At 40.5% G+C, this 144,179-nt stretch overlaps 1 protein-coding gene across 1 annotated transcript; it reads left to right on the top strand.

Moving 5' to 3' along the window:
* Positions 1-49,767: 49,767 nt before the first annotated feature.
* Positions 49,768-130,321, top strand: LOC136872254 (facilitated trehalose transporter Tret1-like). The gene is made up of 4 exons (XM_068227394.1): positions 49,768-49,860; positions 54,738-54,836; positions 123,627-124,019; positions 129,305-130,321. Exons 1-4 carry the CDS (start codon positions 49,768-49,770, stop codon positions 130,319-130,321), a joined length of 1,602 nt encoding a protein of 533 aa, XP_068083495.1.
* The last annotated feature ends 13,858 nt before the right edge of the window (positions 130,322-144,179 follow it).

The raw sequence follows: 144,179 nt of genomic DNA, 5'->3' as shown, positions 1-144,179 counted from the left end.
CAAGAATGTCGTAATCAGGGACCTGAAGATTCAATATGTACTTTTATGTCGAGTGTATGAACACGTTCAACAACAATTCTGACACATTGGAGTATAAGTAAATAGGGAGTAGTAAAATGAATTTAAAATTATTATTATTATTATTATTATTATTATTATTGTTATACATTTAAACATCTTCATTATAGGCCGTGAGCCTGCGTGGCTTAGGCGGCAGCGTACCAGCCTCTCACTGCTGGGTTCCGTGGTTCAAATCCAGGTCACTCCATGTGAAATTAGTGCTGGACAAAGCAGAGGCGGGGCAGGATTTTCTCCGTCTACTCCTGTTTTCTCTGTTATCTTTCATTCCAGCAACACTCTCCAATATCATTTCATTTCATTTCATCTGTCGGTCATTAATCATTGCCCCAGAGGAGTGCGACAGGCTTCGGCAGCCGGCACAATTCCTATCCTCGCCGCTAGAAATCGGGGCTTCATTCATTCCATTCCTGACCAGGTCGAATGACTGGAAACAGGCAGTGGATTTTCAATTAATTTCATTATAGGCTGTTATACCTTTTAGCGATCAGTCTGCAAGACTCTATGTATTATTATTATTATTATTATTATACCTTCATTTGCAGTTGGAAGTGTGTCACCGGGGAGAGTGGTTCTGTCAGTAGAGTGCTGCTTTTCTGAGCCCAAGTTCGATGGTATTTGAAGGTGTTTAAATACGCCAGCTGCGTGTTGGTAGATTTACTGGCACGTAAATAAACTCCTGCAAGACCAATTAATAACACCTGGGTGTCCCTGAAAACCGCAAAAGTAATTAGCGGGACGCAAAATCAGTAACATTATTATTATTATTATTATTATTATTATTATTATTATTATTATTATTATTATTATTATTATTATTTACCGAGCTCGATAGCTGCAGTCGCTTAAGTGCGGCCAGTATCCAGTATTCGGGAGATAGTAGGTTCGAACCCCACTGTCGGCAGCCCTGAAGATGGTTTTCCGTGGTTTCCCATTTTCACACCAGGCAAATGCTGGGGCTGTACCTTAATTTTTTTTTGCTAGGGGCTTTACGTCGCACCAACACAGATAGGTCTTACGGCGACGGTGGGATAGGAAAGGCCTAGGAGTTGGAAGGAAGCGGCCGTGGCCTTAATTAAGGTACAGCCCCAGCATTTGCCTGGTGTGAAAATGGGAAACCACGGAAAACCATCTTCAGGGCTGCCGACAGTGGGATTCGAAACCCCTATCTCCCGGATGCGAGCTCACAGCCGCGCGCCTCTACGCGCACGGCCAACTCGCCCGGTGTACCTTAATTAAGGCCACGGCCGCTTCCTTCCCACTCCTAGACCTTTCCTCTCCCATCGTCGCCATAAGACCTATCTGTGTCGGTGGGACGTAAAACAAATAGCAAAAAAAAAAAAAAAAATTAGTATTATTATTATACGAAACAGGAAACTGTTTATCAGGACCAAGTGATAACCACAAAAACCAGCAACTTGAGAGTCTCTACGGACTATATATAACATCGAGGAAGACAGACACGTGTGCAATGGCTGCAGTTGTGGATGCCTCATTAAATATGAATCGTCCTCTGAAGATGTTGGACGTGAGACCAATTAGGAAGCGCAACGCACGCGGCAGAGTTGTAAGGTAACCACGACAGAGTGCTGCGCGCCTCACCGCGGCTGGCTTGGCCCGGGCGCTCGCGTTGGTCGGGCAGGCACAGTTTCACTGCGGCAAAACGTCAGAGGGGGTGGGGGTGGGGGCCATGACATAGTGGGGATCGATCTCTCGCCTCCCTAACGAGCCCAACTGCAGCCCAGGACCACCGCCGAAAATAATTACTGCACTCTCATACAACAAAGTCAACACCCTCTCTTTAGATATCTGCTATACATCAGCTTCATTTCCCGTATCAAATCCTATTTACAAAGACTTAATAACAATAAGAAAGCGTCCACCTTTTTGATACTTATATTTACATTTAAGCAAATCAATTAATCACACACAGTACATGTTTCGTTCTCCTTTAGAACATCTTCAGCTGTTTTACATTGCCTAGGTGAATTCACGAAGTATTTATCTTTTTAAGAACATCTTAAACAGGTACCTTGTTTTTCTTAAATACTACGTAAATACTACTACAAATCATTACTATACAAGACGGAAGGCTGCTTCAGCCATCGCTCCTCCAAGGACATATTAGAAAAGGATTTTGACTACAACAAGATTATGGGGAGACACTTTTATTAATAGCAAAACAGCAATCAGCTTCAAGGTTCCTGCTAACCGAATTCAAGAGACATTTTTTAAATTAAAACAAACAGCAACCACCTTGGAGGGAGTAAATGAACACCTAGCAATATTCAGAACAGTGACAAAGGAAAGTTATTTTTTCAAAAAACTTTTTATTCGAAGACAAGCAGAATATTTTAGCGATAAAAGTGCTGGAAACATTTTTACATCTGTTCAAATGAATAGAAGTAGTTTAAAAAAATAGGCTAACTATAAGTAGATCTATTTCTCTCTCATTTCACTACCCCATTCAACCACCCACATTGTTTTTAATTTATTTTAAATTTACGTAGTATTTAAGAAAAACAAGGTACCTGTTTAAGATGTTCTTAAAAAGATAAATACTTAGTGAATTCACCTAGGTAATGTAAAACAGCTGAAGATGTTCTAAAGGAGAAGGAAACATGTACTGTGCATGATTAATTGATTTGCTTAAATGCAAATATAAGTAACAAAATGTGGAAGATTCCTTCTTATTATTATTAAGTCTTTGTAACGCAGCCATGTCTGTCTAAATGTTGTAAGATTTACTTAAGTCCACAGGCATGCACAACACAAGTACTTACCCATTGTCTTAAATAGTAAGAAACTTTCCGCTTGAAGGTTTTTTGTGAGCCAGCCATATCAACGTAAAGTACGCCTTCTAGGAGGACGCACTTGGCCAAAAGCGACGCACGGACAATGTTATCAACAGCCGTATAGAGATGATGATGCTTGTTGTTTAAAGGGGCCTAACGTCTAGGTCATCGGCCCCTAATGGTACGAAATGTAATGGCAGCCATATAGCGCGTGAACTCTGTCCAGGTCATAGCTACCATAAACCATGGTCAAGTATAACTTCAGAGTATTAAAAATAAGCATATTTATATATTTATGCATTTCGAACGCTGTAAAGGGGAAAATATATTGTCTATTAGAAAGGAAAAGTAATAATAATTATTAACACATTGTAAATAACATAATATTAATAATAAAGTTCGAACTTAATCCTTTGGTAGCTGATAACTGGGATAAGCAAAAGTTCTTTTATAAAGCAGTGGATAGAGTAAGATAATAACATATTAAAAATAAAAATATCATCCAGCTAAACAACTTTGTATTCCGCCCTTGAAGGAAACGGCGGGGCACGGCTAGTCCCCCTTCAGGGAAGGAATGAAAATATTTAGCAGTAGTAGCCCTTCGGGCTGAACAGCGGTCGCTGGGCAGGCCAAGGCCCTTTCAAGGGCGTTAAGTGCCGTAGGGTTTGGTTTTAATAGTAGTTTATGTCGGCGGATGCAGAATGGGTCTCGGCCCACAAGTGACCACGGCTAGTCCGTGGCCCAACAGCTTTGGACTCCGTCCGGCCAACCGAGCAGGGGAAGGGTGACCGCGGCTGTACCGTGGATGTTCGCCTCTGTATTCGGGAGACGGAGAGGAGCTGGTCCCCACTGTCGGCTGCCCTGAGAATAGTTTTCCGTGGTTTTCCATTCTTCTGCACTAAGGCGAATGCCGGGACAATTCCTAATATAGGCCACGGCCACCAAACCGCTCACCTTCTCCGAGCATCTCCTTCACTATCAAATCTCTCTAGTCTGAGAGACGGCGTCACCGTCTACTGAAATTAAAACATCTTGTGCGCAATATTGACCCCAGTTCAAAACTCGTTGGCGTGTCGTGAAGTGTTATGTATTAACGGTGCTGTTTTATGGTGTCCATGGATGCACAATAAAAGGCTTCATCAATGAACCAATGCATATCTTCGAAATGTGGATGCATCGCACGGTGTTCAGACATATCATGTTCGATATGTTGATCCTCTTTTAAAATGTCCTTTTGTGACACCTCAGTTTAATAGCACACTTGATCATTTTTTTAAAAAAAATTAGCCTCCCATTCCTTATAAAATCATAATTTAAACAAAAATTTTGAAACATGAGAAGTTTTAACCGTCGTTAAATAGAGGGAATCATTCTCTTTCGGTCACATCTCCAGGAACGAAAATACAGTCTGATACAACTGATTCTATCGTAGAAGGCAAGACAGAAGTTAAACGTAGACGTGAGGGGAGGAGATAATTATCCTGGACGTGGAACCTCCGACAGCAGTTCAACATCAACAAAAAGACAACGCTGATATGAGAAACACAAAATAGAAAAACTTACTCCATGATGGCAGTCAATCTTCTATGGGGAAAAGAAGAGGAATATTACCCTGCACTGTTTCACCACTGCTGAGATCAGATAGTATCCTCCAGTAACTTGCTATATCTCCTGTGAAAACAGAGGTCATCAGCTGCGCAATAGCAAACCTCCCGTCAGAGTACGAAAACCGAGGAAGGCTTTAACAAGATATTGAAACAGGCTCTCATTTGCTTACAACATTGCAAATTCTGTAGACTTGTCGGGGCACTTGCAGAGTACAGCATTCAGAATCATCGGAAGATCTTGGGTTCGACCACTCACTATTTCCAGAGTTTTCTTAACTTTTGATCAATATGAATAACTTCCAATCACCCTCACCTTGAATATTGTCATCAGCTAATCACACCACCGGGCTTTACAGGATTGAACGACATAATGACATTGGTGTACACAAAGGAAGAGCTAAATTTGGAAGTCTCCAGAATAAAGGAGACTCAATAAGCCTACTCAAAAGAGGAGGGAGAAGGGTCTGCATGCAGGGTTGGATGCAGCTCTCAAACAGAGGGGGGAAAGAAGGAGGGATAATGCGATTAATTTCCCACGAAGCGGAGTTGTTGAAGTATAAAATAACTTACTGGAAAACAATGGAAGGAAAGATTATTTGAATGTGTCTAGATCACAAATAGCTTCAGTGTCGAGTCGAGAGTGAGGGAAGAAGAAATACCGACTTGGAAGAAGAGTGCGTTCAATTAGAACCTCCCAATGCATCATCACACACTGAAATGAATAATGTATTTCATTATATCGAACCATACGCTGTCATGAGGTTTATGTTAATTCATTAACGCATAAATTGCTCTTATTAATAAAGATCTTAAGAGACCCGAGTTCATTCCAATGAAGTCCTTTTACATGCCAGTAAATATACCGACACGAGGCTGACATATTTCAACACCTTTCAAATACCAACTGACTGAGCCGGGATCGAACCCGCCAACTTGAGCTCAGAAAGCCAATGCTCTGCCCTTTCAGTCACTCAGCGTGCGAACTGTGCATTTATCATCAGTTCACAGGACGAGAAACTATGCTACTTAGCTGGCCTGGAGCGAGTCCCTGACGACAAAAGTTTCAATAAAAATTAATTTCCTCATTTCCCTCACATAAAGAATCACGCTATACATGAGTTATGACCGATCCTTCTCGAAAGCTCACAAAATCCTTATTTGCCTTTTACCAAAACTATTGGGGTCTGAAATTTATGTGGATATGGAACTGTTTTATGTCTTTTTTTTTTACAAGTTGCTTTACGTCGCACCAATACAGATAGGTCTTTTTTTTGCTAGGGGCTTTACGTCGCACCGACACAGATAGGTCTTATGGCGACGACGGGATAGGAAAGGCCTAGGAGTTGGAAGGATGCGGCCGTGGCCTTAATTAAGGTACAGCCCCATCATTTGCCTGGTGTGAAAATGGGAAACCACGGAAAACCATTTTCAGGGCTGCCGATAGTGGGATTGGAACCTACTATCTCCCGGATGCAAGCTCACAGCCGGGCGCCTCTACGCGCACGGCCAACTCGCCCGGTACAGATAGGTCTTATGGCGACGATGCGATAGGAAAGGACCAGGAGTGGGAAGGAAGCAGTCATGGCTTTAATTAAGTTACAGCTCTAACATTTCCCTGGTGTGAAAATGAGAATCGACGGAAAACCATCTTCAGGGCTGCCGACAGTGGGGTTCAAACCCACTATCTCCCGAATGCAGGCACACAGCTCCGCGCCCCTAACCGCACGGCTTGACGCCCTTTCTGAAGCCAACCCAATGGGGAGGGCTGTATTCGCTACTGCGGATTTCTGTGGTGTTCGGTAATGCGATGTTATGTACATAGATGAAGAGATATGTATTAAGACGAACACAATATCCAGTCCCCGAGCCAGAGGAATTCACCATAAGGTACGCAGTTAAACTCCCCAGTCCAGATGGGAATCACATTCAAGGCCCTACGAAATGAGGGCCACAAAAGCTGACCATTCAGCCAAGGAGCCGAGCCATTTAGTACCACACCTCTTACCTGTGGTTCATTAAAAACTGAGTTTAACCTTCTTTGCCTGGGCCTCCCTCTGCTTCTCTTACCCTCAATGTCCGAGTCCATTATTCTCTTAGGTAACCTATCCGCCTCATGAAACAGTATCCATATTCGTAGACACATATAAATAAAATCAGATTCTTTTAAAAATGCACCCTTTGTCAACTAGAAAGGCCACCACACAATACAGTAATTCTGATTCTTGACAGGAAGGGTTTATAGCACCCTAAGCTGTCAACGCACCTCACCGTTACATTAATATCGCTTTGTCAAGACTCCACCATGTATTATGATGTCCACTATTCAAACTCTTAGAATACCTCAACGTGTTTATAGCAATGGAGTTCTTCCTGTCACAATAGCCCATGTCTCCGATGTTTCAGTCTCTTGCATACAAACTACTTGTTATATTCCACCGTTCCGACTCACAGAACAGTATATCGTAAATCTTTGAGACGAGAAAACTTTTCACACCAAGTACTGCACGGTGCATGCAACAACTGAACACACTGAACGGCGTATGGGGTGTGGGAACTCGACGAACAGATCACTCGGCGCTTCTCTATAATATGATGGTAGGAGAGCTTCAAGAGCACGTCGTCACCAACTTCTCGTCAATGTAGTTCGCCTCCTCAAATTCTAGTAACACGTAGATCAGCCCGGCCCCGCGGTGTAGGGGGAAACGCGTCTGCGTCACCCGGCGGCCCCGGGTTCGATTCCCGACCGGGTGAGGGTTTTTTTTAATTATACGTGATTAATATACCTGGCCTGGGGACTGGGTGTTTGTGTCGTCCTTAATGTTCCTTTCCTCACATTCAACAAATCCGCAATTTCCAAATACACGCAGGTGTATGGTGCAAAGTAGCGGCAAAAGATCTTCTTAGGTCGACGCCCCGAATAAATAGCATTTTTGCTAAGAAAAAAAAAAAACCCATGTAAATCAAGCACTTCGTACAGAATTGCCAGATTTCAAACAGGAAAAATAGGAACACATATATCAACGTTGAACTTCTGGTACAACAATGAATCAGACAAAAAGAATCCATTAACTCTTGTTTAGTTACGAGGGTTGATTCAGAAGTCATGACAACTATTTTTATTTTCCTCGAAAAATCTCAAACACGGGGAATGTGCTACGTACAGTTGAAAGTGTATGACAAGGACTCTTTAGAGGGTGACACCACATAAGCTAGGGATGCAGGAATCTCTGGTATTTTCGTATTCTCGTACAGTTTCGTTGAGGCTTCTATCCATGACTGCTCATCTTGGGAATTTGCTTGTGCAGTGGTTTCCCGTTGCCTTCTGCACATTAGGTTAACCGCCCATAACCTGGAGAACAGACACTGCCCACAAGCCGCCCACTAAGGGTCAGACGCTTGCAGTTCTGAATTCCAGTTAAAAAAAAGAAACTTTTGTATGGAACGTGCTTCTGTACGGTTGTGAAAGCTGCATATTAGGACACCAGGAAAAGAAAAGACTAGAGGCAACTGAAATTTGGATCTGGAGGAGAATGCAGAGAATAAGTTGGACTGAAATGGAGAGCAACACCGAAGTCCTTAGAGAGAGAGAGGAGAAAAATAGTCTCGTAACTGAAACTGAAAACTGGAAAATAAAATTTATTGGTCACATTCTGCGGCATGAGTTCCTTTGTAACATCACCGAAGGAAGAATTGCCGGGAAAAGAGGAAGAGTACGACCAAGAGTGTCTTATTTCAAGAACCTGCTTCTGAAGATGAACTGCAAGACCTACGCTGAGATGAAAAGCCTGGCTCAAGATAGACATCTATGGCTGCGGCGACAAGGCTTAGCCTTTAGAATATGATGATGCTCATGCAACCTGAACACAATCATTTGTACGTATAAGCTGTTTAACATCCATCAAAGTAGTTTCCCAGATTGTCTGTGGTTTGCTGCTAACGATGAGGAGCACGGAAAATTCCATCGGATGCACGAGATCCGTCAGTGTGCACTACTTCACGTCGAAAAGCTCGTACAATATCTTGTTTGTAGGCGATGCGTTTCCAATGTACTTTGGGAATAAAATCGAAGTCGCATGGACTAAGATGTATGAACGCTGCTCAACTTTGGTTACTACAATTATGTGCCACTGTCATCAATAAATGGCATAGAGAGCGGAAAAATCCACCCATTCCCAATCTGCCGGTAACATTACGAAGTTCAAGTAACGTACTTTCAACTGTATTTATTACATGTCTGACGTTGGCACATTTTCGGGGAGGGGTGGGGAGGGGAGGGGAGGGGAAGGGGATCGTTGCCGTGACTTCTTAAACAACCCTCATATTTTCTTTATTTCCACACTGGAGGTGCATACTCTTCTGCAACTTCCTAACACAATGACAAGGCTTCAGATATCTGATATATACAATAAACATATATAAACAAATTAATGTTTTTCACTTGAGCGTGAATTTTTCAACAACTTTTTTTTTAAATCAGGAAGAAATGTATATAAATTACTATAACTTCCATTGCAAATTAAATCTAAAAATCATTTTCTCAGATCAACCGCAGGTTCCGCTCTTTACTCTATGTTCATAATAGAGGAAAGTAGCGAGATAGGGCAACGCAGTTCCGACATCACATCGATCACAGCTGCAATCACATGTTCGTCCTGGTGTGTACAACAAATAATTAGCAGCTAAATTCAAAAATACAAGTCGTCATGCAGTTATTTCTCAATAAAAGATGAATGCCTCAATCAGCTATGTTACACAGCCGATCCCAAAGAATTCCGCCGCTAAGATTGGTGTACACTTTTTATAACAGTATCGAAAATTACAGTATACGAAACTGCTGCTTGAAGACCAGTCAAGATTACTGAAACTGACGAATATAGACTAAAAACAACGGAAAGGGTAACTATCAAGCACACAGAAAAGAAAGGTAGGTATTCATTTGTTCTCCATTTCCTTCTGATAAAATGCAAGAACAACATTTAAATGGACACATCCTGTTTGGACCACAGCAATTTTTGACCTGTAAAAGTAGAAGGATTGGACTAAGAGGAAATTTCCCTTTCCATTTTACACAGACTTAGGACTGTGCAAGGCATAGTTAAAATGATGTCATTAAACACTGAGGACTTCAACATTTGTCAAACGTAAAATACAATCTCAAGATTATCTTTACTCAGTCATTCCAATGGATTTAACATATCGTAACTGAGTTTCTTCTTCGCAATATTTCAGCCAATACGAACTCATTTCACTTTTTGATTTTTCTTCGTTATCCCTTTTCAACATTTCGTTTACCTTTCGCCTCTCTCAACTGAGATAAGGTCTACAGCCGCAATATATAATCTAGCACCTTTTCTCTTTAAATATTTATCTACTATTGTTTTAATTATAAATATATTATCTGTGGTTCTCATTCCTTTCTTAAATCCTGACTGGTACACTAAAAGTATAGAGTAATTTTCCGGCTATTTCATAATTATTTTTGCGAAAATTCCGCAACCTGTGTTCAATTGCAACTCAAACGGCCAGTACGAGGTCTGACGACATCTCAGTTATAAATCGTCAAACGATCACATTCGCCGGGCCGACCATAGCGCCAGTTTGTCAAAACGACACTCTAATTCAATTGCTCATGATTATTCATATACAGTCATATACAGTTCGTGTAAGTAAAACGCATTTGTAGAGTGTGAAATTCTTCTCTTTTTGAGCATAAAATATTTATGCAGCTTAAAAATACAACAGCTACAATACCTATCTTATATTTTTACAGTGCATGTGCAAGCTTATTCTACATCATCCTCAACTACCTGCTCTGAGTCGCCCAGCTATTTTTCAGCAATTAATTATACCACCACTGTTAACTGTACGGTAAAATGATTATAACCATTACATTTAGGATATGTTAGTCTAATTGGTCACTTATCCAAGTTTCACTGAAATCTGTCATGTCCAATCCAAACATTTCTCTTGTTAGAGGGATAAAGTGGTTAGCTCTATCCCCAGCCGCCTCTGCCTGTAGGAATTAACCTCGTATTGACGTTTGGTGTAAACTGAGTGAACCCCAGGACCCTGTAGAAGCCTCGTTTCGAAATTTTACGACTTGGCGGGGAATCAAATCCACATCCTTCCGGGTGGACCAAGCATGCCTTTACGACCTTGGCTATGCGGATCAAAATATCCTTCTAATAAAGCAAATTAAAGCTAAGTCCCGCTATCCCTAATACGATTTCAAGGCTAAATGAATGTACGCATGTACGTGGGGATGGATCTACTAGTAGGCCTACCGTAATCTACTAAATAAATCCGCTTGTTTTGCGAAACTAATCCGGTCAATTTAATTAGCAAATGGGTTTTATGTACAGATATAGTAAATGCTGGTTGTTGAGGGATCCATCTCCCGTTGAGGAGGCAAGCGGATTACTCGATATTCTCGGCATACAAAGGAATGGGGGAAAGACAGACAGCTCGTGTTTGACCTACGTGACACTTGTGCTTGCTTTGGGTCTCATAATACGATGAAGAGATGAGTACAGGAAGCGATCCAATAAAAACGCGTCTTCTCCAGCTGAAAAATGCATGTCTTATAGAACGAATCAGCAGTAAAAGGAAACATGACCTCCTACATCACACTATAAAACTGTTCTTTCTTCAAGAAAACAAACGCCAGATTCCTTTAGCATTTATACCAGGAACAAGACAAATTTTATTTGTTCAATTATAGCACCTTCGGACGCAGGAAAGTTATAGTGAACGGTTTTGCAAATTAATACTTGAATCGTTAAGGGAAATATAAAAATTGAAAACAGACTCCGAAATGTTAACCGCCTGTAACGAGCCACGTGATGAAATAATAATTAAGAGTCCACAAGTTTACTTTTTCGCATGTTTTTACCTCGATTTATAACCTTTCCTAGACGTTTGGTCGTTTGGTGTTCGAAACTATTTCGTCAACTCACCTATTGCACAACATTATTTTATCCAATATACTTATTTCAATGAACTTATACAGGGAGAATAATTTAAGGGTTCAGACTTCTGCTCGCATGCCGTGGGAATTCCCGAGCGAGCGCCATATGGCTTGTGTCAACACTAGCAAGATAAGAAATGATGTACGTTGCCACAGATTTGGTTTCTTTAACCTTCAGTTTCCATATAACGATTTAAAATAGCATGGCTAAATATCTTTATAAAGATGCCAAGTTTAATTAAGAAGGGGAGGATAGTTGCTGTAAAATGTGAATTTTCACTATAATTCTCATTCAGCAAAGAGTACAATAAAATTTAAAAAAATGCTGCGGATGTCAGTAGACACATAAATAAATTCAGCAAAATGTATTGCAAATGAGCTAGAAGTCTGAAACTGAAATTGTATCACAAAGATGCCATACATACATACTCACTATAGACTGCTATGCCTTTCAGCGTTCAGTCAGCAAGCCCCTGTGAATTCACTAAACGGCTAAACTAAACTAGCTCTGTGGCCTCGTTTAGTTCCATACCTCTTACCTTTAAATTATTGGTAACTGAATTTTACCACAGTCGTCTTTGTCTTCCTCTACTTCTCGCCCTTCATGACCGAGTCCCTTATTCTCCGAGGTAACCTATACTCCATTTGCCTTACAAGACCGCATCTTCGAAGTGGTTGTTGATGCGTACAGCTTCATCAATCGATTTCATTCTTAACTTGCCCTTTATTTCTTAATTCCGATTACCCTCTTGCCATTGTTCCCACCTGTTTGGAGCAGCCATCATTCTCCCTACTTTCATTTATTTTACTGCTAACTTATGAATAAGACATCCTGAGGCCAACCAGCTTTCACTCCCGTAAAGCAAAGCTGCTCTGAACAGAGACCGGTGTAAAGATAAGTTTCGTCCCGGAGATGACGTATTTCTTACAAAATGCTGTTGATAGCAACTGAGAGCTCACTGCATTAGCTTTGCTGCACCTTGATTCAATTTCACGTATTATACCACCTTCCTGGGAGAATACACATCCTAAATACTTGAAATTATCCACCTATTCTAGTTTTGTACTCCCAACATCACATTCAGTTCTCTCAGGTTTCTTCCGTACCGGCATCACTTTAGTCTTTGAGAAGTTAACTTTCATATCATAATCACTGCATCTATTTTCAAGTTCCAAGATAATTAGACTGCAGACTTTAAGCATTGTCTGTCGGCATAAGCCAAATTGCTTACTACATTTCCATCCAACTGAATCCCTCCCTGCCACTTTATACCTTTTATAAATGATCCATGTGAACTACGAACAACAGAGGTGGCAGATTACAGCCTTGTCTAACCCCTGTAAGGACCTTGAACCAAGAACTCACTCTACCATCAAATCTCATTGCTTTTAATAACCTCCCCTTAATCCCATAATCTCCTAGTACGGCTCGGTACTCTGATATATGCCTCCTATAAATCAACAAAACACAGTCTACTCATCGCGAAGCATTTTTCAATTACTTGGCACATACTGAAAATTTGATCCAGACAGCCTCATCCGTAGTGTGAGACTACACTGGTCTTCAAACAAATTAGTCTCAACCAATTATCGCACATGAAAAATCGCAAGGATTACAAATAGTCTTTACTTACTGGCACAGTATTCCTTCGCGTTTATGACTGCCTGGCATGTTAGAGGCTTTTAGTACATTTCATGCTGATTTCTGGCCACGCTTATTCACGTACTCTTTAAAGTCATATTCCGTATTTCCACCATCACTACGTATGTTTCTCCTCAACGCAGCCCACAGACGCAGGATAGACTTGGAATTCTCAGACATTTCCTGGAAAAGGAATCTTTTAAATGTCATTTTATCTACTAAGATTCTTGCATTTAAACACACTTAAATTTCAACTGGTTAAACATGGTGGAACAAGCTACGTGGTGCCATTTCTGGATTTGATTCCTGGCCAGTCCAGGGATTTTAATTCTGGGATAAGGGCTGGAATGGAATTCATTCAGCCTCGCAAAAACCAAATGAGCAGTTGTCTGCAACGAGGTAGCAGGTCCAGTCAAGAAAGTCAAGCAACAGTGTTGAGGACGACATCACGCTGACCACGTGGTAATATAGTAAGACTGCGGGACGTCTGGCTGGGCAGCAATCGTCTTGGTTGGCCACGGCTCTAATAGGCCTTTGCGCCACGGTTTTGTTTGCTTAGTTTTCTCTAACCATGTGTTGTTCTCCTGTTTTTATGAGTTACTTGGAGCAACTATTTAAACAACTATAATATCTGAAAATTTTATGTAATAGTACATTCTATTTTGTAAAACTAGAATCCTAACGTTCTTTTTTGTGTAATAGGGTTATGTATATCGGAGATTCAATAATTAAAATAACCATGGTGGATATCTCCGAAGTTATGATTTTTTACAGTTGGTTTTAAGTCACACTGATTCAAAAAAGTCTTATTGCGACGATAGGAGGGGATAGGACAGGGCTAGGACTAGGCAGGAAGCGACCTCGGCCTAAATTAAGTTTCAGTACCCCCACCCCCGACTGGGCTGAGTGCCTCAGACGGTTAAGGCACTGACCTTCTGACCCCAGCTTGGCAGATTCTATCCTGGTTGAGTCCGATGGTATTTGAAGGTGCTCAAATACGCCAGCCTCGTGTCAGTAGATTTACCGGCACGTAAGAGAATACCTGCGGGACTAAAGTCCGGCACCTCGACGTCTCCGAAAACCGTAAAAGTAGTTAATGAGACCTAAAGCTATTATTATTATTATTGTACCGGGCGGTACACCTCTACACCGTTTATTTAAAAGTTGCGCCAGTTGAAACTCCTCTTCTGGAGGAAGGTTGAACTTTATCTACTCTATTAATTCTCTACTTTCTCAGAAGATGTCACCACGTGGAAAATTTTGAGTTTTTTGAACTGTGTCACTTTTGATGTGTTTTTGTTTCGCTTGAAGTAAGAAGGGTGAACTTTCTCTTCTAGAGGACACTACTGAAGATCAACAATAGCGCACCCTAGTGCGGAGTCAAAGAACTATTTTGTTGGAGAAATTTTATTTCAAAAGTTTGTTTCTTGTTAAATTTCTTTCTGTTATTTGTTTAAGTTGGCTGTATACCCCTCTTTTTCCCCTTGTTTTAGATTTATCCAATCCCGAATTTCTTTTAGTAATTTCTGACCAATCTGGTGTATCTTCCCCCAACTTGTATCTGTTGCGGGGTCCTATCCAATAAAAACTTTGTGGGCGGGTGTTTTCATTCCCCTAACGCCTAGAAACTTCCGCGAGAGTATGTAAACTGCTGATTTTAGGGTCTCCGGGCCACTTCTGTTCCATCTTTCAGTGTATTAAGTACATACCAGGAGGCGGGAAGCGCCTCTTTCCTCGGCGGCGGTCAACAATAAGGTAATGGCCGATTAATAAATTCTTTCTTTTCTTGCTCAGCAGTTTAACTTTCGGGGCGGGTTCTAAGCGTTCAACCATGTAACCTTTTCCTAAAATGTAAAAAACAACTGGTATCTATTCTATTTTAAAACGACATATCGGGATAGAGAGTGCTTAACCCTCTCGAGCTCCCACTCACATCGTCTTGAGGTAAACTTATTCTCTCAACCAATTCTTCCGTAATGTAATGTAAATTGCTATTAAGTCACCTCTGTAGTATGGGATTAGCCCTTGTAATAACGGCCTAGTGCCAAAGTAGGTTTTAAAATCAAAGTGTATTAGGAGTGCAAGTTCGCCTCCTCTCAAATTGTTTTAGAGGTCATTCAATTAACCTGCTTTTCATTTAATAGACCTCAGTAGATTGGGTATTTTACCCCTGTGTTTATGTCCGTTGAGGACAACTTGAAGGTGGAGTTTGGTGTAGCCTAGGAGAGGCTTAAATTAAAGAGCGTGTGGCTCTTTTGGAAACGGAGTGTTGTATGCCTTGAGGAGGCTTTACTGTGTAATTTGGAGCAAGTGCTCCAGGGTTTGATTGGGGTCTTCTGCCCCTTTGTTAAAATTTGTATATCGGAAAGTTGGGCTAGTTGCTCAAAAATTGTGAACTCAGGGCTCGAAGCCCAAACTCTGTAATCCCTGTTATTGTACATTTCAAATTGTGTTTCGGCTACTAAGTACCTGTTCTTTGTTATTACTTAATATTGAAAAGGAAATATAACCTTGTTAACTTTTACATTAACTTTGATTCCGTAGTTTGAGACCCATTCACGCCCGCACCTTCTTACACCTCTACCTACCACCAAAACACGGTAACAATTATTATTATTATTATTATTATTATTATTATTTTCAGTCCCAGCATTTGCCTGGTGAGAAAATGAGAAAACACGGAAAAACCACCTTCCGGGCTGCAGAAAAAGAGGGGTTCGAACCCACCATCTCCCGAATGCAAACTAAGAGCTACACGGTCCGACCCACACAGCCAACTCGCACGGTCTTCGAAATTACGCAACAGTGGGCATGGTCAGTACTCGAATGAGGGTTCCAACTTGCTATTAGTCAGGAGGAGGAGCAGAAAGGAACTAATCATTCTACAGCGCGTAAACTGCCGCTCAAGGTGCGTAATCAGTTACTTGGGTGGGGGCACAACATCCAGGTTTAAGGCACTGACAAGATTTGATGCCGGGATTCGAACATCCAGCCTTAACCATAGGAGAAGAACGATGCCACGCAGCTGGTCACAAGCATAAATGAAAAAAAGCTTCTGCCATTACGGTATCTGGAGTGAAGCTGGATACCTTACTTAATCTGAATTCATTCGCCACGAGACTGTGGACTGGGTAAAGTTGGAGTAGGACGACATAAAACTCGTACGGAAGCGTTTTTATAACTGCCGTAGTATCTGCTCTCTCCTACTTGTTATACTGTGCATGCAGGCTCTTCTTACTGGTTTATGTTTCAATACCGACATCGCCATAAAACAATCTTCCCGTTTTCTTTCCTTATAACTTCCTATGAAGACCAGAAAACTGTATATTTCAGAGATGAGATACAACATAAAGCTCTCAAACACTGTTACGGCTAAAGGAGAATGCAATCATACGTGAAGCCGCTTACACAGACAGATTTTATTTATTGAACTCGCATCGTTGCCACAGGAAAATATCTTCCACCGTATTTCTTGGAAACATGCAACAACAACTCTAAAACCAGAGAAAAAAACAGCAGAAAACGCGAAACAAGTAAAATACAGGCAATGCAAGCCAGACTCCTTGACTAATCGGTTAGCGTACTGACGTTTGGTCCAAGGAACGCTGGATTTGATTCTCGGCCGGGTTGGAGATTTCAACCTTCACTAGTGATTTCCTCTGCCTCATGACTGGATATTTGTGACATCTTCATAATTGCACTTCATTCTGGGTTGGGTTCAATTCTCACAGATGTAGAGGTTGCGATCATGGGCATCGTCTCGAAAGACATGCACCAGACCTCTCCGGAAGCTACACTGCCATTATTATTATTATTATTATTATTATTATTATTATTATTATTATTATTATTATTATTATTATTATTACAGGCAATGTAAATACCGACATAATTAAACAAAACTAGCAGTGAATGTTATTGCTTTAAAGGGGAATATAACGAAACCCGAAGATCATGGTTTCGATACCGGCCGAGGAAGCCAAATTTTGAAGTCCGGGCAAAATTCCCGACATTACATATTATAACCTTTAGCATATTAGAGATCTCTAGTGGCGTACTATACAATTACCCGACAAAATTAACTCAACCGTAGGAACTATCCAATAGAACTGCGCTTTACTGTGAGACGACAGCAAATCAAAATGTCGAAACTGGTGCAGTCCTCTTAGAGTTTAGCACACCAGAAGGCCTAAAACCTGGTAACTGACACCACACGATTATTATTATTATTATTATTATTATTATTATTATTATTATTATTATTATTATTATTAGTACGAAATAATCATTCCCTCTTATTTTAAAGGAGTACCAAATAATCGAATACTGCTAAATGAATGAACTAAATCAATCAATAAATCAGTAAATAAATAAATAAATAAATAAATAAATAAATAAATAAATAAATAAATAAATAAATCAAGCAGTCAATCAATCAATCAATCAATCAATCAATCAATCAATCAATCAATCAAATGAATCCTCATTGTGCGATTGAAATTGAAAAATTGTTTTATGTCATACTAATTGAGTGTCCGTGCTTCGCTACGGAGTTCTACATTGTATACAGAATTGTATGGGAAGTAGGCTACACGTAGTAGGATTTCATCAAACTGCATGGTTCTTTGCCTTACCCGAGAAACACCCTGATATTCCGAGATGATAGACAGCCTGCGTCACCCGCAATTATGTTGTCTTTCAAATGGTAAAAGAAATTTCAAAATCGGTCCCGTAAGTTGTGAGATTATCCGTTTCATACAAACAAACTCAGTCTCCCTTTATACATTAGTACGAACAGTTTGGCCCGGTACCTCTGTAATCTCTGTCATCTCTATGAAGCTAGGTCATGGCGCCTGAGTATCAAAGATGGCATACGATGGTGTGAATAAAATATGACAGACAGATTTTGTTTATTGAACTCGCATCGTTGTCACAGGAAAATATCTTCCACCGTATTTCTTGGAAACATGCAAGAACAACTCTAAAACCAGAAAAAAAAACCCAGCAATACACAATATCCACAAAAAATAATTATGTTTAACATAAACTGCGTTTCAAAAGTTTAAAACGGCGAAATAATATTACTATACCTTCTAAAATAAATATTACAAACATAAATAGATGTTCGACCTTCGTCCATAATCCTACAACCAGCAAAGTAGAAAATAACAAACCTTTACAAGCATTTATCAGCAAATCATGACGTGTAAAATAAATTAATAGAATAATACAAAGGACTAATACCAGTAGCCTACGTTGAAATGGCATTCTCAGTTACAATGAATTATAGCAACAAAACTTCAAATGTAGACATAAAGCTGTATTTTTAAGAATATAGGCCCACTTCAATGACACCACATAAAACAGACGGCAAAATCAATACCTGAGCTGCCACGTTCGGAAGAGGATAATTTGCTACCAAATTTCATTATTTCGAATTCACTTGTCTTCACCCCTGGGAGTTCATATGTAGACTAGCCTATTACCCCGGTTACCTCTCTTCACATTTTTGGTCTGGAAGTTCTTAGCAAATACCTGCGGAAAAGGTATTAACTCGACAGAGTTTTTGTAATTATTGATAAAAAAGCCTATATAAAATAATTAACGCTGATAATGATCGTAACTGCAGTAATGAATAACGGCTATATTCAACATAAACCGCGTTTCTAAATGTACACCCCACGAAATGATGTTGCCGTATCGTATTAAAACACCATCACAACAGTCACGGAACACTTCAAGCTTGCTTGCTTCCAAAACAAACTGAAGTTGTGGTAAAATCTTTAGCCTACACTCCAGCCTCATGTTGTTCCTGAGAATTTCTTAATTCTCGTGGGGAATGATATCTTCATGGTGGACTCCCGTAATGACACGGTCACTTTAAAGTCATACACACAAGGTTTTACGTGAAACAAAACCCTAGGGTTTTAATTGCAATCCAGTCTACAATGTGTTGTATGTAAGAAGCAATCATTACTTGCCCTTCAGTAGAAGCAGCAACTGCATTGCACTCTCATTTACTTACCTATCGTGCCCAACCATATGAATATTAAAACAGGGCAAGAAACGAAACTTTTCCAGCCGACGACGCACGAAACTGTTAAAATCCAAGCAGCCAAAAGGCACTCATAACTTGAAGAGAGGATTTTAAAATTTGAATCCACGGTCAGAACTTGTCTCACTTCCACGCCGAAAAAGTTTTAATCAACATAAATCAGAGAATGCCTACTCAACCACTATAAAAAAGAATTTAAAAACAAGGCGGTAGAAACGCTAAGACGGGTAGTCTACTAATGAACCAATCAGCGGCACTCAAACGCAATGTAGCCCGAACTCGTAAATATTTGTTCATTAACGACTGGAAACGGCTAACTAAACAGGAGGAGGGAGTGGGGAGTGCGCACTGTTAATAAAGACGTAATTAATTTTAGAATGGCATTCTATACACCAGTAGAAACGGCAGAGAGAGTGAGAGAGGAGGGGGAGATCGGACTTAATGCTTAACAAGTTTGTATGGCTCTAACCATTTTGAGCAAACATGATTCAATAGTTATTATCATCATCATCATCAAGTTCATCATTGCCGTCAGTGATTCAAACTGTAGATTATGCAATTGCGAGAACTACCGTGTATTTACGAATATAAGATGCACCCCAAATTCAGAGAACAAGAAAGCGAAAAATTGTGAAATGACATTCAAAAAAGGAACGTGAGAGTACATTATTGATAAAATTACTGTATCTGACTAAAATCCTTTCCCATCCTTGGGATCTTTTAAGGCACAGCCCTTAAGGACGTGAGCTGCATGCACCTTCTTAACTACATACCAGCCCTTTTTCCAGTCTTAAATTTGTGACAGCCCCGGGAAACAAACCGGGGCCTCAGAGTATGGCATCTAACAGCACTACCTGTTACGCTACAGACCTTGAGTATCATGTGAAGCCGGTAGGGCACATTTTTATGAAGTTCAGAATATATTTTACAATTGTGTCAACTTAGATAGGCCCCTAAAGGACTACAGAGCGAGTGGCAACGCGGTCTGGATCAAGTAGCTATCAGCTTGCATTCAGGAGACAGTGGGTTCGAAGCCCACTGTCACACAAGACAGATTCTGGGCCTGTACCTTAATTAAGGCTCGGTCGCTTCCTTCCCAGTCCTAATTCTGCGAAGGTAGCGGTCTTGATTTCCCTTCGGAAAGAAGCACAGCGAAGTGATTTCTAATAAGACTGTGTAAGTTATCCTTCCTTTTTCTACATCCTATTTACGCAAAACAGGATTTTCTGAAATGAAGTAGGCTACTCAAGTGTAAGAACTCTTGAAGATGATACAGGATGAGGTAAAATATTCGGGCACAAATAAAGGACGTAATGAAAGGGCATTAAGTTTGTTTGTTTCTTACACGACCTTGTTTTAATTATTAATGAAATATTGTAAGGTAATGTATCATACTTGCCATAGTGTATCTATATAAAAATGCGAAGTATAAATTATTATGTTTCTATTACATGGTAATAGATGTCCGGCTCCATGGACAAATGGTTAGCGTGCTGGATTTTGGTCACAGGGGTCCCGAGTTCGATTCCCGGCAGGGTCGGGAATTTGAACCATCATCGGTTAATTTCGCTGGCACAGGGGCTGGGTGTATGTGTCGTCTTCATCATCATTTCATCCTCATCACGACGCGCAGATCGCCTACGGGAGTCAAATCAAAAAGACCTGCACCTGGCGAGCCGAACATGTCCTCGGACACTCCCGGCACTAAAAGCCACACGGCATTTCATTTCATTTCATTTCATTGTAATAGATGTCTCTCATTATAATATTTATGTCTTAAATTTCAAATCAATATGCGAAAGGGTGATTGGTAAATGTGGGGAAGATATGGAAGCTAATGGGAATGGGAAGCGTTTGCTGGACTTCTGTGCTAGTATGGGGTTAGCTGTTACGAATACATTCTTCAAGCATAAGGCTATTCACCGCTACACATGGGAGGCTAGGGGTACCAGATCCATAATAGACTATATCTTAACAGACTTTGAATTCAGGAAATATGTTAGGAATGTACGAGTTTTTCGCGGATATTTCGATGATACAGACCACCATCTGATCTGTAGTGAACTAAGTATCTCTAGGCCTAGGGTAGATAAAGTGAAATCTGTCAGCAAACGAATAAGGGTAGAAAATCTCCAGAACGAGGAAATTAGACAGAAGTACATGGATATGATTAGTGAGAAGTTTCGAACAGTAGACAGTAAGCAGGTTCAAGATATAGAAAGTGAATGGGTGGCATACAGGGATGCTGTAGAAGAAACAGCAAGGGAATGCCTAGGAACAACTGTGTGTAAAGATGGGAAAAAACGAACATCTTGGTGGAATGATGAAGTGAGAGCAGCCTGTAAACGTAAAAAGAAGGCTTATCAGAAATGGCTCCAAACAAGGGCCGAAGCAGACAGGGATTGGTACGTAGATGAAAGAAACAGAGCGAAACAAATAGTTGTTGAATCCAAAAAGAAGTCATGGGAAGATTTTGGTAATAACCTGGAAAGGCTAGGTCAAGCAGCAGGGATACCTTTCTGGACAGTAATAAAGAATCTTAGAAAGGGAGGGAAAAAGGAAATGAACAGTGTTTTGAGTAATTCAGGTGAACTCATAATAGATCCCAGGGAATCACTGGAGAGGTGGAGGGAATATTTTGAACATCTTCTCAATGTAAAAGGAAATCATCATGGTGGTGTTGCAAACAGCCAAGCTCATGGGGAGGAGGAAAATGATGTTGGTGAAATTATGCTTGAGGAAGTGGAAAGGATAGTAAATAAACTCCATGGTGAAGTATAGTGGGAAGGCAGGGATGAAATGGCTTCATAGAGTAGTAAAATTAGCGTGGAGTGTTGGTATGGTACCTTCAGATTGGACAAAAGCAGTAATTGCACCTATCTATAAGCAAGGGAACAGGAAGGATTGGAACAACTATCGAGGCATCTCATTGATTAGTATACCAGGCAAAGTATTCACTGGCATCTTGGAAGGGAGGGTGCGATCAGTCGTTGAGAGGAAGTTGGATGAAAACCAGAGTGGTTTCAGACCACAGAGAGGCTGTGAGAATCAGATTTTCAGTATGCGCCAGGTAATTGAAAATTGCTACGAGAGGAATAGGCAGTTGTGTTTATGTTTCGTAGATCTAGAGAAAGCATATGACAGGGTATCGAGGGAAAAGATGTTCGCCATACTGGGGGACTATGGAATTAAAGGTAGATTATTAAAATCAATCAAAGACATTTATGTTGACAATTGGGCCTCAGTGAGAATTGATAGTAGAATGAGTTCTTGGTTCAGGGTACTTACAGGAGTTAGACAAGGCTGTAATCTTTCACCTTTGCTGTTCGTAGTTTACATGGATCATCTGCTGAAAGGTATAAAATGGCAGGGAGGGATTCACTTAGGTGGAAATGTAGTAAGCAGTTTGGCCTATGCTGACGACTTGGTCTTAATGGCAGACTGCCGAAAGCCTGCAGTCTAATATCTTGGAACTTGAAAATAGGTGCAATGAGTATGGTATGAAAATTACCCTCTCGAAGACTAAATTGATGTCAGTAGGTAAGAAATTCAACAGAATTGAATGTCAGATTGGTGATACAAAGCTAGAACAGGTCGATAATTTCAAGTATTTAGGTTGTGTGTTCTCCCAGGATGGTAATATAGTAAGTGAGATTGAATCAAGGTGTAGTAAAGCTAATGCAGTGAGCTCGCAGTTGCGATCAGTAGTGTTCTGTAAGAAGGAAGTCAGCTCCCAGACGAAACTCTTTACATCGGTCTGTTTTCAAACCAACTTTGCTTTACGGGAGCGAAAGCTGGGTGTACTCAGGATATCTTATTCATAAGTTAGAAGTAACAGATATGAAAGTAGCAAGAATGATTGCTGGTACTAACAGGTGGGAACAATGGCAGCAGAGTACTCGGAATGAGGAGATAAAGGCTAATTTAGGAATGAACTCGATGGATAAAGCTGTACGCATAAACCGGCTTCGGTGGTGGGGTCATGTGAGGCGAATGGAGGAGGATAGGTTACCTAGGAGAATAATGGACTCTGTTATGGAGGGTAAGAGACGTAGAGGGAGACCAAGACGACGATGGTTAGACTCGGTTTCTAACGATTTAACGATAAGAGGTATAGAACTAAATGAGGCCACAACACTAGTTGCAAATCGAGGATTGTGGCGACGTTTAGTAAATTCTCAGAGGCTTGCAGACTGAACGCTGAAAGGCATAACAGTTTATAATGATAATGTATGTATGTATGTATATATTTGCTAGCTGCTTTACGTCGCACCGACACAGATAGGACTTACGGCGACAATGGGATAGGAAAGGCCTAGGAGTTGGAAGGAAGCGGCCGTGGCCTTAATTAAGGTACAGCCCCAGCATTTGCCTGGTGTGAAAGTGGGGAAACCACGGAAAACCATCTTCAGGGCTTTTTCGAGGTTATGTAATATCATTTAAAATGCTGTATGTTGAAAGAGGGTGAGAAACACTGCTCTAATATCGTCGGCGTTGGAAGAGAACAAGTGGTGACCATGGGAGGTCAGACAGGAAAGATAAAAGCTAGAAGCCTGGCACAAGTAAGTGGAAGCAATGTCAGACTCAGCTAGGGGAACTGTGGACGCCAACCCACTCTCCAAAATCCAGAGCCGCTTGTCCCCCTTTCATTCGCATTTAACGACAGGCAGGGGATACCGTAGATATATTTTACCACCCCTACCCACACGGGGATCAAAATTCCTGACCTGGCCGGGCCTCGAGCCCGGGGTCTCCGGGTGAGGCAGGCTCATTACCGCTTGAGTGGTTACTCGCCCACCCCCTTGCGTATGCATTGGTAGCGGGTAAGTTAAGAGGCCGACCAAGGCATGAATACAGAATATATTATTTATGCAAAAATGAAAAGTTAAGCGCAGGATAGGGTGACGTGGGGAACTGCATCAAACTAATCTACGATGTAAGGAACCAAATTACAACGACATATTTAATCTAATCAACAACCTTACAATACCATCCAGTAGTATTGGTACTTAAAATTTTCAGCGAAAAAAGAGTCGACAGAGAGGAGCCAGGTCGACCCCACATAATCTACTAATGTCGGAACTCCGTAGTTTATCGCGGCCCATTCATCAGTGAAGGAGTCATTAGCGGAAGGAGGGAAACTGGCCACCCCTACTAGATTTCAGTTTGCGAGGGTCAGTCATTGTATATATTGGTACGGGAAACATCCGGTCTTTGAACAAGGCGCGCCTCAGCGTGGGCGGCAACAAATCACCCCATGTCGTGAAACTTTCACGGAGACTAAAATTAGCACGTACTATCGCTTCTAAGTGTCCAAGTGGTGAATAAGATGGATTTGAAGGGGACAAGGAGAGGGGAGGTCAGGCCTGGCTTTTACTGCCGCACAACGATGTTGCAAATTTCGTTTTCCCTGCCCAACACACGGTGTTGAGAGACTAAATAACCTTACGGAAGGTGGGGATGAAAGTCCGCAGTTCGTAAAGTATGATCATTTTTAATTTAGCGAAGGGTTTATCCGAGGGAGGAGCTTGAAGTAGAGTGCGCTGTTTGTGAAGTGGTGGTGATGGTGATTATTGTTTTAAGAGGAAGTACAACTAGGCAACCACCGTCTATGTAACACTAACTCTAGAGAAAAAATGGAAGGGATCCGATACTTCGAAAAATGAAGATATCGGCCAAAGAAGACAGGGGCCACGAAGGTCGTGAAAATGAAAGACTCCCTAGGCTTCGAAAACCTAATACTATCGGGTAGGAAAAGAGCAAGAATTGATCAAGGGAGGTCGGACAGGATAGATGAAAGTGAGGAGCCTAGCACAAACAAGTGGAAGCAATGAGATGACTCAGCTAAAGGCCCCGTGGTCGCCAACTCCCTCTTCAAAGTTCGGAGCCTCTCGGGCCCCTTTTAGTCACCTCTTACGACAGGCAGGGAATACCGTGGGTGATATTCTACCGCCCCCACCCACAGCGGGATGTTTGTGAGATAGGTAGTTGCTTCGTTTGCCCCTCAGCTTATACCATCCGCCGTGCCATGCTTCAGGCAGTGTGCATGCGTAATGCGTAAGAAGCAATTATTCTAAGTACATCACCGCACTGCAGCTGTACACACCACTTCACTGCGGCTGCGTATCCTGCATGCGTAATGTGTAATAAGCAATTCCAAGTACAGAACAAGTACTGCAGCTTCAGGTAGCATGCATGCGTAAGTTGAATGAAAACGTTCTTTGTACAAGAAGCGAATGTTTTCTCACTACAAAATATTGTAATGTATGTCAGATAAGCCCAAAGTTGTTCATTATTCAATACTACCCGAGCCAGAAACATCCAATTTTCAACATTTTTTTAAAAAAAATACACCATTACCTTGACGTCATAATGTATTCAGGGCCCACCCGGTAACCAACAGGAAGAAAGAAAGTACGTATCTCCCAAAGATCCGGTATAACCCCAGTCCCTTGCCTTAAATTCAGGGTGATCAGGGTGGAAAGTATAGGTTTTTTTTTTTTTTTTTACAATCTGATTTACGTCGCACCACTACAGATAGGTCTTAAGGCGACGATGGGATAGGAAAGGGCTAGGAGCGGGTAGGAAACGGCCGTGGCCTCAACTGAGGTACAGCCGCAGCATTTGCCTGGAGTGAAAATGGGAAACCACGGAAAACCATCTTCAGGGTTGCCGACAGTGGGGTGCGAACCCACTATCTCCCGAATGCAAGGTGATAGTTAGGTGGCTAGTAATCGGGGCGTAAGTTGTAGCCTACACTGCACACCAACACAAAACGTCCCTATGACCAGATGCCCTGTGGTCGATCGTCTACGAGTTACAGACATATCAAAGTTGTATTGAGATAATTGGTAGTAGGCCTACCTCAACCTGGCACATCCAGCTTGGAGCAACTGAATCTATGTTCGTGTACAAGAAATGTTCAAAACGTATCACAGGTCCGATGACTTTTAGACTTCTGACCAACGTATTTTCGGTGTTCTCGCGAATCGTGCATGACATTATTTTGGCCATGAAGGAAAATATAGATATCATCGAACTTGTAATGATTATACGGTAAATTAAACGATACGAGACCTTAAGACATATTTCTAACTCCAAAATCAATACAAAATATCCCTTCCATTTCCTCTAATAACATTTTTTTGCTATTTGTTTTACGCCACCTCGACACCGAGAGATGTTACGGCGATGATGGGATAGGACACGGGTAAGAATGGAAAGGAATTTAGGTACAGATCCAGCATTTCCTCTAATAACATAAACTGACACCATTTGTAAACGATCGACCGTACGTTCATGGGGACGTGTTGTGTTGTTTTAGGTGTGCTTTACACGCCCTGTTACTTCCCGCATTTTTGGGAGCATCCTGTACAAACTGCAATGCTGGGAACTTTATTAAAAGGAACGGATTATGTACCAAGTATATTTAAGTATCTCAAAATGTATTGCAACAGTATTACTGTATCACAAACTATTCGATATAAAGACGTGTATTACTGAAATCCAATGTTGTAAAGCCTGGGATGTAAGATTCTCCTTCGTATAGATGATGAACTACAGAGTGTTCACTGGGTAATCCGAGATTCGAACCAAAGTTTTCTCACGATACAGAGAGAGGATTTCTCGCACTGAGAACATTATTGAGAGGTTAATGATATGAAAAGTAGTCCCTTAGACTTGGAAACTCAACATGGCAGATTTCATGAGGTGCTGACAGGCTAGTAAATTATTTAAATTACGTCCCAATGCGGCTCTTTGGCTGAATGGTCAGCGTATTGCCCTCCCGTCCAGACTGCCTCAGATTTGATTTCCGAGGAGGATTTTAACTGCCGAATGGTTAATTCCTATAGCTTTGGCATTGGGGAGTTTATGTTCATCTTAATACACTTCTCTTTATCTACACCCAACACTCCACACTACCAACCACTATGAAATGGCGGTATGGCTTTTAGTGCCGGGAGTTCCCGTGGACAAGTTCGGCTCGCCAAATGCAGGTCTTTTGATTTCACTCCCGTAGGCAACCTGCGCGTCGTGATGAGGATGAAATGATGATGAAAACGGCACATACACCCAGCCCCCGTGCCAGCGAAATTAACCAATTATGGTTTAAATTCCCGACCCTGCCGGGAATCGAACCCGGGACCCCTGTGACCAAAGGCCAGCACGCTAACCATTTAGCCATGGAGCCGGACACCAACCACTATAAAAATACACAATACTGAATACACCCTTCCACCAAGGGTTGGCGTCAGTAAGGGAATTTGGGCGTAAAACTGGACTAAATTCACATCAAGAGCAGATTTCAATAAACTGGGAACAAGGTCAGAGGGCATAAGAATAATAATAATAATAATAATAATTGTTTTACGTTCCACTAATTACTTTTACGGTTTGCAAAAACGACAATGTGCTGGAATTTTGCCCGCAGGATTATTGACGTGTCAGTACATCTACCAAAACGAGGCTGACATATTTCATCACCTTCAAATATAACTGAGCAGAACCAAGATCGAATCCGCCAACTTCGACAAAGAAAAGCAACGCTCGACTGTCTGACCCACTTAATCCAGCACGCCGTAACTTCTTCCGACCACAAAGATGTCAGCTGTCGGTCCGGACCCAGTTTGTTTGAATGGGATAGGCATATCGATGCTTGAAACCCACGACGCATCGGGGATGTCTCTCCCTTAACACTATAATCACCTCCACCATTTCGGGAGAAGTGAAAAGATGCTATTTGTTTTACGTCACACCGACACAGATAGTTCTTATGGCGACGATGGGATAGGGAAGGGCTAGGAGGTGGAAGAAAGCGGCCGTGGCCTTAATTAAGGTACAGCCCCGGCATTTGCCTGGTGTGAAAATGGGAAACCACGGAAAACCATCTTCAGGGCTGCCGACAGTGGGGCTCGAACCCACTATCTCCCGATTACTGGATACTGGCTGTACTTAAGCGACTGCAGCTATCGAGCTCGGTGAAAAGATGAAGGTGAAAAAAATTGTTACAATGAGCTTAGAGGAAAAGTAAAGCAGGCTAAGGAGAAAATTTCCTTTACGCAATACGATCCTGGTGTTAACCACGAAAAAGTAACGATGTGAATAAAACGGTACAGGCACCTGCGATGGTTGAAATACCGTGTACCGAGGAAGTTCAATTAGCGTCGTATTTAAATACTGATTTAGTAATCAACTATTAATGAGCCATCAAGCACTGACACCAATGTTTTCACAACGGGGCACAGTGGGCCAGGGAATCATATCTAGCTGGACAAAAGCCGTTTTGGGAAGCTAATTGAAACAATATGTTACCCTATACATTTCGTCTACCATTGTCTGCACTACACTAGCCTGAGTTTGTTTTGACTCTCATTGTCATAAATCAAGATAAAATAAACACTGAAGTTGCGATACGTTAGGCGCTTTCGATAGCGCGCATCTTGATGTATTAGTCGACAAGGAACTCTCTTTGCGACAACACGGTGAAGAAGAACCGCATTAAATCTTTGTATTAGGTTGTCGCAATAGGTAAGCACTTATATTTTTAATGTCCATAATAACTATCGGAATTATATTCGTTGCGTTATACAGAGTCAATTTTGACCAATGAAAAAGTAATGATTACTTTCAAAATTCATTAAATTCCCGTAGACTTATATATTAAAAAATCTTGTAAGAATTTAGCCCTATTCATGACTACAACATTATAGCCTAATAGTGTCTTCTTCATTTTTTCATCTTTAAAATGTTGTGTTTATTTGCGACTTTTTGATAAATATAATACTGTTTACAGAACTAACTCCACAGGCACGTCGGTGTTCTGTGAAAAGACGGGAACTCTTCGAGGAGGTAGTGTATATTAAGGCTTCTACTGAAGTATTATATCGTCGTTGCCGGGACAAAACCTCCTAGGTGATAATATTTTTTAAGATATACAGACCCGCAGCACACACTTTATGAAGAGCGAGAATGCCTTGACAATATTCACACAATATTGAACCTTAGATGACAGAACCTTACCGGTCAAAGTTCTAAGCTAAAATATTTCACACAGGAGGTTTTGTCCCGGCAACGACGATATGCTTTTGTAGATCTTAAATATGACCTGGATAACTCTTCTTAGGACATTTTAAAGACTATTAAAAAATCCGAGTGCTTTTAGGTGGAATTTTGGTATAAAATGGAAGTAGTGCTGTAGGAAGAAAGGTAGTTTTCTTACCAAATGCAGTGCATGGCTCGATGGAGATCATTTAATAAAGACGAGGGACTTGCAAGGAGAAACCTGATCCTTCAAAAATGGAGAGAACAAGGAAGATTTTTATTGAAAGTGGAGATAAAACAAAAAGCAGACATATCCAGCCTTTAGTAGAAGAGAAATCTCATGAACTTGTATTGGCAGCGGAGGTATCACTTAGGTTCTCTGGTAAAAGGGAGACTACAGGGATTCTTAAGGATATTGTAGAATCATCGCCGCAATAGGCTTTCAAATCAGAGAAATAACAAATATATCAGTCACTTAACTCTGTATTTTCGGACTGAAATTTTTGTTTGTAAACAGTCTGATTACTACTGCCGTCACAGACTTACTTGAACACTGCTTTTACCGTATCATTGTCTTGAATACATTGTTTTTAACATCAGCTTGCACACTTACAAGTCGATACATTGTGTGGTCTTCAAGAGCCTGCAATGTTACTTCAGCAGAGATCTCTTGTCACCTTGAGAGCTGCCTTTGGAGGGTAGCACTTCAGTTTCGTTTCTCTCACAACACTATAGGTTGGATAAATGTCACTGTTCTACTTTTCCCCCCAACTCGTATGTTGGCATACTGTCTCTCTGAAAACTCACTATCTATCATAAGTCCTAAAGCTTCTGCGCTATAACTCTCTAACATTCCTACCTCTGATCTTAGAAGACAAATGTCACTGAAAATAAAGAATGGCTTAAATGCCGTGAAAATTATCTAGTGCTGATATATCAGGGTTGCTCACATCAACGCTTCAGGTTATTCTAGGAAACCATTATGGATACTAGGTGAGAGATTGATCCAAGAAGAGCTTAACGTGAATCAAATCGAATATGACGCAATATGTGGTTCTGTTCAAACCCAGACAAATTAGGTTTATTCTGGATCCAGTTAACCGTCCACCTGGTTTCAACCTACCCAGAAAAATCTGGACGTCATTAAATCGAATAAGAACCCAACGTGGCAGTTTATTATTATTATTATTGTTATTCTTTCGAATGGGCCACCAGAGGACCACGTGCCAATTTCAATTCCTTCTTCTTCGTTCTTTCCTTTTCTTCCAGTACGCTTTCATCTGTTCACTATGTTTCTTCTTTCTGTCTTCAGACCACTTTGAACCAGTCGTTTTTACTTTCCTACCTTGGAATCCTATTTTCAATACTTTTTCCCGAAAGCCATCTCTATTATTTATTTCTTCTGTTGTTATATTGTTTTTTTCTAAATCCTTTCTTACTTCATTGACCCAGCTTGTCGTTGATTTCTTACTCCACAAATATCTGAAAATCTTACTGGTTAATCTACTATCTTGCATTTGATATAAATGTCCAAGAAACATAAGTCTCCTTTTCCTCATTACATTTGATATATTTTCTATTTTTTTAATTTATATATTTCAGCATTACTTCGTAATTTCCAACCTTCTGCTGTGTTTTGTGGGCCTAATATTTTCCTCATGATTCGCCTTTCTAGTATTTCTAGTTTATCTAAATTATAGTTTAATGCCAGACATTCGCTTGCATATTATTATTATTATTATTATGTTATTTGCTTTACGTCGCACCGACACAGTTATGTCTTATGGCGACGATGGGATAGGAGAGGCCTAGGAATGGGAAGGAAGCGGCCGTGGCCTTAATTAAGGTACAGCCCCAGCATTTGCCTAGTGTGAAAATGGGAAACCACGGAAAACCATCTTCAGAGCTGCCGACAGTGGGGTTCGAACCCATTATCTCCCGATTACTGGATACTGGCCGCACTTAAGCGACTGCAGCTATCGAGCTCGGTTTTATTATTATTATTATTATTATTATTATTATTATTATTATTATTATTATTCCTGCCCCTTCGTCCTATTTCTTGATATCGGGTCGCGGATGAGGCGATATGAATAATTTCCTGGTCTGTTGCTTTCCTCTGTTGATTGATGATTGATGTTTGTTGTTTAAAGGGGCCTAACACCGAGGTCATCGGCCCCTAATGGTTCGTAATGAGACGAATTGAAATGACAACTTAAAAGTCCAAAATCCTCCACTGACCAGAATTCAAAGCATGAGGACGAAGAATGAATGGATGGACGGATATGAATTTAAAATGATCATTGGATCCGACCCACAGTGCCTCACATGCACAGAAGGTGGCACAAAACAATTGTATTACTGACCAAGGGACGGCTTCTATAGCACGATGATGAATCGATTATGCTTATAGTCGAAACGGGTCCAAAATCCAGGTCATCAGCCCCTCATAATTGTATTTATCGCTAGGAAAGTAGAACCATGCTATGTGTAATGTTGCGGTACTAATCAAAAGTAGCTGAGACTCGCGGTATTCCACACAGCATGGTACTATTCACAGGTAGTGTAATGCGCACATGTAACACAGACCTATGGTGTTTCGCACATTGCGGCGCTATTTGCAGGCAACGCAAACCTATAAAGGCAACGCAAACCTATGGCGCTCCTCACATAAGTGGACTAACCACAGGGACTCGTACTATCCCGTGGAAGTCCTCATATAGTGGGAACTGAGCATAGGTAAGGCAGAACCATGGTGTCGCTCATATAGGGGTACGAATCACAGGTACTCTAGGACCCACATCCTGATTCACACACTGTCGCTACTAATCACAAACCTATCGCGTACCTAACACAGTGGTACTACGCGCAAGTAAATGCAGCCCATGGTGTTCTCTGCGTGATGGTACTAATTACAAGTAGTTTCATGGTTCTAATTGGATCATCCCTTGGTCACCCCTTTTAGTCGCCTCTTACGACAGGCAGGGGATACCGTGGGTGAATTCTTCGTCTACCTCCCACAACCACAGGGGGTGCATGTTTGGTTCGCGAGAGGTATTTTATTTCCCTCAAGTTCGCCGGCAAGCCGGTTAGGACCCCCCCCCCCTATCCACCACCTGGGCCGCGCCACGTGGGAGTATCACCTCTCCCCCTGCTACGCCAGCGTAGCAGTTCGTGGCTTTCCTCTGTCAGAGAGTACTGGATATTATTATTATTATTATTATTATTATTATTATTATTATTATTATTATTATTATTATTATTATTATTATTATTATTATTATTTGAGTCTGCAGAAGTTCAGGAGAAATCGCTGAATTGTATGGACTCAGTCTTGGAGAAGGTGTACAAGATGAAAATAAATAAATCCAAATCCAAAATAAAGGCAATGGAGTGCAATCGAATTAAGTCAGTTGATGCAGGACATATTAGATTAAGAAATGAAGAGGCATACTAGGAGTGAGGTAGTTTCCCCGGCCGGGTCGGGGATTTTAACCTTCATTAGTTAATTCCAATGGCCCGGGGGATGGGTGTATGTGTTGTCCCCAACATTCCTGCAACTCACACACCACACGTAAGACTATCCTCCACCACAATAACACTCTGTTACCTACACATGGCAGATGCCGCCCATCCTCATCGGAGGGTCTGCCTTACAAGGGCTGCACTAGGCTAGAAATAGCCACACGAAATTATTAAGTTACATTCCGTTTCAAATACGGATAAAACAGACAGGGTTCTATAGCAAAATTCTCGTCCTTCCTCTCCAAGATCTTGTCGTCCAATCAAGATCCTGTATGAAAGGAGACATCAGATACGTGTAAGAGATAAGTTCATTGTATTGAGGAAAAAATAAGATCTTTGGTTTCCACTAAAGTTGTTGCTGAGGACATGAATTTTAATGTAATTTCTGACTGTGTCCTGACTATTGTTGATGGTAAAGTCTGCAATTCTTTGAGTGAAATGCCAGCACAAAAATGTTATGTTTGTGGACCTACACCTAAAACCATGAACGATATTCTGTTAGAATCAGAAAGAGATTATGTCAGCCATTTTTCATTTGGTCTTTCACCCCTACATGCATACATTAGATTGTTTGAATGCCTTCTGCATATTGCCTACCGACCTGAGGTAAAAGCATGGCAGATTAGAAAACCCGAAGACAAAGTCATGAGGAAGCAGCAGATAGCAGCATGATTTCACTCCGAAATGGGTCTAATCGTCGATCAGCCTAAATGTAGAGGAGTAGGAAATTCCAATGACGGGAATACTGCTCGCGGATTCTTTCGTGATCCAGTCAAATCAGTTAGAATTACCGGAATCAGTGAAGATATAATCCAGAGATTTGCTGTGATTCTGCATTCCATATCAACTGGACTTCCTGTTGACGTGGATAAATATGATAACTTTACTGCAAACATGACACGTCTGTATTTTAAGTTATATCCGTGATATTTCCTTCCATCTACCGTGAATAAGATCCTTGTACATGGAGGAAGTATAATTGAATTGGCCATCTTGTCAATAGGTATGATGAGTGAAGAAGTGCAGGAGGCAAGACATAAACACATAGGCGATACAGGGAGAGTCATGTAAGAAAATCGTCTCGAGAATACAACATTCAGGTTGCGTTTAACAGGCTTCTGTTAAGTTCTGACCCGGTAATAACAAGTGCTTCTCCCTTCTTGCACAAGAAGAAAGAGCCTTTGCCATTTGAAGTGCGCCAGTTGCTACGGGAACCGACAGTTTTCGGCGGAACTCAAACATTGCGTCCTGCGGACGAAAAGGATGAGGATGACAATGAGAGTGCGGGTGATGACGACAAGGATGATTTCTAGGAGCAGTGAGTAAAGATAAAGACATATTGTGCTACTATAAAACCGGGACTATTTTCTAATCAAAGGAATGTATAATATATAATTAATGACATAATTAATTAATTATTAATCATTACTAATTATACATCGTCGTCGACAGTTACTCGTTTCCGAGTTTTCAGATTTCCTGGCTAATAGCTCACTTATAATTCACACCAGTTTGTGTTTAAACTTCCGGTGAGCGTACAGGCCAATTCTTCGATAGAATTAATTAAATTATATATATAGTATACATAGCATAGTATATATAACAGTACCAGTACATGTCTAACAATAAAATGTCAAACATATAGCATTACAGATAAAAAAAAAACTTTTGTCGAGCTAGATATGTTTCCTGGCCCACTGTGCGGGGGTGGGAATGTTAACTGGCTTAATCCCGCCCTTTGAAGATTTGCTTTCTCTTTTGTAATTGAAACATAAAACAATATATAAAGAATATTATTAATTGAATCTCTCAGTTAATTTCTCACATTCAGAGTAACATCAGAGACTAGAAATAATAACAGACTAAAAGAAGACGAAGAAGGAGAAGAAGAAATATATAATAAAATTAATATGGCAAATTGCAGTTGAATAATCAGTCTTAAAACTGCCCTGCCCCCACAAATAACTTTAACGAAATTCTGCTTATGCCACGTCGGCTAACCTGTTGTTACTGAGGTATGGATGCTTCTGTACTTCTGAAAATATTCTATCTTTCTAACGGAGAAAAATACCACTTCATGAGACTTCATGAATTTTGTTTTGTTTGAAAGTTTAAAAGACACCGGAAGTCACTGATAAGGAAGTGGAAGAATGCCCATTATTGGAGACTACCTACACCATATTTTGAATAAGGTATGTCAGATCTTGTTTCTGTACTAACTGAACAGTCCGCATAAAATGTTTATTTTGGGCAATATAGCGTCATATTTTCAGGAGAATTTTCCAGTTTCGCTGTATAAATTGGGAAAATGATGAGTGAGTAATTTAATTTACATCTCTATCTGCAGGAATATCGAGTTGTTGAAGGTTTAGAAAACCCGCAGTTATTAGCATTACGGAAAGAAATTACAGTACAACCTACTTCAACAAAAACAATGAACTTCACCCGTTCTAACGTTACACCAGCTGTACTGCCTTCAGAAATTGTCAACTATAAATCACAGATCTTGGGAATTATACCAAAAGAATAATACCACCATTCCACATGATTGGAAGAATCAAAGCCCACGTGTACGTTATGCATGCGACGTCTTTCCTTCTGTAAATAGGACGAGCCAGCCGTCGTCGGCGAGCGAGTTAGAGGCGCCGCGTTTTAGTCTGGCTATATCGGGACCGACGCTGAATGGATGTAGCTACCATAATCCATTACGGGTCACAGCTGATGACTTTCACGCCGGAAGATGGGAGTTACACGTGTCATTTACGGAAACCACATACCACTAAAACATGCTTGGAGCGATGAAGTAGAATGTTTATAATATACGGCATGGTCGTCATAGTTCCCCGCATCTACGACAAGATTACGCCGTTTTCACAACTCTCGATCATGTTCTTAGATCAAGCAGGGCAAGTTGGTCCCTAGCATCGGTTTGTAAATGGTGAAAAAGGAAGTTTTACCTGAATGTTGTTGCATCAGATGATCCAGAAGGAATGATACATAGGGTGTAGGAAAGGTAATAAAGGTTACAACTTGTACACTGATCATTTTTACACCAAAATACCCCAGGCTGAAGAATTACACAAGGTTGGTGTCATGTTGACTGGAACGGTACGTGTAAATTCAGCTCACTAATCGTAATCATAGCGATTAGGTTTTATATGAAATCCAAAGCACATGGATGTGATATTTCATTATAAAAATCACACATGCATTGGCCAGGAATTTAGTCGCACCCATCTGTTTAAGAAACCAGAGAATGCCACACATCTATCACATCATTTGCATGGAAAAGGCTCCTATTTGGGGGGGAGGTGTGATTGGTTATTCCGAAGGGTTTACTATAATTTTAACGCGAGGCCTCAACTACCTGGGTTTTATTTGTAATCCTTAAGATGATCAAAGTGAAAGTTAAAAGTTGCACGCTTGATCAAATAAGGAAAATGAGTAATACGGTCAGAATACACTGGGAAATAATAAAGACAAAAAAACTTCCTAGCTGTTGGAGAACTAATAGGATCGTTCTGCTACGAAAAATGCGTACGTTTGAAGACCCATTAACTCGAAATGAAACTAAAAAAGACGTTTTATCCTGTATTTTCTTTCTTACGCGGTAACGAACTAACGGCCCCCACATCCACGTGTGGTTTATGAATATGCACAAAGACTGGATCTTACACAGTTTTAACATCGATTCCAAGCATCTAAAGAACTAAGTTTATCGTTAAAAAGAAATACTCACCTAAGAAGTTGTATTAGTGTTCAATCATTGCCTAATGATTACACTGTCGTTTCCAGCAAAGTGATAAAGCTATTTCATTCTGCAATACATTACCTCAATTCACTCTCACAAGCACTTTTTCAGGGACTTTGGACGCTATTTATCATTTAATGAAAGATAAATGTATAAAAATATGATTATATTTTTTATGTTTCTCCCTTCAAAAAATACCTAAATTAAAACTATACCTCATTCCTACCGTCAACTAAGCAATTCCTGCTGAACTTACGAATCCCTAGTTTGGACCCAGACAAGTTTGTTCTCTTAACGACGCTGTTTGTTTGCTGGTAAAACAACATCTCTCTGGTAGCTCGTGATGCAAAATATATACGGAAGACAATTAATACCAATTTACTATCCATATTTACATCATATACTTCAGAAACACAATAGCGTGCGGCGATCATTGCTAACAGAGCCATAAGCGAAACATAGTAGCTCAAGTTCAAAACTACAATCGACTATTTTTGTTGCCAAGACAAGTCCAACAGGCTTTTCAGCCTACTGTTAAGGGTGTCCGACAGAGCAACTGAGCGGGATACATGCGAACTACTTCAATAATTCAAATATCATAACAAATACAATAAGAAATGTTTTCAAGTAAACACATACGACAGTCACTGTCCCAACAGACGCGTATACCGTTCATCAATGAAATGTCTGGTTCAATGTGCTGATCTTCGATCCACGGGACTCCAGGTGAGATTTCCGACCGAAAATAGGATTTTAATCTCAAAGGGTTTATTCCCCTGGTTCGGGGAGAAGGTCTCCATGCTGTCCCCAAAATCTTTGCAATTGGTAAGCCACACACCATTATTTTCCATCACACTAACGCAGTCTTCCATACATGGCAGATACCATCCACCCACATCGGTGAGTCGCCTTTCACGGGCTCCATCATGCTAGCAATAACCACAGGAAATCGTCATCATGAAAGAAATATTATGCCCAGATTGATCTTTGGCGAGATAAAAATGTGCAGAATGCAGTGTCTCTCCTGGTATGGGCTAGGCGAAGTTTGTTACTTTCATTTAATAATAATAATAATAATAATAATAATAATAATAATAATAATAATAATAATAATAATAATAATAATAATAATAATAATAAATGTCCGACTTATTGGCTGAATGGTCAGCGTTGAGACCTTTGGTTCAGAGGGTCCCGGGTTCGATTCCTGACCGGGTCGGGGATTTTAATCGCCTCTGATTAATTCTTCTGGACGGGGACTGGGTGCTTGTGTTTGTCCTAACACTTTCCTCTTCATATTCACACATCACACTACACTACCAACAACCACAGAAACAGGGCGTCAGACAGGGCATCGGGCGGTAAAACACGGCCAAATCCATATGTGCGACAAAAGCACCCGCGACTCCACAGGTGTGGGAAAAGCGTGAGATAAAGAAGAAGAAGAAGATAATAATAATAATAATAATAATAATAATAATAATAATAATAATAATGGCTTTACGTCCAACTAACTACTGTTACGGTTGTCGGAGACGCCGAGGTGCCGGAATTTAGTCCCGCAGGAGTTCTTTTACGTGTCAGTAATTCTACCGACAAGAGGCTGGCGTATTTGAGTACCTTGAAATAGTGAGCCAGGATCGAACCCGCCAAGTTGGGGTCAGAAGGCCAGCGCCTTAGCCATCTGAGCCACTCAGCCCGGCGGTTTCATATTCTGTCTTCTCGGTCTCATTCTTGACTCTAACAGCATGAAAGTGACCGAAGTATGAGCGATGTTATTTATGCCATTCCTTATGCAACAAAGCCCTGTTGTAAAAGTGTTGCTCATAGGGTTGGTAAGTGTATGCATTTCAGTGGGCTGCAGACTTTAAAAATAAGACAGGCTTTTGTAAAATCCTTTGTCGGGAGTGTACTACTTTACGGTTGTGAGAACTGGACTATTGGAAAACAGGAAAGACATTCATTGGAAGCAATTGAAATGTGGATTTTGAGGAAAATGACATGCTGGACTGAAAAGAAGAGAATCGAGATATTCTAAAAGAAATCAAAGAAGAAAAAAGAAATGGCGTATGGCTTTTAGTGCCGGGAGTGTCCGACGACATGTTTGGCTTGCCGTGTGTAGGTCTTTTGATTCGACACCCGTAGGCAACCTGTGCGTCGTGATAAGGATGAAATGATGATGAAGACGTTACATACATCCAGCCCCAGTGCCAGCAAAATTAAACAATGATGGTTAAAATTCCCGACCCTGCCGGGAATCGAACCCGGGACCCCAGTGACCAAAGGCCAGCACGCTAACCATTTAGTTATGGAGCCGAACAAGGAAATCAATGAACAACGGAGATTGATAAAGGATATTGAGAGAAGGAAGATAGAATTTGTGCGTCATGTCCTGAGACAATGACTTCCTAGTAAACGTCTTTGAAGGAAAAATACTAAGAAAGACCAAGGAAGACATTCGAGGATGTGAGAAACTGGATGGCAAGTAAAAACTACAAGGAAGTGAAAAGAACAGCAGGATTGAGAAGAGAATGAATGGTTGCAGCGACAATGCTTAGCCTTTAGTGTATGATGATGCAGACTTATGCCTAACAGCAACATCGGGCTCCGTGAGGAAAACAGCAGGAAACTACCGCATTTATTTCCCTAGTATGTTTCTTCAGTGATGCCTAGGTTACCTATGACAGCTGATGGTGGATCTGTTAAGGATCCAACCAGCCTTTGGGCTGAGGACTCAACAAACAAACAAACAAACAAACAAACAAACAAACAAACAAACAAAGGTAATAACCATTACATCTCTTCTATTACACTGTCATATTTTATAAAATTACATGATATTGCAATAAAACCCTAGCTGAAGCTTCTTGATGTTACGGTATGCTTCCGGTATTTGCCATGATTGAGTGTCAGAAACTTGGAAATACATCGTATTTAGGATGGTCACTGCCAGTTAGAATTCGAACTTCGGAACTTTCAAAAGTGCAGATCTCAAGAAAAAAACACGTCCAACATCAGATTCCTCAAGCCTCCGTGTTCAAAACGGACAGCAGACTTATCCAAACTCACAGAAATAACAGACGACGATAAAATAAACATATTAAAAAAGAAAATAACAGAGGTAACTTAACTGCACACCCCTGAATTTCCCTACTTCGTCCCTGGATCATAGCATGACGGAATTAAGGAACCCGAGGGCAGTTGACCGCGAGCACTTCTTAGGCTTGAATAAACAAAGCTACATCTGAAAGAGTCGGCCAATCCCACCTAAACTCGCCGGTCAGTCTACGCCTGTCAGTGTTTCACACAAGAGGTTTGCGGCGACCTTACTACTGGTGCCGTTCTGGTGAGTACTGTTTCAAAACAACCTACGCTCCGGACAGCTAACGAAACTTTATTAACTGACGAATTTTATCTACCCAGCGTATCTTCTTCCTTGTACTATTTCTGCGGTATCCAGGTGGTATTACGCCAGGCTGTTGTCCACAAGCTCCGGGGTTCAAATGCCCGTACATAACTCGTAAAAGTAGTTGGTGGAATGCAAAATCACGGGCACTGTTATACTATCCACCACATTTGGAGTTCAACAATATGACAAATTATTAACATAGATATCAGGTTTAGAGCCGGCCGCACGGTAAAGGGGTAGGGGACCCGACTCTTACCCGGAGGCCTCCCGGTTCGATTTCCGTCCAGGTGAGGGATTTTTACCAGGATCTTAAGGATGGTTCTAGGTCTATTCAGTCTATGTGAGCCAAGCTGAGTGGCTCAGACGGTTAAGGCGCTGGTCTTCTGGCCCCAACTTGGCAGGTTCGATCCTGGCTCAGTCCCGTGATATTCGAAGGTAATCAAATACGTCAGCTTCGTGTCGGTAGATTTGCTGGCACGTAAAAGAACTCCTGCGGGACAAAATTCCGGCACCTCGGCGTCTCCGGAAACCGTCAAAAGTACTTAGTGGGATGTAAAAGCAATCACATTATTATCAGTCTGGGTGAGAGCGATTGACGAGTTATCTGAAACTGAAATAGCGGCCTCGGTCTAAAACAGTCCAGAATAACGGCCGAGAGGATTCGTTACGATGACAAGTCACCTTGGAATCTGCTGGCCTTCGGGCTAAGCAGCGGTCGCTTGGTAGGCCAAGACACGTCAGGCTATAAGGGTCATTTTTAGTACGTTTTTCAAAAATGTAAAACATTAAATGATAGATTTTTAAGTCGAGAGAATTTTAACATGGAAGCAGAGTCTCTCCGCGTGGCATTTAGGGATTTTTCATGATGACCCAATTTGCAAGACTGTAAGCAGATCTTATACCATGTAAGTCATATTTTACATCTTAGAACAGGCACATATCAACTACTCGACGTCCACCTCCATAGCGTAACGGTTAGCGCTATTAACTGGCGTCTTCGGAAGCTCAAGTTCGATTGCCGGTACTTCCAGAAATGTAAGAGTGGCAGGAGGATTGCTATGTGGTTAAAATGTACATGCAGTTCACATCGCGGACGGTGGTGTGTGTGTCTAAAAAGAGCTAACCCACCTCGGCATGAGGACACGAGGTTTTTTTTATCCATTGGATAACTAGGAAATTTACTCTACGACGCTCCTCCAGCTGTTACAGAACGACAGTAAACCTAGACCAGACTCTGCAGCGATATTCAGTGGAGGGATATTTTCAATGTATAAATATAGCAGCTTTTTAAAAAGAAGCAATATTTTTATCGATAGTTTTCATATGCCGTAAGTCATAGAAACTCATTACTTTCTGCCAGGAGAAGAAAAAGAAGAAATTAATATCAAATATGTAAAACGTCTGAAAATGAATGATTCCCTGTCAAAACAGATGGAAGAACTTCAATTCCATTCCAAATGTCGCTGAAGGAAATAACATCAGGAACTATACGATCATTGATCAAAGGATGGATTTTCGAGCTGTTTTGATGCTTAGTGACACCAATTTCCGGTTCAGCAGATCTACCGGATTTCAGTGTAGGAGGGGTTGGAGGTATTAACCTCTGTTTGATAAAACATAAATCAGCATCTCAGAGAAATGCAATAGAAAGGAGAATGTATGCTCAAAGGGCCGCCAAATGTTTATCAATATAATTAATATAAACGACAACAAAACATATCGGATATTAAAACGCAAAATCCTTAGCTCTGAAGGTCGGGTGGGGGTGGGGGGGGGGGAACGTTGCAAGTAAATCTGGTTACTTCTTTTTAACATCACATTCCCACGTTTCTATGGGGTGGCAGAACACGCAGGTTCGGTTTGGGACTTGGCTGGTTACCGTCACGTGGTAGTCCTAGTGAAAATCCCACGAGGAAAATCGATACATTTTATGCAATAAAGATATGGAAGTGACTCACATGCTAAAAGACGGTAAGGAAACAAGAAAGATCAGAGATAAATATATAGATGGGAAGGAGATAGGTAAAATCGAAAATGAACCTGAACTTCATACTATCATTTTGCTAAACAGAGAATGGGAGACACAAGGGAGAACAGCAAAAGTAGCTAATATTATAGGATATTTTTAAAGAGGATGAAAACAGAGAAGATGCATGTAACTAGTAGTAAGGATATGTATGTTGACGTATCGTAGAGTCTACGACGTAGTGAAAGTCTAGGATGTATCTCAAATGCTACCTTTATATACGGTTATCAATAATTAAGCATACATCCAAGTACTATTTATGGGAAATGCTTTACATTAGTACGTATACAGTACTTAAATAATTCTGTAATATTTTTCTTGGTTGGATTAAATTTAACAAACCGTACTGAAAAAACTAACTGCATGTATTAATTATAATTACAATAAATTAATTCTGTCAGACCAGTTGATGGTCATCCGGGGCTGAGAGAAGGAGTAGGTCTATTTATTTATTTATTTATTTATTTATTTATTTATTTATTTATTTATTTATTTATTTATTTATTTATTTATTTATTTGCGTCACCTGATCTACTGTAACTTCCAAGGTTCACTACTAATCGTTCTAGAAACGCAGTGCTACAGGGAAAAATATTCACAGAATTAATTAGGTGTAGCTTAAAGCTGCGGCTGTATCCACTGCAATCCTCTAATGATTCAATGTTTGGGAATAAAATCAAAAAGCACCAATTAGCGGAATGAACATGTATTCATACCGCCCTCTCTCCGATGAAATAGCATCGTCAAAAGTATTAGCATGATGTATAATTCAGCCAGGCTGATGGTTAAATGAAGAAAATTTCATGCTAAAGAGTATGCCAATTCGACAGCCCTGTTTCACGTCTATTACTGGACGCCATGCCAAAACTCAACTACGATATTAGGCTGTGAAAGAAATCACGTGCTTTTTTCACTTTTTAGAAAATCATCTCCATTTGTAAAATGAAACGCGAGATACGCGAGGAAATGTAGGCCCTATACCTAGTGAGAAACCTATGTTTCCTACCACTCAGAGTTTGCTGAAAACTTTTGTAATCATATCATGAAGAACGAAATGAAAGGCCGATTAGGCATTTATAGTCTTCGGCAACGTGCTTGCAGACACGGAACCGAACTAGTTTGAATCCATGAACACTTTTTGGCGTACCGTATTCACTTGTTTAGAATAAAACTGCCTGCAAACTGCCCAGAACATTTCAATTCACCGTGCTTCGGATACATGGGAGTACTTTCAGTGTTTTCGACAAATTTAATGATTTTTGACACGCTGCCCGTATCTCCTCGTCCAGCATGCATCCAACATTATCTTCAATGTCTTCTTCTTCTTTCCACATTTCTTAGTGTTGGCAATTGATGTGATTTTCCTACACAATTTGCTTTACGTCGCACCAACACAAATCTTATGGCGACGATGGGATAGGAATGACCTAGGTGTGAGAAAGAAGCGGCGGTGGCCTTAATTAAGGTACAGCCCCAGCATTTGCCTAGTGTGAAAATGGGAAACCACGGAAAACAGTCTTTAGGACTGCCGACAGTGGGTTTCGAGCCCACTATCTCCCGGATGGAATCTCACAGCTGCGTGCCCCTCACCGCACGGCCAATTCGCCCGGTGCACTTGATGCGGATTTGGCCCAGTTTTACGGGTGATGCGGATTTGGCCCAGTTTTACGGCCGTATGGCATTCTAGACATCTACCCTCTGTAGACGGGTGTATTCACTATTGCGTTTTTCTGTCTAGGTTGGTAGTGTGATGCGCGTGTGTAGATGAAGAGAAGTGTAGTAAGGCGAACATAAACACCAGTCCCCGATCCAAAGGAAATAGCAATACGCAGTTAAAATCTCCGGTCCGGCCAAGAATCGAACTCGGGCACTAGCATGTATCACTGTAGCCTAATCGAAGAAAGACAAAAGATAAAAAAGGAATTCCCTAGGGAAATTCAAAGTTGTTCCACAAAGGGAAGTAGGAAGAAAGCTTCCTCATCCCTCAATATATATATTGCTAGTGGCTTTACGTCGCACCGACACAAATAGGACTTATGGCAGCGATGGGATAGTAAAGGGCTAGGAGTTGGAAGGAAGCAGCCGTGGCCTTAATTAAGGTACAGCCCTAGCATTTGCCTGGTGTGAAAATGGGAAACCACGGAAAAGCATCTTCAGCGCTGTCGACAACGGGATTCGAACTCACTACTCCCGGATGCGAGCTTACAGCTGCGCGCCCCTAACCGCACGGCCAACTCACCCGGTCAAAATACAATTGCTATATGTTGTGCGTCGCACCAACTCAGTCTTATGGTGACAATGGAATAGGGCAGGTCTAGGACTGGAAGGGAAGCAATATTGACCTTAATTAAGGTACATCCCCAGCATTTGCCTGGTGTGAAAATGGAAAACCACCGAAAACCATCCTCAGGGCTACCGATAGTGGGGTGCGAGTCCCATTCAGCTGCAAAAGTAATGTGCAAAGCCAATAAACAGGCAAGGCAGAATATTGCCTCGCAGAAGTTCCGCAACATGCTAGAAGCTAGCGATACCGAGCAGTCGTGTTCAAACATCCTCAAATCCAACCGACCTCAGCTGGGATAGAGCTCCCCATCTCGAGAACGGAAGGAAGACGACTAACGGGTTGGATGACTGATGTCGGTGGACCCTTAATGATTAGACAAGTTTATAATGTAATCGGATAGTTATCCGTTGACATCTTAACCCTTTATAAGGCAGTACTCAATAAAACACATTCCTTTCTAAGTAACTTTATCTACAGGCTATATAAGAAAAAAACAATCCAGTGCTCAGGAGGTCAGTAATAAGATGGGAACATACTTCCCACCGCCTGCTGTCTGCCATTCAGATGTGGGAACATATTTCCCACCTACGGACACAATTTCAGTTCAGTTAGTTCACTTTTAATTCAGCAAAAATATTTCGGATACCTATGTGGGCTAGGAGAAGCATATTGCCACATACAGTGTGAAAGAAATTTATATCTCAGAACTCTTCAGTTGGTAAAAGGAAGTAAATAATCTCAAACCAAATGAGAAAAATGCACAATAAAGAAGGAAAATTCCTGTAAATAGTATATAGACTTACAAAATGTCAATTTTTACCCTATTTTTACTTCATAAATCTTGTTCACATCAGGCGTTGCGCTGGCACAATATCGCTTTTCAGATGTTTTCCGAAGAAACTAAAAATTCCAAGGAGATCAGAATAGTTCCACAGATATTCCCAAGAGTGCAGCACACATCAATACATGGGAAATAAACTCCCAGCGCCCAGAAATGCCAAAAAACCGAGGTGGGAAAATAATTCTCACCGCCTTATAAACGGTTAAACCCTGGCAACTGAAACCTGTGGTTTTTTGCATCGCACCGACACAGATAGATCTTATGGCGGCGATAGGAGAGGAAAAGCCTTTGAGTGGGAAGGAAGCGGCCGTGGCCTTAAGGTACATCCCCAGCATTTGTCCGGTGTGAAAATGGGAGACCACGGAAAACCATCTTCAGGGCTGCCGATAGTGGGGTTCGAACGTACTATTTCCCGAATGCAAGCTGATAGCTACGTGACCCAAACCGCGCAGCCATAGTAGTTGTTTTTTTTTTTTTTTTTTTTTTTTGCTAGTTGCTTTACGTCGCACCGACACAGATAGGTCTTATGGCGACGATGGGACAGGGAAGGGCTGGGAGTGAGAAGGAAGCGGTCGTGGCCTTACTTAAGGTACAGCCCCAGCATTTGCCTGGAGTGAAAATGGGAAACTATGGAAAACCATCTTCAGGGCTGCCGACAGTGGGGTTCGAACCTACTATCTCCCGAATACTGGATACTGGCCGCACCCTAGTAGTAGTAACGGATAAGCCTATCAGGACTACGTGAAGTACTTCGAGAGATGTTTGTTTGCCTTTCATTGTGCCAATATTTCTTTCCTGAATTTTGGTTGTACAGATATTTCCGTTTTGAATGTGTGATTCCTGCCAACTCAAGGTTGTTTCTGATATTATCGGTACATTTCATAGTGTCCGTTTTTTCTTTATTCGACTATTTGTTTCGTGAGCCTGTCAGGGTTCATTCGTTTGATGAGTCTGTACATATTTTATGTTCTTCTGATATCACTGTGAATGTTGGTACATCGTTTGTTTCTGAGTCTGTATTGTTGGCTTATGAGTTTTGGGCCAAGAATATATTCCTTATTATGTTGTCTTACTTTTTCAGTGTTTTCGATATATCTTGTTCGAAAGTGGTGTTTTGATCCGCAGAGACATTCTGGTGTAATGATCGTACTGTAATGTCTTAGTTTTGTCTGTCTGGAAATGGAATTTTTGTTGTAAGTCGACTTGCTCTTTCCAGTTTCTGGCAACCAATTTCCTTGGCGTTTGCATCACCGAGAAATTCCAATTGTGGGTCTCGTTTGATTTTGTCACATTTTGTTTCCATGAATTTTAATGCTTGTTGCAGGTAGGCTAACATATAGTATAACCGGGCGAGTTGGCCGTGCGCGTAGAGGCGTGCGGCTATGAGCTTGCATCCGGGAGATAGTAGGTTCGAATCCCACTATCGGCAGCCCTGAAGATGGTTTTCCGTGGTTTCCCATTTTCACACCAGGCAAATGCTGGGGCTGTACCTTAATTAAGGCCACGGCCGCTTCCTTCCAACTCCTAGGCCTTTCCTATCCCATCGTCGCCATAAGACCTACCTGTGTCGGTGCGACGTAAAGCCCCTAGCAAAAAAAAGCAAACAAAAAAAACATATAGTATATATGTATAGCAGTGTACATTAGGAGTTCGATCTGTTTAGTGGTGGTTGAAATGTCGCGAGTGATGATGATGATGAATATTATTACTGTATTTCGAATGACCTGGGTGTTCTTTTGCAGTGTAAACCTTAATTGCATATAATGTAAAGGTTTAGTATTGAATTGTTAAATTCTAAACATAGAAGTTGCCGCTCCGAGATACAGGCAATAGCATGAACTACATTAACAGGAAAGGAATGCGAATTAAAATATTTGTGCCGGCTGGGAGTGTTCCAGACAGCAAATCAATCAAGAAGATGCTGAGTGACGCGTGGCAATAAAGGAGAAGGTTCCCCTTATCTCTGTCTGCAGTCTCCCGTGCGAGACCTGATTACACGAATAACACTTCAGAGCCGCCACTTTTATCCTCTGACCCACACTAATGGATATAGCTTGTATTTATCAACGGAAAGGGAAGCGAACTAGTCCAGTAGGAGACAACGTAACGCAGACTGTTGTCTCAGTAACACCAGGTATCAACATTTTAAAACATCAACTGTAATCGTCTACAATCTAGCTAATTTTTAGGAGCGAATTCATATCACCATAAAACATTTGAAGTGCTCCGGACAGTAGCGTAAACAGAGATTCGTCAAGGGTGCGGGGGGGTTCATTTTTCTTGAGGGGCAACACTAACAGTTGGTGCATCCTTTGATTACAATTACTAAGCCACTAGTTTAAGCAAGAATTAGATGTTTATTGTTTAATATCTGTAAACCAGATGAGTGTGCATCGAACTGAACAGTCTCAAGGCAAATTCAGCCCTGAAAAGCACGTATGTATGGTTTGTTAAAAATTTGTTAAAAATGAAGCCATGTTTTCTAGTGTTGACTTAGTTAAATGTAACAAAGGCTTTTCAGTCTGTCAAACACACAGCAAATACAATGTAAATTAAAACACTATAAACATATCTGTAAAACACACACTAACATACAAAGAATGGCATGTTTCGTTCTACAAGAACATCCTTAGATTCTATCAAATCACTTAAAAATAAGCTTTTATATGTACAGTATTGTTTACGTAGCGTAAACTTGTCAATGATAGAGAGATAGTGATAACATGAAACAGTAATGACAAAAAATAAAATATATACAATTATTAATATAATGAAAAACTGAAGATGCTTTTCCATTGTTTCCCATATATATACCTTAATTAAGGCCACGGCCGATTCCTTCCCACTCCTAGCCCTTCCCTGTCCCATCATCGCCATAGGACCTATCTGTGTCGGTACGAGGTAAAGCAACTTGAAAAAACTGAAAAGAGGCATTTTGCCATTGCTCAATTCACTGGGCTAGTATGACTGACCATGTAAATAACACCTTTCATAGCATTCAACCACACAAGTCGTGCCCGGAATTGCACTGCTAAGCACTACCCATACCTCGGCAACTTTCATTCTGTCACAGTCATAAATGAGACTGGAACTTACTGTGTATGGAAGCTAAAGTTTTCTCTGCCTGTGCCAAGAGACAGAAAGAAAAGGTAGTAAATCTACCGGCGCGAGGTTGGTGTATTCGAGCACGTTCAAATACCATCGGAGTGAACCCGGACAAAACCCACCAGTTCGACTCATAAAGCCAGCACCTCATTGCCTGTACCACCCCGTCCAGCGATAGTCGTCACTCCCTGTTCACGAATGAGTTCCTGCAAGCATTCCCTCTGAGAGAATGACTAAGCTACTGTACTGTAATATTACAGATATAAACAGTAAATAAAATAATGTTGTAGCGTAACATCACCTGCAGGTGACTGTCATCCTCACTGCCTTACAACTGAGTACGTCGGGTTGCCGACGACAGATGCAGAAGGAGCGAGATTGAATTACAGATGTCCCTTCCACGGTTTTCCTACATACCATCTCATCTTGCCTATACTGCTAAATAACAAGAGTTGGTGTGTGACATTTCTTAGAGGGAGGTCCGTTTACTGCTGCCGAGGCGGGATAAAGGGAGTGGCTGTGTGGTTGCCATGGAAACGAGGGTGGGACGACTGCGGTTGCCATGGAAATAAAACTTCAGGGCAGCTCGTCTTGCTGGGAGTTGCCAAACCTGTCACTGTCACTGATAAGAACCTGATTGTTTGTATAAGAGTGATCACAAATGGGACGACACCGCCTGGCCAGGTAGTCAACAACAGACCACAGCGGTCAGAATGAAGGAGGGAACAAGTGAGCATGAAGCGAGGGGTAAGAGCATGTAGAAAAGAATGCTGGAATGTGGCAACATCGTGGAATGGCACGTGGAATGCTCCTCCCTCCAACCTTACCTGTCAGACGCCAACTTTAGTTAAGTCTAGTATAGTACGCCTCATTTGGGCTCTGCCATCGGTTTTTGTGGTTTTCCTATAACTGCATAGCTTTTGGTGGTGCTATCTGAGGATCCAACCAGCCTCCTGTCTGATGACCTAATAGTCATGCCGACGAATGGTATACTCAAGCGGAAAGTCGATATAATTCATAGTATTTAAAATAAAATAATAGACTTTTCGGCACGTTCTAGGCTAGAAATATCTTCTCCATTACAATTACATCAGACATCACTAATACGCCATCCTTTCAGCTGAAAATAAGCAAATAAAAGTACTATTAAGAAGCAGGAATTTCTGAGCTACAGTGGAAATTAAGCCATCAAAAAAATTCTGAAGAACAATTGCCCTACAAATAACAGTACCGTTATTTACCGATAAAATGAATCCGTTGTTAATTTGAATCCTTCCATTTCCATCAATTATCATCTTCTAATTCTTAAGAAAAAATCTCTTAAAGCTCCAGAGGAGACAGCTCCAAATATGAGAAGAAGCTATTGGATGGTAAGAGATTCAACGACAAGGCCGTTCAGCATACCGTCATGATGTGGCTCCAGGGACTGAACGCAGATTTCTTCCATGCAGGCATCGACGCCTTGGTGGACCGTTGGCGCAAGTATTTGGACAAAAATGGTGACTACTGTTTGTTGAATATGAAGAAGTGAACTGCTTAGCTGAAAACGATAGCACGAGAAGAGTAGATATTGTAGCTATCGATAAACAGAGTGATCGTTCTTTAATATTGGACGTATAGAATTAGTAGAACAGCAGCCGCATGGTGCGCACTCTGAGAAGCAGGCAATCTACGTTCCAGTATCGAAGTACATCTGGAGAAATATCATGTAAACTCCGTTACCGTTTACGGATTGTTAGTGGGTGCAAGAGGTAATATCGGGCATGATGGCTGAGTTGTGGAAGAGACTTGCCCTCAAGGAAAGCTACCTAGCCACGATTGCCGAGGCGGCGTGCAGGGGTCCGTGCTTCTTTTAAGGAACCATTTATATTCCAAAACATAAAAATCGTACAATACTGTGTCTTATGGCAAACTCGTTCAGAAGTTTCCTAAATAAAGGATTTATATATGCAATGCAATCAGTGCCCTGCTGCTGTGTATCCTTATATCTGCCTGTAAAACAAAGCCTCCCCGTGTGAGCTCTTGTTATCTAATTTTTGAAGCCCCCTTGTTCATTTGAACTGACCTTTTAAGACAAATGGGATATTTACGTCCTTTTCACTGAAAACATGCGTTACTATGGTGTCCGATTTGATTGAATGCATTTGAAACTATTATTCGACAATAAACAAAGGAACCTTCTTTCCTTTCGCGTCCCGCACTCGGCTCTTATTGGTACGCCTCACACTGCGGGATACGGCACAATATTCTGAGGCTGAATCACCTACCGTGTTCACATTGAAATGTAATATAACCAACAACAGTACAATAGTGACCTACCTTAACATCGATTAAAGCAATAATGGGAACAATAACCGTAGCCAGCAATAGAACGGGAAACAAATGTTCGTATTGTACATACTGCATTAACGTAATGCTCAATCGCTGCTGTCTAGCTTGCGACTGATAATCCCTGCTACCACAAGGACGTCACGTGATCCTGTTTTTTTTTTTTTTGCTAGGGGCTTTACGTCGCACCGACACAGATAGGTCTTATGGCGACGATGGGATAGGAAAGGCCTAGGAGTTGGAAGGAAGCGGCCGTGGCCTTAATTAAGGTACAGCCCCAGCATTTGCCTGGTGTGAAAATGGGAAACCACGGAAAACCATCTTCAGGGCTGCCGATAGTGGGATTCGAACCTACTATCTCCCGGATGCAAGCTCACAGGCGCGCGCCGCTACGCGCACGGCCAACACGCCCGGTCCGTGATCCTGTGGGATCTGCGCAGATTATTTTCCTCACTGTCCTATTTTAATCAAAGCTTGAATGGGGAAGAAAGCTGCCGAAACATTCTGGAGTTGAAGTAGGAAACCATGAAATACACTTTCAGGACAGTCGCCAGATTTGAACCGACAAATCATCGTTTTATAGCAAAGAGCAACCCTATCATCACATCACACTTCAATAGGCAAATAGTGCGAATCCCAGAGTCATCGTGTTATAGCCTATAGAATTTCCGAAAAAGAATAATCTTTTCCAAAAGCAATTAGTATTCAAAACCGCAGACCCCACAAAAAGAAGAGCAAGCCAATAGGTTCTCATACTACTATAAACCTTGTGTTGATGAACTACGAGACCTACAGTTTCACGCAAAATTCGAACAACAGTAATATAATACTACATTACGGCATTTCATTCCACCATAGTTCACGGGGATCGACCCTCGACCAAGTTGATGGGATGTAGCGACGATTTAATTAAGATTCTCCGCTCTCCAGCAGAAAGATGAAGCACACATTAGGCCTATCATAGGGGAGCTGTCCACTTGAGAAGTCCTTCAATGACGAGTCTCCAGGAGTTCGAGCTGCAGAACGTGGTTCGATTGTGGCCCACTGTTAAATTTCCCGAGTGTAGCGAGAATCACGCACAAGTGGTGACTCGAAGAGCACTTAGCGCTCCAAGTACCAGGAGCGGGCTCATTCGCGCTCTGCAAGGGGCTGGAGAAAATGAGCCGATGTTGCACCGCGGTGCTCATCTATACTTGAAGAGAAACTGGAAAAGCCAAGGACGACTCAACGTCCACAGCTACAAAGGGGGTCAAGGCATACAACATTAGATTAGGAATCGATTCTCACAATATCGAACCATTAACTAAATGAGTAGTGACGTAATGCATTCTTGAGAAAGCTCTACAGCTTAAGAATCACCGCAAAAATCATGAAAGCTGCCGCAGGAACTTGCCTAAAATAATGTTATAATTTCTCCATTTGACCTAGAGTTGAAAAATGTGAGTTTGAATCAATTTCTACCTTAACAGTAATCACCGTCATAACGTTTTGCTAGTTGTTTTCTCAGCACTGGATTATGAAGCCTCTGTGAAGAAAACAAGAGTGAGATTGTAACTTTCACGTGACAGCCAACGACTATTACAAAAAGGACTATTTACTCAGCAACCATGCTTAAAATTTCAAAACTAATGTCCGTACAAGAACAGGAATGTTGAATATCTTTGCATAACTTTGAATTAAAGGTTGATCTAATCAGAGCGGAATATGTATTTTGTAATACATTGATGGGCGCCTACTTTTGTCTTAGGTTATTTATTCCTAATCGGTTACTGCAGCCAGTGAGCATATAATTGATCATCTGGAAGAAGTCCTTGGATGGGACGCAGCAGAAAATCTGTACAGCCCCTCATATTGAATACTAACGTTTTATTTTCACCATTTGATCAACAAAGGAATCCACAATGTTTTGATAATCACTGTAAAGTCTACGCATATTTAAATTTGGAAAATGTAAGTAATGTATAGAATATTCTGAAAACTGGAATCTTAGTTTGCTCGCCTACATGCAGATAGTTCAAAAATGCATAAAAAATAGTCGAATGATCTCTGATTATAAATCACTCTTCAAACTGCGATTCAAAATTAGTCAAAGAACAAAACTAATGCATCAATAACGTCCTATCGGCTTTAATTAATCGGCCTGGATTTTGATGCAGTGTATAATTCCTTTCGTTAAGTGGCGAAACATTGCTCAGTAGTTATAAACTGTTTCAGAAGAAAAGATAAATTGAGCATAATTCCTTCATTTTTATCGAATTTGAGAGGTGTCGTATTTTGTGAGGGTTTTAAGGCGCAGGAAAGGAATTTAAAGTAAGGAGAAGAGGAGAGAGAGAGAGAGAGAGAGAGAGAGAGAGAGAGAGAGAGAGAGATGATACGGGGGGACACGATAGCCGAATGGCTCTGTCACTGGCTTCTCACCACAGCGGCCGCGGCTCAAATCCCAGTCAACGCACCGGGGAATTTTAAAATGAAGAGTCACGTCCTTATAAAATAGAAAGATCCATGACTACCAAAAGTCACGTAAAATCACAAACTTGCATTTAGAAATGATGAATTTCACACGTGTAACGGATATGCATGAAAACATACCATAGACCCTATGACCAAATTAAAGGAAATATGATTAAACATTGAAAGATAGTTCCAGAAAGGATTTATGGGATTTTTCCGCTAGTGGTTCAAGGTCGCCCTAGCACATGGAGGGATCTCAGCGATATAAGGATTGGAAAGGGTTAGGATTTGAAAGGTCGCGGCCGTGGCCTTAGTTGAGGTACACTTCCCGAGCAAGTGGCAACGAGGTTAGGGTCGCACAGCTGTGAATTTGCATTCGGGAGACAGTAGGTTCGAACCCCATTGACAGCAGCCCTGAAGATGTTTTTCCGTGATTTCCCATTTTCACACCAGGCAAATGCTGCTGGGGCTGTACCTTAATTAAGGCCACCACCGCTTTCTTCCCACTCCTATCCCATCGTTGCCACAAGACCTACATGTGTCGGTGCGACGTAAAGCAAAATTTGTTACGATACAGCCTGGTGTGAAAATAATAAACCACGGAAAATCATATTCAGGGCTGTCGATGGTGGGATTCAAACTCACAATCTTCCGCCGAATGCAAGCTCCCAGCTGCGCGAGCCTAACCACGCGGTCAACTCGCTCGCTATAATTAACCAATAATCTCTCCCCTGTTGCTGCTAATCGGTGACAGAGAGACAAGAGTATTTTACAGCATTTATTTATTCATTCATTCATAGTGTTTCCTTATTTTATTTGTCTCGGTACGGGAGTTAAATTATTCTATTACAAAAAAGAGAGAATAAAGCTAACCGCTGCCTGCCTTCCTCTCACTGATTAATACGAATGGACAATCGACTTTTTCTAATAATCCTGGTTCCAACAATATTTACCTTGACCGTGACCGTGAACTTAGCCTCGTAAGCTAACTCCTTGCCCTTAAAACATTATTCTTTACCTGTAACATACTATAGAGGTTGCTTTTTGTAGACTGAAAGGTAAGAATAGTATAACAGACAGGAAAATAGGATCTAAAAATATTTTAACTGCGTTCATAAATCAATGCATAGGGCTATTAAATATTCATTACATAATGACAGCAAGATAATGTTAAGATATTTAAGTCTGAATGCTATTTATTTATCTGTCTATTTAATTTTGTGGAAGATCTTATGCTTGTAATAAAAGTAATATATTCTTGCAATTTAATTGTCCATTAAAATCCTAATCTGTTACAGCACTGATGCAAAGACCGATTTCAAAGCCTAATATACTTCCATTTAGAGTTCGAAACATAGCTTCTAAATAGTTCTTATGATTTTTGAGTAAGTGCTATCGGCAAATAATAGCAAATCATCTCCTAATTAATTCCTGCAGTCACACTTCTTAGGGCGATTTTTGAAGTGGATAGTCACGTGGCTATGATCACAATATCAACAGTCACGTGCAACTACAAGCTTGCTTTACTTCGAAAGAAATACTTCACAAATTTAAAAATCGGTGACTTAACTGATAAATACCCAAGTCAGAGAAGGGTTATTACAACTCAATATATGGTGGTTATGGAAGGCAACAAAACCATCCTTAATAACAGTGGATCAAGCTTGAAGTTTATTCAAACCCAATGCCAACCTTATATTTCCTTAAATTATTTTTAATCTAATGTTGCCAATACTGCAACTAAAAACTGTGATCTTACTGTATATATTTGGAAACTAAATAGCAACTATGTTTGAAGTTCTCTAGAATAATTCCTAACACTCTTGTTCCAGGTGACAGTGGTGCCAGCAGACAGTGCCACCTCCAGTATGATGCCACGGGCCTCCACAGTGCGCGTAGCCACCAGAAACCGACCACAACATCTCTCACAGGTAATAACCATTCGCATAAATAATATATTTAGTTTAAACAATTGTTTTCAGTAAAACATATCAATGTTTCAGAGTGTCTTAGCAAGATTTAACATTCTAAAAGCGATAATTTTCTAACTTTAGCTAATTATTTATGTAATTTCCACGTCTACACTTAGCACACGATCCTGTGAGTACTACAATAAGATACAAAAGTTGAAAACTAGAAAAGCGCCTGGAATTGATCAGATTTCTGGGGATATACTAAAGACAATGAGTTGGAATATAGTACCATATCTGAAGTACTTATTTGATTATTGTTTGGTCGAAGGAGCTATACCAGATGAATGGAGAGTTGCTATAGTAGCCCCTGTGTATAAAGGAAAGGGTGATAGACATAAAGCTGAAAATTACAGGCCAGTAAGTTTGACATGCATTGTATGTAAGCTTTGGGAAGGCATTCTTTCTGATTATATTAGACATGTTTGTGAAATTAATAACTGGTTCGATAGAAGGCAATTCGGTTTTAGGAAAGGTTATTCCACTGAAGCTCAACTTGTAGGATTCCAGCAAGATATAGCAGATATCTTGTATTCTGGAGGTCAAATGGACTGTATCGCGATTGACATGTCTAAAGCATTTGATAGGGTGGATCATGGGAGACTACTGGCAAAAATGAGTGCAATTGGACTAGACAAAAGAGTGACTGAATGGGTTGCTATATTTCTAGAAAATAGATCTCAGAGAGTTACAGTAGGTGAAGCTTTGTCTGACCCTGTAATAGTTGAGAGGGGAGTTCCTCAGGGCAGTGTTATCGGACCTTTATGTTTTCTTATATATATAAATGATATGAGTAAAGGATGATGATGATGATTGTTGTTTAAAGGGGCCTAACATCTAGGTCATCGGCCCATGAGTAAAGGAGTGGAATCAGAGGTAAGGCTTTTTGCGGATGATGTTATTCTCTATAGAGTGATAAATAAGTTACAAGATTGTGAGCAACTGCAACGTGACCTCGAAAATGTTGTGAGATGGACAGCAGACAATGGTATGTTGATAAACGGGACTAAAAGTCAGGTTGTGAGTTTCACAAATAGGAAAAGTCCTCTCAGTTTTAATTACTGCATTGATGGGGTGAAAGTTCCTTTTGGGGATCATTGTAAGTATCTAGGTGTTAATATAAGGAAAGATCTTCACTGGGGTAATCACATAAATGGGATTGTAAATAAAGGGTACCGATCTCTGCACATGGTTATGAGGGTGTTCAGGGGTTGTAGTAAGGATGTAAAGGAGAGTGCATATAAGTCTCTGGTAAGACCCCAACTAGAGTATGGTTCCAGTGTATGGGACCCTCACCAGGATTACCTGATTCAAGAACTGGAAAAAATCCAAAGAAAAGCAGCTCGATTTGTTCTGGGTGATTTCCGACAAAAGAGTAGCGTTACAAAAATGTTGCAATGTTTGGGTTGGGAAGAATTGAGAGAAAGAAGAAGAGCTGCTCGACTAAGTGATATGTTCCGAGCTGTCAGCGGAGAGATGGCGTGGAATGACATTAGTAGACGAATAGGTTTGAATGGCGTTTATGAAAGTAGGAAAGATCACAATATGAAGATAAAGTTGGAATTCAAGAGGACAAACTGGGGCAAATATTCATTTATAGGAAGGGGAGTTAGGGATTGGAATAACTTACCAAGGGAGATGTTCAATAAATTTCCAATTTCTTTGAAATCATTTCGGAAAGGGCTAGGAAAGCAACAGATAGGGAATCTGCCACCTGGGCGACTGCCCTAAATGCAGATCAGTATTGATTGATTGACAGGTGGAAGTGGTGTAAGCACAATCTAAAATGCAAGGTGTCTACAAATTCTCTCTCCCCTCAAGAAGCTGTTTATACGGTGTCTTATAAGTCGTTATTATTCCGAATGTGACCTACTCTAAAGTGAATTAGAATGTAACATTACTACTACTACTACTAAATACTATAATTACGATGCTTCAGGTTCTTCGCTAATATCTTAGAAACTAGTTCTTGGCACTTATATCGTTTACAATGAATGTACGCATTAAACGGAATCGATGATATTGAACAGCCTTGCCGAACTCCTTGCAGGATGTTGGCCTCCGTTTAATCTTTTATTAAACGAAAATACATGAAATATATTACCATGCGAAGTTTTACCTTAAATGTATTCTGTTTGTGCCTCACATGTACCATGGCAAATGCCCAGGCGGTCTAATATTAATGATAAAATCTATATATATAAAATAAGAGTTTTATCTGTACATTGCTCAGAATTTGAAAATAATGGAATTTCTGTATCGGTCATGTCCATAGTAACAAGAAAATGCACTTTTTACTTTTCAGTAATTTCTGTCTGTCTGTCTGTCTGTCTGTCTGTCTGTCTGTACACGCTTCACGAGAAAACGGTTGAAGAGAATTTAATGAAAATCGGTATGTAAAGTCGGGGGATGAGCCTCTACAATCTAGGCTATAAATCATTTTGCTCACGCTGAGTGAAATGGTAATTTAGGGGAAGGCCTAAAATTGAATTCTCAACTATTTATGTTATTAGTGGTCTAATGAAAATCGGTATGTGAAGTCGGGGGATGAGCCGCTACAATCTAGGCTATAAATCATTTTACTCACGCTGAGTAAAATGGTAGTTTAGGGGAAGGCCTAAAATTGAATTCTCAACTATTTGTGTTATTAGTGGTCGTATTTTAAAGAAAATGGGTATGCAAAGTTCGGGAATAAATTGCAACAATCTAGGCTGTCAATAATTGTATTCACGCTGAGAAAAATGGTAGTTTAGGGGAAGACCTAAAATTTAATTCTCAAATATTGTTGTTATTCGTAGTCCTATCTTGATTAAAATCGGTATGCAAAGTCAGGAAATAAGTCGCTATAGTCTAGGCTGTAAATTATTTTATTCACGCTGAGTGAAATGGTAGTTTAGGGAAAGGCCTAAAATGTAATTCTCAAATATTTCTTATTAGAAGTGTAGTCGATGAATGCTAGATAACTATGGTTATATAGTATTACATTTCCTATTATTCATGTCTTATACATTGTTACCGTACTGGCTATGATCACCAAGATATTCATGAATTTGAATTTTTGTTACTAAGTCCATATCAGCGCCGAGTAACGAGAAAATGGGTAAACAGTATTTAACGAAAATCGGTATGTAAAGTCGGAGAAGAAGAAACTACAGTTTACGGTATAAAATATTTTACAAATCACAGAGTCGAAAGAAAACTAAATGTGTAGGCCTACAATATAGAAAGCTCATAACACTGATCAACAATAACATTACATTGACCACTGTTTGTCGTGATGTGCTTTGTGTCTTCTGTTGCCCGTCATCTCCGGTAGATAGGATTACTGCTGCGTACAGAGTATTTTTATTTGATTTCCGTCGCACCGACATAGATAGGTTTTATGGCGACGATGGGATAGGAAAGGGCTAGGAGTGACTTAGGCCTTAATTAAGGTACATGCCCAACATTTGACTGGTGTCAAAGTGGGAAACCACGGAATACCATCTTCAGCGCTGCCGACAATGGGGTGCGAATCCACTATCTCTCGGATGCAAGCTCACAGCTGCGCACCGCTAACCACACGGTCAACTCGCCCAGTCGGACAGAGTGTAACAGCCTGCCTGAATATTGATGGGAAGTAGCTGGTGAGTTAGATAACTTTCTTCTTTAGCATGCCATTCCCCTGGTTTATAAATTTTCTGATACTACTGGTACGTAACACACTGGATCATCATAGCATTCGGGCTATTCAATCCCTACTCTGAGGTACTGACTGGAATGAACAGTGTGCATATTTAGCGGAATAATGACATATGAGTGTTCATGGCAATCTGCGGCCTGATCATCCCAGCTCTGGAACTTTGGACTATTAGATTGGCACCGCAATCTAACCGCAGCACTGTTCGTTAAAAGTGATAAAACGTGCGGCTTTCCATTTGATCGAGTATTTTATATGATAGCATTGCTTTTAATCGCTACAATCATACTTACGTTTTTGTAATGACCTATGTTGATTTCAGTTAGGGAAACCACAAAGTCAGTCTTTCTGAGAATCCCGTAGCGAAGCACGGGTACATCAGCTAGTATTATATAAATGCCCAATAATTTGTGGACAATCTGTAGAGTTTAAGTGACGCCCCAATGACAAAATTTTGTTCCATGTTGTACCGTACCCGAAGCCAACGACACGGAGCTGTCACATTTAAGCACCCCCAGATGTCACAGAACTTAAGTCAGAATCGAACCCGCTATCTTGGGAATAGAAGAAGGACGAAAAACCGACGCGTTACTGATTCCGGCTATTAACTACATCCTTGAATTCTGATCTCAACTGATATACCGTATATCTCACCTGACGAGTACGTGCCATACAAATGTCTTTTATCAAGCTAGAACGGTAGCCCACTATCTGGAATCAAACGAGGGACCTCCACCTGTGAGGATAATTGTTCTTACCGCTAAGCCACGTAATACGCCGTCGTGTTCTCGTGGTTAAGGAACTACGTTGAAGCTGAGTCTGTAGTCAACGTAGGCACACTGTTCTGACTAGTAAGCCTAATGGAGGTTAATTGTATTGCTTCTATGCTATTTTTAAACACATTTCTTATAATTCATTTCACTCGTTTCAGTATAAGGAGATCCACTGGGTAGGAATGTGACCAGCACTATTAGCATTTGTCCTCTGAAACCTTTTCCTTTACATGTCGTTACCGCTATTGGTAGACTACTACACACTGGGCGAGTTGGCCGTGCGGTTAGGGGCGCGCAGTTGTGAGCTCGCATCCGGGAGAGAGTGAGTTCGAACCCCACTGTCAGCAGCCCGGAAGATGGTTTTCCGTGGCTTACCATTTTCACACCAGGCAAATGCTGGGGCTGTACCTTAATTAAGGCCACGGCGGCTTCCTTTCCATTCCTACGCCTTTCTTGTCCCATCGGCGCCATAAAACTTATCTCTGTCGGTGCAACGTACAGCAAATAGAAAAAAAAAAGAAAAAAAAGACTACTACACAACGACGACCAAAATAACATGGTTTATATAGGAATAAGTTACCAAACATTCCTTCTGTTTTTAAACATTGAGTCATTCGCAGGAAAACCCTGTACTTCCTAACTGACATTTGAAAAGAACAAATCGACGGGCGGTTGTCACTACGCCGGAGGAGTGGTGGGCTGCTCGCGAGAAGATTAAAAGGCGCGAGGAGCACAGCATGAAATACGATATCGCTGGGAGTAGATTTGTGCCAGAATGAAATTCATTCTATTCTCTGTAACATAAACCGGGTGAACGTGGGAGTGACTTTGTAGGAATGATGAGAAGATGGCAAAGACTGAGTCTCGATTTATGATAAAGCATCGCATTCGGCAGATTTTTAGACGAAAACTAAGACCGGTATATCATTCAATAGTGTGTAATAAGTGCTATATACAAGACACACTTAAGCCGGGCTTAGTGGCTCAGACGGTTGAGGCGCTGGACTTCTCACTCCAACTATGCAGGTTCGATCCTGACTCAGTCCGGTGGTATTTGAAGGTGCCCAAATACGCCAGCCTCGTGTCGGTAAAATAACTCCTGCGGGACAAAATTCCGGAAACTCGGCACCTCTGAAAACCGCCAAAAAAAGTAGTTAGTAGGACGTAAAACAACATTATTATTAAGACACACTTAGAGTTGTACACGGTAATATGTTTCCTCCCCAACAGTGTAAACCTCTACATTTCTCTGAATTTTAAGGGCGTGACACTGAACGACAACGTAGCTGGCTTCGTATCACGGAAGCTGGGTTCGAATTCCGGCCAATGTACGCAAGATATTTCTTTAAATGAAAAGCCATCTCCCTGTGGTTTTCATTCACGTAAAACTGTACAGCCTGTGACTATCATCGCGATATAAACTATCACGCAAAATAACAAGCTTCCTATTCTTTTCTTTCTCTAAATTCAAATGCCGTCTACTTCCGGCTAGGGCCGCTATCCGGTTCACCAGTTTCTGTCGCCACCTTCTAAAAGCGTGCTATACAGATCCCTGTTACCACATCCCATTGTCTTCAGTGACCAACTTAAAATATCATTTTCACCATTATTTAATATGCATTTAGTAACATCCTGTTCAAACACAGCACTGGTGATATTTAACAAGAGAGTGCAGATATCGCAATAGCCATCCTTCTTTCCAAAGTAGTCAGAGCAGGACAGTTTACCATCACAATACGTCTCGAAAGAAAAATGACGATTTTTGATTATAGTTCTCTATTTCTACCATCGCCAGTAATATCTATGATAGGCGAGAGTACCCGTACGGGATGGGTGTCTCTTTAATTACTTACTGTATGTGGCCAAAGGTAAAATGTAGTAACAATCTATGGTCCGAACTTCGACAAGAAATGTTGCGTTCGATTGCGGATTTCAAGTACTTCGAGATGGGAAAACTTTCTGCTCTTGAATATACTTTTCCTTTTCATGAATGATTGAGAACGGTTTGTAGATGATGGTAGTGATATACAGCGTGATTCAGCCGCCCCTTCCAATGTAGTTTTATGCAACCTAAAATATTCATTCTGTCCTGAAAACATCTGCCCTGCCGGTATCCTCAGACAACACAACCGGATATCTTGGCATTTACCGCCTCACCAACGATAGGACGCCGTAATGTTATACTCGTACTAAACACTGGAAGACATGCGTGTGCCTTTTAGATCATATGAACCTGACACGCCGGCGAAACACTAAATTGATATTGTGAATGTAGAACACCAAATACTTGCTATAAGCTGCCCAGTGTGCCGTACGGAACCGTAGTGTAGTTGGTAAGGCATAGCGGAGCGGGCTTGCATGGCAGGTGGGAGATTCAAGTCCGGGGCGAAGATTACAAATGTTTGAAATATTTGTTTAATACGTACCGCACGCAATGTAAATTCTACCCGCTTTCATGCTAATTGTGTGTGAATGAATGTGCTTGTGGCCTTAAGAAGGGACGGTTAGTTAGCAGGCTGGACACATACACACCGGAAATAACAAGCACACAACTGCCCTACAGTGTTTTATTGCAGCAAATGCTCGATGTGATGACCGTTTTGGTTTATGCCCATTCGGGCCCGGTGTCCAATAAATCGTCTTGCGCGCTGAAGCATTGCAGGTGCAATTGCTCGGCAGGCGTCCGTGATGAGTTGCCGAAGCTGGTCGGGGTTTTCCGGCGCTAGAGTGTAAACGACGTTCTTCAAATGTCCCTACAAGAAGAAGTCTAACGGCATTAAATCCGGTGATCTGGCAGGCCAAGAAACAGGGCCTCCTCGACCTATCCATTTCCCTGGCAGTTCCTCGATCTGATGGTTACGAACGGGCAAAGTCGAATGTGGTGGGGCTCCATTCTGTTGCAACCACATCGTCAAACGATCGTGCAAGGGCACCTCCTCCAGCAGCAGTGGGAGTTCCTGACGCAGAAAGTGCAGGTAGCTTGGGCCCGTCCAATGGCCCTCAAAGAAATAAGATCCAATCAGGCGATCCCCCAAGATTCCACACCAAATATTCACTCCCCATCGTACTTGATGGGCCGCCTATCGCACCGAGCGAGGATTGTCCGGACTCCAATAGTGCATGGTGTGGCGACTGACGTTACCACTAGTGTGGAAGCGCGATTCGTCCGAGAACAAGATATGCGATACGAATGCTGCATCATTGTCCACCCTGCCTAACAGCCACCGACAGAACTCCGTTCGAACTTCGAAATCCCGAACGTGGAGCTCTTGGTGTAGCTCAAGATGGTATGAGTGAAAATTAAGTTCATGCAGTATTCGCCAGACGGACGGCAGGCTGGTGTTCACCTGTCGTGCAGTCACCCTTGTACTGATAGGTGGAGTATTAAGAGCTGCCTCCAGAATGGCCTCTTCTGTTTCACCCGATGTAACGGGCCTATCGCGGACTGATGGTTGGTTGGAAATCACGCCTGTTGTCCTTAGGCGTCTGTCAACACGGCAGAATGTCGAAGCAGCCGGGTGTCGCTTGTCGGGATACCGTTCCTGGTACAGACGTAGTGCTTCGCACGCGTTTTGTCTTGCTTCCCTCTGTGGAAAACATGCCGAATGACAGCAGAGATTGCAGTACATTCAGGCCCTAACTAGCGGAGTATGCTCAGGGCACAATATGAATAACAGCCGTCATTTTACTGTTTGAATGTGGCAAACGTGGGACTGTGTCTACGTATTCAAACATCATACCGATGCAAAAATATTAGAACGATGTAGGATTCGAACCACCGCTGGCACATTGCCTCGATTGCAAGGCGAACACCTAACTACACCCGCTACGCTGCACTGCTGGCAACATGCTGGTAGTACGACGAGAGCAGAGTACATATGCCACCCGGTTCGGTGTTTAAGACATTAATTACTGCACTGTTCTTCTTCTTAACCTGTTTTACCCTCCAGGGTTGGTTTCTCCCTTGGACTCAGTGAGGGATCCCACCTTTTCCGCCTCAAGGGCAGTGTCCTGGAGCTCCAGACTTCGGGTCGGGTTATACAACTGGGGAGGAGGACCAGTACATCGCCCAGGCGTCCTCACCTGCTATGCTGAACAGGGGCCTTCTGAGGGAATGGGAAGGTTGGAAGGGATAGACAAGGAAGAGGGAAGGAAGCGGCCGTTCCAGCCCTCGGACCACTTTTCAAATTTCGTGGCAGAGGCGGGAATCGAACCCGGGCCTCCGGGGATGGCAGCTGATCACGCTAACCACTACACCATACTGTACTGTTACCTAGTTTTATGCATTGTTTCCCCTCTTCGTTGCACCCGGTCACGAGGCACGACACATTAACACAGTTACGACGTTGCTACATGATTTCAAGCGGTCATGTTTTGCAAATGGATGAAATAATATTTCACTAGGGTTCAGAATCGTGTGCAAAATGTACTCACTGAACATTAGTACCATCCAGTACGCCTGCAGGGGAATAGCACCCCTATAGCCATGTGAACGTTAGGTGGTCTGCAGCAAACGATATTGGAAAGGGCTGCTGATTCAAACTCTATACTCTCAGCTACTACCTTCTTTCCCATTCATCTGATAAAAACGATATGTAGATACAATGCAATAATAACGTTTATGTCATTAGCTTTACGTCCCACTATCAACTTTTACGGTTTTCGGAGACGCCGTGGTGCCGGAATTTAGTCTCGCGTGAGTTCTTTTACGTGCCAGGATCGAGCCTACCAAGTTGGGACCAGAAGGCCAGCGCCTCAACCGTCGTCTTGCGGGACCGAAACTCAATTTATCAGCAACACCAATGAAGTTCTTATCGGAAAACGAAGGGAAGCAACATGAATCGATAATTGCCGGTATTAGTGTTTACAGTGCACTATGTCTTCTGGTATGGGCTAGATCAATATTGTTACTTTCATTGATCTGTCTCAGCTTTATCCTTGGCTTTGACAAGGTGAAAGTGACTGAGGTATGAGTGATCCTAGTAATGCCATTCCTTATGCAGCCAGTCCCTGCTATGAATGGTGTGAAAATGTTGCTCATAGGGTCAGTTGGTGCATGCATTTCAGTGGGCTTGGCAGACTGATATGTAATAGCAACTTCTGGCTCAGTGAGGAAAGCAACGGGAAACTACCTCACTCCTCATTTCCCTAGTACGCCTCTTCAGTGATGCCTAGGCCATTTATGACAGCTGATGGCGGAGCTGTTGAGGATCCAACCAGCCTTCGGGCTGAGGTCTAAACAACAGGAAGAAGAGAACTGTCCGGGTGAATGGGCAGCGTCTAGGCCTTCGATTCTGAGGGTCCCAGGTTCATTTCACGGTCGTGTTGATGATTTTAATCGCGTTTATTAAATTTCTCTGATTCGGGGACTGAGTGTTTGTGTCTGTCACACACACACACACACACACACACACACACACACACACACACACACACACACACACACACAAACAAACGAACAACACACAGAGAGAGAGACGCACATACTACACTGCCATCCACCTCCCAAACAGATATTGGAGAATATATCCTATAACATAGGGTTGCGACAGAAAGGGCATCCTGCCGCAAAACAGCGCCACATAAGCGAAACCCCCGGGATGCCATTAGGGCGTGGAAAAAAAGGTATAAAAAGAAGAATAACAATAAGAGAATCAGATTTATCTACCTTACACTGCCGTAAGCAAAGTTGCTCAGCCCTAAGGCAGACAGATTAGTGACGCATCGCTTTTAACGACATATTGGTTATAACGACGAAATCTAACGGTTCCGTCTAAATACTATATAAACACTGTATTTAAAAAAATACGGCAGATCGTATAAACCAGCATATTTTTATCAAATTTTCGGAGAAATGTATCGACTATAACGTCGAATGTTGATTTTTGTTTGTTACACGTTTGGGGATTGCTGACAACAATGCGAAGCTTATTTTCAAACTCTTGTTTTCAGTAGATAGCAGATTTCAAATCCATCTGTGTTAAATAGTCAAGGCAAGCACCGCCGTGAACATTTTGCAAAAGAAAGGGAAAGTGCTTAAGTCACAAATGATATGGCGATTATAAAAACGGGGAAACAAACGTACAGTTGAGCCCACGAGAGTTGAAGTCTGACATTTGAGCGGCGAAAGCGGTAACTACGAAGTAAGCTGCGTTGTCGTAGTTACCTCAGTCTGCGGCATATCACTGTTTCATACAGGCTGAATATTTAATCAACTATGTTGGCCTAATGCAATTCAATAAACTGCGACCCGTTCCTAACCTCGTGTTAATAATTCCGGCATTTAAGACAGAACACGTCATTGCTGATAAATACTAGATTTCATATTCACAAACCTGACAACAACCCCAACAAATGTACATATCAAATAGAGAATAGAACTGTACAACTAGCCACTGATTAACTTACAACAAAAAATAACAACGAAAATAATATTCAGGAAACAAACATATCAATAATTACATAAACCAGCAACAACTAACGCAGCTAACACAGTACTACTTCGCATAATACCACAAAAGCGACTGAGAGCAAGCCAACCCACGTGGCGATAGCGTACTTAAATGTGGCATTTCTGTTATTGTTGCCATAGCAACAGCCCATTTTTGAGCAGCGGTAGTCAACTTTTTCTCGCCGGTGGCGCTAAACGTCAGACTTCAACTCTCGTGGGCCCATCTATAGTATCACACTCAACGATTTCTAAAACTAGGACAGACAGAACATGTCATTTGTTAGCCAAGACCGTGCACGACATTACTGATCAATTTACATTATCGCTACTTCTTTCCTCGCTTATTATTTTACAGTTTGCTGCCATATAATGACTGTACGTACTGTGTAAATATTATTAGAAAAATTCCTCTCAGCCCCACTTCACAGATATTGTATTAAAATACAGTAGGCCTACTTATTTCTCTTATGTTTTTTTTGTGTGTGTGTGTAATGTTAACTTTATTCTGCTAATCATGTAAGTGTGCAGCGTAGTACTTGCAGATATGACATTTTTAGTAACAACCGGTGTGTGCGACTATCGCTTATAACGACTGTTAATTGGCGGTCTCTTCGCAGTCGTCATAATCGGTTTCAACAGTAAGACTTACGGTGACGATGGGATAGGAAAGGGCAAGGAAGATAGCGACCGTGACCTTAAGAAAGGTACAGCTTAAGCATTTGCCTGGTGTTAAAATGGGAAGTACTGGGCGAGTTGGCCGTGCGGTTAGGAGCGCGCAGCTGTGAGCTCGCATCCGGGAGATAGTGAGTTCGAACCCCACTGTCGGCAGCCCTGAAGATAGTTTCCCGTGGTTTCCCATTTTCACACCAGGCAAATGCTGGGGCTGTACCTTAATTAAGGCCGCGGCCGCTTCCTTCCCATTCCTGTCCCATCGTCGCCATAAGACCTTCCTGTGTCGGTGCGACGGAAAGCAACTAGTAAAACAAAAATGGGAAGCCACGGAAAACCATCTCCAGGGCTGCCGGCAGAGGGGTTCGAACCCACTACCTTCCGAACGCAAGCTGACAGCCACGTGACCCTAATACACAGCCACTCGCTCGATCCTCACAGTTGTTATTCTTGGCTCTCGAGACCGAGGCCACTATCTCACCGCCAGATAATTCGTGAACTGTAAACAAGTAGGCTGAGTGGACCTCTAACCGGTCCTCACACACAGATAAAATTCCCTAACCTGGCGGTGAATCGAACTCGGGACCTCCGAGTAAAAGGCAGGAAGTAGGTAGATTTTCGGCAACGCCGACTAGGGTTGCGCTAGGACTTGAAAGGAAGCGGCATTGGTCTTACATGAAGCAAACCCCAGGGATTTGCTTGGAGTGAAAATATGAAAACTGTAAAATAATTTTCAGAGTAGCCGATGAAGGGACTCAAACCTACTATCTCTTACATTCAAGTACACAGCTCTACAACTCGTTCTGCATTGCCAACTCACTTTTTGAAAGATGATTTTAAACTATAAACAAAAAAACATTCACTACTTTCGGAATTCATGTTAAAATCCGCATAAAAATTAGGCACACACTTCCTCAAACCGACAGAAAAATGGATGAAATGGCGTATGGCTTTTAGTGCCGGGAGTGTCCGAGGACATGTTCGGCCCACCAGGTGCAGGTCTTTTGAATTGACTCCCGTAGGCGACCTGCGTGTCGCGATGAGGATGAAGTGATGATGAAGACAGCACATACACCCAGCCCTCGCGCCAGAGAAATTAACCAATGACGGTTAAAATTAGCGACCCTGCCGGTAATCGAACCCAGGACCCTCTGAACCGAAGGCCAGTACGCTGACCATTCAGACGAGTAGAAAAATAGATGCAAAGTGAGGTTGAAATTTTCATTGTTTGAAAAAAAAAACGAGAGTCTATGAAGTATGAATTTCAGTAGCATAGTGATATGCGATTGTTAAAGTAATAATAATATTGTTTTACGTCCCACGAACTACTTTTACGGTTTTCGGAGACGCTGAGGTGCCGGAATTGAGTCCCGATGGAGTTCTTTTACGTACCAGTAAATCTACCGACAACAGGCTGCCGTATTTGAGCACCTTCAAATACCACCGGACTGAGCCACTATCGAACCTTCCAAGTTGGGGTCAGAAGGCCAGCGCCTCAACCGCCTGAGCCACTCAGCCCGGCGATTGTTAAAGAAAACGACAACCTGAAATTTCTGTGAACTTGAAACGAACATGAAACCTGATTGTACATCTGTATTTCGCTTTGAATATATGAACGTTTAGGAAATGACTTGATAAGTTTCTTCATGAAGGATCAAGCGTTTGCATCAATCAATGAAAGCAACACAAGATGGAATTTAATGAATAACACTGCTTTATAGAGCCTATACGTGCTCGAAGTACAAAATATTATATCATACTCACAATCCTCCAGACCTTCTCTAAGCGCACCCGTGCTATTTAACTTCGTTTTATTCATTTTGTACTGGAAGTACTCGTTCTAGATGAGAAACAATCTTTTTCTCATTTTGTTTCATTTTACTCCAGACGATGACAATGAAAAACTTCTATGGTCACGCATTAAAGTTAAAGCATTCCTGGGATAATAAAATAGTAGAAGGAAGAACTTTACGATTAAAAATTATTTTCATAAAGTATAATACAACCCTTACAGTAAAATAAGATTGTACTTCGCTGAGTTTATGAAACTTAAAATTACTGTTGTGAGCACGCAAGGAAGAGACTGCAATATAAATACACTACAGCAAGTTAATTGTGTTACCTTCATAACAAACACATTTTGATGAACAGCCAAGCAGCTATGCAAATTGGCTTTCAATTCGCGTGCACAATCTGATTACGACACATTGCCTCGTGTTCGCGCATTTCCCCACTTGCTCTTCTCCCAGTTTCATTAGCTTGACGCTGCCGCACTATTTCCGACTTCCGTAGCTCAAGAGGTTCTTGGGGGTAACGATATCTAAGAGAGGGAGAATATTCAACATACAGTTTGACAGGCCACACCTAAAAGTGACCCTGCAGTTTAAGAAGAATGACAAAAGGAAACATTAACGATATTAAAAATACGAAGAAGTTACTAAATAGGTTTACACAGACTCTTTCCGGCCAAAGTTCAAAGGCGAAATATTTCACATACCGGTAGTGGATTTTCTAGATGCAATGACAATGTAATACTTAGCGAGGTTGGTACGGCTCTTCTATCTATAGGCCTGCATTCGAGTTATGGTGGGTTCGATCCTCACCGTTGGTAGCTCTCAAGACGGTTGTCTGCGATTTCCCACTTTCACACCAGGCAAATGCCGGGGATGTACCTTACTTAAGGTCACGGTCGCTATCTCCCTACTTCTAGCTTTCTACCGAAAACGTGCATGTGCAACGTTGAACTTGTTCACAGCACCATAATTAGCACATTCACGAATAAATAAAAGACCACCATACGCGACTAGATATTCAAGTGTTTGAATGTAGTTCGGATGATCCCTGCTTCAATTACCAGCAATGTCATTTCCGGGATTACAGTTCAGAAATGAGAAAAAACAACATGCACACTTTATCTCCAATAATCAGAAATTGAAAGGATTGCAAATAACTCCCTGAGAAAGAGCCACCTTGGGTAACCAGTATGGGTGTAAAAAAAAAAAAATGCGGTTCTACTATGAGATGCAGAGGTAGCAATATAAATTTCAATAGATTCACCATCACACTGATAAGGTTCAAAAAGAAGGCAGAAGCTAGAACTATACCACGTTTGGTAGAAATTGATATATTAGAGAGATGTAGGTAAGATGTTATTACAGGAAAAAAAAAGGTGTTGAAGTAACACAAGTACACATAAATGCATAATTAAACTAAAAAATAAAGCATGTATCAGCAGTGAGGTATCCGAAATCCTGATGCATGTTCAACCACACAGACTGTTGTCCAAGACTACGATATGTGTTTTACACAGGTATTTTAATTTCAAGATGGTACTACATTTAATGTCCCTTCAACTATTAACGCTTTTAAGAAACCATAGTGCCGAACTTTTCAATGAAAAAGTTCCAACGAACCACTGAGTCTACTGATGAGGGTTTCTCACGTTGAAGTACTCTCAAATGAAAACCGACTGTGCCGGCGTTCAATGCTGCAACCTTGAGCACAAACGGCATGTGTCTAAGCACCAGCGCTAATCAACCATTCAAATTTCCAGGTAAAAGGATTTAGGAGGAGACAACAAGAATCCATTAATTTAAACATTGTAGGGGCTAGATATGGGATAATTAAATATTAATTTATCAGATTCTTAGCATTATAAGGATAATAAATAATAGGTAATAAGCACATGCCTCATAAAAGGGAGCAAATTAAACACATTCGAGGTTATTTTTGCATACAGCAGCATCAAATTACTGATGTACCTTTTTGCTACTAAACAATGTTATGAAACATGTTTATAGCCCCTAAAAGAAATCAGAGCAGAGTAGAGAAATAAAGAACAACGCTGAAACCTATTCAATGCTGACAAAAAGGCATATATATTTTACTTTGACAAACAAGAAAAATACTGTGTATCGGGGGCTCGGTTAAATCCACAGAAAATGCAATATAACTTCACTGTAAATTTACTCCAGTGTGTGAGGAGGTCTGATCGGCGTGTTACGTCCTATAACCATTTTGTACTCTGATGGTACAGGTTATAAATTATGCAGTGGATCCCTTTGATGCTACATCAGTACTCATCCTGTTCACTGTATTTGGAAGATGGGCTTCTTAAACGTGAATACTCCTACAGTATTTATTACTATTTTCAAGCAGTAGCCTAGTATTTACAGTGTTATTGGCAATTAATTCACAGACTAGTGCGAAATTAGCTATATCATGGTGGGGATTAAGCCGAAGCATTACTATTGCAATTAAATTGATTAATAAAGTAAATTATCATATTGTTTTGTAGAATTAAATAAATACAGCATGAGTAACAACAGTTGTTCCAGTGCTTTAATACTGCTGTTTAGCCGACTCTCCCCTGCAGTTACTTTCTAAATACAAAGAAAACGATATAGATAATGAGAAAATCCACACACTTTATTCGTGACAATAAGTAACTGAAGAGACGAAACCACCATGGATTGTTTAAAAAAGTTTATAATCGGTATATCCAGAGACAATAGTCAGAGAACCTTGTCCAGACAAACTGGTTTGTACATTCGTACCGGAAAACGTAAATACGATGTCCACATGATGGCTATATTTTAGTGCGGCAGGTTGGTAATATGTTACATAAATAACGTCTTAATATAATCATGTTAAGGAATATGTTCTTAGTACTATACATCAAACAAATACAACAATATGAGTACACAAACAGATATCTTCCCAAAGCTACCTTACTTAAATACTGCTTAGAATTTGATCCCACATTGGTAACACTGCAGCATGTAACAACACAAAAATTACACCTTCATAAAACAGCAGGTTGCACGAGTGACGCACCGTTTCACAGCAATCTATGCCGGCTTTGTTGTATTTCGATCATCAAAACGTAAAATTCAATCGAGATACAGTGAATCGAAAAACGAAATAATTTAAAGACATTCTTTATTCAGAACTGATGAGAACAGATTTTTGTTCAAATGCAGTGATGTAACTAGTTCAAGGGAGGAGGACAGACGTCTTTCTAACTGAAGAGTTCATGCAAAGATTATGAACATAGGCCTATTCTGAAATATTTGGAAAGTATACTATTTCCTCCATCAGGAACAAATTCAATTTCAGCTGAGTTTCAGAATGCTTGAAATCACAGCACTAAATAATAATAATAATAATAATAATAATAATAATAATAATAATAATATCATATTATGATTATTTATTGTAATTTCATGAATGATTTATTTCTTTATTTATACATGGTACTATCCCGGCTAGAGAAGCGGGAAGTTTGACTTTTGTGTTCCGAGGACATGCACCTACTAAATCCATGTCTGTCAAAATTATTATTATTATTATTATTATTATTATTATTATTATTATTATTATTATTATTATTATTATTATTATTATTATTATTATTATTATTATTCGAAATTGCCACACGATCTACGTCACTCAACACTGGTCTTCCCCTTGAACTTATTCCCATTTCGCATTCTTGCAAACCAACAGCATTCGCTCCTATCATGAATAACGAAAAAAAACACTCTAAAAATAAAAATGCGCACTTTTTGTCGAAGATTTCATGTCACATCACACACATCACACCACATCAGCACTTGCCTCGCAATTCCACTAAATAATAGTAGCCTTTCTCTAACTCAGATATGAAGGTGAGCTGGATAGTAGGCTGGCGCAGACCCCCTGCAGTAACACTAAGGTTCCCTCCAGAGGTGCCAGGTAGGAAGTTCTCAGCTCGGATACAGGTAACAGTACAATCCTTAGACTGTCCTTTCCCATTATAGTCCACGACAGTAGACACGTGGCAACAAGCAATGGGAGCTCTGAAGATATAGTCTTTCATAAGGACTACTGTCTCATCATGGGAACAGTCCCCTACGGTGAAGTTGTTCAACTCGATGGCATCTCGCACGTTCCTCTCCATCAGCGGAGCACTTTGTACAGTAATACACAGAACTCCAGCGACCACGGCGACGATCAGCGCGGTCACAAACCGGGCTACGCTCAGTGCCATAGTTACACACTCCTTGGCTTCCAGCACGAACTATGAATGAATCCTCGGTTTCACGTGCTGTGAGATGAACTTGATACCAAGTACAAATAGAGAAGTGTCAGGAGATTAGCAATGACACTGCTGACCTCAGCAATCACGGAGCGAATGCTACAAAGTATTTTATCTCTGTCCAACAGACAACACGACATAGAAATACATTTTAATCGCTTTAGGATAAAGAGCCAAGTTCCTTACGGTTTACAACAGTTAACTGGTTCGATACAACTTCAGGACGATTTTATTTAAGAATATTATAATATTGCTAAATAACAGTCTCATGGTTTAGGGGCAACGTGCTTACCTCTAACTCAAAGGCACCGAGTTCAATTCCCGGGATTTTAACTGTGGACCTACAGCTTAAGCGGGATTTATTCAGCCTTGTGAGACCCACTGAGAAGGTGTTGACACGATAGGCAATGAACACGGTCAAGGGAAAAATGAAGTAGGCAATAGGCTGAGAACGTCGGCTACAGACCAACGTGCAAATATCAAATTTTGCTTTTTTGACTTTGCTTTTTGGTATCTCCAGGCCATCAATCTGGGCAGCAGCCGGAGTCCTAATGAGCTTTAGCGCCATTGGTTTGCTCGTTTTGTCTGGTAGGTGGAATGCTTTTTATGTAGTAGTTGACAGCACTCATGACGTCACTTCCGTACAGATTCGACGTTCACAACCATTGTTGTCTTTACGTCGCAACTGTCTCTTGTTGTTTCTGTGTTATTCGTACGTCGCATTTGAGAATGTCGGTTACAGAGCAACGAGGAAATATACAATTCTGTGTTTTGTTATACATAGGAATGCTTGAAGAATGTTATGATAAAGCAGCAACAGAAGAAACGCAGTTTAATGCCTGGCATAAATCTTTTTATAAGGACCGCGCAAGGTGATCCCAACAACGACCGACCTTCAACTGCGACAAATTAAGCAGTCATTCAGCGTGGTGTCCGACTCGTTGGCTGAACGGTCAATGTACTGGCCTTCGGTTCAGAGGGTCCCGGGTTCGATTCCCGGCCGGGACGAGGATTTTAACCTTAATTGGTCTATTACAATGGCCCGAGGGCTGGGTGTATGTGTTGTCTTCATCATCATTTCATCCTCATCACGACGCGCAGGTCGCCTACAGGCGTCAAATAGAAAGACTTGCACCTGGCGAACCCGTTCTGGGATATCCCGGCACTAAAAGCCATACGACATTTCATTTCAGCGTGAACGTGATGTGAGAGGTGACTGTCGAAAGACTACTGAAGAGTTATCAGCAGAGTTTGGAATGTTAGTTGCAAGTGTTCAAATATTTCTTCACAAACATTTGAACCTTGCATTACGTTTCTCAAACGTAGGTCCAAAAAATGTTGATTATTCTACAAAAGGAAACACGAATGGCTCTTGTTGCGGATCAGTTTGGCTGACCGAGATGGTCGGAAATCCTTAATAACTGGAGATGAATCTTGGTGCTATTTGTACGACCAGATGCCGGAACCTCACGCGTGTGAGTGGAGATTCAAAATATCTCCTTAGAAACAAAACAATTCCATTAGGACGTTAATAAAGGAAAAGTTATCCTGGAAATTTGCTTCGATGTTCAGAGTCTTGTTCATCACGAATTTTATCCCGATGGTCGTACTCAAAGGGCGCACTGAGAACGACACGGCCGGACAAACGAACAGTAAATAGCAGGGTTCTTATGCATGACATTGCAACCTGCACATTCACCTGTCTTGGTACTGTATATATATATACACCTCAAAAAAGTTTGGAATATTATGGGATGAGGCAAGTTATGTGGTCCGATTGTAAATAGCAGAGAGCGTTGTATACACACAAGTAATTCAATTGCTTGTTTACAATACAGCAGATGTCACTGCCTACAGTCTGCGTTGACCGTGGGGTGAATTATGTCATTTGATCGGAAGGCTGGTAGTAGTGTATACAGTGGAGTACGAGCTAGCATTTATACGTTTCATATGCAATACGTATTGCCCAGTTTCACTGAACCAAAATAGTGGCATTAATTCACGGTGGTCAGACACAAGCAACAATATCACGTATTGTAGGGGTTAGCCGAAGTGCAGTGTCAAAGACATGAAAAAGATACCGTGAGGCCAATGATGTGACTGACAGAGCGAGGGAAGGTCGTCCGAGGGTGACAACACCACATCAAGATCGGCATACCCGCGTAAAAGCGCAGTCGAAACCAACTTCGACTGCTCAACAATTTACGAGGCGACTTCTAGTGATCAACCAGGGGCTAACTATTTGCACAAACTGTGCGCAATCGGCTACATAGTGCCCAATTAAGGTAATTTCGACCGATTCGACGTGTTCCATTACAGAATCGTCATCGAGTTGAGAGGAGAGATAAGCCATTGAAGAATTCATTGCTGAAGCGATGAGAGCACTGCAAGTGATTTCAGAAAATGGTTTCTAGCAATGCTTCAAAACATTTTACAAGCGTCGGCAGAAATGCGTTATAATCGAAGGGGACTGTGAAATAATTACAGAGTTATTTACTTTTGTGTTATTCACAAATTCCGGAAAAATTGTTGAAGCTAATACTGCTATTTGTTTAACATAGCTTCAATTTGAAGACACACCAGAATGCCGAAAATTCGTTCGTGCAAATAGCGTTAATAATAATACAACGTCATTGAGTAGCAGACTTAAGTAGGAGGAAGGTTGTCCAATTGTACTTCCTCTTAAAACATTAATCACGACCACTATCTTTCTAAAGTAATGCCATCTATGCGGCCTGCTCATCTATTTTTACATTCTGATAAGACTGCTGTCTAGCAGCGAAAGAATTCTAGCGGACGGTTATTATGGTTGAGTGCCTCACCAGCGATCTTTAACGTGTCTACAACAAAGTGTCAAGTTTTTGACCGCCCTTCAAAATTCGACCGCCCCTCAACGACTTCCGGTGAAACTTAAGCACCTCAGCAGAGGAGGTAATTTATTGGCATAGGTGAGATCTTTTCTGGTGGGTCAGACCCAGTGTGCGGTGGTTGAAGACGCTCAATCGCCGGCTTGTCCAGTAATTTCTAGAGTAATACAAAATTCTTTGGTCGAGTCTCTCCTCCGTACTGTCTGTGCTCGATCTCCCAGACTCTCTCATCATCAGTGGCCCAATAAGGAAGACGTCCTTGCTCTACAAACCGATATGGAAAATCTGTGGATGTGGTGCTATGTAAATAGCACCAACATAAATGCAAACAAGTGAACACATATGAAGAATGAGTAGGTCCAGCAATCCCATCATAAACAGTTATAAACTAGTGAAAAATATAGTACCGCAATGCATTAGTTTTAAACAAAACAAAAAAACATGGCGCAACAGCCCCGAAGGGCCATGGCCTACCAAACGCCCGCTGCTCATCCCGAAGGCCTGCCGATTACGAGGTGTCGTGTGGTCAGCACGACGCTCTCGGCCGTTATTCTTGGCTTTCTAGACCGGGGCCGCCATCTCACCGTCAGATAGCTCCTCAATTGTAATCACGTAGGCTGAGTGGACCTCGAAACCAGCCCTCAGATCCAGGTAAAAATCCCTGATCTGGCCACGAAACGAATCCGGGGCTTCCGAGTAAGAGGCAGGCACGCTACCCCTACACCGCGGGGCCGGCATTAGTTTTAAACTAGTCAGAATAACTATATGTGACCATTTAAAATTGAATATACAGTGAGAAGAGACAATAGCAAGGTAACAAAAATCCTAGGGTTCCAATAGATGAATTCAAGAGACTTCAGTCCACGAGCTATAAGGTCTGCTCACCCTTGCATGGTTCGGCCCCTGCTGACGTATGGTCTACCTGCTTGTCATCCTCTCAGCGGAAACATGAGCAAGTTGCAGAAAGTACAGCACCGTGCGGAAAAGCTAATTAACTGTCACTCCCCCTCCCATCCAATACGATTACCATTGCGGTAATAGCCAAACAAGCAGATCTGATCTTTCTCCGAAAATCCATGTCTACACCTATAGATCTTACAAAGTTTATCACTTGTTTATTGCTCCACTCAGAAAGGAGGAGTTACCCTTTTCCCACCTTTCACCCGTACCTCTCCTTCCAGACGGGTTTTCATTGGCGCTCCGCAAACCTCTGCAGATAAAATTCCGGTACGACTGAGTCTTCCTAGACGACTGTGGTCAAAGGTCTCGAATACAGAGTATGTCTGTCTGATAGCCTCACTCCATGTGTTGTCTATACTAGTGTGGATGTTATATAATCGATGAGAGCTAGACTGGGATGAAAGCAGCCGTTGCCTGTATGATAGTTACTGAGTAAAAACCCAGATGACCTCGAGTACGATTTTAATCCACATGACCTCTTCGATTTGAGTTCGACTCTCAAAATATTCGTGAATTAGTAACAAAGAAGGGGATCAAACCTAGGTGAACCGAATGGCAAACTCAAATAGTTCGTAAAATCTTAAACGTTCTCTAAAGCTGTTCAAACTGACTCGGAATTTACAACCTACTAAATGTCAGTGTCTTAGGGAATATGCGAGGCGAGACGCCTGAAAGAAGAAATGTACGTAAATGTGGTTAGTGAATTCTCTGGTTGCTGCTAGATGCACTTTCATTATCGAAAGTTGAGCAGATGTTCTGATCAAAGTAACCACGTTTGTAATTTTACGTGCCTGTTGATATCAAGATCATAGCCACGAGACCTCCAATTTTGTGTGGAATCTGACTTAACATTCAATTTCAAAAATCTACATGAAATGTCCGGGATTTGAATCGCAGCCGCCTTGGTGAGAAGCCACTCGACTATCACGCCCCGAACAAGTGCAGCAGGCCTACATGATTTTACTTCAACAAGCTACGAAAACATCCGTCTCCATACTGTGCTTATTCTATGTGAATGTTGTTTAAATTTCCCGCGTCTCAGACATTTGTTTTAGAGTGAGCGAACATACAATTACATGAAATTACGTGAAATGAATCCCAAACTTCAAGTAAAAGTACCATCCAAACAAGGAGACTAATTGGGGTAAATGTTTAAATACTGGAAACTATTATTATTATTATTATTATTATTATTATTATTATTATTATTATTATTATTATTATTATTATTCCACAAGGAAGTATCCTAGGACCCATTTTGTATATTATTTTTGTCAATGATATAAGCTCATGTTTAAAAAAATGTAAATATTTCATGTATGCAGACGATAAACTAATTGTATCAGTGCATAAAAACCCAAAAGTAGCAGAGAAGCATTTACAAATGGAGTACAACTACTTTCAAGAATGGTGCCATGATAAGGGTCTAATAATTAACACTTCAAAAACAAAAGTCTTGTACATTACTACCCCAAAAATGCAAAGAGAAAACATTAAGATAACAGGCCATTCAGTTCAGTGCATTCACGATGGTGAACAAAAATCATGCAATTGTGACTATGTAATAGAGGAAGTTGATAACATGAAATATTTAGGTATAATAATAGATAGATATTTTTCATGGAAGCAACATATTAGTAAGTTGTGTGAAAGACTGAGGCTAAGCTTGTTCAAAATGCAAATGGTTAAGTATATAATACCTCATGATAGCTTAAAATTGGTTTATCATTCACTTGTTGAGTCACTTATATCATATGGTGTAAGTGTATGGGGATCAGCTTCTGTTACAGACATAAACATGGTACAAATGTTACAAAATCGCATTGTCAAAGCATTCTTTTGGTATGAAAACAGAGGAATATTTAGCTTAAGTGAGGATATGTTAACAGGGATGTACCAGAAAGAAAGGTTCTTGAGAGTTAAACAACTTTATATGTAATTAAAGAAAATTACTGGAAGCCACAATATAGAATTGTTAATGAACATACACATGGAACAAGACTGAGGCATATAAGTTATTTTCAGGTCATGAGGTACTACAACAAATATGGATCCAGAACACTGCAAGTTGTAGTTCCTAAATTTTTGAACAAGTTGCCCTCAGAATTGACACACTTGAAAACCAAATATCAACTAAAAAAACATGTGAAACTATGGATCATAGATAATAAAATTACAGTTTAAATATTTGTTCATGAATGAAAAATGTACCAAAGACTTATCTACTTTGAGTGATACTTTCAGGGATTAAGAAAAACTCACACCACAGGACAAAATTACAATGCTCATGTACATATACATACCTTATTAATGTTGTAAACAGTAAGTATTGCAACAATGTATACAAATGTGAAACAACTACACCGGCAGATAAGCACATCAAGTGCTTTGCAGGTGTAAATAATTGCAAAGATAATGTATAATATCCTACTGCATATTTGCAAATGTATTTTAGATAAGTTATAAATAAATAAATATAAATAAGTAAATAAATAAATAAATATGCCTTCTATTGATCTATTGCTTCTGGCCCTCGCTTACATTAAACCGCATAACAATAATAAAACAAACAGCTAACTGCATAAACCTTCATGTAAATAAGATGAATACTACTGATAATATAAGAAAGATTTAAAAGAAATTATAAGCAGTATGTAGAGCTGTAAGATTAGTGTGTAAAATAAAAGACCTAAATTAGTATGAAAATCTCATACTGTTAAGATATGAAATGTATGAACAATATTTGAAAACATCCCTACCTTAATGATCTAACCCAAACATATTTAAACTTTAGAACGTAACGTGAAAATTCCCACCGACTGCATTCGACAGTCGAACGATAAACTAGAATTTTTCACTCTCATTTATACTTCCCATTCTGGTGGCCATGATCGTTAAGGCATCAAATATATGGTCTGACACCGTATTTAGCCGGTTCGAGTCCCGTTGGTGGAAAACATTACAGCATCAGAATATTGGCCGGCACGGTAAGACAGGTGTTGGAATACGAAATCTAATCACTAGATTGCGTGCCAATTACCTGGATTCAATTCCAAACCTCTTCGCAGTGTTCATATATGTGCTGCTGATAGTGATTCGTCTGGCGGATTGAGACGTTAAGCCCTGCTCAGACCCCTTGGTGCTATTCGATAGGAGTAGGCTACGTACCGACTCTGGGTTTTACCCTCTCCCTACATCACCGTCATCGTAATCATCATCATCATCATCATCATCATCATCCCCCATCCCCAGAAGTGCAAGTCGGCCATCGACGCCACCAAGAGAGCCTACACTCCCGGCTTTCCTACAGCTTTTTCCACACCTGTGGGGACGCGGGTGGATTTGGCCCAGTTTTACGGCTGGATGCCCTTCCTGCCTCCAACCCTATATGGAGCTATGTGAGCACTATTGCGTGTTTCTGATGTAGTTGGTAGTGTGGTATGTTGTCTGAATATGATGAGGAGAGTGTTGGGACGGACACATACACCCAGTCTCCGAGCCAGAAGAATTAATCAGAAGCGATTAAAATCCCCGACCCGGCCGGGAATCGCACCCGGGACCCTCTGAACCGAAGGCCAGTACGCTGACCGTCCAGCCAATGAGTCGGACAAAAGCCACACGCTAAATAATAAATAAAATTCCCATTCACGTTCAAGTTAGACTGAAAATGCTTACAAGATGACGGTCGACAGGCGGCTTTGAATTTTTTTTAAAGATATAAGAGTCCCTAATGTAATCGTGGAGTTCATTCCATGAGCTGATGGCGGTGACAATGATCTGTTGAATGTTGTGGTTCGATGTACGGGTATGGTCTGACCGGGTACTGAACCAGGTGGAAGGAACCAAGGTAGCGAAATCTGGAGGATAGGTTTAGTAAGTACGGGTGTTTTCAGAAAGAATCTGGTATACAGAAGTGGTCGCCTACAGCCTATGGCTATCGCTCAGGCGTAACCGAGGTAACTGTCTATAAAATAGACACGTGGGCACAGGGGCGTATGTCGAACGCGTATCTCTATAGGTATTCGAACCAGGGTTGCCCGGATTTTACGGGACAGTACCGTATTCGTATTAAATGCCCCACTCCCCGGGAAGTTCCTATCCGGGACGGCAACTGTATCATTTTGTGAACCTCGAGAGAAACACGTCAGTGTTTCCACCTTTGATAACTACCACGAGTTTTTCTTCCTTCTTTCAATGAGGTTATATTTCTTCACTCCTTGGTTTATTTATCTGGTGTGAGTTCGTAGATATTTAATTTATATTTTATGTTATTGTTTACAGTTTTCGAGTTGTCCTTCCAAGCTAATAAGACGCGTAATAGCAGACAAGTACCTGAGATAGTCCGAGTGCACCGCATGTTCGTGTGAAATTGTCAGATGTGAGAAATATTATGTTCTGTTGACTTTATTAGGTCTGAGCTGTTCATTTCTGTCAATTTTTCTTCAATGTCATGCAGATATTTGTATTAAATTGCTAAGAATGACAAAAAACTGTTAACAGTACTCCAGACAAAAGAAAATACATTGAAATTGAAAGAACTGGTATGAATAATTAAATAAACTAAGTTTTCTTTTTTCGCTAGTGGCTTTATGTCACACCGACACAGATAGGTCTTATGGCGACATAGGAAAGGCCTAGGAGTTGGAAGGAAGCGGCCGTGGCCTTAATTAAGGTACAGCCCCAGCATTTGCCTGGTGTAAAACGGAAAATCACGGAAAACCATCTTTAGGGCTACCGACAGAGGGGTTCGAACCCATCGTCTCCCGGATACAAGCACATAGCTACATGACCCAAACCGCATGGCCAACTTGCTCGGTGCTGTAAGTTTTAGTCTGTGTATAAATGTTAAGGCATGCATTAATAAACTACACTATAATATCAACATAATAATAAGCGTATCATTTTGAAATTTCAAAAATTTACATCCACTGCCCGGAATATGAATAGCAGCCGCCTTCAACGTGTGAGTTGTTTATAACTTGTAGAACACGAGCCCGTTGATTTCCTCGATTGCACATCTGTCCCGTATTTTATTTCAGGTATCTGACAACCCTGATCCGAACCCTTCTCTTCATTTCCGGACCAGTGGTTTATTACATGAAAGAAAATACTGCGAAAACTTAACATGTGATTAACTTATGTTTGAAGTTATTAACAATGAGACCAACTCAGACGACTAAAATTTAAAAAACTGTCTTCAGAAGAATTACACTAGCAGTTAAAGGAATGACACCATTTGACTACATTAAGACCATGATCACGGTGGCAACTGTGTATGGATTTGGGAGTTAAATTGATAGGAATACAACAGTTTTCACAAGGTTGTCCAATGTTTATGAATTTGACATCAGATAATTACCAAGGTACGGACTAACTCCCGAACCACGACCTCTTCCCACCTCAATTATTTTCCAGTGTTATACACATAACATGCCATTACAACACAGGTTATGGGACACGTAGCACAAACGATAACATTACACACATGAAATAACAACGAAGGTATTGTAAATAACAAATGTGATAAACTTCTAAAGGTTCCCATTAAGTAATTACATAAATGAATATCAAGAAGAATCTGTTTTAATAAGCCCATTTCTCTTTAAACAATCCCACTTGGTAAGGAAAGGGAGAACTCAAAGTGCGCAAGAAAGGCTCATCATATTGAAAGATGTAACAGAATGAAACTGTTCGAAATAAGATTAAATAGAAGCAATTAATAAAAGCTCCTTCCATTGCATAATCCTAGATCCCACTCTCGATCCATTTGCATTGTAAATGAAATACAGACGATGTCAACCTTAATGAAAGTTCCGCTCATTGAGGTTGAAGCTTGAGGGACAGCGCTCAATAACAGAATCCATTCGAGATCAGTGCTGTTAAGTAATAATTTCCCTTTCAGTGTATCTCACACTGAGGATTATCATATTTTCCTGACGCTAATCGCCAGACACGAGTGTAGACTATGGATCGTAACGAAGCTAGTACGTCAATTTTGTTACATTTCAGAATGTGTAATAATAACGTCTAGTTATCGAATTAATTTTCACTGTCATTGTCAAATTAATAGTTAAATCCTATAACAAAACGGTTATTTTGAACATAATCACCAAGACCATTATGCCCCCAAACACATCAGCATACTGATGTTTGCTAAAAATAATCGTTTTTGTTCTTGGACTTTTAATTCCGTGCCTTATTTCAAAAACAATATTTTACCACAGGAACATACAAAAGTTATGAAGTACGAAATACATTGTTAAATTAACTTCTTGATAGTTAACTTAACAAGTAGCAGATATTTTTGATAAAATTTTTTATGACGATTCTCGAAGATTTTGCATCAAGTCGGACGTTCTATAAATTTCCAACAAAGGCGAAGTTAAGCACGTTGACTATCTTCTACAATAGAACCTAAATATTGTCAGCAAACCCACGTTTCACCTTGATAAAAATGTAGCTTTTGACTTAGTATAGAGAAGCTGTAGTGAGGAATTCACCAAATGTTCTGCCTTGGCGATCATCAGTTAATTTATACTTGATTATTAATCGCAATAAGTTAGCTGTCTTCTGAAAGGAGATAAGTGCCATATTTTAAAAAAACTGTGAATGTGGTGCTGTGAGGATTACGGTACGAAATTACGATGTTACAATGATAACTGTCTCACCATGTTAACAGCTGAGATTTAGACTGGCGACTGATGCTTGCCAGGTCGAACACGTGCAGGGTGTTTGCAAGGTCAAGAACTATGCGCGTGCATCCTATACTGCAGTTTACGTATCGGAGAGTACAAACGCCACTTCGACGGTCTTAGTTTATATGAGAGACCCTGTATACTATGAAGAGCGAGAATTCCTTGATAATATTCACACAATAATGAACCTCAGATGACAGAAGCTTACCGACCGAAGTTCTAAGCAAAAATATTTCGCATAGTGGTTTTTGCAGGTGCAAATTTAGTACTGCTGCCAACAGGATGGCTTCTGAAATGTGGCTGTATCGCAAATCCTAAGGGTAGACCGTAATACCAACGAGAATGTATTTCACCGTGCCTGTAAATTAAACAAGCTTGTGGTTTTACCTGACTGTTGATATCGTCATCATAGCCTACGGACCTCCAGTTGTATGTGGAATCCGATTCATGGGGACGTGACTTTCAATTCAAAAATTCTACATGCACTGAGTCGATTTCGGACCGCAGCCGCCGTTCCAAGATAAACCAGCGACGATGTCATTCGGCTATTCCGCTCCTGCCGGGAAATCAAGTGAGGTCCTGACGTTCCGCAAAATCCAGCAAAGCAGCGAATTTCGCACACATTTCCCGAAATGACAAATACAACTGATCAGTGAATGAACCGGGCTGAGTGGCTCAGACGGTTGAGGGGCTGGCCTTCTAGCCCCAACTTAGCAGGTTCGCTCCTGGTTCAGCCCGGTGGTATTTAAAGTGCTGAAATACGTCAGCCTCATGCCGGTGGATTTACTGGCACGTAAAAGAACTCCTGCGGGACAAAATTCCGGCATCTCGACATCTCCGAAAACCGTCAAAAGTAGTAAATGACAGTAAAAATACACTACTGATCACTGAATGCAAGGTAGAAGAGAAAATCAGAAAGTGAACAATCTTCACAATTAACTGCAACTACATTGGAGGGTGTTGCATCTGTGAGCAAAGTTTATTGTTCGTCAAATCCGTGTTCCAAAAGATCAAAATTAGATAAATCTTCATTTAATTCTTCATGCATTCTTCTACCATTCATTTACCGTACCCGTTTGACACACATACGCTAACATTCAGTTCAACATCAAATCTGCATGGTAATCACTCAGTGTAGGCTGTAGTGTAGACTGCAAGGAAACGACACAATGAGATGCTGTCTATTCACTACTTCATGGACCGACAGCACAGCTTTTAAACAAATTAAAGTTGTGGTGTGTCCCACCAGAACAACAAGTTCGCCACGACATCGATCCCTGCGTACTCTGCGCTGCATACGGTGCCCCATCAGCGTTTATCTAATGTTCCTGACAGGTGTATTTAGAGTATTCTTTTTCATTTTTTATTTTTACAATCTGCTTTACGTCGCACCGACTTAGGTCAGTCTTATGGGCACGATGGGATAGGAAAGGGCTAAGAGTGGGAAGGTCGGGATATAGTGGGTTCGAACCCCACTGTCGGCAGGCCTGAAGATGGTTTTCCGTGGTTTCCCATTTTCACACCAGGAAAATGCGGGGGCTGTACCTTAATTAAGGTCACGGCCGCTTTCTTCCCACTCCCAGACCTTTCGTGTCCCATCGTCGCCATAAGACTTATCTGTGTCGGTGCGACGTAAAGCAAAATCGCAAAAAAAAAAAAAATAGAAACAGCCGTGATCCTAATTAAGGTACAGCCCCCGAATTTGCTTGGTGTGAAAATGAGAAACCACGGAAAACCATCTTCGGGGCTGCCGGCAGTGGAACCCACTATCTCCCGACTGCAACCTCACAGCTCCGCAACCCTAACCGCACGGCCAACTCACTCGGTTGTAACGTAATCTACATAGGTTAAAACAAGATGACAGTATGCTACAGCTGCTGGCGATCCACTGGATGTCAGTAGAGGAAAAGATCTCGAAAAAGTCTTAATTGAATAAAACGTGAACATGTTTTGAAAAAAAAAGCATTATTCAACACAACTTACCATAAATCACGTACTGAGACGTTTGTGTGTTAAAAGTTAAACACTGTCCATAGAAGACACTTGAGTTAAAAGTTACCTACAATTTGAGTAGAACACACACGCTCGCACATACTTCCAAATTGATATTCACGGCAGAGACGACACCAGCATAATCTATAGCAGATGTTAAACAATGTACTTACACTTTCATCCGGTGACGCTTCGTGATAGTACAGTCAGGGTTTTCACAAAAATACACTGGGACTAAATATTTTTATAACTTAAAAAGGCCGGGCGAATTGGCCGCGGTTAAGGGTCGCGCATCTGTGAGCTTGCATCCGGGAGATAGTGGGCTCGAACCCCACTGTCGGCAGCCCTGAAGATGGTTTTCCGCGGTTTCCCATTTTCACACCAGGCAAATGATGGGGCTGTACCTTAATTAAGGCCAGGGCCGCTTCCTTCCCACTCCCAGGTCTTTCATATCCCATCGTCGCCATAAGACCTATATGTGTCGGTGCGACGTAAAGCAAAATAGCAGCAGCAAAAAATAATTAAAAAGCCTAATCTAATCTAATCAGCAAAATTTAACTGGTATTTTACTGTCACTGAAGTTTTATAGTTTCACTCGCATAGTGAGTGTACGTGCATCAACGACAAACGGGGGAGAATATTTGTCACGACGTATAACACACGTTATATTCATGAAGAATGCCACAGAACTCACGAAACTTTCACCTATAATCCACGAGGAACACTACAAAATTTCACTATATACCACCATCACAGACAACCAAATACAAACTCTGTGTTCATGCTGGGTAACCTAAATATTTTTCTGCGGCTATCGGAACACACACTCTACATGAACCATCAATGAATTGCTCGAAAAAAACTGTATACATGCCGAAACCCAAGACTAAAATATATTCTTCTATATTACAACTGATTTCATATACTGGCTCATTTTTTATTAACAAGACGATGTGCAAGTGGCTATACTGTTAAGATGTTGATATTTTTCTTGTAGTCTCTGGTATGTGGCGCTGAAGACTTCGAGTGTCAAGTATTAAAACTAACATTACCTTACCTAAGCTAGCTGGCCTGTCGCCGTAAACTGCTGTCGAGGATTGCTCACAGCCCCGCCCCGCCGCCAGGACAAGGAAACTTCAAGTGCATGCGTCACCCAAGCGACCTTAAATTTCGCTGGGGTAGTTCTCTTTTGCGCCGGCAAGGAAATCCAGCTCGCTGGAGAAGCTGAACTGCGGTAGTGCGAGCGGGTTGTCGAGACAGCTGTACTTGGCTTCGCTTAGATGTTCGCAATTTTTTAAACACTATAAAAACCGTTCTAAGGAATAATTAGAAAATGTTAATACAAAGTTCTTACCCCAGCAGCGCTCGGGTAGATGGGGTCCAGTGCACGCCACTGCTATCTACTGTATATATATAAAATAACATGTCTTGACTGACTGACAGAATGATTCATCATCGCCGAGCCAAAACTACTGGACATAAAGAAATGAAAATTTGAGGATACATTACAGTGTAGGTGCTCACTAAGGGAGGGTTTTTGGATATTGCGCGGCTAAGGGATGAAAACCGTTTGATGATGATGATGCTTGTTGTTTAAAGGGGCCTAACATCGAGGTCATCGGCCCCTAATGGTACGAAATGAAATAACAAAAGAAATCAAATTCATCCACTGACCAAAATAAAATAAAAATGTCGTGAAGAAAGAGTGGATGGACATGAACCAAAAAACAAACAAAAAACAACAAAAAACGAGCAAACAAAAAAAACAGTGGATCCAACTCAAAAAAGATCATAATTAATGTATGACTGGCCGAGGGACAACTCATAAAGCACAATCCTGAATCGAGAATGCTTGATGTCGATAGGGGTCCAAAATCCAGATCTAAGGCCCCTCAGAATGGTACATGTCGCGGGTAAAGTAGAACCATGGTATTTGTCATGTCGGGGTACTAATCAAAAGTAGCAAAGACTAACGGTGTTCCACACAAGAAGGTACTACTCACAAGTTTTGCACTTCGTACAGGGAACGCAGACCTATGGTGTTTCTCACACAATGGCGCCACTCATAGCCAACGCAAACCGATAAGACTCCTCACCTAGGTGTACTAACCACACATCCCGCGGTGTTCCTCACAGAGTGGGTACCAATCACAGCCAACGCAGACCCACGGTGTCGCTCATATAGTGGTAAAACGCACAGGCAACGCCCAGACCCGCGGTGTTGCTCACATGGGTACGACGCACGGGTACTGGAAACCCACAGGAGAACCCCCTCCAGCTGCTACTAATCACAAACTTATTTCATACCTAATATAGTGGTACTACTCGCAAGTACAGGCAACCCATGGTGTTCCCCACGTGTTGGTAAGAATCAAACGTTGTTTCATGGTTCTAATTCCGTCATCCCTTGGTCGCCCCGTTTAGTCGCCTCTCACGACAGGCAGGGGATACCGCGGGTGTATTCTACATGTGCGTCCCCCACCCGCAGGGGGTAGTGTGTTTGTTCCGCGAGAGGTATTTTATGTCCCTCAAGTCCGCCGGCAAGCCGGTTAGGACCCCCCTATCCGCCACCTGGGACGCGCCACGTGGGAGTATCACCTCTCCCCCTACTACGCCTGCGTAGCAGGTTCGTGGTGAAAACCGTTTGACGTACGAACTGAGGGCGTATTTACAGGCTCAGTTGACAGTGGACTCTCCAAAATGTAAAACTTTGAATAATAACTTTTAATTTAAAACCGTAGCGAAGCTCGGTATCTTGTTAGTATAATATATAATACGTCTTTAAACCCCTATTACTTAACACAAATAGTACGGTAACTTGTTTATCGTGAAGCGCAGAGCGTCACCAAGTACTTCTCCATGTTTGCCATTGTGATGTTTTGGCAGTGATCTGATAAAATTCTCTTGTAGGCTGAGAAGGATCGTTCAGTATCGCAGGAAGTCACCGGTGCATATTTAATAAGAAAAACAAGCTGGCTAAAATATCTTCCAGGGGCTCTTCTTGTTCGCCACGAATGATCTTGCAAACAGATAGAGAGATTGAATAACCTACAGTAGATCTCGCTTCAAGACTGCATGGAGTTGGTTAGAAGATTCTGAGAAAGGATTAGTATGCAGTTAAGGCAATGGAACCTACAGTGCTTCTCCTACAAAGGGTTAGAAATCCCAATTTCAGAGGAATTTTAAAACCAACTTTAGCAACTGAAATATACCTATATGAGATGAAATTCGCCAATTTGAAAAATAAATTATTTTTGAATAATTGCCTAGATATGTAGAAAAATGTAATATTCTTCAAATAATAATGTTACTAGGAATATGTCAAATGAATCACAGGCATTTTCAGTTGTCTACAAGTAAAGGGGTGGAATATGGTAATTACTAGAGTTGGGATTTTAAGGCAAATGCCTATTTCGTTCCTTAAGAAATAACATGATTTTTAAAAAATATGTTGACGTTTCATGATAAATCCCTTACATTTACAAAGTTTTACAGTGCCTAAAATGCCTAATTCGACCTTTTCAATTCAGGTAATGAAAATCCTAAGTTTAAAATGACTGAAGTGTTTATAAACTTCAGTGTTCAATAGGTAGAGGATAAAATATGGACAAGTGGGCTAGTGTACTGCAGAAGAATCCAGGTTATTAATGCTGAAAAGGGTACACCAGATAATGGATGTGACAGAAAGTAGACTTACCTAGTGAAATTAAACTGAAAAATGTAGGTAAATTTTCCTATGCCCTTCTAAATTCTGTGAGTGTGGAGCGTTCTTTGCTTTCAGAATGATTTTAACGGACAAAAGACACAACCTGACTGAAAAATTTGGAGAAGATACTGATTATGATTTTTCATATAATCCTTAACTGTTTTTGATAAAATGTCTTTTTAATTCTGTCTTAATTTTGCTGTTATTTCTGTTAAGAATAAGTATACCAAGTTTCTTGAAGTAAAAGAAAGATAACGTTAGAATTGAAGTGTATTGTAATATTATGAAGTCTATTTTCTATTTACACATTTTAAAGCATATTTCAAGTGCTTTTTTTCTCCTTTAAAAGCCTATTTACTTGTTTTCAAAAGCCTATTTTAGCTGCCTAAAACAGCATTCATAGAGTCTAAAATGTCAGACCTAGTAATTACGTAAGAATCCGGGCCCTATGACCGCCTTCTCCTGGCACACTAATCGAGGCAGCTGTTCATTTTCCTCGAATCTTGTAACTGGGTTCAATCACCGTACCCGTATCTTATGCCCGGTCACTGACAGCAATAGCAGCTCGTCTTGTGGATCTACTTATGGAATGACAACCAACTTCTTCATAAATCTCGACATCTTTGAAACCTGTAAATGAAGTTAGTGAAACGTAAAAGGCAATAACATTACATCCTTGCGAAGATATACCATCATAGACCTTTGCTTCAAGGCTCCGCCTACGACAAAAACAACACATCAATATTTAGTCCCATTATACTTGGCGATTTCAACATAAACATTGTAGCTGCGCATGGTCCACTAGTCCACAAAAAATCCACTGGCTTCCACAAAATGAACAAAAGGAAAGAAGACAACGAGGAACAAAATATACGACAGCAGAGCACAGGGTTTGAGAGAAAGATATTATTGTTTCCCGAGCTCCCAGTTCGTTATTATGACCTACATCTATAAAGTATAGTATTATACCTCCCGATGATCTAGCCTTATCTCGTAACATCCAGCGGTCGAGAGTGAACACAACGGCACAGCTCACACGAATAGGTTCCGAATGCAACTAAAGACCATGCTTCCCCACTTCATAACCTTGCCCCACTCCTAAAACTCCGACAAGCAGCTATAACAAAGACTCAACAGTTTGGCCTAATTTAATATCTTCACAGAATATAAATAAATAAATAAATAAATAAATAAATAAATAAATAAATAAATTGAGCGCCGCGCTCACCTCTTTCCAACGGACGGTTAATTTAACAGCAATAAACTAAACAATGTTAGAGGATAGCTTCTCCTAGTGCGGTTGTCATTCTTAGAAATGCTGACAATGTTACGTTCTTGGAACTTGAACCAGAATCCACCGCTCTCTGGACGAGTGCATTAACCGTTTCCGATATTACTACAGTATATTCTATATCAGCTTCACGATATACACTGCCAGTGTTGCCAACTTATATTTTCAAGATTCGCTAAATACTTCTTAAAATCCGCTAAACCGGGCGAGTTGGCCGTGCGCGTAGAGGCGCGCGGCTGTGAGCTTGCATCCGGGAGATAGTAGGTTCGAATCCCACTATCGGCAGCCCTGAAAATGGTTTTCCGTGGTTTCCCATTTTCACACCAGGCAAATGCTGGGGCTGTACCTTAATTAAGGCCACGGCCGCTTCCTTCCAACTCCTCGGCCTTTCCTATCCCATCGTCGCCATAAGACCTATCTGTGTCGGTGCGACGTAAAGCCCCCTAGAAAAAAAAATCCGCTAAAATTCCGCCAAGAAATTCGATATCAAATAATAATAATAATAATAATAATAATAATAATAATAATAATAATAATAATAATAATAATAATAATGTCTCCACTCACCTGATCTGTGAGTTTCACTGGGATTAACCCCCTGCCTGCGAGCCGGCGAGCTAAAACTTGTAGGCGTTTTAGTGCCGGGTGCAAACTAGGTGAATCCCCTACCTCAATGGCCACACACAAAACAGGCCAGTTTATTAAACGGTCTTCGAAGATAGCATAAATATAAATGCTACTCTCTCACAGTTTCATTATCTGTCGTCATTCGTCAACTAAGAGATAAGTACCCTTTCCCCACGCATTAAGTTTATGATACCATGATCTGATAACATCAAATCCAAATAACATGTTTTTCTCATGTGACTGCTAGTTCCTGACAAGAAATACGGAATAGCACGGAGGCAGACTGGAGTACGAATTAAAAAAGAACGTAAAATGGATAAAACACTAAATTCCGCTATAATAAATATAGAATTCCGCCAAAAATTCCGCTGTCCGCTAAATTATATGTTTCTCCGCCGACAGTCTTCTAATTCCGCCAAATTTAGCTGAAAATCCGCTAAGTTGGCAACACTGTACACTGCGTTCTCTATAAGCCATACCAAAAATGGCAAAATACATATGAATCTTGCTCTTGATAGGAAAATATCTCCCCATACAGTCAATAAAAAACTATAACAAAAAGGTGTCTTTCTCATCTGTTGACTGTCCTTCATGAATAAATTCGAATGGGACATAGGTTTGAGGACAGAGGAAGGTTACATTAGCTTCTTTTTTTTTTCATTTTGCTTGTTGTTTTATGCTTGTTCTTTTAAGGGGCCTAACATCGAAGGTCATCGGCCCTTTTTTCATTTTAGGGCCGGTTCTACCATTTACTGGTAAACTAGAGGGTAGATACACTCGAAATAAACTACCTTGATGTGTATGGCGCTATAGCTTGCGTACTACCGCTGTGTGTTAGGTGGCTATCAGGGGCTAGACAGACAGGAGCTAAGGGGTGGCTAGCTAGATCTTCAGCAAATTCTCGTTTTCGTTTCAGGTGCTGTTTATCGTCAGAAGTATGACGCTCATTTCGATTATCGTGTTTTCCTTTACTTGCGGCAGCTGAGTATTATCAACAAGCCTAATGAGAGCGTGGCGTAATTGTAGCAATCTGGGAAGAAAAATGTTTCAGCAGGTCTCAGATTAACGTGCATATGGGAGATGGTGGGTTCCAATTTCTACCTTTTAATAATAATGTTATTTGCGTTACGTGCCACTAACTACTTTTACGGTTTTCGGAGACGCCGAGGTGCCGGAATGTTGTTCCTCAGGAGTTCTCTTACGTGCCAGTAAATCCGCCGACACGAGGCTGACGTATTTGAGCACCTTCAAAAACCATCGGACTGAGCCAGGATCGAACCGGCCAAGTTGGGGTCAGAAGGCCAGCACCTCAAACATCTGAGCCACTCAGCCCGACAATTTCCTGGTGGTAGTACTGGTGGTTATTTTTATTAATGTCATACTACGCCATATACCAGCGGACAGCTCCGAACATACCGCTTAGTCGTGCAGCTCGTCTTCTTACTCCCAAGTCTCCCCAGCCCAAAGGTGCAACATTTTGGTAACACTACTCTTGTCGAAAATAACCCAGAACGAATCACGTAGCTTTTCTTTGGATTCGATCCCTGGCTGTATCATGGATTTTAGCCACTTTCTGTTAATTCCTCTGGCTCGGGGACTGGGTGTTTGTGTTTGTCTTATATATAAGACCATTACACCTTGATATGTTTAACCGTAGAAAATAAATTAAAATGAATTTCATCAAAATTGAAAAACAAAATGTTAAAATAATGTTAAACATTCCAACTTCAGCACTGTACAGAAATAACCAAACATGTAGGTCGTACGGTCAAGGGCGCACAGCTGTAAGCTCATATTCGGGAGATAGTGAGTTCGAACTCCACTGTCGGAAGTCCTGAAGATGGTTTTCCGGAGTTTCCCATTTTCACACCACCCAAATGCTGGGGATGTCCTTAATTAAGGCCACGGCCGCTTCCTTCTCACTCCTAGCCTTTTCCTGTCCCGTTGTCGCCGTAAGACCTGTGTCGGTACGACGTAAAACCAATAATAGTAAAAAAAAAAAAAAAAAGGAAAATAATATGGAAACTTGTACTTCCGTGATTTTCGTATGTAACACATTCATTCATGCCACTAATAAAAATATATGAAGTGCATTAAGATAAATGGCCTCTAGTATTACATCGGATTGTTTACCAAAGTAGAAATTTATCTCCGAAAACACATTCTTTGTAATTGGCAAATAAAAGAGAAAAAGATCTGATAGAACGTATATAGCGACACAAGAAAAGCGAAGACTCCCCACTGCGTTAACAAGCAGAGGATTATTACGATGGCAGCCCCTCAGCTTACAAAGCGGATTTATGACAAGACCAAGCGGTACATCTCTTCGTCAATTAGAACACTTGTTTTCTCAATGGGTATTAAGGTACACGTGGCACACATTTCGTTCCTTGTAACATGTCTGTCTAAGTGACATGTCAACACGTTTTTCATGCACTATCAGGTCGCTCCCAAATTAACTCGTCCCTCGTTTAGAAATGACTTTGTAGTCCTATTTTAAAACCTACCACTAACACAAAACACACTGAAAGTCGACCAGATGAATCGTATACAATCAACTACGAAACAAAAAATTAGGTGCAGTACGAAATACGTATCGGTACATCCGGGTTGCGATTATCAAATGACTCAGACAGTGGCGGACACGAAATTTCATCAAGGTGGAAGAGGCTGAATTTTAAGACTGATTATTCAAATACACTTTACCGGTATTTTAATACTGAATGTAATAATAATAATAATAATAATAATAATAATAATAATAATAATAATAATACCGGGCGAGTTGGCCGTGCGTTTAGGTGCGTGCAGTTGTGAACTTGCATCCGGGAAATAGTGGGTTCGAACCCCACTGTCGGCAGCCCTGTAGATGCTTTTCCGTGGTCTTCCATTTTCACACCAGGCAAATGCTGGGGCTGTAGCTGCTCCACAGCATTCGTTATACATACGTCAGATAACGTGTCTTGATACGAAATTGCTCCATGAGCTGCCTGGGTGCTTTTCTGAACGTTTACTAACCTTTTAGAATTTATACAAACATACATTATCATTATAGACCGTTATGCCTTTCAGCGTTCAGTCTGCAAGCCTCAATTCTCTATTTGCAACTAGTGCTGTGGCCTCATTTAGTTCTATACCTCTTATATTTAAATCGTTAGAAACTGAGTCTAACCATCGTCGTCTTGGTCTCCCTCTACTCCTCTTACCCTCCACAACAGAGTTCATTATTCTCCTAGGTAACCTATTCTCCTCCATTCGCCTCACATGACCCCACCACCGAAGCCGGTTTATGCGTACAGCTTTATCCATCGAGTACATTCCTAAATTAGCCTTTATCTCCTCATTCCGAGTACCCTGCTGCCATTGTTCCCACCTGTTAGTACCAGCAATCATTCTTGCTACTTTCATATCTGTTACTTCTAACTTATGAATAAGATATCCTGAGTCCACCCAGCTTTCACTCCCGTAAAGCAAAGGTGGTCTGAAAACAGACCGATGTAAATATAGTTTCGTCAGGGAGCTGAATTCCTTCTTACAGAATACTGTTGATCGCAACTGCGAGCTCACTGCATTAGCTTTACTACACCTTGATTCAATCTCACTGTATTACCATCCTGGGGAAACACACAACCTAAATACTTGAAATTATCGACCTGTTCTAGCTTTGTATCACCAATCTGACATTCAATTCTCTCGGATTTCTTACCTACTGACATCAATTTAGTCTTCAAGAGGCTAATTTTCATACTATACCCATTGCACCTATTTTCAAGTTCCAAGACATTAGACTGCAGGCTTTCGGCACAATCTGCCATTAAGACCAAGTCGTCAGCATAGGTCACACTGCTTACTGCAATTCCACCTAACTGAATCCCTCCCTGTCATTTTATACCTTTCAGCAGATGATCCATGTAAACTACGAACAGCAAAGGTGAAAGATTACAGCCTGGTTAAACCCCTGTAAGTACCCTGAACCAAGAACTCATTCTACCATCAATTCTCCCTGCAGCCCAATTGTCAACATAAATGCCTTTGATTGATTTGAATAATCTACTCTTAATTCCATGGCTGCCTGGCCGAGGCGGTAAAGGCGTGCTCGGTTCACCCGGAAGGATGTGGGTTCGAATCCCCGCCAGGAAGTCGTAAAATTTAAGAAACGAGATTTCCACTACCGGAGGTGCACATGGCCCTAAGGTTCACTCAGCCTACACCCAAAATGAGTACCAGGTTAGTTCCTGGGGGCAAAGGCGGCTGGGCGTAGAGCTCACCACTCTATCCCATCAAGTGCCGAGGTTACGGATAGTGGAAGCCTTTACCTTCCACCCTTCCAAGAGCCTTCATGGCCTGTACGGAGTCGACTTTGCTTTTTACCCTTAATTCCATAGTCCCCCAGTATGGCGAACAACTTTTCCCTCGGTACCCTGTCATATGCTTTCTCTATACTGTATCTACGAAACATAAACACAACTGCCTATTCTTCTCGTAAAAGTTTTCAGTTACCTGGCGCATACTGAAAATCTGATCCTGACAGCCCCTCTGTGGTCTGAAATCACACGTGTTTCAGAATTTATATTACCTGTGAAATTTTGTAATGTTTTGATTGTGACGATGAATTATATTTTACGAACTTTTGTTTGTTTTATGTCGAATCGACACAGATAGGTCTATGGCGACGACGGGATAGGGAACAACGGGAACGAAACGAACGTGGCCTTAACTAAGGTACAGCCCCAAGTATTTGTCAGCGGTGAAAAGAGAAACACGTAAAATTATCTTCAAAGCTGCCGACATTGGGGCTCGAACCCGCTCTCTCCCAAATGTAAGATAATAGCTACGTGATCCAAACCGCGCAGTCACTCGGTCGATTTTTACGAATATTTACGGTTCGACAGGCTTACAACAACCCCAAATATCTTTGATTGATGTACAGTGCAGTATTTTTGAACAGGACTGCTGCTAATTTCTTTTCAAAGGCTATGTAACTCCGCAGGTGATTATCTTCCGTTATTGTTGTGTGTTTAATTTAAAGTTTTAGTTTCAGATTATTTTGTTTCGCGTGGAACTTTGTGTCCTTTTGGCAGCCCAGATTGTATGGAAAGTAGTTGATCCTTCCAAATAATAAAAGTAAGTGATAACTGTACATATTTACACGTCGCGCTATAGATATGATGAACACGATTCCAGCTGCCAATGGGACTGTCACCAATCAGCTAAGCGAACCTGCAAACTGTACGTGAATTAATAATCTCGACAAACCACGAGTCCACAACTGACCGCTCTGTTATGTAGACTCCAGCGAGGAGACGCCATACCAGACGGCGCATGCGTGTGGACCCTTTAGAATTCCCGCCACGCACATGGCCGGCAGTGGACCAGAAGGTGGCCTTGAAGTACCTGGCGAGCGTTTTGGTCAATCAGAATGCTAGGTTTTTCTTTAATAATTTAAACATATAGACAAGAAAGACACTCAGCAAATCTACAGGCCAACAGCTTTCGTCAGAATGCTGTAGGATATCAATCGGTTCAGCCGTTCTCTCAAACTCGCGGTAATAAAAATCAGGCTAGTGTTTTAAAGATAATAAATAATAAGAATAAAATTTTGTGTGTGGCTGCGATGAGGATGTGGCGTTTGCCATGTATGGGAAAGTGCAAATTATTATGAATAAATTTGTGTTGTGTGTAGTGTATGAGTTGAAGAAATGTTGTGTACAACACAAACACTCAGTCCCCGAGAAGGGAAATGAACCGTTTACGATTAAAATTCCAGCCTGGAATCGAGCCCGGGGCTGCGAGGTCCGAAGATCAAGGCACTGACCATTCGGCCATGGAGCACGGCGGTGCTTCGACAGGCTTACAACAACCCCAAATATCTTTGATTGATGTTGTACAGTGCAGTATTTTCGAACAGCACTGCTTTCTTTTCAAAGGCTATGTAACTCCGCAGGTGATTATCTTCCGTTGTACATTATGTACGAACAAGATGAAAATATTTATATAAAATTAGACGACATGCTATATGTACAACATGCTGATGTACCCGTGCTTCGTTACGGAATTCTCAGAAAGACTGTCCTTTTGGTATTCCCTACTGAAGTCAACATAGGTTTTTACAATAACGTCAGTAGCAATGTCGCGATTAAAAGCAATGTTACAGTATGAAATACTCGATCAATAAAAAAACGCACATTTTTTTTTCACTTTTAACGAATATTACTACGCTGGCAATCTACTGTAACAGTCCAAAGTTCCAGTGCTGGAATGACCAAGCCGCAGACAGCCGCGAACACTCTTGTGCCATTATTGCGTTAAGTGTGCACACTGCTCATTCGGATCAGTGCCTCAGAGTAGGTATAGAATAGCTGGAATACTATGATGAACCAGTGTGTTACGTACCAGTAGTATCATAAAATGTATGAACCAGACATATGGCATGCTAAAGAAGAAAAAGAGAGAGAGAGAGAGAGAGAGAGAGAGAGAGAGAGAGATCTAATTCCCCAGCTACTTCCCGCTAACATTCGGGCAGGCTGTTATACTCGGTGCGCAGCAGTAATCCCATCAATCGGAGATGAGTTGCAGCTAGGTGCCTTCCCCTAAACTACCATTTCAACCAGGGCGAAGAAAATAATTTATAGCGTAGACTGTATTCCGTATTCCCCGACTTTACATACCGATTTTCACTAAATTCTGTTAACCCGTATTATCGTGGTTCGGCGTTGATATAGACTTCAGCAACAAAAATCGAAATTCATGAATATCTGTTATCATAGCCGGTACGGCAAAAATGTATGACATAAATGATCGGAAATTTAATACTATGTAACTTTAGTTATGCAGTGTTTATCGGTAGGACCAGTAATAACAAATAGTTATAGATGGTTACCACGGGTATAAAATTAAGGTGCCGGTACATCAAACTGAAATGAATAGCAAAATCGATTGAAATGGTTCATTCAACCCAACAAAGAAGGAAATCTAATATTAGAAAATATTTTTACAAGGATATGCAAAAAATCTGACTTCAAAAGTATATTAACAAAATTTAGTACTAACCAGAAAGTGCTAAATTCTGCGAAGATCAAAGAATTTGAGAGATATCAAATCAAAGAGTCTATCCTCTATCTCCAGTTGAAGTAAGGGGTTATAGTCTTACGTATTGAGAAAACAGGCATATGAACGTTCCCCACAAAATAATGCGATGTTACATCATAGGTTCTAATAAAACTTGAGACCACCGACTGTATAGAAGCGCTTGCCAGAGGGGCAAGTGCCAGAGGCTCCAATACACAGGTCAATTTGAATTCCACCGTTGCATTGGCCAGCTTTGAAATTGGCTTCCTATTTTATTTAACGGTAAATGTTCGTACGATACCATTCTAAAGGGTATGGATTGTTGATCACGACTTCCGTAAAGAAACTTCAAAATAGTATTTCCTAACTTCGACACACTACTTCGCAGTTCTGAGGAAAGTGTTTATTCTCCACGTACATTTATTTGTGCTTAAGTAAATGTGATCAAAACTAAAACAAAATGCCTTCTTGTGTATCTACTGTATCTACGCAGAGCCTTCAGCCCGGAGGCTAATCTTATCTTTAATATATGCACTACCAGCTGCAGTAAAGAGACCAGACGCACTAGCGAAATGAGGAGTGCAATATTTCCCCCAAATTTTTTTCAGCGAGGTACAAGGTGGTAACTACAATGTCTGCCGAGCAACTTGAAAAACCGACCTTACAAATGACACTCATCAATCACGAAATGCAGTAAAATTCAGCAAGTTACAATAGTCTATTAACTCAATACAAATCTGACTTCTATCATGTCCTTTCTATTAATGCGAAAATTAATTCCTTTAAGCCTTATCTTCTCTCTCTCTCTTTGAAAAAGTTCTACTGCAACAATTATAAGGTATTTCTCAATCATTTTATCATGCAAGGTTTTCTTGTCAGGTGTTTTAGAGAAGATTATCATTGGTGGAGGGTAAGATGGATGAAGGCCAATGCCGTTTCGACGACAGAAGGGCTATCAGGACAAGATTTTCAGTATAGTCGAGTAACTGAAAAATGCTACGAGAGGAATAGACAGTTATGTTTGTGTTTTGTAGATCCAGAGAAGGCATATGGAAGGGAAAAAGTTTTTGTCATTCTGTGGTGTAATGGGATCAGGGGTAGGTAGGTTATTAATTACAAACGAATTTATGTTGACAATCGAATTGCACTGAAAATTGGTGGTAGAATGAATTTTTGCTTCAGAGTAATTAAAGGAGTAAGACAATCTTTAACCTTTATTGCCCACAGTTTACATGGGTCATTGTCCGACTCGTTGGCGGAATGGTCAACGTACTGGCCTTCGGTTCAGAGGGTCCCGGGTTCGATTCCCGGCCGGGTCGGGGATTTTAACCTTCATTGGTTAATTCCAGTGGCCCGGGGGTTGGGTGTTTGCGCTGTTCCCAACATCCTTGCAACTCACACACCACACATAACACTATCCTCCACCACAATAACACGCAGTTACCTACACATGGCAGATGCCGCCCACCCTCATTGGAGGGTCTGCCTTACAAGGGCTGCACTTGGCTAGAAATAGCCACACGATTTTTTTTTTTTTGCTTTACGTCGCACCGACACAGATAGGTCTTATGGCGACGATGAGACAGGGAAGGGCTAGGAGTGGGAAGGAAGCGTCCGTGGCCTTAATTAAGGTACAGCCCCAGCATTTGCCTGGTGTGAAAATGGGAAACCACGGAAAACCATTTTCAGGGCTGCCGACAGTGGGATTCGAACCTACTATCTCCCGAATACTGGATACTGGCCACAGTTAAGCGACTGCAGCTATCGAGCTCATTCCACACGAAATTAAAATTAACATGGGTCATTTCCCGAAGGGAATAACTTGGCAGGGAGGGATTCAGTTACTGTAACCGGAAATTTAGTAAGTAGTTTAGCCTATACCAATGACTTGGTCATTGTGCTGGGAGCTTGCAATCTAGGCCTAATATCTTGGAGCTTGAGAAAAGGTGCACTGAGTATGCTATGGAAATTCTCATTTCAGACACTACAGCGCTGTCAGTTGAAAAGAAAACTAGAGTATTAAATGTCAGGTAGGATATACTAAGCTGGAACAGGTGGAAAATTCCAAGCACTCAGAATGTGTATTCTTCCAGGATGGCAGTATACCGTATCCTTGATAATGTCATTATATGCAGCCATGTTTGATTACTACCTGTCAAGCCACAGAGTATACACGGAATAATAGTATTCCCTGCTAGAGACTCTTTGTTTCCCTAACCTTTCAGAGTTCCAGATGTATTCAACAGATGGCAGAGCGTTCCTAATTACTTACATGCTGCTAAAAGAAAAAAAAAAAGTCTTCGTACAAACACACCTCATCATGACATGCGCCTTAGACATTATCGAATCTAGTTACAAGCAAGTTAATGCAAGACCAACTACAATACTCAGACCCAGACCACAATACAGAAAAAACATGGCTGCCGTACCAGGCCAAAGCTGACGTGGCGAGGAGTAACCTAATAATGGTCGTGAGAATATTGCAGTACGAAAATATTTATTGAAGGATTTTAAAAAACAGCATTTGATACGTAAAAGAGAAATAATAATTTTACGTGCTCTTTATCTAGAGGATTTTTTTTCTTGTTTAACGTCCACTATCACATCGAAAGGTTTTGGCGATGGATGGAAGGAAAGGGCTACGAGTGGGAAGGTAGCGGCCGCGGCCTTAATTAAGGCACAGCCCAGGCATTTGCTTGGTTTGAAAATGTGAAACCACTGAAAACCATCTTCAGGGCCGCGCGGTCAGGGTTGAGTAGCTGTGATCTTGCATTCGGAAGATAGGAGGGGTTCGAATCCCATCGTCGTAGCCCTGAAGATGGTGTCCCGTGGCTTCGCATTTTCACATCAGGCGAATGCTGAGGCTGTACCTTAATTAAGACCACGACCGCTTCCTTCCCACTCCTACCTCTTTCCTATCCTTCCGTCACCGAGAACTTTTGATGTGTTAGTGTGACGTTGAATAACCGGCAACAGAAAAAAGCATTACAATAAACAACAAGTTGTCAACGCCTAACAAATAAGTAGTTTTCCGAACATTAACACTGTGACCCATTATCCTATTATGCATCATTCACCAAAATATTGAAGTTGACTAAAACTAGCACTACACACATCCTACAACACCTCTTTTGAAGTTTCTTGGCAATTTTTCATTTGAGATCGTATAATTGTTGATAAAAATTACTGGCCAGAATTTTTACACAGTCCTTTTTAATTTTTGACGAAGAAACATCATACTTCCACACATCACTTGAACAATTAATGTTACTTTCAAAGGTGAATACAAGGCTAAAACAAGGGCTCTATTTTTCAGAAAGTTCCCCAAAATAAAGATTATGTCACTCATTTCAATACTACTCTCTCTGTAATTACCAAGGCGACTAACCAGAATTTCACATTTTCTCTATCTCTCACAATTGAGGTTGCCTTGCCCGTAACATCCTAATATCAACTTTAATTTTTCTGCTAGTAAAGCAATAATTTTAAAATACACTTGTACTTCTAGGTCACTCGTCACTTTCATATTGATGGAATATCTACTGTAGGTCTTGAGAACATTATAATATTTCGCAATCACGTTGAATGGACTCATATTTTTGTCTCAAAAGGCTGAAAATATCTGTATCATCTTCACACCAATGTTTAAATGCTACTTCGTCTCTCAGTGGCAGTTGCTGTTCATGCTTTTTAGGGCACCTTCCTCCTCGAGGTAAATAAATGCTATGCGAGAGACAGGTCTCAGTGGACAATTTAAGATATTTCCTAGGGAAGCGAATAGGTTCACTATTCTCAACGGGAAATATAATATCTTTGCGGACAATGAACTTAGAGTAAAATATTTGATGCACACGACAAGTTCATTTTTTACAGCAAAATTTTTCCTATCAATGCACCGAATCCATTTATCTCGAAATGGAGAGGGCAGACATCGCGAAGAATATCCGTAATTTGACCTGCAGAGAGGTACACAATACAGCACACTACATTCTAAGTAAACGCCAATAATTATAACACCACCTCTCAAACACAATGATAAACAAACACATAACCTGTACGGTACCACGTTGAAACACGAATTAATTAACCTACAGGTATTTTAAGCTTCCACGTAAAAGCGACTGGAGACACAAATACTTCCTTATCAGTATTGAAAATCACGAAGTACGATCATATGCCCACTCGAAATACCTATTTCACAATTATTGGTTTGAACTCGTATCCACAATCACATTTAACCCACGCCTGGCCCGCACCCACGGCCATATTACCATTAATCGAAACCCGCCTTGAGATCTGAGGATTGTAGTTGGTCTTGGTTAATGCAAGTGAACTCGCAGTTGCGGTCAGTAATAAGGAAGAAGTCAGCTCTCGCACGAAATTATGCTTACATCGGTTTGTCTTCAGACGACTCTGCCTTACGGGAGTGAAATATAAGCAAACTTACGTAGGCCTATATCTTATTCATACACTGATAGTAACCGACATCAAAATAGTGAGAATAACTGGTTGTATAAACATGTGGGAATATACAGCAGGAGGGTACTTAGAATGACAAGATTAAAGATAAGTTTGGATGAACGCGTAGAAATCGACTTCGGTCAAGTGGGGTCAAGTGAGCGGAATGAAAAATGACAGGTTTACCTATAAGAATAATGGACTCAACCATGGAGGGTAAGGAAAGCGGCGGGAGACCAAGACGATGATAGTTAGACCAATAATAATAATAATAATAATAATAATAATAATAATAATTTTTACATCGCACTATTACGATTTTCGGAGATCCTAAGGTACCGATATTTTGTCCTGCGGGAGTTTTTACGTGCCAGTAAATCTACCGGCACGAGACTGGCGTATTTGAGAAGCTTCAAATACAACCCGACTAAACCGGGATCGAACCCGCTAACCTGATAACAGAAAGACAGCGCTCTTCCGCCTGAGCTACTCGCCTGGTAGTTAAGACTCAGTTTTCAGGTGTGGAACTGAACGAAGCCAAACAGCTAGTTGTACTGTAAATAGCGACTTGTGGAGGCGCTCAGTTAGCAAAGTCTTGTAAACTGAACGCTGAAAGGCACAAGGCTAAAATGAAGATGTATGTATATAGTTACACTTTATAACAATGTCTAGTTCAACGAACCTTCTTTTCAGACGGTATCTGTTTCTGCAGTGTTACTGCCCTGCAAATATCTTTGTTTCTAACCACATTGAAAAGAAGTCTATCGTGGCCATATCCAGCGCAGTTTTCAAGGCCCATTCAATACCCTGTTCTCCAGCGAATGTGACGGGGCTCGGTAGTGATAGTGGCCGTCCTACCAACAATGTGTCACCGGCGGGATTGATAGTCCATATCCGAACACAAGAAGGTAACAGGAGCCCACCACGCCACGGGATTATGGGCAGGAAACAACAGGACGGATTACATGCAAAACAATGTTCCCTTTATCACTCTCCCCCACACAACGACCCATGTTTACTTAACAGGACTTGCATGGCTTCCACATCACTGGTCGAGAGGTACGGAGCATGAGCCGTATAAGTCTCTACGTATCAAGGATTTCACTCTGACAGAGACAACATTCTAGTATTGGTTGTTGGGTGGCAGTCTACTGCGACTGTGGGTGCTAAATGATAGAGCATTTCACACTGTTAGGCTGAAAAGGGATGTAGGCCTATTACAAAATCAGATACTCGAATTAAAAATATCTTATGACTATGATACACCGACTTGAAACATTCAGATAATGCTAAAATATTGTATGTGAAAAAGTGTCTCTAGGCCTACCTTAGTTTCAATTATGAATTTTTATGCATTGTGATCGATTATTATATACAGTAGTCGAGACGAATAATAGACAAGGTAGAATTTTGGATTTATATCGTGTAAAACTATACAAACTATCAATTTTGCATAAACCGCAGGTGTCTTCAAGAGAAACCGTGTCGAAAAGTTCAGAGATACTGGGAATACGGAATTTTATTTATTTATGAATTTATATATATATATATATTGTATAGGCCTATGCGTAATTATTTTCTCCGCAGGGACAAAGATTACACTGGTCAACAATGATTTTGTTAAATGTATAATTTATGGTGATTCTTATGTACTTTTGTGTGCTGATTACGAATATGAAACCAGAAACTTCCCATCACCCACAGTTTTTTTGTAATTTCAAATCTTTGTTTTCATATTTACGGGTTAGCATGCTACCATTAACAAAGATTAATAAACTATTATAATTGTTGGTTTATCATACTCTTACTATATTGTTTTACTTTTTATTCTCTTAAGAATGTACAGATTTCCATATTATTGATTGTTGCCACAACAATTAGAAACTTTAAAACATTGCAGATGTCAGTTGAATTGGAGATTTCTTTCATGCGACTGTCTGCATAGAGTTGTGCTTCCAAAGTCTATTGAAAGCAGATAGTTTGTGTTCAATATACAGTAGTGTTTTATTTTATTGTGTGAAAAATGCCTCGCAACTGAAAAAAAAAATACCCCAGATAGTTTCTGTAATATATGTGGCGAGTTAACCCTTAAAGCGCAGAGGCGAAGTGTTACTACTTTAATTAAGGAAGCTTATGAGTTGTATTTTGATTGCAAGATGGATCTGGATCTGAATCAGAATTGGGCCCCTAACATATGTTGTGCTTCATGTGTAACTCTACTGACTGGATGGATGAAGGGGACTCGCCATATGCCTTTTGGAATTCCGATGCAGTGGAGGGAACCTACGGATCATTTGACCGATTGCTATTTTTGTGTGACTAATATCTCTGGTATATCTTCAAAGTCAAAACATACAGTTGTATATCCGTCTCTGAAATCAGCAACCAGACCGGTTCTACATGGTCCAGGGCTTCCTATGCCTTCTCCACCAGATAGATCGTTGATGCATGGAGATGAAGAAGTTAATGTTGGTGAAGAGTTATGTGATGATAAAATGGATGATGACCAACCCTTTGTAGAAAGTTCTGCTGCTTCTTCTGAGCCTCATTTACTTACACAATCAGATCTAAATGATTAGGTTCGTGATCTTAATTTGTCTAAAGCCAAATCAGAATTACTCGCTTCAAGACTAAGAGGCTGGAACCTTATAGAGAAAGATACCAAAGTCTGCTTCTTCTGCCAACGTCAAAAGGAATTTGAGCATCTTTTTTCTAAAAAGGAAGAACTAGTTTTCTGCAATGATGTTACAGGTCTCTTCGAGTTACTAGGGCAGCAGCATAATCCAAAAGAATGGCGTTTATTCATTGATTCTTCAAAAAGAAGTTTGAAAGCGGTACTGCTTAACAATGGAAATACATTTCCATCAGTTCCTGTAGCCCATGCAGCTAACTTACAGGAATCATATGAGAACATGAAAATGGTACTATCCGCTATCCAGTGTGAAAAGTATTCCTGGCAGGTATGTTCAGATTTGAAAGTTGTAGCTCTCTTACTTGGTTTGCAGTTAGGATATACGAAATTTTGCTGCTTTTTATGCAAGTGGGATAGTCGAGATAGAAATAATCACTATATAAAAAAGAACTGGCCAAAAAGACAGTCATTTACTCCAGGACAGGAAAATGTCGTTCATCAGCCTCTTGTTGCATCTGACAAAATCATACTGCCCCCATTACACATAAAACTAGGTTTGATTAAGAATTTTGTAAAAGCACTTGATCATAGTACGGATGCATTTCAATTTCTCCTAACCAAATTTCCAAAAATATCTGTAGCTAAACTAAAGGAAGGCATATTTGTTGGTCCTCAGATCAAAGAACTGATGAAAGATACAGTGTTTGAAAGCAAGTTAAAAACATGCGAACTAGCTGCATGCTCATCATTTAAGAAGGTGGTCACAAACTTTCTAGGAAACTACAGGTCAGAGAATTACAGGGAACATATTAGTGAACTTCTACAAAACTATAAACACATGGGATGTAATATGTCTCTTAAAATACACTTCTTGAACTCGCATCTTGACTTTTCCCCTGAAAATCTCGGCGCTGTCTCAGACGAACACGGGGAACGTTTCCATCAAGACATCGTCGAATTTGAAAGCCGTTACCAGGGCAAATGGGGTCCAAATATGCTGGCTGACTACTGCTGGTGACTCAAAAGGAATGTTCCTCAAGCTCAGTTCAGCCGAAAATCTACCTCTCATACTTTTTAGGTATGTAAATGAAATTTAAGTTTAGATAATAAATTTTAGTTGGAACAACAACATTTTTTTAAATTTTTTGAAAATTACTCAAAACTGTTAGTGATAGAAAAATTCTAAAAACGGATTTGAAATCAGCAGAAAAAGAGTGTACGTAAATTAAAATGCATGCAAATTCAATTTAAGATAATAAATTTTAGTAGGAATAACAATTTTAAACATTTTTTTAATTTTTTGAAAATTACTCAAAAACTGTGCGTGATAAAAAAATTCTAAAAACATGTTTGAAATCAGCAGGAAAAAGTGTACCAGAAACACCCTTTCACTTCCATTTAACAAACAAAAATTTAAATTTTGTTGCCCAGTGAAAAAGTTAAATATCAAGGCCATCACCATCATCATGAAAAAAGGAAGGTAGGAAGAGTTCGTGTGTATTAGTTTAAAATGCAATAGAGATTGCGAGCTAATAGAGTATTAGAATTGTATTTTTATTTTCTAGTAGTTTGTCTTACTGAAAACTCGGCAACTTGGAAGAAAGCGGCTGTAGCTTTAATTAAGGTACAGCTCCAGCATGGTGGAAATGAGAAACCACAGAAAACCATGTTCAGGACTGTCGATGGTAGTGATCTGTACTGCGCAATCAGCTCGCTCGGTGATAAGATTGTTATGAGGATATACGCATATACTAAATTCAAAGCAGATAGCCAAATCACCCCGAAGATTGCAGAATGTAACAGGTCTCAAATTAAAAAAAAATGTCTGTCCTCTACTGGCCAAGGTTAGATTTAAGAGTCATACTCTTGCGAAGCGAGAAATGCCGAATATGCACGCTCTACACAAAATAAAGCGAATGTAATTTTTTCGCAGGCTCCTAATATGATAAGGGAACAAACACTCAACTCCTCCCTGCGACATATTTACAATATCATACAATATCAGGTATGGTGCTCATAACACCTCATACCTACCCGCCGTCACGTTACAATGTGCAAGTAGGAATGCTGATTTTTCGCAATAGGGATAACACAGGAAATGCTCATAAAGGCTTGCACTTTTGTATTTTTCACAACCTAAAAACAACTTTCTAATACGCTTTATAAACAAGATAACATGGAAAATGTTATAGTGATAATAAAATATGGTATAAATGCGAAACCGACGTGATTTTTTTTTCAAATAACATTGTAGTTCTTATTTTTCTCCTGGAAACGTAAACAGAGGAGTTTGTGAATCCAGAGGCTGCCTGCAAATGTTGGCTTTTAAGTTCAAATACCCAGAGTTTGCTCAAGCACTCTGCAAAGTACCGGAGCCCGCCTAACAGTGTAAATGCTAAATATGTTTCAGAAAAATAATAACGATTTAGTTGTAAGTGACGGGAGAACATGGATGATAGAACAAACATATCCAGGTATGTTCTATGAATTCCTTCAGCAGTATCGTTCATTTAGCCTATGAACATGACTTAAATTAATTTTGCACCGAGCAAGTTGGCCGTGCGGTTAGGGTAGCGTATCTGTGAGCATGCATTCGGGAGATGGTGGTTCCGAACCCTGCTGACGGCAACCCTGAAGATGGTTTTCCGTGGTTTCCCGTTTTTACACCGGGCAAAAGCTGGGGCTGTACATTAATTAAGGCCACGCCTGCTTCCTTCCCACCCCTTGCCCTTTTCTATTCCATCGTCGGCATAAGACCTGTCTGTGTGGGTGCGACGTTAAGCAAATTGCTAATTCCGGACTATATATTTTCTTTTTATTGTTCCAATTTTTTATCAATATATTTCTTTCTATGTTACGCTTCAGCCTATATCCATTTAAAATAAATGCACAATTTTGTTATACAGCCTCGAATTCGATTCCCGGCCGGCCCGCGGATTTTAACTCCATATGGCTAATTCCTCTAGCTCGGGGACTGGGTGTTTGTGTCCGTCTCAATACACTTCCATTCATCTACACACAGACTGCCAAACACCACACAAACACGCACTAATGATTGCACCTCCACGCAAGTGTCGACCACAATAAAATTGGGGTTAAGGCTGAGAGGAAGAAGAAGGCCATTAACATTATCTAAAGATATTACCTATTTATCATACCGTAATCACAAAGACGCACACAGGAGTTGCTGTGAATTGAGTACACTGTTTTATTTACAACTAATATACACATTATACACACACACTAATGAACTGCCATCTTGAACTGACTCGAATAATAATAATAATAATAATAATAATAATAATAATAATAATAATAATAAGAAGAAGAAGAAGAAGAAGAAGAAGAAGAAGCAGACTGCCACATTAGCACGTCAACCAACTACCAACGCAACAAACAACTTTAGTACCGGGCGAGTTGGCCGTGCGCGTAGAGGCGCGTGGCTGTGATCTCGCATCCGGGAGATAGGGGATTCGAATCCCACTGTCGGCAGCCCTGAAAATGGTTTTCCGTGGTTTCCCACTTTCACACAAGGCAAATGCTGGGGCTGTACCTTAATTAAGGCCACGGCCGCTTCCTTCCAGCTCCTAGGCCTTTCCTATCCCATCGTCGCCATAAGACCTATCTGCGTCGGTGCGACGTAAAGCCCCTAGCAAAATAAAATGAACTTCAGTTCACACACTCACTAACAACTCCACTCAACTCCCAAGACTGTCTCTTTATAGAGCATGCCTGACCAGGCTTCTAGAAAAGTATGACACATGTTTTCTCGTATCTTCTCGAGTCTCCAATAACTTTTGTACAAATGGATAGAACATCCTATAAAACTCGAGTGACAAAAGTGCGTTGTTCTGGAATCTTACCCTGTGTTGCACAACATTACATCGGATTTATACATCATATTTACAGGTAATAATAAATTATATACTATTAATTAGCATGTGTTCTTACATTAAATTAAGTCTTATTAATATACATACAGCAGACGTATCGTGACATAACAATTATTAAATGATACGACCACGATTTCTACCAAATAAAATCCGTATATAAATACGTAAAATAATAATAGTAATAATAATAATAATAATAATAGACGTAAACAACTTCATAGCCACACCTCACAAGTAATAATAATAATAATAATAATAATAATAATAATAATAATAACAACTACTACTAATCGATCTTGATATTTCCACTATTTATCCATGGGTTTAGAGGATTGTTTCTAAGTTATACTAGTCCATTACACGTGCATCAATCAGAACGAACTCAAGTTCTATGATTTTCTCCAGAGAGCCAGAAAACTCCCGATTACAAACATATAAACGCTATAGAATGTGAAATATCTAATTTCAAAACGCTATAAAGCACCTCCCTTAAATACTAGTGAAGGGAGGATGAATGACCAAGGTAACACAATGTGAGAATCCTGAGTGTTCATGGCCAACTTCAAATGGTACCGAATTTCGCTTTTATTTAATATATACTCCTGTAAAATAAATGAGAGAAGGCAATAACGGAGAGAGATAGAGTCAATCTAGATCCGAGCTGCCAGTTGCAGATAGAAAATTAGTAACGCTTACAGGCCAACACTAGTCGCCATGACGTTCAGAATTGTAGTAAAACGCACTGAGCTATCCTAGTAGCTGTATCATCATTTTTTAATCAGCCGGTCAGTGATAAATACAAATTTCTAGTGAGCTAAAATCAGAATGATGAACGCACATCCGTAACTCACACGGTCTCAACGATAGAAACAAGTATGTTGATTAATTATTATTGACATGAGTATTTATGTATACCTTTTCACAGCAGAGGTCTCACTGCGTATAAGTAATGCAGAATATACCGATGATCCCGAACGAAAGTGATGACTATAAACAATATGTGTGCGCACTACCACAGCAATTCCATTTCACGCTTCTCTGTTCGCAGACGTCTTTATGTTAACCTCCATAGCCAGACGATACAACGGACATAAAAATCATACCAAAATTATGAGTCCAGAATTTTTATGAGCGACTGACGAAGACAGTCGATATGAGCTGTCGTCTGCACCGGTTAACTTTGGAGAGCGAGTGATATCGTCGATTGATTTGCTGCCTCGCCCCGAGCGAATGGTCGTTGAGAAGAAGACCAAAGATGCACGATACTCAAATTATACCAGCTCAATACAGGTTAAGAATGTTCTTTAGCAAGAAACCGATTTCTAGTGTCAACTCTCGGCGAAGACATGGATAACCAGAGTATGCGAAGGACCTCTTCTCTGCGCACTCATGAGGACATTTAATTTCACAGCTACAGCACAGAAGGATGAGAGCTCCATTAATTATCAGTAATCACTAACGTAAAATACACCTGAAGAAGACATTACTAATACTAATCCATTATTAAGTCTACGCAAAGCTTTTCCTTTTTAACAAAATTAAGGTTTTAGGACAAATGCATTTTTATTTTAATAGTATAAACGTATAAAGGACATTTTGGTTTTGATAAAAAAAAATTGAAATATTTAAATAAACTAATACGAAAACTGTAGCATTTTACTGAAACTGAAATGTAGCTACTGTAGGTTATAAGCGTTGGTAACGTCGTAAGAGAATGATTTACACGTTGGTGGTGTTGCCTTGAAGGAGAAAATCCCTGCCAAGTCAGAGAAGACACTTCATCTTCACTGATATCATGAATTTATTGTTATTACGAGAATCGTTACGTTTCAATATGGAAAAGGTCGAAATTTGTTTGTTGTGGGTTGTAATATCTGACGTTATACACTGACTGACAGTGACAATGCAACACCAAGGAGGAGTGGTTCGAAAGGGATGAAAATTGGGAAAAAAACAGAGTCGGCACGGACGAATAATTGATGTTTATTTCAAACCGATATGCAGATTACACAATGCGCACGGCATCGACACAGTAGGATGTAGGACCACCGCGAGCGGCGATGCACGCAGAAACACGTCGAGGTACAGAGTCAATAAGAGTGCGGATGGTGTCCTGAGGGATGGTTCTCCATTCTCTGTCAACCATTTGCCACAGTTGGTCGTCCGTACGAGGCTGGGGCAGAGTTTGCAAACGGCGTCCAATGAGATCCCACACGTGTTCGATTGGTGAGAGATCCGGAGAGTACGCTGGCCACGGAAGCATCTGTACACCTCGTAGAGCCTGTTGGGAGATGCGAGCAGTGTGTGGGCGGGCATTATCCTGCTGAAACAGAGCAGTGGGCAGCCCCTGAAGGTACGGGAGTGCCACCGGCCGCAGCACATGCTGCACGTAGCGGTGGGCATTTAACGTGCCTTGAATACGCACTAGAGGTGACGTGGAATCATACACAATAGCGCCCCAAACCATGATGCCGCGTTGTCTAGCGGTAGGGCGCTCCACAGTTACTGCCGGATTTGACCTTTCTCCACGCCGACGCCACACTCGTCTGCGGTGACTATCACTGACAGAACAGAAGCGTGACTCATCGGAGAACACGACGTTCCGCCATTCCCTCATCCAAGTCGCTCTAGCCCGGCACCATGCCAGGCGTACACGTCTATGCTGTGGAGTCAAAGGTAGTCTTCTGAGCGGACGCCGGGATTGCAGGCCTCCTTCAACCAATCGACGGGAAATTGTTCTGGTCGATATTGGAACAGCCAGGGTGTCTTGCACATGCTGAAGAATGGCGGTTGACGCGGCGTGCGGGGCTGCCACCGCTTGGTGGCGGATGCGCCGATCCTCGCGTGCTGACGTCACTCGGGCTGCGCCTGGACCCCTCGCACGTGCCACATGTCCCACATGTCCCTGCGCCAACCATCTTCGCCACAGGCGCTGCACCGTGGACACATCCCTGTGGGTATCGGCTGCGATTTGACGAAGCGACCAACCTGCCCTTCTCAGCCCGATCACCATACCCCTCGTAAAGTCGTCTGTCTGCTGGAAATGCCTCCATTGACGGCGGCCTGGCATTCTTAGCTATACACGTGTCCTGTGGCACACGACAACACGTTCTACAATGACTGTCGGCTGAGAAATCACGGTACGAAGTGGGCCATTCGCCAACGCCGTGTCCCATTTATCGTTCGCTACGTGCGCAGCACAGCGGCGCATTTCACATCATGAGCATACCTCAGTGACGTCAGTCTACCCTGCAATTGGCATAAAGTTCTGACCACTCCTTCTTGGTGCTGCATTTGCTCTGTCAGTCAGTGTATTTCTTTGTTCTTACAGCCCGTTTTAACAGAGAGGCGTTCGGATTTGGTAACTTGCTAAGAAGTATTCTAGAATTTTTCTGTTTGTTTCATGTCGCACCGACACAGATAGGTCTTATAGCGACGATGGGATAGGAGAGGGCTAGGATTGGGAAGGAAGCGACCGTAGTCTTAATTAATTTACAGCCCCAGCTGAAAAAAGAAACTACATACTTCGAATTGACATTCCTAGCTACAGGAAAAGATTATAATCAAGATATGGTTAGTAAAAAATAGTTTGATAAGACAAGCTTTTTAAAAAGCAAATGTAATAAACTTGGTGATTATTACTTTTTTATTCTAGCAAAAGTTATACTAACCTCACACAGCTGTGAATGTTCTGTTGGCTGCCACGTATCACGTCGGCAATTCTGCATACCTCTTGCCCTCTTAATCTCATCTCTCGGGAATCTAAATAATCTAGTCCCTTCACATGAATGACTCTTACAATTTGGAGCAACATAATAACCCATTATAATTTTAATCTCATTGCACCCCATAACATGCAAACGACAGAACGTAGAGAGCTTTAGTTTCAATATTCTGGGAGCGTGACCAGACCTTGGTCTCACGTTTCCACGTTTTTGACACTGCGATTTTGATAAATCCTATGATGTGTGTATATCCACCCTGAATCAATCAGTGTTGCCAACTTATATTTTCAAGATTCGCTAAATAATAATAATAATAATAATAATAATAATAATAATAATAATAATAATAATAATAATCTGAGGAAAATCCTCGGCCCCCGAAAAACAGAAGATGGATATAGACTGAGGTCACGCAAATTGACAGAAGAGCTTTCCAACATTGCAGCAGACATCCGCAAAAGACGTCTGAAATTGTTATGGGTACGTCCGCAGACTGCCGACAAGTAGACTGACACACAAGATTCTCCCCTACATAGAACATCTAAAAAGTATTCCATGGGTACTGGAAGTGAAGAAGGATATGAAAAAAGCCCAGATGAACTCAAATGACACCGCGGACAGAAACCTCTATAGAAAAAAATTAATGGATGGAAAGTGCAAGCAGAGAACGAAGTGAAAAAGAAAACTGGGCAAAGTGGACCGAAGAACGAAAAAGGATCCACGGAGAAAGGATGAGAGCTGTTTGGCAACTCAGAAAAGAGAATCGTTAAGAGCTTTGCGTGATCCATTGGGTCCATACGCACATAATAATAATAATAATAATAATAATAATAATAATAATAATAATAATAATAATAATAATAATAATAATAATAATAATAAATGTCTGCACTCACCTGATCTGTGAGTTCCACTGGGATTAACCCCCTGCCTGCGAGCCGGCGAGCTAAAACTTGTAGGCATTTTAGTGCTGGATGCACACTAGGTCAACTAAGAGATAAGTAAACTTTCCCCACGCATTACAAATTTATGATACCATGATCTCATAACATCAAATCAAATAACATGTTTTCCTCATGTGGTGGCTAGCTCCTGACAAGAAATACGGAATAGCTCGGAGACAAACTGGAGTACAAATGTTTTAAAAAAAGTAAAATGGATAAAACGCTAAATTCCGCTATAATAAATCTAGAATTCCGCCAAAAAGTCCGCTATCCGCTAAATGGTATATTTCTCCGCCGACAGTCTTCTAATTCCGCCAAATTTAGTGGAAAATCCGCTAAGTTGGCAACACTGGAATCAATGCCGCAATTCTGTCTCGCTCAAACTGGGAAATGCGCGTTGCATATGAAGCGTAAACGCTAGTTGAAGTTCGTACTGCACTGTATACGCTACTACCAGTCTTCACTTGAAATGACATAGTTCACCCCAGGCTCAACACAGACCGTTGGCAGCGAGGTCTGCTGTATTGTGAACAAGCAACTGAATTACTTGTGTGTAGGTACACAGTAAGCTCTACCACTTACAACAGGACGGCCTACCACATAATACCAAGGAGTGGAATCGGAGGTAAGGCTTTTTGCGGATGATGTTATTCTCTATAGAGTGATAAATAAGTTACAAGATTGTGAGCAACTGCAACGTGACCTCGAAAATGTTGTGAGATGGACAGCAGGCAATGGTATGTTGATAAACGGGGTTAAAAGTCAGGTTGTGAGTTTCACAAATAGGAAAAGTCCTCTCAGTTTTAATTACTGCGTTGATGGGGTGAAAGTTCCTTTTGGGGATCATTGCAAGTATCTAGGTGTTAATATAAGGAAAGATCTTCATTGGGGTAATCACATAAATGGGACTGTAAATAAAGGGTACAGATCTCTGCACATGGTTATGAGGGTGATTTTTAGGGGTTGTCGTAAGGATGTAAAGGAGAGGGCTTATAAGTCTCTGGTAAGACCCCAACTAGAGTATGGTTCCAGTGTATGGGACCCTCACCAGGAGTACCTGATTCAAGAACTGGAAAAAATCCAAAGAAAAGCAGCTCGATTTGTTCTGGGTGATTTCCGACAAAAGAGTAGCGTTACAAAAATGTTGCAATGTTTGGGTTGAGAAGAATTTAGAGAAAGAAGAAGAGCTGCTCGACTAAGTGGTATGTTCCGAGCTGTCAGCGGAGAGATGGCGTGGAATGACATTAGTAGATGAATAAGTTTGAATGGCGTTTATAAAAGTAGGAAAGATCACAATATGAAGATAAAGTTGGAATTCAAGAGGACAAACTGGGGCAAATATTCGTTTATAGGAAGGGGATTTAGGGACTGGAATAACTTACCAAGGGAGATGTTCAATAAATTTCCAATTTCTTTGAAATCATTTAGGAAAAGGCTAGGAAAGCAACAGATAGGGAATCTGCCACCTGGGCGACTGCCCTAAATGCAGATCAGTATTGATTGATTGATTGATTGAATATTCCAAACTTTGTTTAGTATAGTTGCGCTATACACGGCCAAGTGACGCTCGTAATTCTACGCGAGGCATGCTACACGAACGAAACGAAAGCCGTATTCTACATCAAAAAAGGAGAAGAAGAATCGCACATCCCGTGAAAATTTCTTCACGAGCCATAGGTATTACCACTTTATTAATCTTGCATTTAACATAGTCTTCAGTAAAATTTAACATATGAAATAAATACTTAGCCACGGAGGCAACGACTCCAGAGTTCTTTTATGCTTATCTTGGTTGCATTGCACAAGATGTAAAGTGGAAGGATAGCGTGAGACCTCTCATAAACAAGACTTCCTTTGTTCCGCTCATATTGTCTTCTCCACATGAATATGTAAAACAAGATAGTTGAGCGATGACAATAGATATAGAGTTATCCATCTTTTGTCGGTGTAAGGATTAGCATAATGACATGCTGCAGGTTCCCTTCTTAGTGGAAGGCGCGCTCCACGTCACACACATATTATACCATTCCTGGCTGAATAAAAATGTGATTACAGGGAAGAGCTCCAAAATTCAATTCTTCAGAAATGATCAACTTCACACTCAACCGATGACATATTAAGTCATTTACCACCGAATTTCCTGTAAATTATGTATAGCCTAACATTCAAAGAAGAACAGGAAATGGAAATGGGTGTGTCACTTATTAGCTACACGTAAACTGAAAATTATAAAAGAAAACTTTCGTATACAGTAGTACCAGAGAATCCGACAACCTCAAAAGCTCAAACAATTCTTAAAACAGCATATCTTAGGTTCGACTTGAATCTCATGGAAGGAGTTGGAAATGTTGGAAGAATATCAGCACTGAAACCTGATACGTCCCGGTTTCTATAGGGGCGTGTTAATAAAATATGCTGGAATGGGAATACTGAACGAGATTACATTCCAGCTCCAAACATTTAAGATAGAGCAACGACGATTGGAAGCGTCAAAATACAGTGAACTACATAGATATGCTGAGTTTGGTTGCAAGTCTTTCTCTCTCATTCTTGTGTCTAACAATCAGAAAAATGTATATTTCTTAGAAAACTGTTTTATTCTCTATTTTAGCTTTAGAACCTTTTGATTACTGTAGTCTAAAATAATAAATAGGCAATGTTTTTCTTAGTTTATAATGTATATTTTAATTTTACTGGATATGGTACTTGTATTTTAATTTTTTGTAAGTTTAATGTTTAACATTATAAAAATTTAGTTTATGTGTTCATGAACCTGTAGGCTATATTATAAAAGGAAGACGCTACATAAAGGGGCTTTTCAGCCTCAGTGGCATGTAAATTATCAATAAATTCAATTCAATTCTCTCATGATGACATTGGTTTTTCGTTCCATTAGCTACTTTTACGATTTTCGAAGACATTGAGGCGCCGGAAATGTTGCCTCCGAAGAGTTTTTGTTTCGTACTGATAATCCTACCGATACGAGGCTGGCGTATCTGAACACTTCCAGATTCCACCGGACTAAGGCGGGATCGAACAGGCCAACTTTGGCTCGCAAAGTCAGCGCTATACATCCGAGCCACACACCCGGCAGGTATTTGTACTAAAGGATGTTAGTTTAAAAAAAAAAAAAAAAAAGAAAAACCCTAGGTGCAACAGTCCATTAGAGCCTCGGCCTGCCAAGATGACTGCTGCCAGACCAGATTGCCTGCCGATACTAAAGTGTCTCGTGGCCAGTGTTACGACACCCTAAGCCGTATTGCTTGGCATTCTTGACTGGACAATTCCTACCATTTCGATATTCACCTGGTTTTGAAGTGAAAAACCATGGAAACTATCTTCTACAATAGCTGGGAGTGACATTTTAACTGATTCCTGTAAATGAAAGGGCGTATGGCTTTTAGTGCCGGGATTGTCCGAGGACATGTTCGGCTCGCCAGGTGCAGGTCTTTTGATTTGAGTCCCGTAGGCAACTTGCACGTCATGATGAGGATGAAATGATGATGAAGTCGACAGATACACCCAGCTCCGTGCCAGCGGAAATAACCAATTCTTGACCCCGCCGGGAATCGAACCCGTGACCCCTGTGACCAAAAGGCCAGCAAGCTAACTATTTAGCCACGGAGCCGGACCTCATTCCTGTAATCACCTTTTACTCGAAGCTAGACTTCGTAAAGCGTCCCGTTAATCATTCTTAAATTGGCGATAGAGCCAGGAATCGAAACTATGCCAACCAGACAATAAACAAACTCAAAAATACGTCGGCAGATATTACAGCATGTTCAACTATGCATTTTATAATCACCAATCTTAACCAGACTAGAACCTAGAAGCTTAGGCTATGGTTACCAAATCATACGATTTAACCGGGTATCACCCGATTTTTAATGCCCCTTCTCAGTTCCGCTTAAACATTCTGTACGCACTTATCATCTGAAGCGCTTGAAACCGTAGTAAATGAATGCTTCCTTTTAATGTTATTTGCTTTACGTCCCACTAACTACTTTTACGGTCTTCGGAGACGACGAGGTGCCGGAATTTAGTCCCGCAGTTCTTTTACGTGCCAGTAAATCTACCGACACGAGGCTGTCGTGTTTGGCACCTTCAAATACCACCGGACTGAGCCAGGATCGAACCTGCCAAGTTGGGGTTAGAAGGCCAGCGCCTTAACCGTCTGAGCCACTCAGCCCGGCAATGCTTCCTTTTATTGTTTGCAGTGACTACATTAGCAAATGAATGGGGCAGTATGATGAATTAGCAGTGGTCAACAAATGGTCCTTTGTAAAGAACCTGAACGGGAAATTGTAGAAAAATGTAAACTTATGCTTTATTTGAAGAAGATAGGTATTACTGGAGATCACAATGTACTCTTTCATGAAATAACCCGTCTGAATAGGTCTGTATGTGAACGGCGAGGATCAGAAAACAAGAGTAACATTTTTAGAAACGACCGTTTTAGAAGGGTAGTCTAATTTGGTAGGTAGACATTCTGAAGACAAATGTCTGAATTTTTGAGAACTGTAGGCCTACAGTTTTTCTTTGCAATCCTAACCTACAATATAACTAAGCAAAGGAAATGCTCGTTATTAAATACGGCATTCATTGGAAATAATGAGAGAAATAGGCTATATACAAAATGGTCAAGAATTTGCCGCTTGCCTCAAATAACGATGTCACTACTTCACAATTTTATGACAGTGAATTCGAAGGAGTGAGGAATATTTTCTCAAAAAGTAAACTATTTCCAAATGAAGAATGTTTACTGTACCGTATAGTTAGAATCTTTCTTTCTTACTTAATCTGTTTACCCTCCCGGGTCGGTTTTTCCCTCGAACTCAGCGAGGGATCCCACCTCTACCGTCTCAAGGACAGTGTCTTGGAGCGGGAGACTTTAGGTCGGGGGATACAACCGGGGAGGATGACAAGTATCTCGCCCAGGCAGCCTCACCTGCTATGCTGAGCAGGGGCCTTGTGGGGGGATGGGAAGATTGGAAGGAATAGGCAAGGAAGAGGGAAGGAAGCGGCCGTGACCTTAAGTTAGGTACCATCACGACATTTCCCCGGGGGGGAGAAGTGGGAAACCACTGAAAACCACTTCGAGGATGGCTGAGGAGGGAATCGACCCCACCCCCCTCACTCAGCCCGCTTTACTGAAGTGACCTTGCGAGGCTGAGTGGACCCCGTTCCAGCCCCCATACCCTTTTCAAATTTCGTGGCAGAGCCGGGAATCGAACCCGGGCCTCCAGGGATGGCAACTAATCACATTAACCACTACACCACAGAGGCGGAGATTGTTAGAATAAGGATATGTATATTATATAAAGGTTAGTCTGCTGAACAGACGAATATGGAGCTAGTTTATTTTATTGTATATCTTTATATTTAATTTTCTAATTTTATTCGCCACGACTCACTATTTCTTAAGGAAAGAAATGATAAAACGTAGGACACATCTCTACTGGGAGACGAGTGGCGCCAAGCACATGCCGCACCGGGAGTTTCTCTGCCTGTGACAGATGGAGCTACTTTATGGCCAAGCGATAGTGTCAGCTGTTACATTTACCTCCGCTACTTTATCACTCATAGCCCACAAGCATCAGAACAAAGCCGCATTCGTCTGCATCGATTATTCTCGGAAAGGATAAAACAACAACCTAACTCGAACCTAACTATCGATTTCACTGGCCAATAAAAGCATATGTAGGCTATGTATTAAAAACCGGAAATGGAGAATACTAATCGTTTCATTACAGAAAAGCACCACCAAGGATGACGGAGGTGCTGGTTGTTATATTAAAGTTTTCTACCTGTTTTACATCTCACTAACACACACGCCCGTGGTGTAAAAATGGGAAACCACCGAAAGCCATCTTCAGGACTGCCGACAGTCGAGTTCGAACCCACTATCTCTCGAATGCAAGCTCACAGCTATGTGATTCAAACCGCGTAGCCAATTTCCTCGGTACAGTAATTATCAGCTCCTCTTAATAATGAGCGTAGAAGCGTTCTAAGACTTCGAAGAAAGAACATGCCTTCCGAAGAAAAGGGCGGGCTCAAAGGCGTGAGCATGAAAGACTCCCTTCGCCTCGGAAATTAATTCGAACGGGGTCGGAAGAAAAAAAACAAAGATTTCATCAATGGAGTTGGAGAGAAAAAGCGGGGAAAGGGGGACCATATCACAAGTAAATGGAAGCAATGCCAGACACACCTGGGGTCCCGTGGTCGTCAACCAATGCTCAAAAGCTTCTGAGCCCACGAGCCTCCATCAGCAACGATGGAATTTGCGACGCAAATGTGGTTGGTGGATTAATCGTGTCTTATATTTCTCGCTGCCTGCTCCAGATCTGGAGGAATTAAATGTACGCGCTGTTCCGTGGCCCGAGCAGAGCTGGTAAACACCTGCGTCAGGGAAAAGCTAAGGAATATCAGTAACGTTTATATTCTTGCTCAGTGATGTGCTGATATTACTTTTGTAAAAGACGATCTGAGTTCACAGCATGCAAAACTGATTTGAACTTAAATTCATGTCCTAAAATGAAGCTGGGATAGAACGAGTTTAATTATGATCATATATGTAAAACCAACTAAAAGAGATAGGTTATGAAACATGAGGGGAAAAGCTCATCTTTACAATTATTAGCTGTTATTAAAGTTGATTTAATCCAGGCGTCGTCAGCTGCTTGCACCATCGTGCTCTGCTTCCTCTCACGCAGCACTGGCCTGCACTTTCGGAGTCCGAGAAGAAAGTGGGTCGGTCAGAACCAGGGCTGTGCAGTTTTACATAAAACGATGTTATATTAGTGTTTTGCAAATTGCGCATATAAACGGTCTTATCAAACTTGAATTTCGGAAGAAATTAGAAAAATCTGTACACGGTTTTTGCGATGGTTATTGTTTTTACGTTCGAAAGAAAACATGTTTTAAATAAATTTTCTCTTCGGTATGGTTTTTTAAACGTTACTGGAATGAACTGTCGCGTTCAAGCCGGATACATGTTCCTACACAACTGCAGGCTCTTTCCATATCTCAAGGATTTAAGAAGAGTATACATGGCCATTTTGCACATTAAAAAAAAGATTTTTATGCATAAACATTATTTGGAATTTGCTGATTAATTTGGCGAACGATTGATTAAATTTGATTGAGCGGAAGTATATTTAATTTAAGTCTAATTATCTGCACAGGAAATTTTTAGGATTTCAAAAACCATTGGTCAGTTAAAAATTTCTATCTCAAGAACCATACGATTTACAAAATTGTCGTTTGGTTTAAATTATAATGGAAACCTCGCTGGTAGGACTGACATAACAATTGTTGTTATTATTTACATTGTGCACGCGATATTCTTGGTTGAACGTATGTGTAAGTAAACTGCAAAAGGTGTATTACGTAGTTGTTGAGAAAATGGGTCGTGTTAGCAAATTTAACATTAGCGGGATAGGCCATACATACTAGCCTTGAACATCACATCAACACTGCCAGCATTTCAATGCTAACGGAGGACATTTTGAATATTTTAGGTAAGAAAGAGTTTCATGTGATATGCTGATACGTTCCCTTTCTGTGTGCATTTTTGCAAGTTGCTTTACGTCGCACCGACACAGGTCTTATGGCGACGATGGGACAGGAAACGGCTAGGTATGCGAAGGAAGCGGCCATGGCCTTAATTAAGGTAAAGCCCCAGCATTTACCTGGTGTGAAAATGGGAAACCACGGAAAACCATCTTCAGGGCTGCCGACAGTGAGGTTCGAACCCTCTATCTCCCGAATACTGGATAATGGCCGCACTTAAGCGACTGCAGCTATCGAGCTCGGTCTGTGTGTTTCCCAGTGATTAATTTACTACGTAGAATTGTAGAGAATGAGTTCTAACAGGGAAATAAAGCGTTTCCGGATCCATGGATGTCCATATATTTTTCTTTTCCTTTTTTGTAAGGAATATGCCCTACAGTTTGACTTATGTTGTTACACCCTATATATATCTCGTGACATGTTCTAGAATCTAGGTGGGTGTCAAGAAACATTAGAAAATAATGTGTAATAAGATATCTACCTTTTTATAAAATATACTTACAGTAGTTCCTACGTTATTAATTCATTTTTTTTTGTTTTTACTTCCGCTTAAATAACTTGTTTTCTGCACAAGGAGGACATTTTGAATATTTTAAGTAAGAAAGAGTTTCATGTGATATGCTGATACGTCCCCTTTCTGTGTGCATTTTTGCAAGTTGCTTTACGTTGATTGTATATTTTTATATTTAATTTTCTAATTTTATTCGCCACGACTCACTATTTCTTAAGGAAAGAAATGATAAAACGTAGGACACATCTCTACTGGGAGACGAGTGGCGCCAAGCACATGCCGCACCGGGAGTTTCTCTGCCTGTGACAGATGGAGCTACTTTATGGCCAAGCGATATTCTTGGTTTAACGTATGTAAAAGCTGGTTTTCCACTTCAAGAAACTTGTGTAAACTATGTAACAAGTAAATTACCTTGACAGCCTTGATTATAAAGACATTCAATTTATAATGTACAATAAGTTGCAACTAAACAGGTACTTTGATTTTTCCATACGAGTCCCTTTATTAGATTTTACGCTATTTCTTCTTGAGCTGACACGAAGAGTAGTGTAGATGCAAATTGATTCCTTGTACCCTGTTTTATGGCACATTAAGCACTTCGCAATCCTTCACTGCCATAATAGAGTCGACCTTCCCTGCGCTGCACTGAATGGTCACTGCTCGTTGCACCATACTGGACGGACATGGAAAGACTGAATTGACGACATCTGATTTAATTAATTTTGCTGAGTTCAGATTCCATATATACTCCGAGAGGTCCTCTATAACTGCCATCTGTGAACTCAGTACCATCCAAACAAACGGCTCTTCCTCCTTCGTCAATGTTTTCAATTTTGATCGGCCGCAACAGATTTCCCTTACATCTCCGTTCAGATTTCTCACACTCACAGGTACAATACCTCCGCTCGGGGAACAGTAGGCAATAAAAAGAGAAAGGTATAGGAAGGGTCCTAAAATACTCTTCCTGACAACTTTTATGTGGAACTCTGTTAGATTATGTTGTCAATTCGGAACTCTATGGCATGTTGTTAAACTGGGCAAATTTCTAAAAATCTTATATTTAGCAAATCTAACATGACAAGAGAAACGGAAGGCCTATATCGCTTCTGCATCTCAACTTACTCTGGCCTGAGGGACGAGTACTGTGATATTTGTCATTCTGAAAATTTGCTGAACTTGCTACTCTTAAGCCTGTTATACATGATCAATTTTTTTTGTCAAATTCAAGATTTCACAAGAATTTTCAATACCGTACTTCACAAGTTTACTTACCTAATAGCTTGCAATACTTGAGAAGTCTTCATAAGTCTTCAAAAGTCTTGAAAGTGAATTAGAACATTTTCTAGTCGATCAAATGATTGCCAAGTCTTTGACAGAATTGACCAATGGGATTTGAGTAGTAACAGTGCGCGCTATGCCGCTAGGCATGGTGGGATTGCCGGGAATCAAAACAGCAAATTATTATTATTATTATTATTATTGAATTCCTAATATGTTTTCATGTAATAATGCTTACTGTAGTACCAAGCAAGTGGCCGTGCGGTTAGGGTCGCGCAGCTGTGAGCTTGCATTTGGGAGATAGTGGGTTCGAAACCCACTGTCGGCAGTCCTGAAGATTTTTTCCAGTGGTTTCCCATTTTCACACCAGGCAAATGCTGGGGCTGTACCTTAATGAAGGCCACGGCCGCTACCTTCCCAATCTCCCACCCTTCCGTAGCCGAAAACCTTCAATGTGTTAGTGCGACGTTAAATAGCAAAAAAAGAAATACTTACTGTACATGAATTTCCGTTGCATTGCTATCATTTTTATTCAGTTAATTCATGTGAGTAAATGCAATAGAAATTACGTTATAGCAGTCAATACACTACAAAATTATGTTGAAGATAACCACATTAATCTCTTACCCATGGAAATTATGCATTACTGCGCGTTTCTCTTCTTGTTTTATTATATCCCACTGCTAGGCTAAGAACCACAACTACTACGTGCTTTCCTCCATGTTAAAACAAAATGCTATCAAACCTTGCCATTTTTTATTTCTTTCAAATCTTGTCAAACCGTCAGCAGTGTTGAACAATCTTTGCCACGATTTGACTATTTTTCTCGTGAAGAATTGAACATGCATTCTATATCCGTAATCCTTATGGTCTCTGTGCAGGTCCTAGCAGCACTGGCAGTCTCGCTCGGCCCGTTCGCCGCAGGTTTGGGCAAAGGCTACAGCTCGCCAGCGATCGCATCTCTGCAAGAACAGCAGCAGCAACAGCAGCGGCTGCCGGGAGGAGCAGGGTCTGCACACAATGCTACCGGCATTTTCACGGTGAGCGCGCAGCAAGCCTCGTGGGTGGCCAGTTTGTCACTGCTAGGTGCGCTGTTCGGCGGTATGCTAGGTGGGCTCGCCATGCGCTTCGGTCGGAAGAGAGTTTTGCTCCTCACGTCCCTGCCTTTCTCCGCATCCTGGCTTGTCACCGTCTTCGCCAGCAGCGTCGAGATGATGTTCGCCACTGCCTTCGTCGGAGGGTTCTGCTGCGCTATAGTACTGCTCGTCACACAGGTATGTTATTTCATTTTAGCTGGTAACCCGACAGCGCAGTAAAGGCCACCACACACAGAAAACTAAGCTATACTACACAACCCAATGAAAAAATCACTCCAATGAAGTTATATGGAATCGCACACACAGACTGTTATGCTAAGCTATGCTAACCTAAGCCATGTCAAGCTAAATTTTACTGATCGCCAAGGAAGCGATTTTCTAGCTGTAGCTGGCTTCGCGGATGCGCACTACTACTCTTCTGCGCGGCGCCTAGCAGTCATTTCATGTGTGTGGCTTTCGTGAATTACCTCAATATAGCAGCTATTATATTGCTTAACTGTTTCTTTGTTGTTAATTATCATGGAAGGCAAAGGGTAAAAGACGTATTGAAGAGATACAAAAATACACTCGTTTGTCAAATTATTAGATATAACCATGAAAGACAACTGTTGGCAAGAAATAAATGAAACTCTGGAAACTGGTTGTATTTACCATTTATTGCTTTTACATACATTTTTACCCCACATTCCATAATTTGGGTACTTAATATTCAGGTCTTCTTAATAGAAAGAAGCGACAGCGGTCAATAAAAAAGTATCTTCTTCATTTGATCCGCCATCTTAAGACGGCTGCCTAGCATAGTGTAGCTTGGCTTTATATTCGTAACATAGCAAAACATAGCTTGGCATGCTTAACATAGCTTTCTGTGTGTGGTAGCTTTAATGCTAAAACACTGGAGCCGGTGAGCTCTCCGAAGCTTTGATAAATTCATGATTTATTTATCCAGCCAAGATAAAGGCCAGGTAGCCAGCCTTCTCTTACATCTAATCAAGTCGATAGACTAGTTTCAACAATTTGTTTACTAATTAATATAAGTATATATATACCTATTTGATAATTAATATGGCATATTAACTGAAATATTAGTGCATTTAGTCGCACAATAACATGCTTACTGCGCTATAGCTGCTAAACGTCACTTACATAAACATTGATATTAAAATATAGCAAAGTATAAAAAATGAGTAACAAGATCACGTACATATAAATGACAACTGTCGGAACTGAAAAACATGAGAATGTCCATGTCCATAGTCTAGTCGTCGCAGGTCAAGGTAGCGTACAATATCAAAATAATTAACTAAATTATTATAACTAACTGATGAAAATGAAATAGCGGAGACAAATACTTACTTCCAGCATAAAACAAATAGCTATTATTTTTATTAAGTTTTAAAACATACGTAGAGAATATACATAGAACAATGAAATGTGGAGTTTAGTCCAGAGCCGCTGTTTGACGTTGGCGTAGTCGAAGATGGCGGCTACCATTCACATCTAAGACAAGTGTTTTCTTCACTAACTGTACCAACAGTTAGGATTACCATACGTCAGTTATGATAGTAAAAATAGCCATCTGCTTATATTTTTAGGAAATCCTTTTCAATTTTCAAACTAAAATCTTATTTATTCATTCATGTTTGTTTCGTATGTATGAAGGGCGATCTCTTCAGCGTTCTTTCTATGCCATTGTTAATAACGTGGCGCGAATGAAGATGTAGACGTAGGATGCAGAGAGGCCGAACTGACAATCGAACTGTAACTTCCATGGTTCGCTGTTATCAGTTTGGAGATGTGAAATTATATCGGTAATAAGTCGAAATCTTGTTTGTTTGGCTTGACTCCACGTTGCTGTGAGCTTCAAAAGCGTGTTGCGGTGTAAATGCTGTCCATCCTGATACATTCTTCATTTTGTTAACTGTAAATAGCAGTGAACTACCACTTCAAAACGAATTAATCCTAGACCCTACATGTAACTCCGCAAGATTTTAAATGTTATTTGTTTTACGTCGCACCGACTCAGAGAGGTCTTATGGCAACGTCCGAATAGGCCTACGACTGGGAAGGAAGCAATCGTGGCCTTAATTAAACTGATGTAAAAATGGAGAAACCCGGAAAACCATCTTCAGTGCTGCCGACAGTGGGATTCGAATCCGTATTCTCCTGAATGCAAGCTAACAGCTACACGTCTCAAATTCTTTGTTTTTATAAAAAAAATAGCCTGGTATTTTTGTTATACAAGCGCACAGGACCAAGGAAATAAATAATCTTACCATCTATTCTGAGAAAACACCTGCTAAAGTGAAATTTTATTTCAGACATTTTACATGGAAACGAATGTTTAATCAGCTGCAAAGTGATAAATAACAATGGTACATGTTTTTTCTTCTGTTTTAATTTTTACTTCGCACCGACACATACGTCTTATGGCGACAATGGGATAGGAAAGTGCTACAAGTAGGAAGTAAACGAGCATGGCCTTAAGGTAGAACCCAAGCATTTGCCTGGTGCGAAAGTGGGAAAACACGGTAAAACCATCTTCAGGGCTGCCGGGCCAGCACGCTAACCATTTAGCCACGGACCCGGACATATCGCTCTGAGCTTGTCGGGTCGCTCTATTACTATTGGGAGACCGCACGTAGTAACAATGTCTGGACGATGGCCGTGCGCCCAAACGACGAGTATCTTGACATGCTGCTAGCGAATGGTAAAGAACGACTCGTCGAGCTACACGAATTTATCGGGGAAAAATTCCTAACAGACGGATGTCGAATCCAACAACGGTACTTGCAGTAGTGCAACACCCCCACTGCTCTTCTCATTTCTATTCCCTGAGTTTGATCGCACCACGCTTCTGTCATTCAAAACAGTATACAACTCGCAGCTGAGCTGAGACACAACTGTTTTATTGCAGTCATTAAATAACAATATTGGAAGCGGACGTTGACAAAATAATTCAACGATATACTTCCGAGTATGTAAGTGATCTACAGATGTTAGGTATTCTTATTCTTATTTTTTATTTTTTAGTTCCGTTTGGGCCTGCTACAGACCACGTGGTTCTTATCTCTAGCAGCTTTCTTCTTTGACCAGTACTCCTTCATCCTTGCACTGTTTTTTCTGTTAGTGACTGGAGAGAGTTTGATGTTCTGATCAACGTTCTGTACCTATTCCTGTCATAAATTTCACTGGGAGCAATGTCCAGTTCTTGAAGGTATTTTCTGACGAGTCTTGCCCACTTGGCATTAGTCGCTTTCCCTCTAGAGATGGTGTGGAAGATTCTGGAGGTGAGCCTCTGATTGTCCATTCTCATGACATGACCACAGTAGTTCAAACTCCTCTTCCTCATAGATGTTGTAATGCTCTCCAATTGTTGGTACAGTTCGTTGTTGTTCCTGATTCTGTACTTGCCTTCTTCTTTAATAGGGCCCATGATTTTTCTCAGGATCTTCCTTTCCTTCAGCTCCAGTTTTCTAAGTTGCCCTTTTCTTACCATGTTTAGGCATTCTGAGGCGTATAGTACTGACGGTCTCACTACAGTAGTGTAATGCCTGATTTTGAAGTTAAGGGACAGTGATTGGATTTGTACATACTCTTACATAGGTGGTAGGCGCTTTCCAATTTGATGCATCTGCTGTTCATGATCTGATCTTCATTCATGTTTGGGGTTATCCATTCTTCTAGGTATCTGAAGGAGTTAGTCCTTTGTACTGTTTTGTCCCCCAGTGGGATTGATTTGGGTGCATCTTTGATGTTTGTGATAAACTGTTTTGTTGATGGCGATCTTCAGCCCTACTTTAGCTGCTATGTGGTCGAAAGAGGATAGTTGATGGACAGCTTCCTCCACACTGGATGCCAGGAGTGTAAGATCGTCTGCGAAGGCTAAACAGTTGACTGTTAACTTGTATTTCTTGTAGCCTATTCTCAATCCAGAGTCATCCTTTAGCATTTTCGTCCACTCACGAATGACTTTTTCGAGTAGGCAGTTAAAGAGGACTGGAGATAGGCCATCCCCTTATCTAACACCTGTTTTGATCTCAAAGCCCTGGGACAGTTCCACTCTGAATTTGATTCTGGATGTAGTGTTGGTAAGAGTTGCTTTCACTAGATTCAAGGTTTTCTTATCTAATCCCAGTTCAGCAAGTGCCTGGAAGAGTGACTCTCTATCTACTGAATCGCAGGCCTTCTGAAAGTCAACAAATGTTGCCACGTAGGGTGAGGCGCTTAGGTTTTTGTAAGTGATGATGGTTTTGAGGTTCAGGATTTGTTCGGCGCATGACCTTGACTTGCGAAACCCAGCCTGGTACTCTCCGATGCAGGAGTCTAGTTGAGCCTTTACTCTTGTGAGTAATACTTTGGGGAGTATCGTGTACGTCACTGATACAAGGGAAATCCCTCTGTAGTTGTTGAGATCTGATTTGTCACCTTTTTTGTGTAACGGGTGGATGATAGCTGAGGTCCAGTCGCTAGGTGACGCTTCTGTCACCCAGATATTAGATATCATTTCATGGATACTTTGGATTGACTCCTCATCAGCGTATTTCCAGAGCTCTGCTATGATTCCATCCTCGCCCGCTGCTTTGTTACATTTCAATTCTGAAATGGCTTTCTGGATCTCCCCCTTTGTTGGTGAGAGAGAGTCCGACTTAGTAACATTCGAAATGCAGTTTCTCCTTGGGTTCTTTTGAATTTAGGAGGTGCTAGAACTGTGGTGCACTCTTCATTGTTCATTTTCAACTTTCCGTCAGCTCCCCAAAGGTGAAGTGTAGGGGCTGAGTAGGGTGTTATTTGAGATTTAAAAGTTTAGTAGAAGTCTCTAGTGTTGTTTCTTTGAAAATCCCTCTCTGCTTGTTCAGTTATATCTTTATTGTACTGCCTCTTGGTGCTCCTGATAATTTTAGTAGCAGTTTTCCTAGCTTCTAAGAAGTTTTTATGGTTATCCAGACTTTTGTTACGGTTCCATTTTAGCCATGCTTGCTTTCTCTCTTCCATTGCTTTGTCACAAATAGTTGTCCACCATGGATGTTTGTTCTTTCTGACCGCCGGGATGATGGTTGTCGCTGCATCTGTTAGTGCCTTCTGTAGTTGGGGCCAATCTTTTTTATCTTTGTTTTTAGCCAGGGTCTCGGTGAAGTTATTGTTATCTTTCAGCTTGGCTGGATTGAACCTTGGAATTCGCGACTTGATGCAGTGGTCTTCTCTGCTTCTCTTAAGAGGGATGAAATTGGTTTTGATCAAAGAAAGATAGTGGTCTGAATCAATGTTTGCACTTCTCAGTACTTTGACATTCAGCACTTCTTTGCTGTTACTTCTACTGATGGCTACATGGTCCAGTTGGAATTCCCCAATTATTATTATTATTATTATTATTATTATTATTATTATTATTATTATTATACATTAATGAACTGAAATTATCTACTGTCAGTCTGGGTGTATAATGCTACGCTTGTTGCTTACAGGTGTACATCAGCGAGATCTCCGTGCCAGACATTCGCGGCTGCCTGAGTGCGGTGCTGAAGATCGTGGGACATATTGGAACTCTGATCAGCTTCGCTGTGGGCGCTTATCTTGACTGGCGCCAGCTAGCGATGGTGGTTGCCGTGGCACCCATCATGCTGTTTGCTACAGTGATGTATGTACCTGAGACGCCGAGCTTTCTGGTGTTAGCTGGACGAGATGAAGAGGCGGCGCGGTCACTTCAGTGGCTCAGAGGGCCGGGGATTGACATAGGCCACGAACTGGCCACCATTCGAACGAACATCTTGGCAAGTAAGCAGAACCAGGAGACTCGCCGCAACGCTTATGCCATCATGTACACCAAACTGACAAGGCCCATACTTACAACTTGCGGCCTCATGCTCTTCCAACGCTTCTCCGGAGCCAATGCCTTCAATTTCTACGCCGTCTCGATCTTCAGACAAACATTTGGAGGAATGAACCCACATGGAGGTGCCGTCGCAGTTGCCTTTGTTCAGCTGTTGGCATCACTGCTGTCTGGTCTCCTGATCGACACAGTGGGCCGCCTGCCCTTGCTCATAGCCAGCAGCATGTTCATGTCCATGGCCCTCGCAGGTTTTGGTTCCTTCGCCTACTATGAAGATGTCCACCGGGGCCGCGGTGGCTTCTCACACATGGGACTCTCTCCTCAACATGACTGGATACCATTATTGTGCGTGCTGGTGTTTACAGTCGCTTTCTCATTAGGCATCAGTCCCATTTCCTGGTTGCTCATCGGAGAATTGTTTCCTTTGGAATATAGGGAGCTGGGTACCTCCCTCGCCACATCCTTCAGTTATGTATGCGCGTTCGTCGGCGTCAAGACGTTCGTTGACTTCCAACAGCATCTCGGACTGCATGGTACCTTCTGGTTATATGCGGCGATATCCGTGGGCGGTTTGTGCTTTGTAGTGTGTTGTGTACCTGAGACTAAAGGGCGCGATCTCGATGAAATGCATCCCAAATATACTCAAGCGTAATATAATTCGCGAGTGCTGCAGTCAAAATCCTCGTTGTTGCTGGCCTCTAAGTCGTAGCAATGCCCATCTTAAGTATATATGCAGTATTTATCGACATGGTGACAAAAATTTTAACAGATCACTCATGCTTATCATCAATGCTTTTACTTAATGAAAGCACGGCGGTAAGACATATAGGAAGATATTACTTTATAAGCAAATAAAATAATCTCTTCGAGAAAAATATATTCAGGATGTCTAAGTACTACAAGGAAAGTCTGAAATGTTCTTCCGGAGTATTCTTTTTCTTTTCGCCTACTATACCTAACAAAGAAGGACTTGATATGACACGATTCTCACTATTGAAAGTTCTTCATGTTGAGTATATATATAGTTGTGACACATATTGCCAATGTATGTAAATAAGGAAAATACTGTACGTTGACAAGTTTCCAAAAGAAGAGGCCTATACTTTTCCAAAGGAAAGGCGTAGAATGATGAAAATTAAAAATTCACAAATTCATTGCTATTGTTTTATGCAGGGGGTAAGATAAACTCATGTTTTCCTTTGCATAGCACATTTCGTAAAATAAATCAAAATACTGTTTTAACACGTTCATACCAAATTATACAAACAATAATAATCGAACAATTTCACTACAGTGCGAGAAATTAATAACAATTACATTAATTGACGTCATAAGCCCATTAATATTCTGTTTGTGCAAATAAACAATGTCTATTAAAATAATAAAGCGAGTACAGTATTTCAATCTATTTTATGGTTAAAGAAAAGGAAATCCAACCACTTACGTTCCTTTTAATAAACAGTGTCACTAGCATCATTCATTAAAAAAAACCGCCAACCTAGAAAAGTCACGGTTGCGTTTTAGAGTACCGTGCTCTTGACATGGAAGTTTACATAATTATTCCAGAACAGTGCATCATCTTAACATACAAGTGTATTGCATTGTTTATCATAAAATACAAAATATGTAATTTATAACATGATGGCGGCGGTAAAAACAAGAAAAGCATTGAAGTGATCTGGGCCTTAGACCTCGTGGGCCAACAACAACAACAGAGGATACAGTAACGAAAGACAAAATATATATCTGCTTTTATTTTATTCTAACGATTTACGTAACAAAGGTAGGTAGCGAGACTACTGATCTACGTAATCATATCAGTTACTTACTAATTATTCATCTGCTGCAATCAACTTGGTGCCTTTTTCTATAAACAGAGACAAACATTTTAGGCACACAATTTACTCTTGAAGGCATGGTGACGTAGCCTCTTTGAAGCTGCAGATTTTTCAGACTCAGTGTTTATATATTTACCACTAGAGTTGTACATAAACCCTCCAGTATATTAGAATGTACTTAGCATAATACGATAAAGCAAGAATAGTCAAAATGATCCAGAGCTTCTTGTGCAAGGCACTTCATGAGCCTACCGATGATAATAATAACGATAATAATTAATTTTCTGCAAGTAGATTTTGATATAGAACGAACAGAAGTGGAGTAGTACAAAAATATAGTAGAACTAAAAGAACAATTCTCCAGTTACCATCCACTTGTAACTCCAATACACACTAGATAACATTTGGAACATACATACGTTATATACATACATTAGATCGCATGGACCTTTATAAGTCTTCATATATAAATGAAAATTTGGAATCGCAAAAACAGTTAAAAGTAACCAATATACATTAAATGTGTAAAGCTGGTAAGTAGAGCGTGTGGAATTTTGACTGAATATGAAGCATGGTCGTGATTTCAGACGTTATTGCCAAATTGCACCTAATAAATTAACAATAGTGCACTTCATTCTTGGTACTTTCAAGCTACTTTTGTTCCAATTTCGTCCTCCATGAAAGACTATTGAGAATATTGTTTATAAAATCACGGTTCTTTGGTAAAATTAAGAACACATATACACATCCTTCACTTTCTTCCCTTTTTATTCCAGAAATGGACTGCTGTTAAATGCAAATTTAGGAAAACTAGAACAACTTGGAAATGAAAACAGTTTAAGATAACATTTATTTACAGTGTAGTATGTTAATTGAAAGTGCAGCTTGGCGAGTGAACTGTGCCGAGTGTTTCGATTGTTTCTAGACATCTATTTAGATGTAATGAAGAAATGCACCATTTCCTTAGACAAAAATGTCCCATGATTGACAGCAGTAACAAATGGCAGCTGAAAGTGTTTCTGAAAATAATTGATTTGTCCGAGCATCGGAACAAAACCAAGTTTAAAGCAAGGAGCGATTATCTCATATCGACTTAAGAAATAACGTCTGAAAATCATACACATGCCCAATAGTATAAATATTAGCACAGCTCACGTAGAAAAATAAGATAAACTGTCAGTTACATTAGCGGGAAGATCCAGAGCACAAGGTAAACAGAATATGCCAAAATCTGGGTTCTAGGGCGACACTCCCCCCACCCCCACGACAATACGACAATAATAATGGGCCATTCTTTAAAGATAGCATTCGGTCGCCTACCCTCACAAAAGTATGTTGTACGTCATCAGTTTGGAGAGATTCATGATGAATTTGTGTGTATTTTTAACGTAATATCCTCGGATTCAAATGCCCGATTTTGCACAAATTGTAGATAGCATATATATTAGTGTTTGTGGGAGAAGAGGACTGTATTTTATAGGCCTATAATAAAAAGATTAAATGTAAATAACTTTCATACAACTAGAAATGAAACAGAAAATCGAGAAAAATAGTAGGTTTAACCTAGTGCTTACTTTTCATGCTCACTTTACAAATGTCGTTACAGTTAATGTCAATTAGCAGAGACAATAAACGAGTGGTTTACGGAAAACAAGAAGAATAGAAGACTGCAAGATGGTGTGAAATATTAGGTCAGGTGATTAAAGAGTGAGAGCCATATTGACAATAATGTAACATGTATTTCATTTTTATATATTTATAAACTTTAAAGTAACAGTCATTGGCGTAGGGAGAATGTAATATACATTGCGTTTCCTTTAGATCATTCCAGAACCAAGTGACGCTATAATACGTAAATAAATAGTATTTGCAAATGGCAGCTGAGACCACTGGAAGGTTTGTAACAGCTGAAAGTATCCAAGAAAGAAAGGCTAGTAAAGGCATGAGTACATTATTAATTAAGAGTATTTCACTACAAAGTATTTCAGTTCTATTCATGGAAGAAAAGTCTGTCCCGAAATCGTCTCCACTTTGCAAAATCATTCTTGACAATCAGTGTAGTGAATTATTCTAAACGCTGTCATTCATACAAGTTCTTAACTGAAGCATTTCAACAGACTCTAAATGTGCCACACTGTAAGAGGAAAAAAAGTGTAGCAAAAGTGTTTCTAAAAATAATTGATTTGTCTGAGCACCGGAAGAGCTACAATTCAATCAAATCAAAATATCAGGTGAAACCTAATTACATATAACAGCTTTGTTGAACAATTTATGTTCACACTCAGTACGGCACGGAACCTCTACAACTCAAACAGCAAAACATATTTAATTCTCCTTTCGCCAATGACAACTGCAATGTATTTAGACAGTGCATCTATCAAATTACTAAATATGCTTAACATTACATAAATATGTTAATACACAAACAATATTAAAGTAAATCAACTTCTGAAGCCAGGACTGGGATAAAATACAATACCTAACATTTTTTACACTTACGGATGAACATTAAGGACTCTTTTCTAAATAAAATAAAATAAAATAAAATAAAATAAAATAAAATAAAATAAAATAAAATAAAATAAAATAAAATCCCTTAGAATGTTCAATGTTTCGAGATCAAGCTTAACAATTTTAAAATTACACAAATGTCCTTTTCACCACACGCCATCTAATAAAAAGGAACATTTTATTATTAAATCATAATTCTGAAAAGTTAATAACAAATCAATCCACCTTTGTCAGACCTCTTCAATTTAGTAACAAGCATAAAGAGCGGAAATTGGCGTAGTCACAATTTTCAATATCTAATGATCACAATCAACGTAAGAACACCAAAATCTTACTTAATATAAACACTAGAATACATACATTTTGTTTCTGGGTCTCAAAAGATCCTAACTTAATTTTAAACGTCCTTCCAATTTGCTGATTGAAACGAATGCTTAAATCTATCTATCTTCCATTTCGTTTTTGGATAATTAATTTTGAACATTTACAACAGACAATAAGAGCAAGAATACAATAATTATTGTGCTTTTTACAACACGAGTTTTTAAATTTTATAGAGCTTAGACTTCGTGGAATACATGCAAAACATGCTTCGTATCTGCAAACTTATACATGAATAGGAGTAATTCAGAACAGATAAACCTTTACCACAATGTACAGTTACCGTAAGATTAGTGCTCAGGCTAGAAAAGTTTTAAACAATATGGTCTTCATTGATTTCATTGCATTATTATACTGAACAATCTGTAAGTAGAAAATAAATTAAGTCTCAAAGTTATCAGGGCCTGAAAATGTCGTATCTTTTAAACTATTTGTGAGATATTAAACCGAAGAACCAACAACATTTCCAAGGAGGATTGAGAATAGAAAGTAATCATTTACTAGGAGGGCCTAACAGACTAAAATGCAAGACAGATATTATCTTTGAGGTCTCGAATTCCCTCAAATTCAATTTCAGCATTACGCAATTAACCGTTAATACAAGTTATACATTAATTTTTCTCGAAAGTGTATGTGAACAGCAGTCTCTTAAGGTCTAAACGGTTCAAATTTGGTTCAATACTAATGCAAGAAAATGAAAAGAAAAGCTATCGCTAAAATGCTCTTAGAACGTATGAACTGCTCGTATTCAGATGAATTACTGTATAATCAGACATGTATGACATTTGTAGCTTACACATGTATATTTACGTGGAATTTGAAGTATTCTTTTACGGACATGTAATATTATTAGTTTTATTATAAAGCTGATTTAAATGACTGCTTTAATACAATCCAGTTTCCTTATGATAAATTCCATATCCGACAAGGTCGAATTATCAATCCCCATACAGACGTAAACTAACATGAATCGCCGGAATTTCAGTATTATTGACCTAACTGCTGCAGATGTTGAATTCATTATTTATTTTTAATAAGTAGTCGGAATAGAAGATTTTCATTTTACATTTAACAAGAAATTTGATTTAGTCTACAAAAAAACAGCAAGGAAAACATTCATATAAGTGAATTAAAGGACACCTACTCGAGACATAGCTGCAGTTAACTGCACGCCTAAACGTCTACGACTTTGTAATTCTTCCTACATGCTTCACGAACATACATAATCCGCACGGAGAGTCACAGTCGAGAGTTAAGGATCTATGAATGGCAACTATGTGTGTATGCTAATATTAACTTTTAATATGGTCCTTGCATTGTAGCTCTTTAGGACATTCCTAACCTATCCGTGACAGGATGTACGTAAGACGAAAGTCACCACCATCACAAGAAGGTAGGTTGAAACCGCCCCGCACCCCACCCCCACCCCACAAAAATGTTTTTGATCAAGAAACGAAAGCAATACTTATTTAATGTATTTAATTGGGTCCGGAATCTCGTTGTTTTGACCCTTAAAACAACAATCATCACAATCATCTGAGATTTACAGTTGATTAGCACGCGGGATCTCGGAAGGTTTACTGGAACGTCAAATAATCTATCTCCTGGACTAAATTCTTTCCTCCGACGTCTCTTCATCTGCCACATATTATTATTATTATTATTATTATTATTATTATTATTATTATTATTATTATTATTATTATTATTATTACCGTACTATTATTTAGAATCGTCATTTTCTGAAATGCCTCAAATTCGCCTTGTTATAAGGTAGCAAATACAATTAATTAGTTATATAAACCCATTAGTTATTCGCACGCATTCTTCAGTACGAAAAGAAGGAACTGTCCATCAATTCTGTATTTATTACGTCCTATTATAAATCATTAAGATAATCTTCGGCTTGATAGCCTTGATAGCTCCCGCACTCTTTCCTTCTCTTATTCACATGTAAACGTAGTAAATTTTTTTAAAAAAAGTCCGCACTTATCCTAACAAAGAATGTTATACTCCTTTTCAGGCCCTGTTAATTTTGCAACTTCGCATTACATATAAATATCGATTTTAACTTTCAATTATTAATCATCAAATCATAACAGTAGTTTTTTACAACGATATCCACCCAAGTATAAAGTTCTTCCAAGAAAAAGATGTATGTATATTTTGATATAGTTCAATGATTCATCGAGTCTGTATTAATGACAATACTTAGAACAGTTCCTCTCAATAGTATTCTAAATTTCTAGACCACAGCAGCTACATAACTAATGTACAACCGATAGAAATTTTTATAATACTCAAGAGAATAAGCCTCTTTCCTTTTTTCTTTCGTTCTCTTTCTTTCTTTCTTTCTTTCTTTCTTTGTGATGTCCATAATTTTATCGATGTGTCAGGATCGAGAGTGGAGTATCGAATACATTTACTTTGAAAGCAAAATCTGAAATGAGAGTAAGAGAACACAACCGACAATGTATAATAATTTAAATTATGGAATATTTAAATGACCCACTGAAAATTGCATGGAGGTTTTATATATGATCACTTTTAAAATGCTAAACTCTGCTCTTCTACATACAAAGAGATTATGTTAGTACTAATTTATATTCTGCGACGGAGCATTACTCTTGATCCTAACACAGTTCGTTTGTTTTTAAAGTATGGCAATCCTGTAGATTTCATTTCCTGAAATTTATGTTTAGTGTTTAAGAGTGAAAAATAAAAAAGTGTACTTTCTCTACAATTTGAAGTAAAACAGACATTTATTAAAGGATACACCTGTTAATTTACTATGAAATATTTGTAAGGTCTGCCATAATGTAAGCTCCAAGCAATCCTTGAATTGTTAATTAAATGCGAGTCAGTGAACCAAAATGTGAAGCGAATTTGCTTACCCGTTTAGTAGTAATGTATTAGTTATCTATAAGTAACAATTTACAGTGCTCTCGTTCACCTCTACGGTTTCGTATTTCTTGAAATGCTATGATCCCACATCAAAACTTTAATCTGCTGCTTAGTGGACTGGAGGACCGGTGAGTTTATAATTGCCACAGAAGATGATCGTTATTTTGTCAAACAGCTTAAATGGTAAATACTTATTTCTGTATTTTCTTTTAACACTATGAGAGTTTAAACGACATCCACTCAGTTTATTTTTAACGAATAAGTATTGTCAATCCCTTGTAACTTCTTCAGTATAATTTTGCATTCTTCGCTCTCCAAAGCGGAAAAGATTTGTTAAAGAGGTTTGATGATAGCCATCATACGCTAAGGTGCACTATGAAAGTTGGTATAACTTGTCCTGTGCTATGATCTTTCGTTATTTGTGCTTGTACTGGGGGACTTAAAAAGACATTTTCAGCTTATCACTTTTTGTGTCAAGAAGTGTACTTCTAGAATGAGCCCCATTTTGAGTTTTGTCTCAGTAGCTTTCGTTCAACTCTGATATTTCACAAACCATGTTCTATCAGGAGGAAACTGCACGCGGTGGTATGAAAGAGCTTGTACGATACCGCAAAGTTGGACAGAACAGTTATTGTGGATTCTCGATAAAGCAGTTAATATTTTGTAACCCAATTTGTAATGAACTCACTCTCCTTTCTTGTTTGCTCTAGCAGCACAATCATTATTACATTCTGAACAATTATATATTTTAAACTACCAAAGAACAGGCTTGAGTGAAATTAATAATTCATTAAGCAATTAGAAGCAAGATTTTGCCCACACGGACTTGTTAAAGATGTACAGTTTCTACAGGAAATTACCCAGTGTTTCTAACTAAGTACCATACTCTTGAGAAGAGTAGCAGCAACCTCCAATGTTTAAAAAGTGCCTCCATTGTTTAAAAAGTGCTACAATAAAGTAACACAAGCAAGAGCTCAGATTACGGTTCACTAACTCACATCTCACAGACGCATGATAAAAATAGAGTTTGTTGTAAGAATTCATGTATTCTATTCTCATGTACATACGAATGCCTCATTAACGATATTTCACATTAATACTAACTCACAATTTTATGTAGTAATTTTGTTTTTATACAGCAATCAATAAAGTCAATTATTTCCTCGCACGGGTGTATTAGTATGGAAACATACGATGGAATTTCTTTGGTTTCTGCTTTCATGGACACGAAGACTGGACCCGAAGAAATGTGCCTTCGTTGTACGTATGCTCTGTTTCGGTATCTACTCGATTCCGATTTTCCATTAGAATTTTTCCTACTGTCGGAAAAAGAATCAATAACCATACCACAATATAAGCTTGACAAACTGACACCGTTTATCTTGATGCCAGGTCCCTGAATCAGTCAATAATTCAAACTCCAAATGAAATCAATAGGCTACTATCAATTCCAATCGTAAAGAGAACATCGGTTAAAGAACTGTTTTGATACTCTATTGAGAAGTTCAGATTTAATAAATTTTATAATCCCAGATGACACTGAATGGTGATTAATTTTAAGGGGCACTGAAATTATATGAAATCCCACAACAATGCGTTTCTTTCGAGTCACTAAAGTTCTTATCATTCTTTCTCGCTGAGCAAAATAATAAATCTAGATATTTTATATATCCTCATACTACTGTACAGCACGCTAATCCCAATGAGTGTATTTTTTGGTATTTACAAAAACAAAACAAAAATACTTAGCTTGTCAGTTCACTGTTGTTCAAGGGATTTTGCTTCTTATTTCTCATAGTTCGAACATGTCAAAGAAATAATCCAGTGGATTAGAATATCGCCATCGAAGCTTCAGAAATGCAAGAGGACGTACTGGCTTAGTCGGCTACATCTCAATCTTACACTGCTGGTTTCCGTAGTGTACCAGTGGGCCACAATTCAAACATCGTCTCCAGTGCTAATAATGTGCTCGGCCACGTATACTCTATCCGCAAGCCTTGAATAAGAATTACATTATGAAAATTAAATTGGAGGAAGTTTTCCCATCAAACACCTTGACGATGAACTATGGGAATATTAGATTATCCGCTCTGGTTTCTGGTTAAGGTTTTCTTTTAATATGTATGCGTACCAACGAGAAGTTACATAACGCAACTTTCTTATGAACCATCACTTAAAAAAACATACTATTTATTGAAACATAAATCTTATGATTTTGAATTCGGACATTGAAAAAGGTCTGCACTTTGCCATTTTAAGTACACTGACTGACAGAGCAAATGCAACACCAAGAAGGAGTGGTTCGAAAGGGATGAAAGTTGGGGAAAAAAACAGAGACGGCACGGACGAATAATTGATGTTTATTTCAAACCGATATGCAGGTTACACAATGCGCACGGCATCGACTCAGTAGGATGTAGGACCACCGCGAGAGGCGATGCACGCAGAAACACGTCGAGGTACAGAGTCAGTAAGAGTGCGGATGGTGTCCTGAAGGATGGTTCTCCATTCTCTGTCAACCATTTGCCACAGTTGGTCGTCCGTACGAGGCTGGGGCAGAGTTTGCAAACGGCGTCCAATGAGATCCCACACGTGTTCGATTGGTGAGAGATCCGGAGAGTACGCTGGCCACGGAAGCATCTGTACACCTCGTAGAGCCTGTTGGGAGATGCGAGCAGTGTGTGGGCGGGCATTATCCTGCTGAAACAGAGCATTGGGCAGCCCCTGAAGGTACGGGAGTGCCACCGGCCGCAGCACATGCTGCACGTAGCGGTGGGCATTTAACGTGCCTTCAATACGCACTAAAGGTGACGTGGAATCATACGCAATAGCGCCCCAAACCATGATGCCGCGTTGTCTAGCGGTAGGGCGCTCCACAGTTACTGCCGGATTTGACCTTTCTCCACGCCGACGCCACATTCGTCTGCGGTGACTATCACTGACAGAACACAAGCGTGACTCATCGGAGAACACGACGTTCCGCCATTCCCTCATCCAAGTCGCTCTAGCCCGGCACCATGCCAGGCATGCACGTCTATGCTGTGGAGTCAATGGTAGTCTTCTGAGCGGACGCCGGGAGTGCAGGCCTCCTTCAACCAATCGACGGGAAATTGTTCTGGTCGATATTGGAACAGCCAGGGTGTCTTGCACATGCTGAAGAATGGCGGTTGACGTGGCGTGCGGAGCTGCCACCGCTTGGCGGCGGATGCGCCGATCCTCGCGTGCTGACGTCACTCGGGCTGCGCCTGGACCCCTCGCACGTGCCACATGTCCCTGCGCCAACCATCTTCGCCACAGGCGCTGCACCGTGGACACATCCCTATGGGTATCGGCTGCGATTTGACGAAGCGACCAACCTGCCCTTCTCAGCCCGATCACCATACCCCTCGTAAAGTCGTCTGTCTGCTAGAAATGCCTCCGTTGACGGCGGCCTGGCATTCTTAGCTATACACGTGTCCTGTGGCACACGACAACACGTTCTACAATGACTGTCGGCTGAGAAATCACGGTACGAAGTGGGCCATTCGCCAACGCCGTGTCCCATTTATCGTTCGCTACGTGCGCAGCACAGCGGCGCATTTCACATCATGAGCATACCTCAGTGACGTCAGTCTACCCTGCAATTGGCATAAAGTTCTGACCACTCCTTCTTGCTGTTGCATTTGCTCTGTCAGTCAGTGTATCAAGCATCAAAATCTTTGAAAAAGCGAATTCTTGCAGCTCAGATGGAAAGGGTGTTCTCCTGCTTTCCTTTGTTAGTAAACAAAACTGATGAGCAATGAAAGGGTATGAGGCGTATCCAATGGCTATTGCTAGGACAACAAACGAGAAAAGTACGTAAAAAATAGCCTATTCATGAATGCATTTTTCAAACTACTACAATATTCTCATTAAAACAGTAACCGTAGGTTATTTCTCTCATATCTTGCAAATACATTGAGATTTTTCATAAGCATATTTGTTGGCATATGAAATCCCACCAGATAGCAATAAGAAACACTTTCTTGTCGAAATTCATGATTGTCGGTGTTCAGTATGAAACTGTTTAATTTCAACGACTGCAAATGTTCAAAACATTCACCTTCTTGAAGAGCCTGAAAGTTTTTATTACGAGAATTAATTACGCGACTCGCTTGTATGGTACATTCGTCTGTTCAAATTCTTAACTGAATAATCAATACCTAAATGGACCAAAGACATTTCATTATAGATAGGTTTTCTGAAATATGTCCGTACGACGAAATTATGAACTTCTATTAAAAGCTCTGTATTTACAAACTTATATGGTTAATGAGGCAATTAACAGATTGTATTTTGAAAATAAGAGGGCTTTAATTAAGCCAGCAATGTAAATAGACTACTATTTTATAGAGTAAGTAGATTCCTTGATTTAGCACACAAGCTGCGAGGAACCTCTCATGTATACACACACATCCCCAGCTTCTGGGAACGTATTTTTGTATGTAGTCCTCAATCATTTAAGTTTCTTTGTACGGTAATGTTGTTAAATGTATCCTCATGCCGGCTGTGTAACATTTCATTTTTTAATGTACTGATATATTCAATAAATATAGAGCTTGTGTCAAATTTCACACAATTAATTTAGTAGTAATTTATAACTGACTAGCTGTTGGACTCGCCTTTAACGGGTTCGTTTTTATACAATTGCAGCAATACTATCATCTACTGGCAGCACACCCCAACTAACAACAGTTCGTGTAAAGTTATTGCTGATCAGTTTTATGAGCTTAGAACATTGTAGGCCATCACATTTGTTTCTACCGGTTCGGCGATATTAGGGCATCCTTTATTTCCCCCTCCTTTCTTAACTTATTGATGACCGCACGATTTTGAATATTTCCATGTCAGCGATGTTCGGTTTCGATGAGCTCAACAATCAGAATCTAAATTCTTGAACATCTTCATTAAAAATGTATGAGACATAAATGATTGAAAATTATAGTGTCTATAAGTCTTCTTAAGTGCATCTTTTGTACAGAATATTCCCGGAGATATTTGGACATTTGTGAGAAATGTAAAATCGTGAATATAACCGTTATTATTCTTCGTACGATAAAAACGCATGAACCATAAAAGATATGAAGTAATATTTTGCACAATATTTAATATGTTAATTTTTTCGATACAGCTATTATTAACAGATAAATTTGATATTTCCTATTTTGGTCACTTTAATATCGTTACGTCACGGTAAACACGGTATACTATGCTCATCCCTGCTATCCCTGAACTTGAACACAGAGTTTCGAAAAAGTCTTACTCACTTCCTCATTTCCCCCTCATGGATTACGCCAATACCCTGTTCCGACCTCAGATTTCATTCCGTCTCTTCACAGGACGACCAATATCTCTTCTATCTCTTCTTCCCGTAGGATGGTATTCCAGGGCAATTTTTGGAATTCTGATGTTATCCATCCTCGGAACGTGGGTTTTCCAATATGAATGGATGAAAACCATAACGGTATAATTGACATTTTTTTTAAATGAGTTAAGTGCAGGATGTAACTCCGGGAGGATGTATCCTTTCACCAGCAAAGGGATACAAGTGATAGCGGTAATATTCTGCGCTCTAGTGATAGGTGGTATAACTACAAATAGCATGATTTACACGAGTGTTAAGATGTTTAAATACCTTCTTCTCTGAATGATCAAAATGCTACTTTTGTCTTATCTCTTCATTTCGTATTTTATACTTTCACTGATCTTAGGAATCTAATTTCAGATGATTGTATTTTGTTGCTATAGCTTGTTTTATCCACCCATATCTCACTTCCACAAAACGAAATTGGTACAGCCATAGTCTTATAGAATTTAAGTTCAGTATCTTCTCTTACTTTTCCTTTCCGTGTTCGGCGAATTGTCCCACACATACATTGAAACCGATGAAGCTGTTTCTTCACCTCGTCATCATCATTAAAAGATATTTCAGACAAAGGTACCGGTACATAAAATTTGAGACTTGTTCTACTGATTGATTGTCAATTACTATCTTCGCTCTAATAGATACTTCCCTTGCCATGCTATAACTTACTTTTTCGTTCTGGATAGCGGAAGATTATAACTTTTACAAATGGTGTTTAACTGATGTATTGATTTTTGGAGTTTATCTTCATCATCCTGCATGACAAACTGATCATCTGCAAAGAGCATAGTATGTATGTGTCTGTATTCAATTTTATTCCAGAGTGCACAGTTCGTTTCTAGTTTCTGATTACTTCATCAATATCTATATACTGAATAGTGTTGGAGAGAGGCTGCATCCCTGACGTACACCTTGGTTAATTAATATTTCCTCAGTTAGTTCCTAGATCTAACACAATTCTCGTCCTTTTGCACAGACTTTGGATAACTTGAATAAGATATTTAGGGTATCCATTTTTTACCAACTGTTCTCTATCTACCCATTTTTACCAACTGTTCTCTATCTATCCTATCAAAAGACTTTTGATAGTCGAAAAAAGCGACGTAAGTATTTAAGTAAAATTATTTTCTCTTCTCCAGTATCTGTTTGAGGCTAAATATATATTATCTGCACAGGATATGCCTTTTCTAAATCCACATCGTTCTTCCAGTAAGAGATTGTGTGCAATATCTTAAGTCTATTATTTATTATTTTAGCATATATTTTACAGCCAACATGTTTAATAAACGTATTCCTCGATAGTTACTGCAAGAACTTCTATTTCCTTTCTTGAAAAAATATATTATTTGAGCTTTTCCAACAAAGATTAATTAAATGTAACAAGCTAAATTTAATGGAACAACTCCATATTTATAGTGTCTAACCCTGGTGCTCTTCTATTGTTAAAGGATTTCAGAACAGTATTAAGTTCTTCTATATCTATTAGGTCAATT

The sequence above is a fragment of the Anabrus simplex genome, chromosome 4 (assembly GCF_040414725.1).
Source record: "Anabrus simplex isolate iqAnaSimp1 chromosome 4, ASM4041472v1, whole genome shotgun sequence".
Lineage (NCBI taxonomy): Eukaryota > Metazoa > Arthropoda > Insecta > Orthoptera > Tettigoniidae > Anabrus > Anabrus simplex.
Note: the sequence above shows the minus strand (reverse complement) of the source record. Positions and strands in the feature narration are given on the sequence as shown.

Bases quoted from the DNA above. Each gene is read 5' to 3' on its own strand.
- LOC136872254 (XM_068227394.1), top strand. From the start codon at position 49,768: ATGGTGCGCACTCTGAGAAGCAGGCAATCTACGTTCCAGTATCGAAGT. The intron at 49,861-54,737 runs GTTAGTGGGTGC...CTCTTGTTCCAG, and splicing joins TCCGTTACCGTTTACGGATT to GTGACAGTGGTGCCAGCAGA. The intron at 124,020-129,304 runs GTATGTTATTTC...TGTTGCTTACAG, and splicing joins TAGTACTGCTCGTCACACAG to GTGTACATCAGCGAGATCTC.